The sequence below is a fragment of the Syngnathus scovelli genome, chromosome 19 (genome assembly GCF_024217435.2).
Source record: "Syngnathus scovelli strain Florida chromosome 19, RoL_Ssco_1.2, whole genome shotgun sequence".
Lineage (NCBI taxonomy): Eukaryota > Metazoa > Chordata > Actinopteri > Syngnathiformes > Syngnathidae > Syngnathus > Syngnathus scovelli.
In genome coordinates, this window is record NC_090865.1 from 2,586,464 (window position 1) to 2,708,359 (window position 121,896).

Consider the following 121,896-nt stretch of genomic DNA (forward strand, 5'->3'; position numbering starts at 1 on the left):
CAAGCCGTGAAAACATTTCCATCAGCTGTAGCCTCATAATATCATAATCATTATTCCGTGCCCCGTAAAGCACGGATAGAAGCTTTTTTTTTTTTGTTACCTCTGATCTGTCAGTGTTGAGTGGTTGGATTTTTAGGACTTTGTCCATTTTGGTGAAGTGAAGGTAGCCAATTATTGTCATCATTGCCCTTGAAAATGCATTAGGCCTCACCCGAGGGCCCAATCAATCAGTGTGAGTGAAGAGCCGACTCCGACCTTTTATGCAGCCCAAAAAAAATCACCCCAAAAAGGGCAAGGTGGGCGATTAGCTTTTTTTTTTTTTTTTTGCTTAATGTTGCTCAATTTGAGTATTGGGACCATTCTTTTTTTTTCATGTGTGTGCTAATTTCAAGCATTCATTTTTGATGATTCAAAAAGGTGTTAATTTTATGAGGTAATGATCTTGTTTTTTTGCGAGACCTTGAATTAACATCCAGATGAAATATATTGACACATAAATAATATAAATTGACATATTTTAACTGTGCTGAAAGTACGACTTCCATTTTACCGCCCAACCGCATTGCCAATGCTCAACCACTTTTTCTCTCCCCCCCAAACAGGTACGCCCCCCACCTCGTTGGCAGCTCCAAACCTCCCCCTCTGCCTCCCCCTTGGCTTCCACAGCTGTGGTGAGTGAGGGGGCAGATGACCGGAGATTTGGCCCCTGGGAGAGCGCCGAGCCATCCTGGTGCTATTAGACTGGTGGCTAATAATAGGTGTTTCAGACTCGGGGAAGATCAATCAGAGGGGAATGGGGAATGTTCAGGCCAGCGCTTTTTACACATCGGCCCAGATGGATGAAATTACACTTGTCAGTTTTTAGTTGCATTACTCCCAAATTGGTTGTCTACTCTTTTTTTTTTCCCTCCCACCCTTCACTTCATTCCTGCTCTTGTTTTTTCTCACTCTCTCTTTTTTTTTTTTCGCCCTGGTTCATGTGTCAATGTCCTGCTAAAAGGATTCAGCAGTGAAATCCCTGTCATTTCGTACCGGGCCCTCCAGGTATTCACTTAAAAGACATTAGTTCCTCGTCTGAACATTTTTCATGCGATGGCCGAGTGCGTGATTGTGTAAATGTGGAGATGACATTTTGTACGAGGCGTGAAAAAACTGTCGGGAATATTCAAATATGTTGTTCTTGCTGCTTTGTGTCATTTGAATGTAAGCAGCTACTCAATGTGAAATAAATTCATCAATGCACGAGAGAAAATGTAAATGTTTGATTTTGTTCTTTCAAATCAACTGCCACAAAGTGAGCAAAGTTGCAGAAAAGTCAAGCGATGTTTAAATCCGATATGTGGCTCCCATGCGGCAAAATGTGCAAAGGGCGTGGGCGTGTTCCTCCCGTATAATCCACCCTGCAAAACACAAGCGTGATAATGACAGCAGAAGATTGGCTGTGTGTTAAAGTAGCTGTTTTGAATCGCTCACTGGGGAGACATCCCGTCCTCCCTCGCTCCCTCCCGATGGAAATCAACACAACACAGATGTCGGGGTCTCCGGGCCCACGCAGCAGCCCGGAGCCGAGATGCTCCTCAATGTCTGATTGCGCGACGGCGAAGACTTCGGGGAAAGAGAAAAGCCTCTTTGACTGAAAGCGCAGTGACCATGGGGGAGGGAATCAAGGCCTCTGTGTGAGCGGGAGAGAGTCTCCTTAGCAACAGGAAGAAAATTAACACTGACTTCCCGGCTAAACTCGTCTCGGGCCTTGGGTTGGATATTTTCATGCGTGCGGTGGAAGGAAAGGAAAAAAAAAAGAGAGAGGGATGAGCGCTGATATAAAGACACACACTCCCTGCTTGTCTTCCATTTATATTCAAATGAGTTTTGCTTTTCTGTGCACTGAATACAGAGAGTCCTAATATATGTATTTTGCTCATTTTACTGTGTGTGGCGGCGTTTCCGCGCCTCTCCTCTCTGACTCTGTGTTTGCCTCCCGCTGCGGTAAACACAACATTGCCATGATAGCGCATGCATTTCAGAAAGGCTCCAAACACGGCAGAGGAGCAGAAACATTCATTCTCCCGTCCTCTTCCTCACTTCCAGCCAGGGTATTCAGCTCCCATGATTGCAAACATGCATAATGACAGCATTCCCTGGGGGCCGGCGGAGGTACCCCACTGATGCCGCCGAGAGTTTCTATCCTGTCGTCACTTTGGAGGAAATCTGTCGGCGGGTTTTTTTGGCTCCGCCCGAGCCGAGTTTTGTTAATAGAATGAAGTGCAAATTGGGCCCGGCTCGCCGCTTCCTCCCATTACCAGGCGTAAGCGTGAATACATTATCAAGTAATGAGGAGACATCCAGGAGAGGGTCACGGGGGCCGGCGAGCGGCTCCGGAGGCCGCTCCGAGAGCTTCCAGGGTGCTCAGCCGTGGATTAGTCATTTGTGTTTGAAGAGCAAGCGAGAGGTGCAGTTCAATGATGTTACACATAGCAACAGTTGCTAAGAATTGCCGAGGGCTGGTGAGCGGACGCCGGATGCCCGACGAGGATGCTTTGTGTATCGAGCGTGCTGCTTTTGTCGCAATCTCAGGTGATATTCATGAAAACCATGGGCAGTGGCGAGGGTAATCATGCCGGAGCAGCGTGAGCACCGCGGAGACAGAATGTCATTGACATTTGGAATTCCAAGTAAAAAGTTTATTATCCCAGAGGAGGCCAAAACAAACTTGGAGCTGGTTAAAAAGCATTTCCATTCTGTCTTGATACCGCAACAAGCATTTGCATTCATCATATATATATAGATGAAATTGATTTTACAAGTACTCCATTACTCTGAACACTCCCTCCTGTCGTTCATGCACCACCCAATCAGATGATCTGATATACTCTTATGTATGCTCCTGGATGGGAGCTCAGCGCTGTAGAGGCACTTTGGGTTCCTCCGCCACCACTGATGAGTCGCAACGCCTGATGGAATGCCATGGCAACGGCTGACACCTGGCAACAGTTCATCCCCCTCTTCCTTCCCCATCACTCTGTCTCTGACTCCCGTCACACTGGAACACATTTCCCTTGACTGACTCAAAGCCCCCGTGAACAAATAATGGGAGCACGCCAATTTAAATAAAAAATGGTTTATGAGTCGCAGTCAGAAATGTCTCCTTCTACAGCCCCCTCCCCTCGCTTCGTAACATTTGCCAAGATTTTATTTAAGAAGGGCTGGGGGTGGGGGGGCATGTCTGGTTGAGGATCACACAAAACCATTTTTGCCTTTCTCACGGCGGGCGCAGTACATCATCAAAGTCTGCGAGGCTGTTACACAGTATGGCGCAGTGTTCCACAGCCAAAACAAATCAGCGTTTCCCTTTGCCGTTTCTCAGCCTTTCACTTATGTGTCATAACTCGGGCCTTTAAATGTCTTCTTCAGAGGAGCGTGCAGGTTTCGAAAAGTTATCGCGAGTCTGCATCAAGTGCTACAAATGAGAGTTTTTTAAAAAAAAAACTTGAATTATCGTTCAATTATCTCACAGTTTGGTGAATTGAGATTGCGAGCCAGGTTTGTGAATGCAATCATCTCGTCGAACGTTTTCCCAGAAGAGCAGAAAGTGCTTGCCAAAACGTGTTCACTGCATACTTGTCCATTTAGGTCATACGTAAACACAAGTATAGAAAAAAAAACATTTTTGTTTGTGGTTTCGCAGAAACTTACCAGCTGGAATTTAAAACCAAATCCTGCGTTCATCACAAATGGTCCATAAAACTTCCACATAGCCCAAAAAGCCAATTTGTATATCTATTAAAAATCCACTTTTATATTCACAGCGATTGATTTTGCATTCACATCTTAATTTGTGACGCATCTATTAAAAAGAGTAATAAAAAAAAAACTGTCTTGTAGTCTCTCGTATTGTTGGCCCGGTTTCTTGTCAGTCTCACAGAGAAGTAGACAGAACTCCAACCCAGAGGAGCCAGAAGTATTAATGAGCATTAAAAAGCTCTTAAAATGTAATCTCCATGGACCCATGCAAGGAGGTGTTGGCACCATTGCTCCAACCACAACGCGTTCTCCTCCGGGCCAACTACTGTGAAAGCAGAACTCTTGAATTGACGGCAAGCAGGAACATTTAAAAAATATGTGTAAGGAAAATACAATGCACGGAGAAAAATCGATTTAAAAGCTGTCTGTTTTTTTTTTATTTTTTTTACTCCACTCGCCAATTACTTCACTGTATTTTCTTTCCGGTCTTATTTAGTGAGAATAGTTTGGTCCGAAACGGAAAACAGCTTTTGCAAAAAAGCGTCACTCACTCAGATTGCCGGTTTGGTTGGTGAATCCCAAACATCCCGATAATCCAAGGTCAACACACTTGTCAGGATGCTGACGTTAAAAGATGTGTGCAAAACGGCGCTGGTGAATACGTCGCACTGTTGAGGAGATGCTTGTTTTTAAAAAAAAAAAAAGAATGACCACCCTGTTACTGTTTATTTGGAATGTGTTTAGTGGATTTACATTGGATTTATCCTGTCACAAATCAGAGCTAGATATCATTCATGCATTTTCTATACGGCTACATGCTTCTCCATTCATCCAGATGGTCACGCTCATCCCTCTCAACAAATAAAATTCATCTCTGAGAATGTAGGTGGCACTGAAATTATCGTGCTAACATTTCCTGACTCCAAACTATTTGACATGCTAATCCGCTGACATGACATTGAGCGAAAAATGTTGCCTAATAAATATCACCGTCTTTTCGACGCTCGCTTTGAGGTAACCCCAATTAACTCAATGACATATGTCCAGTAATAACTCGGAGGTACGCACTGAAGGAGCAGGTGAGTGCTTTGTTGCACATGTGTGTGTGTGTGTGTGTGTGTGTGTGTGTGTGTGTGTGTGTGTGTGTGTGTGTTCCTCTTGGAAAGGATGTTAAATCCATGCACATTTGCATGAAAGAGAGCCGGCCAGGATCTCCCAAAGGAGTTCTTCAGGAGCCTCGGGCCGTACACAACCACCTGTGTGAAGGACATTGGCAAAATTGCCTTCATAATATTACAGTTTTGCCAATATTCAAACAATTTCGAATTTCGTCATGCCGCAACGTCGTCATTGCACAAACTCAGGGACCACATGCACCGCAAGCCCCGTAATGCCTTCCATAACTTATCGCCATGTGCTGTGGATTAATGGGCGTTCTGCAAAGGAGCCGGCCCGGCTGAGGGTTTTCTTCTGCGGCCAATCTGTTTAGGATTAGCCGAATAACTGGCTGACACCACGACATCCAAGTCGGGGAAAGGGGGCGACGCGTACACGTTGTTTTTGCTTCTCGGTGATCCCTGTTGATGTTATTCCAAGTCGGTCGCATCCCGTCTTTCATTCAGAGTGGTTTTCTTGAGGAGAGCGGCGGCAACTCGGGGGCAGCTCAGTCATTATGATGGCAATCTCCGTGATTAAATAGCCGTGGAACAAACCGGGCTACCTGTTGCCATGCATGATGTCATGTCTAGTCGAGAGCAACGGCAATGATTAAGATTTAAGGCCCTGGATGATGTTGGTGGAAAAAATATCAATTAGAAGTTGGCTCCCAAAGAAGCGGCTTTATGTTGTGGAGCTCGTAGCCAGAGAGCGCATAGGTGTAAATGTTCTTTTTATTTTTAATGAGATGAATCAAAAACAGATGTTCCTGCACACTGAGCTTTTCTAATTTTGCTCAAAGCAAGCAATTGTCACTCTCGAGATTAAGATATGTGAGTTGCATTTCAGTCCATTCAATGATTTAGAATATTTCCAAGCATGATCTAACGTTAGCTTTGGCGGAGGTGCTCCCCCAACGAGAAAGAACATTGTCAGTCACCCATTGCTCACCTCGATGGCGTCCTCGCCGCCGAACGACTCATGCCCCAACGTGTAATTATCAAAAGCGGAGATGCTTATTAGGATGAGAAAGACGACAAGGCGAGTTGTGTGTCTTTTATTTTTGTGTTGCTCAGCACAATGGAGTAAGTGGAGGGCTGGGAAATAAATCATGGTGGGATTGAAAGATCGGAGAGGAGGAGAGGCAGCGAGATAAGAAGGAGATTCACATGCACACGCAGTCGAGAAAAGGCTGTGGTTACCTCACTATTATGTTTTGTGTGTGTGTGAGTGTGTGTTTGTGCAGACGAGGGAGGTGAACAACACAGCTGCAAGGCCCGCCCGCTCTGTCATTTGTGCCTTTGCCTGCCAAGGGTGAAAAGTGAACAAAGTTATCCGAAAAATCGTGCGTGGATGGATGTTTTTGTGAAAATATCCAGAAAGTGTCCGATAGTTCGAAACGATCAACCAATCAGACGTTGACCAACACATCGGAAGGGTTTATGTCACATGGGAGACAAAGCGACTAATTCATGATCTCAGTTCAGATGCCTCCAGGGCAGATAGACATTGGTCCAACATGTGTCTTGAAAAAAAATAAAATAAAAGAAGCCATTATGCTCTCTTGAAGGACCTTATTAAGAAGATGAATCTATCAGCAAGACTTTCACAAATGATTATTAATAACATCGCATTGATGACTGTGTTTTTATGAACTGATTTTCTAATTTGATAGAACAAACAATGGAATAGCTTTTGGGCAATCTCACACACACACACACACACTCCTCAGCTCAAATGATCAAATGGAGTCGACTGCTTATTTTCTATGCAATTGGACCCTTTGTAATGTGGCAACGGCAAGACAAAAGAAGTCTTAGAAAAGCTCCGATGGAAAGAATCCAATACAAACGTGCAATGCCCTGCTTTTCCCCTTTTGCGTGCGTGGAGAAGCACGTCCACAAGAGTTGATCAAAGAGCTCCAAGTATGATAAAGGAGCTCCTGCTGTAATTACCGTGAGCTCCACGATATGTTCCGTGATCGAGCAATGACCCCCGTGATGACCAGATAGACGCTGATGTAAACATATAATGTGTGTCAGTGAAGGCATCAGTGTGTGCTTTTTGGTCCCATGCATGGGAACGTGTCCTTTTCCCCCTTGCAAGGGCTCCCCCCCCCTCCTCGTTTCCCACTTCCTACTATCTTCAGGGCCAATCTGCAAGGCGCGCTATTACAAATGCTGTACGTTTGGCGGCCGATTTAGAACATCAACACCATCAATCAAGCTGGCGATGGGGGCCAACCAGCTGGCTGAAGCATCCTGTCCCGCCGCGGGACAATTTGTCATCGGACAAGTCGGCTTGATGTAACTACGCCCAATGCCGCTCCTGTTAAAAACCTATTTTGATGACTTTTTTTTAACTTTCCTTGAAAGCCGGCCACGGCAATTCGCAGTAATTGCACACAACCGCAACGAGAGCGGCGGACTGGATTGTTTTGTTCGCTTTCAGACGTTTCTTCGACTAAAATGCTCTTAAGCTTCACAAATGGTTCCTCTTTGTTTTATTTGACTTGCAGGCTATCAAAATAACAACAAACAAACTGTGAGTCATCTCTTCTATAAAACGTTTTATGTATTTAACGCTTCCGAGGACCGGTAAAAATCTTACGAGTGAGCTTCACCAGCTAGTAAAAGAGATTTTCTCACATTTTGGAGATAAATTCCCACCATCAGAGCGGGCCAAAGTAGGCTCCGATTTGTCCAAACATCCCCAATGAAGGTCTGAGGAAGTTCCTGGCTCTTTTGTTTCCGTCGGGGAGGAACAAGTGCAGCACAGTGCTCAAACTGGGAGTGTGTCGTGCGGGGGGGGGGGGGGGGGGGGGGGGGGTCACGATGTGGCCGCTCTGGTCACGCTAGGCTTTCTCCACCGAGACCCCGGACAGCCAGACGGCCAGCTGCACCAGCGGCTGGCCTTTTACCAGTTTAATCAGTCGAGGTCACCGACAATCAAGCCGTGATGATGCACATATGGCGGGAAGGTAGTGACTTCTTAAAATAAAACAGTCATCTATTTCCTGCTGCACACAAGACTTGCTAAATTCAACATCTCGCCACCAAATGCAAAAATCAATTACTCTCTAGGAATTATTCAGAACTGTGCGTGCGGTCTGCATGTGTCATTTGGTTGCATAATTCAACACCCCCCCGGAAAAATGGAGTTCAATGGAGAAGAAGCAATCAAGAGAAATGATTATTCCTCCCTTGCTGTTTTGTCATTAAGTTTGCACATGCATTAATGATATTTTGAATTGTTTATAAAAATGGATTTAAACTCGTATTTTATATCGATGATCAAAGTCCAGGCAAACACATAACCGTTGACCTCAGAGCAACAGAGTGGACTGTGTCCCAAGACCTGACGGATGGCTGAAGGATGCCAAAAAAAAAAAAAAAAGCGGGCCAGGTGACCACCAGCATTGGCTGTCTGCAGCCATGTCTTGAAGCCCTAACTACTTAATAAGTAGCTGTCCCAGGTTTCCTGTACATTGTCCAGACCCCGCTGAGGCCCCCTTCCCAAAACCATACGGAGGGCTTCATTTATCAATCAGACCAATCACAGACTTTTCCGGGCTTCGGGATGGCCACATGCGGGGGATTAGACGCGTGGGATTCCAATTTGTGCACATAGAGTCAAAAATCAACAATGAGGAGAAGATTGCTTGACATTCGGGGCTACATCAATACGCTCTTTTTCAGCTTTCGTCTCACACGTATTTGGTCTCTCCCGAAGCTCCAACATTTGTTCACCCGCAAAGCACATAATTAGCTGAACCGAGCAAGTCATTTAGCAAAAAAAGAGAAAGGTGAGCTGTCAGCGGCACCTCTGGCATCTTCTCATTTGCATCTTTCCTGGCTGCACCGAGAGGGTGTGACAGTCGTCCAAGAAGAGCAGAGCAGGTCTTGTCATTCATCCACTGAAGGAGGAACATGCGCTCTGCCATACATAACAAGGGAGCGAGGTAGGAGTGTCTCCAAGTGAGACAAAGGAAAGCGATGATAGATATGTAGGCTGCAATAATCTGTAATTAGCTTCTTAAAATAGGACGCGGACAACAAAGATAAAGAAGGGAGGAGATAGATCTGTTCGGCTGGAGGAGAACTTGACCCCGAAGTGTTTAAATTCAGGTAGAGCTAGCGTGTTTGTGCAAAGGCCTCTTTGTGGAGATGATCCGTCACGGTACAAAAGCTGTTAAGGCAAAAAAAAAAAAAAAAGGTGAGCATGACATCATCATTTATCAAAAAAAGATTTGCAACAAATTCAGTTGTTTAATTCATCTCGAATCCGTTAGGAGTCAGTAAAAAATTATTTGCATTCATCATGAACCGAGACTTTTTTTTTTTTTAATTAACTGATTTTTTTTTACTCAAAGGACAAGTTAAGCTAATGATGCAGGCATGAGGATAGACTTTGCAGATAATGGGTACTTCCAATTAGAGTGCTTTTGTCAGAGAGGGTAACCACCTATGGTGAGAGCGTGTGAGTGCTTTCACATACAGGAACGGAGCGTGGCACGGCAACACGGACACGCCGCTATTATTAAACGGTTAGCGCACATCGCTGAAAATAGATTTTATTAAAATATGTTTTGGGGGTCGAAATGCATGAGAGACAGTTTGTCCTTTTTTTTTTCCCCCAGCAACAATGCAAACAAATTTTCCTACGCAAAAAAATAAAATAGCAGTTTAAAAAAATGGATGGAGATTTAAAAAAATATTACAATAATTTTATGAAAGCTAAAAAAAAACATATGCCAATATGAATGAGTGGTGAGCATTTAATATTTATATTGACTTTTAAAAATGCCTTTCTATGGAACATTTTTAGAAAGCCTCCTGTATATATAGAGGCGTCATTGTTCCCAAACTCTCTCTGCCAGTCGGACCCCCCATATTTCATTTCTCCCCTGCTGATAGCATTATTCAGCAGTGTCCAGATAAAAACAAAATATGCAACTTAAGCCCGAGCAGGCCTAAGCCGCCGATTTGGACAGGATTACCTGGAGGCCAGACAGGACAGGCATCAGATTGTGCTGTCATAAAGAACCATTAGCCTTTTGGCAAACTGTACCTCCAGCTCGGAATGACAGAGCTTTTCAAGATGGACTTGGGGACAAAATATGAAACTTAAATTCTTCGTGACAGACATCTTGATGAATGGAGACTTGTGCGCGGCAAACATGAGATAAAACAGACACTTTTATTTTTGGAATCCATTTGATGGCATTTTAGGAATACATGCCCCCATTGACATCTTCTACTCTTGGTGTCCATGCACACAACAGACAATAGAGCAGACTTACTGACTGGCTAGGATTAAATTTAATACTGGATCTTGACAGACATATCCTGGAAGCATAGTTTGATCCCCGCGGACTTCCTTCTAGCAGATTTCTTGTGGTTCAGTCACTTTGAATGCATCGTTAAAATTGCATTGTCTTAGCGCAAGACTTTAAAGATCTCCTCACCTTCTCCTTTTCACGACTATAATTGGCTAATCTAATTTAATCATAGCTAACATTTCAAATCATTTGCACTATAATTGAAAGGGGTCCTCAGGTGACACACTTGCAGACGGCCGGCTGTCCTCCTGTGTCACTTTCTCCGACATGTTGGAGAAGAGGGTTTTATCTTTGCAAGATAATCTCTGGATGCGCTACCGCTCTCAAACTTCTACCATTCTCCTCTCAGCGTGCAATGCCTTAAAGCCACGAGCCCAGCCGTCTGGGGAGGGGCTCCCGGTGGTCTTATAGCGGAATCTTTATCTGAGGCGGACTGTCTTTGGAGTGTACTTGTAACCGCTGCCGATCTTTCCTTCCCCAGGGGGCTTTGTCTCAGGACAGAAATGTGATGCTATGACTCAGACACAAGCTGGCTGGAGTCTGTCTGTGCAACGACGGGCACCTTGTGTCTCCCTCTTGTGCCCCCCCCCACCCCTTCCTTTCTTTTTTTGCAGATGAGAGACTCCAGGCGCCAGCCGCAATGTAACTGCAGTCTCAGGTATGCCGGGCGGACGTGAAGGCCATTTCCCAGGGCTTCACCTGTAAAGACTGAGTGACACTGGCACCAGAGTCAGCTCCACTTTAGAGAATGCTGCCAGTTGAGATCTAGATGTGACTAAAAGCTTCGAGTGCAACACAATCCATTCTGTGTTCCAGTGTTTTCATTTAAATTATTTTCCCCCATAAAGTAAATATGGGGCCATAATGCCTTATGGAAGCATTTCTGCAACTGCTTTGAGGTTTTTCCTACAAACAAATCTATTTATACTTCCTTCCCACACTTTACGGATAGTTTGCTTCGCCTCCTAATGTTGCGTCATTGTCTTGCGTACGGGCTTAAGATAATTACAAAATAAAATAGAGTAAGTAGTCTTAAGCTGAAACCTCAGCTCCATCTGTCAACAGATGACAGTAGTAGTCAGAGTCGTTTTCATTGTGGTGCAAGTGGTTTTGTAGTTAAATTAGCTGTCTCATTCATCTAAAATACATGTAAGCTGCGGCTGCCGCTTTATTATTGGAGCAGGCCTATGGGATACAAAATACGTTTGTTCCTAAATGAAAAACGGTTGCTAAGATGTGACTGCTGAATTGTGTGCATATGTTTTCGGGAAAGGAGCCTTTTATGGTTGTGCCGAATGGAGGCAATATGTGGGAGTATGGAGACAAACAGTATCTAAGGTTCAAACTCGAAACCTAAGAACTTTAATGCAGATGTATTTAACACCTATGATTATTATGCATGACTTTATGCAGACTTTTGCTTTTATGCAAGAGTTGCAACACTTCATTGTCTTTCTCGTATAAACCTTTTGTAAGTAGCTCCACTTTAAATTTACATTTACATTAAGATATTATGATTTGTGTTCTATCCATTATTACAGTAATAAAGCATTGTTTTACTTTTTGGACTAAATTTTTTATTAATAAAACATAAATATTTTATAAACTATAAATCATATGAATTTATATTGTAATAGTTATTTTTGTAACCCTAAATAATCGTACATTTGAGGTTGAGCGGATAAAGCTCAGTGCTGCGCTTCTTTTGCGCATTCAGCGCAGCCACAACCCGCCTGAAAGATTTTTGCCTTCCCACAATCCATTGCGCGCCGGCTCCCGTTCACATCAAGGCAGCATCACCGCATCCCACCGGTTACCATGACCGACAAAAAGCAACCAGTTGACCTAGGGTTACTGGAGGAAGACGATGAGTTTGAAGAATTCCCAGCCGAAGGTTGGCAAATTATTTGATTTTAGTTTCCGACTGTTGTGATTTGACTAATTATCAACAGTTCATGTGAGCTCGACCTGCTAGCGATGACGCAGCAGGCTAGGCTAACTTGGCGGCAATTAGCCGTAGCGAAGCTGATCGCGTCACTAGCCAAAACAACAAAATAATTTACGAATATTTAGGTAAACAGTTAAATAACCTCTCCCCCGTAAGTGATTTATCCTCGTCATAATTTAATTATTCTCCATTATTTATCTGAAAGTACATTTATGGTTCGCATATGGCTAAAGGTATTAGCGTGTTATGAGGTGATATGGACACTCGCTGAAATACAGGTTTGTTGAAAAGGACAATTTTTGAGTGTTATGACGTCTTCCTCCACCCCGAGAAAACATTTGTTTCAGTCAAAACGTATCCATCTGGTTCTTTTCCCACGTATTATTTCGGTCCATCGCGGAAATATTCAGACTGGACGGGATTGGACGAGGATGAAGATGCTCATGTTTGGGAAGACAACTGGGACGACGATAACGTCGAGGATGATTTCTCCAACCAGTTAAGGTATTTATTCCAAGTGAAGAACAGCTCATATATAATTTGATAAATGGACAGATAAACAAAGATTTAAATTAATCAAATAAAAAATAATTTCTTCAAAATGTATCCCCTTTGAAGTTCTTACTGTGATGGTTAATTGAAAACTTCAAATTAACATCCTATTTAAATAATAGCCTATCAAAATATATATTTTTTGTACAGCTGAACATATTAAATAATGTGATTCAGTCTGTTAATTGTTCTCAGAGTCATTTTATGCAGCTTTTGCATTGGATCTAATTGGATTGTGCCTAATGTACCAAATGAATTACCCACTGACTTGTCCTTTAAGTGCTCCAATTCCATTGACATACCTGCTATGCAACATTTATTATTTGAGTGACATTGACATTAATATCTATTGAAATTCATCATTCCCTTTTTTTTCTCCCGATAGAGCGGAGCTGGAAAAGCATGGCTACAAGATGGAGACGTCGTAGTGGCTGACAAGATCCATGTGGTTAAGATGGACATTTTTCTGTGAATATTGTAAGAGGGAAGGAGAGCTTATGTTTGTTTCATTTTGTAATAATTTTTGAAAGAAATAAAATACTTGGATGAAACAACTTGATCTTAATCATCATTATTATTATTATTATGTGTAGCCACAAAAATATCCAACTTGAATTAACAGTATCTTTGAGGAAATAAGGATGTTACCAATAACTATTTTGTGATGTTAGTAGCAAAATGTCTAACTGGTGTTTTCTGAGTGTTGAAGGTGTCAAAGGAGGCGCACACACTCCAACTTGTTCTGCACGCTGCTGTATAACAGCCCCCTCCCCTTTTCAGGCCCTCAGTGCCGGGCCGAGACCCCGAAGAAGAGATTATCCACTGGCGTGTTTGTCAGAGGTAGGGAGGGGGTCTCAGCATGGGGCCCTGAGCCCGCCTTGCCTGGGCCTGCCTCCGCTGCCAGCCTGGCCCTGCTCTTCCGCTCTGCTCTGCAGGGAGTCTTGTACTGAACCAGTGGCCAATTTAGCCTCGCCACTCTCCTTCCCTCAGCAAAAAGCTTTCGAGCACTGGCCCGTCCCCTCTCTGGGAACTTAATGAGGTAAAATGGGTGTCACTATGACCGGGACTTTTCTCCACTTCAAATGACATCGATGCATCTTCCATAAATGGGAAATAGCACTATTTGTACAATGCTTGTTTGTTTACACATCAGTTCAGGAAATCTTCACATTTGTCTTATGCTAAAAGGACTGAAATATAATCCTAGGTAATGAAAGGTTTGTATGCTGCACCTTTAAATGCTGTGGCCTATCTCTCTCTCGCTCTCTCTCTTTCTCTCTCTTTTTCTCCCCCCTGCACAGCAAGCTCCGACTGAGGTGGGTATGACTAACCAATGAGAACTCTTGTCTAGGTTTTATTATTTGCACAACCACTTACATGTTTTGTTTACTTGAAAGCCTTAATGAGGGTGAATTAACAGCAATCCAAAAAAAAAAATAGATATATACACACACATACACCTTATACTACAGTATACCTTTAATAATGCAATGTATTAACCCAAAATCTAATTAATAAGGTGTAACACTATTTACTTTTTGTTGTTTATTGTTATATTTAGAGGTATTGAATCCTTGAACTGGTTGCATTTAAGAAAACACAAGAATGTTTCCCCTCCCGGAGAATGCAATTCAGTTAATTTAATTTCAGTTTTAATAAATGCAACCTCCCAATGACATAATGTGTGTACAGCAGATCTCTACTTATATATTCAAAAACATTTAGTCGATCAATTAACTGCAATGGCTGTGTGTGTGTCACTAAGGGCCGATGATTGTGACGGTTGCGAAATCAGTCAAGCAAGAGAATCGATAAGTGTGAGCAACAGAGGAGGAACCCTCGGCCATTTTGTTTGTGCTGAGAGCGTAAGATTATTCCCTTGTGTTTGCCGCCACCAGGGCCTCCGCGGGCCCACGTCGGTTTTCGACCCCGCACCGATCCGCAGGCGCACGAGCGGCTTCGTCTTTGATCCGACGTAATCAGCTCTTTAATTCCTCGCCGGCATTTTGTTGTTTCTTTGTGACCCCTCGCGATTCAACATGAAAGTGAAGGCTGATGTTGACTGATGAAAGGATGATAATTTGGTGGGTTGAACACGTGGATGTCACGGAGAGCGCAATTTTAAATATGGCAACCATTTCTCTGCTTATTTAATAGTGCCAGAAAGTAATGATTCTGATTTGAGGTCTGTTTTTCGACTGCTGTGTTTTTTTTTCTCAGGTACAGCAATAATGTTCCCGGGTCAGTTTGACCCAGAAACTGAATAAATTATAATATTTCTGTAACATAATAACCCTGTTTATGTTTGTTTTCAGGATCAGCAGCACATTGACCCCGGGGCGTGTTTACTTATTATGAAAGTATTCGAAACAAAATGTAAGTAAAGACTCTCAGGGCCAGTTTGACCTACATCTGACCAAATAGTGCATAAATCTTAATGATGCATTTGGAAATCTGGTGAAGGTTCTTCATCTTCAGTAGGGGTCTTTGCTCCTCTGAACGCCTTTGTGCAGCAGTTCAAAAGAGCATTTCCCTACTTGCAAATGTCCTTGCGCCCACGCGGCGGCAAACCGCATGCGAGCGAGCAGCCAAGCTGCGGCGGCGGCGAGCACTTTTTCATAACACTTCACGTTAGGAGATGGCAGATCCATTGTTCTCCAGGCCTGCGAATCTGTGGGCGCGACTCCCCGCTGCTTTCACTGGAGAAACACGGCAGTATCAAAAGCTTTATTTTCTTGTCTTTCCCGCACACTCTATAGGCCACTTTGACCGCTTGGCGCTTGCCGCACGCCATGATGGCTTTGCTTTTAGAAAAATCTCCCGAGCCGGCGAGAAAACGGCGCTGTCTTTGCGTGGCTCGGAAGCACACAGCTGCTGCTATAATGGCCCTAATTGCACGTTTCTTTTGTTGGGCTGAAATTAGCAACGGGGCTACAATGCTACGACGAACACCCCCTAAAAGTAAAGATGAGGGGAGAGAGTTAATAAAAAAAAAAAAAAAAAAAGACTCTCAGGGGTACATGCACTAGTGAGTCTGCCAATGGCCCACACCTGCACACTCGCACCCCCGCTAAAATAAACACAGATAATAAGGTGTAATTACTTTAGAAAATAATAATGAGGAGCAAGCCTTGAGACCCCACCTACTCCTAGTGACAAAGGCCTGCCTGTTTATTGTGGGGGGTGCAACTCACCCAAAGGATGCTGGCCAGTGTCCTATGAAAAGACCAGAGGGTCCGACCGAAAGTCCCTTATAAGACGGTCATCAGTGTCGACGGGGGCCGGCGCTTTTAAGTCTCTTTGAGCTTAACTGCCTCAATTAAGCAGTCTGAATTGTGACCACAGGATACTTGCTTTATCATCCAGTGTCCTTTATGCTGAAATACTCATCTGCTTTTGCATTTATTAAATGTTGTCCAAATGTACAGAGCCATAAAAGTACCCCAAGCAAAAATGATTCCAACAAATGTCACATGACACCGTCATTACTTTGATTTTCAGAAATGACCCTTGAGTGAAGTCTTTTACCTCGACCCTACATATGATGGAAACACCCCACCTAAAAACCCGGCTAGTATTTCACACTTTCCTCTGATTATTTTCCCCCCTCAGAGCCATCGCACCTCAGCCACAGAGTCCTTCCACGTGAACACGACACCGGATCATCCGGGAGGTGTTCGTCGGCGTCATGGGCTCACCGTCCAGACTTTTACCTCATCCGACATGTTGGCACACAGACGGGTATGTTTTACTTTTAACACTCTCCTGGTGCTTGAGACATGATTTGAAGATGCTGCAACAGAACCAAAATGTTTTATTAATTTGGAATTAGCCTAAAAAAAATCCGCCGAGTTCTATGCAACAATTCACCGATGCAGACTAAATAAACAAGAAATCATTTAGCCAACACAGAAGCTTATTTTCCCCCCAAAGTAATAACACTTAATGTTAAAATCCCCACTGGGGAATTATCGGACCTCTGATAGTTGTAATTAATCAATCAGCAGTCACTTTGACACTCCCATGGAAATCACTGCCGATCCGCTTCAGCGGTGTTGACCGAAAGAATCAGTGCGTAGCCACCATTCAACAATTCCTCCGAGTTGTCGGAGTGAGTCATTAGCGCATGATTAATTGCACGTCGCAAGTAGCCGCATCGTCACCGCACGAGCGGAGCGAGATGTCAAACGCAAACATTGCATCATTTCTTTCGTCAAGTTAACATAAAACATTTGCACGGGCGGAATCGATCCAATCGATTCGTTCGCTCGCTTCCAATCAAGACGTCACCGCTTTAGCGTGCAGGGGCCGGGCCGCCTTCGGAACTGGTGACAGACGTTGCATTCTTCTTCTTCTGTTTTTCATCACTTTCTCACTTACACACACGCACGCCTTGAAAGCGAGGGTGGGAGGCCTTGGCCCAGTCGTAGTCCAACTGGTCCCAGTCGCAACGAGGAAACAATTAATCATCTGTGAGCGCCGAGTGTCTTGAGTGTCTGCTCTCTGGACAACAACACTCCGCTATTTATCTCCCCTCGGGGCAAGACAAGCAGCCAACGCAGGCATGCATGCTCTCATCTTCACGCGTGCAAAAAGACGAAAACACTTTTTGCGTACGATGAGTTGAAGAAGTACAATATCGAGACAAAAGTATTGGGACACAGGAAGTGTTGCCTCATTTAACTTAACCCCTGTTGTCCCTGGAATGGCAAAGCAGGTTACAGGTGAGCATAAGCAGACTGCAATCATCAAGCCAAAGAGGAAATGCATCATTTATTCCAGCTTTGTGAACGTGTGGGCGTGCATGTATTTTTTTTTTGGGGGGGGGGGAAAGAGCATACCTGTTGCTTTTGAACTAGTAGTCTTCTAAACCTTAGGCGGGACAAACAGGGCCGGTGTGTGTTTCAGTCGGGTGGCCTCTGCGTGGGATCAGAGGAGAGCGGTAGATTGGAGGTGACAAACACGTTATTGACGAGTTCCCTGGTGACAAACGCATTGCTGCAGTGCATAGTGGTGGTGGGGGGGGGAAGCTTTCAAGTGCTACTGAATCAGAATTCACCATGTTGAAATTATTGCTACTTTTCATGATTTCCTCAATTTTCCATCATAAATGGCGAATAAAAAAAAACAACTCAATTTGAGATTTGGACAGGTGCAGCATGCTATGATTTGATCCCACTATCAAGACAATAAAAAGAACAGAATGAGATTTTGCAAAAATGTCACTCTTTTTCAAGAGTGAAAGAACTTTGAATGCGCTTTTAATGAACTTTCAATGCTCTTTCCAAGGAAACAGGTACGAATTTTAAAGCGTTTGTGACTGCTTAGTTGCATCTACTGTTAAGATGAATAGCTATCCCACATCCGTTAAAAAAAAAAAAAAAATAAATTAGTCACACCATTCATGTTACAGTGTAAAACTCCCTGCATCACCGGGATGATCAATTAAGCAATTAAAACAAACGCAAGCATGTTCTCTCTCTCAATCGTATTCCCGCTCCCTCTTTGAGCCCAGGTGCAGCTTGGCAGGAAGAGGAACAGGAAAAGACTTTGAGATTTGCTGCTGCGTTAGTTCCCCTTCAAAGGCAAAACGCCCCTGTGATCATTTCCCACAATGCATCTCGCATTGAGAATGCACAGGAATCTGACAGGCAACCAGGCGAGGGAGGGGCAGGGGTGCCCCCCCCCACCCCCCACTTGCTCATTCCCTCATCCTGCTCCCATCTGGGTTCACTTATCCCAGCCCAGGCCAGGCGGAGGACCCCTGTGCCCTCTCGGGTTGCAGGGTCTGAGCGTGCTTCATTGTGGGCCCTTGTTTTCGTGAAAGGGAAGCGCTCGAGCCGGCCCCCGATGCCTGTCTGGACCATCTCAGAGCATCACCCGCCCGACCACCCCGGACCAGACGCCCCGAAGGCATGCTTAGCGTTTGTCTCATCGCAACTGAAAGATACTAAACAGATTCACCCAGAAGCTCCGTCGTCCTCGAGGGTTTCGTTTTACCGAAGTGAAGCAAAGCTGGCGCTTTGATTTAAATGCCTCGCACATGTGCCATGTTTAGGAACGCACGTGTTCCAATTTGCATAAGCGGATGTGCTCCGCGTCGGTGACGCGTGCGCGCAGGAAGGTGAAACCGCTCAGAAGTCCGCTCGACCCAATGTTTGGAGTAATCCACAATCCAATCCAAGCTAGACGTCAATCCGGGTTATCGCGCCGTGCCGCTGAATGGAAGCAGAGCGAGTCGGACGGCTTACTTAAAGTCATTGAGAAGTTATTCAAACGCTGTCGTTATTGTGGCCTAAACAAAGGCGGCCTGTCACTCTCCATTATATAAAGAAGCCACTTGGCTGTATGAAGATAAAGGAGGACGTCTGAAAGGACAACAAGCTCACATTGCAGTATTTAGCTAATGAGCACAAGATTTGTCATTAATTTCTCATGCAAAATCATCCGTAACGTGTGAAAAAAAAAATAGAAATCCAAACGATGACTTGATTAATTTGACAATGAATAAATACCATTTGTGAATTGCTGAAATATCCCTGCAACAGTGGACTTGCCAGACACTCTTTTAAATAAGTGAGTCATTTTATCGTAGTTTTGGGAATCCTTGTTTTGATGTCAGGTGACAGATTACTACTTTTCCTACAAGTCTCAATTTTCCATCTGACACCACAGTAGCAAGTGAGTGGGAACCACTATTATGTCGTTGTGGTACTCAAGAACAAAGTCAGAACCACAAGTAGACTCTTTATGGTTTTTACAGACCAGAAATGTCTTATACATTTGAATGTCGTAAATACATGTTTTTTTTTTTTGAAACCTCCATTAAGCTGAATTCACATTAAGCCAATTCAAATAAAAATGACTACAGCTGTTTTAGTTCAGATCGGAAAGATGTGAGTGAGTGAGTGACAGATGCGAGCAATAAAAGTAAGGACACACTGGCCATTTCTACTGCGCTTTGAAAAAGGGGGCTTATTAACTTGTCAGCGATTTCAAAGTAAGACACAACTCGCTCTCTTTCTCGCCAGCATGTCCAGCCTTAGTTTTATTAAAAGGTCTTTAAACCTTCCGACCCCGGAGGGGCCTCCTTTACTGGCTGTTAATAGGGACGCGGTGGTCATCGGGCAGACCTTAAGTGGCCTCGTAATCATTTGTTTAGGACTCGGCCTCTATTTTGGAGGCTCCGTGTTTAGCGCCGGGGTTAAAAATAGACGAGCGAGACGGACATCGCTCAAGCTGTCACGACGCGTGGGCCCTTCGGGACGCGGGCAAGGAGACCCCCTCCAGCCGTGGAAGTTCAAAGGTCACGCGGTTTATCATTATTAGCCACTTAGTCGATGGCAGAAACGAGCATGTTTGATTGCTAAGTGTGGAGACGGAATAAACGAGCGCGACCAATCTGAAGGCCGTTTTAATTTAATGCCAGGAGACGCTGGAGTACTTTTTACATTTCATGAATAAAACACGAGGAGATCTTAATGCCACTACGCTTAAATGCCAGAAGTAACTGAGTTACTTGCCGCAGATTGACAGTGACGGGAAATGAAATGTCAGAGGAGCAAATCATTAATCGCGTATTGTCATACGACGGGAGAAAATGGCCGCATCAACTGATAAAACATTACTTACGGCTATTTTTCCAATAAGCCCGTGGACTCGCCGCTGTCAATATTTGGAGGGAGATATGAGCTATACCCTGGCCGAGGCCATTTTGAGAGGAGCAGAGGGCCTGCTGGGAAAAATACAGCGTCTCATGCTGTGCCTCAGGGAAGCTGAAAAGCCACTGCGGCAAAAAGCTATGAATTATTTTCAGCACAAAAATACATTTTCTTTGAAGACCGTTGGGCCATTAGAGCCCCTTTGCTCCCTTTTAAATTGTTTTTATGCTGTGAGTAATGTTAACCTTTGCTTTTGTAGTCATCGCATTTTCTTTGCACTTTTTCTCCTCCCAGGAAAAAAGCACAGATGGACTGGCAATGCGCTAAGCAGAGGAACCATTTACTCCAATCATGAGGAAGGAACTATAGATGTTCACAGGCAGCCAAGAACCTCAGAATAAACAAAACAGGCCCAGCAAAGTTCATGTTCATGAACAAACTTTCATGGTCCCTGTGGACTCCCCTAAAATATTGACCATGGTGAGATTTAGGGAATCACCCAATCCATTAAAATGAATAAATGAACACATAACGCGAAACAAATTATCCCAAGCGCCAAAAGCACGTCAGAGGAGCCATTCAAAGTACTAAAGCGTACGTGCCATCATAAAAAAAATGACCCGCACTTCAATTTTTTGTCAAGCGGTCTTGTTTTACTGTCAAGCGTGCTTGAACGGCTTTAGCGATAATGTAGCCCTAATAATAATAATAAGGCTAATTGATTAGCAAAATCGCAGCAGTTTAGCTTTAAGTTGATCAGCTAATCATCTAATGCCGCGCTGATGATCTTACTCACCATGATGGCACGAGAGCTGATTAAAGGCATTCACACACGCACACACTGAAGACAGATGATGATTTAAACGATTCCCTTGGCATAAAACGCTTGGGATTTGATTCCCCCATGACCAATGCCACCCGATTTATATCTATTAAAATACTGCACAATTCAGTCCATTGCGTTAACTGTACTTACTAAACTTGCACATATTACACAAACAAATACAAAAAAAAGCAAAAACTGCCTAATTTAAGTCCGCTATGTTAATTCTAATATCTGTAATATAATGCTAATATGATGGGAAACGCTATGGTGATGATAAACCTTCAAAATGTTAATATCACACTCCAAATATCATCTTAAAATGAGATCTCATCATTTTGCTACACCCGTATAATCGACTTGTAATGTATCCCTTTGTTTGCACTTGTTATAAAGTGACCTGTGACTGTTGATCATATTTTAATCATATAGCGAGGAGACATCAAACCACCCAAAAGCCGCTTTCAGGTGTTTCCATCTTTGTAGATGCACCCCCCTGTTCCTCACACACATGCCACTGTTTTTTTTTTTTTTTTTTTTTTGCATTAATATGTATGTATTTAATGACACATAATGATGGGTAATAAAATGTTAGGGTAAGTCCAAAAAAAAAAAAAAAATCACCATGGTAACCACCTGGGCTTCTACAAAGAGCAAAGTGCACGTGGCTGTGTCGCTCCTCGCTATTACATCTGCTTTAAGGTGTGCGTCCATGTGTGTGTGTGCGAGAGATGGAGTAGTGGGGGGTTGGAATTGGGAAAAAGGAGCGAGAGCAAGTACACACACACACGAACACACACATGCACTGTAATTGGCCGTGCTATTCAGAAGCACTCCGCTGCATTGTGTGCCTTTGGAACAGGATAAATGGCGGTCTTAGCATCAGGCTAAATCTATTAAGACCCTACAGCCCACGTTTTGTGTCAAAATATCATTAAAAAAATTTTTTTGTACTGGAAAATAATTTGCAGTCAAAAGATGGAAGGAAATGTTTCACATATACGGGAAGAATAAAGTTGGATATATTTGTTATAATATTTTAAATAGGTCGCTAAAATTAAATTTGCCTAATAATGCACAGTTATTTTGATTTAACAGACCCAGAAACAATGGAGACTGGATTCAACGGCTAGAAAATCCAACTGGAAAGTCCATGTACAAAAGTAAGCCACTTATTTTTTTGCATTTTGAGCTTTCCACAATCTCGTTGCAATCCGACTTTAGGTTGAGTGGCGAGTAGTCGCTTGCTAGCGTGCCTGCTGCTGTTTTTCCAGGTGGAACAATTTCAAGCAAATGAGTCAGGGGTGATGGATTTCGCAGGGGGTCGTACGACAAGCTGTTTGCACGCTTTCCGTTTTGTCACATGAATCCAGCTAAAGTACAACAGAGACAAAACTCGATGGTCGTGTGAATTTAGGGATGCGGTTGAAGCAATCTATTATGTGCAAAATGACTTTTCATCTCCCAGTGAGACATTTTTGATGAAGACGTGGCTTTCTCTTTTCCTCTGACATATTCCTCCCTTAATTCCTTTGTGCTTCCTCAACTTTCCGCTTTTTCTATTTCCCGTAGGCTTAAAAAAAAACTTTGTTAAAAGAGCCTGCTGGGAAAATAGCATTCTGCCAGCTGCTGTGGGCATTTCGAAGTCAGACCGGCGGGTGTCCTCTCCAAACCAGATACCCACCGCCAGCGCTCACCTGTAAGTGTGTGTGTGAGTGTGTGATACTTTAGGGGTGTGTCTGTGTGCAAGTGCACTCTAGGTGGGTGGAAGACTGTCAGTAATAATATCAAGATGCCTGGTCCAGGGGATTATTGCTCCTCTTTGCCACTACTATCAGCAGAGGAGAGCTGTCTTTCTATCAAGCCGGGCCTATCCAACACCATGCATTTATGTTACTTGTAAACAACGTTCCCAACTTGAATTTGGGTTCCGAGGAGTGTAGTTATATGCCCGCTGAGAAGGGAAAACAGCTAGGTGGTGAGGATCAGAATACGGTTTGAAAGGAAAAAACTCGGGAATAGACTACACTGACTGGCCAAAATGTCGTTGGTATCACTCAGCTGTCATTGTGAACTTATTTTTATTGCCTGTTTAGAATTATCCCGTGGAAAAGGAGCCACCCAAAAAAAATCTATAATATTATTATACTGCCTCCAGGTAGTCAAGGAACATCGGGAGGAGCGGCACTATGCCCATAGAGGTGGAGCGAAAAGTAAGAGAAAATATTTCATTCTTAAATGAGTTTCATTTTTATCAAGAGTTTTGTTTTTTTCCTGCAGCCGTCTCGCACAAACCCGCAGGAGATGCCATGAAGCTAGTATTACATCAGCAAGTTCATCTCAGGCTTTGCACACGGAGGAGCTGGACTCCTGCCATGGCAGTTGATGGTTGGGAGAGGCTGCGGCTTGATTTGGGTCTGCTCTCCGTCGACACAAGTAAGTCCTCTCACCCCACCCCCCTTCCCTAAGTAATCATTTTGCCGCCGACATGGCGCTGCTAATCAACCATCATAATCTTCCTCCCCGCTTGCAATATACCGTGTGTAGAAAAGCTTAGCAGCGGCCCTGTCAGAGCGATGCCCCCTGGATCTTGTCCGGACTCTGCCTTGTAAACTTTGGTCCAATCCCAGCGTGATCAGCAGCCCGCTCACTTACACTAATATGCTGATTATGTTCGTCTGGCAAAACACAGACAGAGCACATGTAAATCGATGCCAGTGGAGAAGAAAAAAAAAAATCTTTTCAGATTCAATTCAAGTCTGGGAAAGCTAATGCAGTGTTTAACTTCTCTAAAGTCTGAATTAAGAGCGCGCTTTACATGTGCCAAGCGAGAAATGATCATTACGAGTTTGATGGTATTCCAGCGGCGTTTCACGCCAAAGTATTGGCTTTGTTTTTTTAATAGCGATCCCACAATCGCAGCGGTGCGCTTTTGTCCCCCCTTCCACCTACTTGCCATCAGGCCAGCTCGGCTTTTAAAGAATTACCTGCTTGGTTAATAACAATTGTTCTTGACTTGGCTAGAGCACAATTAAAAAGCAATTAAATATAATCATTGCGCAGAATTTAAATCACGCCGGTTCTTTTCCGAGGGTAAAATATTCTTAAAGAATTTTTAACCACTGCGTAAATCTCTTTTGCCTCACAGGCTCACGTTTTAATTCTTTGAATTGATTTTTTGTGCCGACTTAATCAACAACACAGTTAATTGCCAGCACAGAAAAACACAAACACTGGAAATTGAAATAGATTTGATAGATGGATGTTCACTTATTAGCACCGACCCCTCCTGTAATTATAAGATCCATTTGTGATATTCATTATGCAACCATGAAGGGCTGGACTGCGTGGTCCCGGTCTCTCCCAAGGGGGCCCTCGTTGGGTTCACTCAACAGAGATGTTTATTTATTTTTTGGGGTGTCTCTTTGATGGTGCAATGTGGGCATTTGCGTTTCCATGGAGAGGCAGGAGCGGATTGCATTACAACACCCGACAAACTTGAGGAAAGACGATGAGCTCAGCTGAGTTTTAAATGGCCAATTTTCCTTTTCTTTCACAATAAAACTCAAATTGCATTAAGGCCGGCCGCACTCAGTCCAATTGCCTCAATGTGCTACCAACATGACTCCTGACTGGCTCACTAAAATATAAATCTGGATATTTAATACCTTTTCCGCAGGTGTAAATTCGACCAATTACTGAGCGTGCCAGGTCTCGACTCGGAGCTGCAACACGTAATTTGACATTTGATTGATAGCTTGTCTAAGTGTTCGGGTTTGCCAGACACCTGTAGGAATTCCGTGCAGCGTTGAAATCATTTGTTAGCTGAGATTTTTAATGATGGAATTTCGGTCATCAAAGATGTCCATGGATCAAGTAGTAGTATGGATTTTTTTTTTGGTCTCTTTTGTCACAACGTGTCATTTTTAAAGACTTTGGTGAAATTTGAACATTTGAGACTCACAATTAGTGTATGCACTTATGTTCATGATTGGCACCGTCACTTTAATGCCAAAAAGCCTGCCAAAGAAAAGTAAAGACATTTGCATTTGCCTCAATTTGATATTTAGCTAATTGATTTAAACTAATCGAACGGCAGCCTGCCTCCTGCATGTGTTGATTTTGAAATGCGAGGGGGCGCACGTCCCGCTCACGTAACAGGGACGAGTAAAGTGAATGTCGCCGTAATTGTTGCCGCGTGAGTTCATGGCGGGCGATTATTTATGCACGTATGTAAATTTTCATATTTAAAAGGATCAATTAGAGTGACGTTGTCTTAGCGGCAAATTAAAAGCTCTGCTGTTTTAAAGGTTAATGAACACCCTGATGCCTGTGTGCTATGCGGCTCGCATGCAAGTGGTAAATTGCATGAAAAACATATATTGAGGGGAAAAAAAAAAAAAAAAAAAAGTGCATCCCACAAACACTGAATGGAGTGTGTGCCACTTAGCGGACGGCCATTTTTCCAAAAGTAAATAAACTCTGACTGAGATTACAAACTTGTCAAAGTTGCTTTATTCAGACATATTACAGACCCACTCCCCCCTTTTTCCGCCATTCATTTGATTAGAGTCACCAAGGAAATATAAAGCACTGCACTTTTTATTACCTATTAAAAAACATTAATGACCGCAAACTTATGTTGCATTAAAAGCCCCGTTTGTTTTCTTACGCCATAAATGTCTGTACTTATGATTGCCTTTCTTTTACTTCGCTGTAAAACCGTTTTATTTGATAATAACCACTCATTTATGTCAAAGTTTTTTTCTTTTTTTGCTGCTTCATGTTTCGTTCGTAAAATTTGCAACAGTGGATGAAATGTAGTTGAGCCCGAGCCAGGAAGCAAAACAATCCAGCGGTGACAGGTCTATAAAAGCCAATCATATAAACGACAGGTTCGAGAGCAGCCTCTCCTTTAAAGAGTTAAAAGCTGTATATTTATTGCCTCATTAAAGTGTAAAGAAAAAAAAAACGGCTAAGCTGTCTCCTCCTGAAGGTATAGCTGAGGTAAATATTGTCATTTTGTTTAAAAAACAACAACATTGATTTCCTCCGCTCGTTCAGCTTGGCTTGTTTGGTAATAAGAAACAGGTTGCTCTATTGGTTTGTTTTTGTTTCTTTAGTAAGGCTGTAATTTAGGACTCATGTTCAGTGTCTCTGTTCTCCACCGGTCGTGCTGGCTTAGAAGGTCCAGCCTGCGGGATTTAGGCGTGAAGAAACGCCAACGCAGTTTTTTTGGAACAACTTCTGCCATGTGTCATTCAACTCAACTTGAGTCTCACTTGGGGTTTGATTGTTCTCTGGAGATTGACATTTTGTCAGAATCAATCAAAAACTGCCCTCCTCCCCCAAAAAAAAAAAAATGCTAACCACAAAATGGAACACACATGCTATTTGTTACAGCTCCACTGACAAGGGCCAGCAAGTTTGAGGTGTTAATTAGACTGAGCAGAAAGACATATTTGATAATTGTTTTCAAAAGGCGGCCGTAAATCGAAAGCAGAATCCAGTTTATGTAATGATAGAAAATCGTTTTTTTTGGCTCCCTGATTACTCCAAGGCTAGCAGGGCCCATTTAGAGCGCCTCGTTATTGGCCATGAATGTGTACGTTATGCAAAAAATGTATTTTTTTTTTTGTAATGTGTTGGCTCTCCTTGTTTCCTCCACAGAAGATACATGTCCAACATCTTCCAGGATGAAAAAAAACTGACAGCTGAGGTGAGTTGAGCTGGCCTTCACCGCTATTCAGATCAGATGCCTCTTTCGTTTTGGTGGCACTCTTAACCACGACACCGCCAGACGCTCACAAGATGGGATTATCGGGGAAAACGTTTGCGCCCGCCGCATAGTTCTCACAAGAGCTCTCTCTGGCCAATTACTGTCCTGATGGAAGCCAGAGAATCTCACCAATTACATGCATTTTTCCAGTTGCGCACGTGGACGCTAGCCAAAAGCTCAGCTCAGCTCGCCTTGTGTTAGTTACATGGCAGGGACGGCACACAAGTAGCTCGCTCGTTTGGGAATCGAATATTTATTATTATCGATGAAGGAGCGAAAGAGCAAAGATGTTTAATAATGCAAGTTTGGTTTCCATTCTCCTTCATGGAGAAGCAACAGCAACTTCTGTATGTCTGTGGTAAGTCATCGGTTGCCAGGTTTCAAATCTCCAGCCTTCCGTTTGCTCCCTCCCTCCCCTTCCCAAATAAAACCAATGAAAGACTGACACAGTTGCACCAAGTTAAATTTCTAGCCAAGAATGCAAATTTCTCTGGACCACAGTTTGACTGTGTTTAACTTCTGCATTTTGCCTTTATTTACAAATAGCGTGCACAACTTTGTTGACATGGATCCCAACTGCAAAATGATGCCCCTAAAATGATTCAACTTTGTAATACTTTATTAATCATTTTTTACGAAATGCTTAGGCTGGAAATCTCGTCAGCTCAGACAATTTGCATAATTATAAGACTACCCCGACTTGTTTGAGTTTTACTTCAAACAATAGCATCAGTCTTGAACATTTGGTCCAAAGTATTCTTAAGAGTGAAGAATAATTTCTTTACAGAACTTCATTACTCACTTGATTATCTTAAAAAAATGATTTTTTTCCCCCTAACATACATTGGTATTTAAATTGGTCCACATTTTAAAGCCTCTTGTATCTGATTATTCCCTTGATTGAGTATTTCATTCTATAAAATAGACATGAATGCCAGCCACCACTGATGACCAACAATCAGCTAACTGCGACTTTTCAAAGTAGGGTTGTTGTTTAACTCTTTAAAATTTTCCTCGTTAGTTTGCTGTTAGTTGGCTAATTGAAATGAGTGACGGCTTTGCGTTCATTATAATGAAATCATTAACGAGGGGGGAAAAAGGGCTCTTAAGAAAGTGAAATTAGGGATTAATTAAATATACCATCTTGGTTATTACAGACACAAAAATATTATTTTTCTTGTGCTAGTTTCCAATTTCCGCCTTACGTGTCAGTCGTTGGTTTGTTGACAGCGTGCAGACTTGCAGGTAGTGATAATGGCTGCTAATTTCAACGGCCTGATGAGAAGTGCCCCTGTTGACGTTTGTTTGTTTATTTGTTTGAGTACGCCGACGACAAAGTGAGCAGTTAAGTGATTTGCCTGTATGTGCACGTCTGTCTGTCTTTCTGTCCGTACGTGTGCATGTGCGTGCATATTGTTGCTCCTCAAGTGAGTTGAATTCACGAGGGTGTGAAATTGCCATCCCTCAAAGGCAGACCGGCGCTCGGGGACGCGACGCCACTTTGACATCTGTTCAAAAAAAGGCGGCTCCGGGATTTAAAAGTTGCACATGAGAGTGGAATAATGTGCATTTAATTGTATGACACTCCCTGGGTATACGTGATTAGGTACACCTGCACAATCTAATGAGATCCATCGCAAAAGAGTTGGATTAAGAGGAATTACGCTTGTGCACCTGATCACTTTATTGGAATATGACGTTTGTGCAAATGCATGCTTATCAGAAACATCAACATGGCGTGAGAAAATAAAAATTCTGCCGTTTGGTTCTACAGGAAGCTGGAGTCAATTTGTATCCAATAAAGCAAAGTCATCAGTCTCGAGAAGAAGACTTCATTTTGGTGAGTTTTTTTTCTTCTTACTTTCAACTAGTTTCTCATGTAAATGTGAAAAAGTGGTTTACTTTCAGTCAGCTGTATTTCCCTTCGTCCTTCCTTTCATGCACCTCACCCATCCATCCTCTTTTCTTTCCCTCTCTCTTTCCTTTCAGCTGCCCCTCTAGCGCTGGCTCGCTCGCTCCCTCCCCATCTCTTTCCCAACGTGTCATTAAGTCTAACCTCTGTGGCAGCGTCAAAGCCAAGCAGACCAGCTAAATGGGCCCGAAGAGACGGAGATAGATAGATGGTGGGAGGGGGGGGCCGGCGTTTTGCAGTCCATCCTCTTCGTATTTTTTTTTGGTGCGTTTTGCGCGGTCGCATTGTCGCGTGTGTTGCCTCGTGCCCGTGTCGGTGTCTTCCCATTTCATAAACACCTTGTTGACTCTGTCATTTTCCCCGCCGCGTTTACCTCACCGGCAAGTCATCTCGGTGCGTATAAACTCAGTTTAAAAAAAAAAAAAAGGTAGAATGCGCATTAAAGTAGTGTTCGAGACGGTCATAACAGTGGAACAACAGGCCCTTAATACTTTCCGCAAACATGATAATTGACAAGCATCACAGGAAAATATTTGATTCCCCCCCCCGCTGTGACAGGCTCAGCGTTTTATTGTATTGGGAGCTCATTCCATTTGGAGACAAGGCATAAACAAATCGTGTTTGGAGCAGGTTTGAAGTATTTCTTCTCCCATTTCTTTTGAAATCAAACCGTGAGCAGGCCTTCCTCTGTAAAGCAAACAGTGCCATCTAGTGAAAGGGCTCCTCTCGCTGCTCTCAACAGTGGAGAGATGCAAAAGCCTCCATGAGTTTTCAAATATATCCAAAATAGAGGTCAAGGATGTTAGTGTAAGACAATTGCGAAGATGATTTGATAGGATGTGACGTGTAAGTCTCACGCACAGTAATTTATGGTAAGTCCGGAATGCTCTTCACAATCTATTTTGAATTTTCAGCCTTTTTCCTCGCTATTTTTTAAAAATGTGTTTACAGCTTCCTCCACCTCATAAAGACATCTAACTTTGTGTACGGGGGTTATTTTGTGTGGGTGGAAAAAACAATTTAGTTCTCCTTTAGAAGTATGTTGCTGTTCGTGTTGTGCATGCAAGCGTGTTGTGTAACCAACCGCCCCGTCTTAAATCGTCACAAAAAAGCTCCCAAATCAATATGGCGTTCTAACGCACAAAACTGCTGTTTCTTTCCATAGAGCAAATGTTTTTTTTTTGAGAGGGCGGTAACATGTTTTTCTTTGGTTTCTGTGGGGCATTTAAATGGCCGTGCTGGACCTGACCCAGCTCACGTATTCCATCCCCGGTCTCCGATGGGAACATCCTGGCACTGATCTGATTAGCCCATTTTATCCATACTGATGCTTAAGCTCGATAAAGAGATGCCCGAAAAAAAAAAACCCAGAAAGAAACATTTCTTTCCAAAACCAATTGGACCTCTCTTCTCATGGGCCTGGGCGACAAGCATGGCCTCCTGATGCTATCTGAGGCCTTATCGAGGGTGTGGAAAGTACCCAGACCGAGGGCCCTGACACTCCCCAGACTGGTCCCACTGGAGTACACGGAAGCCCTTGTGGATTGCCAGTCATTAGTTCAGTGGGCTGAGAATGCCTTGACCCACTGGCACGTGGAACACAACTTTCTGTGTTTCTGCATACATTTATACGCTGGCAGGTGTGTATAGTGGTCCTCCAGGACCAGATTTGGACACCAACATACTCCACATCCATCCCAATAGGAGTATGAAGAGTATGGAGGCACAAGTCTTTTCGAATAGGGTAGGTCAAACAACCTGGAAGTCAACCTGTTCATTATTGCTTCCAACAATAGCTTGGTGCTTAGGTTACAGGCAAAGTCACCTCAAGGAAGCGCATCAGTGGACTTTCTCTCTTTGCCCGACCGACTCTGGTCCTTGTTGTTTGTCAGCGAGAAGCAGTTTGACGACACAAGTCTTGCCTGCACCCAAACAAAGTGACTTGTGGTCTTTGTCGGTTCAGGCTTCGTTCTGTAAACTAAGGTCGAAAGGACTTTCATATCAGCGCTCAGTCCGATGTGATTTTGTCAATGTAGTGAATCAATCGGAGTTTCCCTTGCCAGGTCATGGTGCAGAACTCAAGCTGTCTCATGATCCCTCACGACTTTCGACGAGTGCGCTCCAAATTTTCTAGCCCCATCCTGAGATTGTTATTCCTGGGCAAGGGGATACTTTAATAGCCTTCTCAGCCGCCCTCGATTGACGATGCGAGAGATAATAGCCCCAATATTCAGCCGAGGAAAAATGGGAAGGGGTTAGGGTTCCCCCGTTCACTCAGTTTGGGAAGTCAAGGACCGTCACTGAAACGATGAAAAGATTCAGAAACACTATACAGTTCCCGTATTGGATATCTTTGTTTTTCTTGGAGAAGAGTATAAACGAAGGGCTCCTTTAGATCAGTTGGCACTCTGAGTCGTAAGTAAAAGTAGTTTCATACTGGCAAAATGTCTTTAATCATGAAGCAACCTCAGAACGACAAGCTATCCCTGGAAAGGTTACACAGAGATGTTATAGAGGTCAACGCTTCTTTGACTTTCTCTGATTTAGTTGATATTTTTGGGAAAAATCCATTCTTGACGGACACTTTTTTGGACTTGCTCTTCCATCCTTAAAACCCAATTCCCCTTCATTTAATTCCTTGTTTCTTGCCAAGTGCAACAACATTCATAAGTAAAATTCTTCCTGTTCACATGTTTCCTCGCACAAATCAATACAGAACAGCGAGGGCCCGGCCTGGACGTATTGAATCAGTCTTGGTCCAAAGGGGAGAAAGTAAAGGGACCCAAGTCTACACAGACGCCAGTCCCACCACAATGAGCCACTTTAGGCCCTTGTGGTTAGGCCTCAGAGGCTGGCCGCCAGCTAGCTGCAGCTCCTTCCATCTTCTCACTGTTCCCTTTACTCCCCTCTCCTATTTCTCCAACATTCAGTTTTTTTTCAAAACATTTGGACTTTGTATTTTTTCTCCCTTAATACTCCAATCGTCTGTCATTGAGGACTTGGATGGTAGAAGTGGGAGTGATTTCACAGAGGGAAGTATGGGAGGGGGGGAAGAAACCTCAGAGTTAATCCTGACAGATGGACCTGTTCTGGACTGCCGCCCCCTTACACATATATAGAAACCCTCCCCTTTGCTCCCCCCAGAGTGAAGAGGTCAGGGCGAGGGGGACCAGGCAGATACCGCAGGTGGAGGGGTTGGGCAAGTGTTTGATTCCTGCAACTTCTCAGCATACAAGTCAAACTTACAATCTGATCTCTGTTGGTACCAGCTCTGTTGACTCTTCAGCATCAATCGGTCTGCCATTCTTAACGGTCAATCGGTATTGTCCCCATAAAAGGAGGTAAAGGTCACGGCCCATTGGTTGGCTGTATACTTTCATCTCTGAGAGATGGAAGACAATGGTCCCCTCTATTGCCCTCTTCTCAGTCTGGAGGAGCAACAGCTCCAAGAGAGTCTCTCAATTTCGTTCTTGTTCCCGCTATCTTTCTCTCCTCTCTCGGGTGCCACGTGAAAAGTGTTGTCTACCTATGTGAGTGATCGGAAGAGGGAGAACAAGTGCAGGGGGCAAACGGGGGCTTCCCCTAGCTTTTGTTGGACACCAGACTCCCCGCTATTTTTCTCCTCCTCCTCTTCATCCCTTCCTTCACCCCCCCTTGTCCTCATTCTTCCATCTCAATGGAGACAGTATAATAAGGAGGTATGGTTTTGCCATCCCTTCTTCTCTCTCTAATTAAGTCTGTCGCCTTGAGTCACTTCATGTTTGTGTCCGTTTGACACGCAGTTAAAAACCCGTTGACGTCTTTCTTAACATAATCCGAAACATCAATCGAAAAGGTCAATTTACTCGGAAAGTAAACTCTGAAGACCACAGTCGAAGACAGTTTTGGATCGAGGTCCTGGATAGAGATGCCGTTTCCACGTCGACGAGGTAGACCAGAATAGATACGACCGCAAAATTCAAAGGGACGTCAAAGCCCAACCAGGTCCTTTCGAAAGAATGTGGTGACAACAAAAGAGAAGGAGGGGAAGCAAAGTGTCAGGTGGGCAGGAGGGGTGACTTCACCTTTGCGCTGACCTGCTTCCTTTTTGAAGCTTGGGGACTTTCAGCACAGGATAATAAAGATCACATGAAACGCTGGATGCTTTTCGCCCTGTGTCACCACGCAGGCAGCGACTTGGACTTGCAGGTAGACACATACCACAAAATCCTTAATGACTACCTGCCTGGTATTCCAGGAGAGGGGCTGGTGTGTGTCTTTATTGTTCCGAAGAACCGAAAGAATAGCCCTCCTGAATCGATGGAGAGCCTCTTTGGAAAAATCTCAGGGTTTTGATTGACAGCGCCGTGCTCCCGGGAGGAAGGTTGAATGCTTGAGTTTCTGTCGGAAACACAAAAGGCCACGCAGAATAGAAAGGCCACAGTGGCACGGAGGAGGAGAAAGTCTGGCTCCACAGAGATGGCCGTACTGGTCCCCCGAGTGCCAAACTTCAGTTATGTAACATAAGTCGGAACGCCTTCGCTGTCAGAAAGAGGAAAGAATGTGGCGTCACTAAAGAGTCACTTTTCAAGAGCTTGGATTAATGCAGCTTGATTAAGAAAATAATAATTTGATGTTTTCCTCTGCATCCTGTCTAAACAAGCAATTATCAGGGGTGGCAAAAGGGCTCGGAACCCGAAACTGAAGTGAGTTTGGTGCACGTCCACCTTTCAGTTTTGAAACGATCAGACTTCCATCTGTGTTTGTTTCTTGCCTTACTGTTGCCGTCCTCGAGGCTAGGTGGGGGGTGCAAGATTCATTGTGTTCTCTTGTAATTATTTTGTTTATTTGTATCCGGCTTTGGCTTGCTTGTAATTAAGGTCTGCATAAACTTTGGTTTCTCAACTTTTTTTTTTTTCTGTTCCTATTCTGGGAATCAAACCCCCCCCCCCCCCCCACCTACGCCCTTCCTCTCTCTTTCCTTACACCTTTCGTCTCCGTTCTGATGTCGCCTCGCTCCACATCAGTCGCCTTCATCAGCGCCTTGCCGAGTCGCACGCACGCACGCACGCAGTTTCATGTGGAGTCTGTAGAAGTCGTATGTGTGTGTGTGTGTGTGTCTCCGACTTTGAGTGGGGGGGACCACAGTGTTCTCTTTTTTTCTTTCTTTCTATTCTAATCATCTCGTCGCCATTTTCTTAATGACAGGGCTGGTGCCGCAGCTACTGGGTGTGACACCCGAGCAAGTCGTAAAGCTGGCACCGAGGCACCACGTCAACGTAGAGACGTCAATTCAAGCAGACACGCATCCGGTCACGGCTTCCGTTTGGGACCGATCACGCCTCAGCTCGGAAATGTCACGTGACCGCAGGTAAGCTGTAATTGTCACCTGTGAAGTCATTTTCAGTCGACAGCAAGTGGCAAAATGGCCGCCCTCGGAGACGGGTGGAAACAATTAGATTTTGGTCCTTAATTCATATTCCACAAACATTTTATTAATCCGAATGCAGTGTTTAAACTAGTGAGGCTGAATAGAAAATATTCCAAAGAACATTTTCAGCTTGATTCACCTCTGGCAACGTGAGTCTGATTGTTTTGGCAAAACCTTTGGACTTAATTGAACACTTCTGTTCATGCATGTTACCAAATTTGCAGGAGTGTATTCCACTCAAGTGTAGGTGAACATGATTCATTTGAGTCAGTTCATGAAAGTTCACAGCGATGACATATGACGCTTTAGGCGAAAGCACACAGACAGTGTGCACGCTCCCGTGTTTTCCAAGCGACGCCTCTCTCCCGCACGCACGTTTATCGACGGAATGCAGCAGATAAAAAGAGCCGATGAGCTGCAAACTGTGTTTTCATGATGATGTGTGAAATGCAGAGGGCCATATAGACACACACGAAAACACACATTGATTGACAGGGCCTGCTACCTGAGACTCCCGCCCCCTCACCCCCGTCTTGCTCTCTGCACTCCCTTCCATCATAGGTTTTGATCACTGACCTGTCAAAGTCTCCCCCAACACAAATACACGCACCGACCTGCACACTTAATATTTCCCCATGGTAACCTTAAACATTTAAGGCAGCTTTTTTTTTTAAGTTACAGACACACACTTTCTGCCTGTAAGCAAATCTCTGATTGATTCGCTTAGAAAATGAGCAATACACACACACAAAACATGCATGCTATGCGTGAGCCAAGGCGAGTCGCTTCAGCCAAAGCAAATGAAAGAAGGCCTTTGAGTCGAGTCTCTTTTGATGTCGAGCACTAAAGCAAACATTTTTTTTTCATTACTTCTTTGTGTTCATTCGACGGCCCTTATTAATCGCATTTTCGCACAGCGCACACGATTGTTGTCAATTTGTTTTGTGTTAAGAGATTAGAGCCGCACTTTACCCGGCCTACAAAGATGTCATTACGAGACATCCCATCTTTGGATCAGAACCAGAACAGTAGCAGAGGGAGAGTGGAAATAGAGAGGAGGAGAGAGGAGTGTCGATAGATGGATTTTTCCTCTTTTGGACCTCCATGAGATGTCATGACAGCTCCTTTCATCCTGGCTGAGCCCCCCCCCCCCCCGTGTTAGTGCTGGCACTGCTTTCTGCCTGCCACTTTACCTGACACACACAGACGCAAGTGCAAAGCCACGAGACATGAAATCCGTTCGTGTCCGTCGGGTAGCTCGGAAAGGATTGGACCACACTGAGATCCAACCTCACTTAGAATACCATTTAAGATTTGACATGAATGTTTTGGCTTATGTTAAAATAAAAGCAAATGAACTGGGAATGCATATAAAAGACAGATTGTATATCACACTAAGTGTCTTGGGGGCATTAGGTGGCAACATCCAGGGTCTTCACGGAGCACCATGCCTTGTAATTACCTGGGAATCATCAAGCCAGCACCGTGGCTCCATAATCACAACCTTCACAACTCGACTTTCCCTCGCCGCTCTCCTTGGTCTTGTTTTTGTCTCACTTTCCAAATCTCCTCACTCCCTTTCTAGGATGTGGTATTCATTTTGCCATCGTTCTCTAATTGCCGGCTCATCTCCCAAAACAATGTTGTTGTTTATTCCCAACAAGGTCAGTTTAGTATCCCGTGCAAGTGGCCAACGCTGCTGGAGGCCAGCGGCAATCGCCTCTTAATACTCGTGCTATTAGCCAGCATGTAATCAGCCAGCTTATTTCTATAAAACAAGTCGTAAAGAGTTAGCCGTGAAAGTAGCAGTGTTGCAAGGAGGGCTCGCCGCCAGTTACCGACTTGCGAGCCAAGCGGCTGATCTTGTTTTTTAAGCAATGTTTTTTAAATTAAATACAGTTAATTCCCAAATAGTATTCATGACCAATACAATTGACCGGTTGCTAGTACATAAATGGAGTCAATTTAGGATTTATTAAGACATTGGAGCTGACAATGTTGTGTTTAAAACAGTAGAAAATATCCATACACAGAAATTGAGCTTTGGAAAATTTGCTCCTAACTTTTCTCTGATTTAATATAGTCAAGAGTATTATAATAATACAATCCAGGCTCATTTTAGGACTGCTTCACTGCTAATTGTGGCTTTAAGCCTTAACAAAACAAGCATGTACAAAAAAAAAAAAATCAAATGAAGGTAGCAAGGAAAGACGAATAACAAAATGACAACGAAATGGTGCCAAGGCAACCGAGGCGAGGTTTACAGTCTGGTGTCCTGTCCCTTTTTTGCTCGGGGCTACAGTAACCATTAGCAACTAGGAGGGAATAGACAAAATAAGATGAGAAGAGACAGCAAGGGAGGAGAATAAACAAACACGTAAAGTCGTTGAAGGTGGGCGGTGTCAAAAAAAAAAGCTCAAAGCGTCGCAAATAGTGCTGTCAAGATTCCCGACAAGTTAAACATTATTGTCTCATCACAACAGCAGCTACCACTTTTCACTTAAAGCATAGCCAGTCTGAACACGCCGTTGTAAAATCCGGCTTTTGGGAAACAAGAGAAATTATGAAGCCAGGTCCTGCTCCCCGTGGAAGGGGGGCCGGGGGGGGCGAACAAACAGCTGACATGCTCCATCAGCTGCTGACGCGGCACTTTTGTAAAATCCATCATTGTATGCTCTTTTGTGAGAGAAAAGAACTTTTCAATTGAGTGCTCGAGAAAATCAAAGCATGGAAATCTTTGACTCCTAAGTCTTCCAATCAGTCACTCCTTCCCCCAAATTGGCAATATTTCTCAAATTCCTCCAGGTTATGTAACATTTGTTCAAAACGAAATAAATCATACGTATTAGCTTTTCAGAATATAGCTGTCACTTGTAGCAATATTTCCACATGGTCATCTAGTCAAGAACCATGCAACACACAATTTACACTAAAAGCTATCTTTAAGCCTAATTGCGATAATTAGTATTTTTCAACAGCTCAGGAATTACAGTGTACTGACTGAACTCCATCATAGCATGAATGCTTATATTATGAAACACTCAAATGTATAATTCCATGATCATATTCATCTAAATATTATGACCTCGTTCACCTAGGGGGGGATACAAATACGCTCTTCAGTAAGATAACATTAGGCAATCAAAACCAAACAAAAATAGTTGTGCAAAATCATAATACACACAAGGGATGTGACTTCAAACCTTCTTAAAGAGGACTTCTTTAAATCTTTTGTCTCTTTTAACAAGGCCGTAAAAGTACGTGGAGCCTCCTCTTGTGTACACCTGACCTGCCTGTAATTTATGACAATGGCGGCATGTGTGTCTACTTTTAACATCATCCCAGCGCGAGTGTGTGTTTACATGTTTGCGCATCGGGAGACAAAGTGTATTGAGAAAGCAGTGCGGGGAGGTGGGGACGAGACGAGCTCCAGCCTGCAAGCCCCAGACGGCCTGGCTCCGCTGGGGCTGCACCCAGGCACAGAGCGGCCTTTGTCAGGATAATTATCCTGACGCTCAGCCTCCTCTCGACTGGAGCGTCCGTGTTGGCTGACGCTCTAGCGCCACCATTCGCCACTCAGGGAACCTTGTCTGTAAAGCAACATAATGCAAGTGTGTTTGTGTACTCAAGTTACACAATGTCAATATTTCTTTAAGGACATTGTATTAATTTACTCTTCTTTCTGCATCGTTTCTCGTGGCTACACTGCTTCCAACACATGTTAAGTTTATTTTTGTCCAATCAGATTTCATTGTCTGTGTTGCTATGTCGATCTAATCTGCCCAAGGCCTTTAGAATCAGCCATGTTGTGCAATATGAGTGTTTACAATGTCTTGTTCTGTACGGAAAGCCAACTTTGAACCCAAATCTGAATCAAATACTTAAATTTTCCCCCTTTTTGTGTCTTACAGGACTTCTTTCTCCTTTCCTGAGGAGGATTTGATCACACATACTGTCGGCCAGGGCTCGAGCAGGTGAACATTTCACAAATTTAAAAACGAAATTGAAAATTGTACTACGAGGCTAACGATCAACAAAAATAACGAGGGTTTATAATGTGTGGTTTGAACACTTTCTATTTATGTTATCGAGATATCGAATAAATCACAATGAAAATAGAATACCAAGAATATAATAATAGAACAGTTCGCCATTTATGATCATTATACAGTCATATGGTGCCTCCCCTGTACAGTAGTCAAATCTCCCATGTTTTAGGAGCCAACCAAAAAAGTAGGACATGTGAGTCATGCCGCGCTCCCCCTCAGACCTCCACATGGCGTAGCGACTATTTGAGAGTTCCATGTTTGAGCCAGGCGGCCTCTGACCGCAGGCTCCACGGCGGTCGCTGCTAATTAGAGCGCTGCTGGCTGATTGGGGACTGGCTCATGGAGCCGTGCGGCAGGGAAGCGACTCACATGGCTGCCAACCGTGCCGGCGGGGTGGCTTTTCCAACCCCAACGTGTTGGTCGGGAACACACATACACACACGTGGCCAACCCTGTCCGCATGTGGAAGCAAGCAGAGGTTACTTGTTGGTAAATGCTCTAAAGTACTGATTCGACGCTTTTAAAAAAAAGACAGACTCACGTTTAAATTCCTTAGCAAGAAAAATAATATAATATTTCATTGTAAATCTGAGCTCGAGTATGTTTTATGCCGCATGTCAATGAATGACATCTCAGCAAAGTCACATGATCAAAGACTTCTCGGAGCAAACATTTGCATGCACAGACATAATATTTGTTTTAAACTTCCATGTCAGCAGCACTGTCTTCAGTGTCGAGGCGCAGCATTATTCGGAAAAAAATCATAATTCATAATCGTAATTTTTCCTCGCGTTCCCACCACAAGACTGGAAGCCACAGACTCCGGGGCTGAAATGAGAGCCATGATTTCTGTCTGCTTGTCGTCGCTGCCACACTTTTATCCTCCCCTGTTTTTCACATTTATTTATCAGCGGTTTCGGCGTTCTGGCGATTAGTGTTTCACGGTCAGCGCAGGAAATTGAATTACTTGCTCGGTTTGCCGAGCATTATTTAGTCAGTGTCTGTGCGGAACGTCACCAAACTCAATTGAATACAGTTTTCGTGATGTTGGTTGAAAAAATATGCCCAACTTTTTACGAGTCCTATATTTTCACACCCAGGAATAGCCTTAAATAATTAAGCATCCATGTAACTGGCCACACCTGGAAATTTCGAGCCTTCGTGCAGGTGGTCAGGTTCCCCCCGGTGGCCGCCGCTGACCTCCTGAATAGCTCATTTGGTTGGCACAAAAGTCCCAAGAAGTAAAGCGTCCAAAGGTGCCATGCTGTTGATGGTAATGACGGCCCCGCAGATGATTGAGGCCATTCATGCACAAGTGGATGGGGGTGGTCGTACACTGCCCTCAGTCCACCAGTCACTTTGACAGTGTGCATTGCTCTCATTACCTTCCATTGTCTGAGAAGGAGGAGGACAAAAGACCAATGATGAAATAACGACCTCACTTTTTTGCACGCGAGGAAAGAATCATTTGGCCCGTTAACTCGATGCGGTTACGTTGGAGATTTCATTTTGCTCGCTGATGCCGAGTCCCAGTTTGAAAGAAGTGATCCTTTTAGAAACATGGCTGAGTGTATTGAGTACACTCTTGATTGCGTCTCCACAGGGATGCCAGCAGGCACGGCGGTGACCCCGGCTACTGCAGTCCAGCCCTCGGGCCGGGGGCCAGAACACTTTCCGAGGACCGCATGGGAAAAGCAAAGGTATATTTGACATGACATACAGTGAACTGGATTCTTTTCTGATATAGATAAAAAATAATCCGTTTTCATCAGGGAAGCGACCAATAATTGTGCAAAAAAGTTTGGATCTATTTTGAGGAGCAGTGACTGGACCAGATTGAAATGTGAGTACACAAAACACAACCCCCCCAAAAAAGTGCACACAAAGTAGACACAAATATTCGTTTTCCCTTTGAATGAAATGTCAACTTGTGCGTTTATTCTAGTAGTTTTCAGTGTACAAATATTTCAGATGAGGAAATGAAAACACAAAAGCTTTTCCGTACTTCATGATAGAACATCCATGTGACGCCCACACAACGTAATCTCTGGAACACGCATGGAATGCCGCATCATGCAAGATGTGCAATGTTAAGTGAACGTGACTTTTGTAAACAGTAAACGAGTCGAAAGACTCTGCTTGAGATTTTTTTTTTTTTACACTAGTGCAAAGCGTTTTGAGAACACACGTCGTAAGGCTTAGAGGAGAGCCACTTTCAGAAATCCGTCACCGCGTTCCACCTGAATGTACGGAGGAGCACAGTCAGAAGATACAAGACTAGCACAGGGTAATGTACATGAAGGCCGGGAACCAACACAAACATGAGTAAGAAGCACATGCTGCAGACAAGCACACCGATGCTCCACTTTGGTTTGTAGTCGCGCTCGTTCTATGAAGCCAGCTCCATAGGCCCCTCGTCTTCGCCGTCCGCACGGTTCGCGCGGATCTCCATCAGCGTACGTGCGAAGCGTGTCCAGTCGTCACTGTGGGCTACCGACAGCTGCGGGGAAATATAATATGTCATAAGTCACAATTCACCATTATCGAATTGGACACGTTCATAAATAGGCTCGGCAATATTTATTTCCACGCTAAAGTTAGCCGTGCTAAAATTAGCCGAGCTAACCTGCCTTAAGCTGAAAATGGCCGCCTGCTAACATTGCAGTGGCAATGGCCAAGTCATGCAGAGTTTTTATTTTTTTTTTACAAGGACGTGAAGAAAAGGAAGGCGAAGGGGGATCAAACACACGCGTTCATAACAGTTCTGACCTTCGGGTAAACGCGCAGGGCTAGCAGACTGAAAATGATCCGTTGCGGTGTTTGCGGAGGTTTTTACTGTAACATAAAGTACTTTATATTTTTAGTTCATTGTGCTTGTCTGTCACCATACATGAAACATCACAAAAGTCCAGTGTGGACAGGAAACGCTTCATGAAGCCACTTATATGCAATTTACCACTTTGTCGCTCACCATATGTTGGCATCCTAATATATCATTTCACATAGAGTAATTTCACCGCTAAAATGTATGCAGACAAAAGTATTGGGACGTCAAATCTGAACTCGGGAACAAAAAAGTTTCATAAGCGGGTGCGTTCCGTCTACCTCTCCAGTATCGTAGACCCAAACTCGTCCTTCCGAGTCCCCCACGGCCACTTCCTTCCCTCCAGATGACCAGCGGACTCTGTTGAGGGCCGAGGCACCTTCGATTGTCACGCTGGCTGTTGGTACCTAGCAAACAAACGTTTTGCCTCCGTCAACTTTACCCGAGATGACACCAAATGATATTAGCTCGCATGTAATGTCGTCATTAATTATTCCTTTTGGAATGAGCCAGGAATATATCTGAAGGTTTTTTCATATGAAGTGTTCCTGACATGCGGCAGGCAAGTCTGACACTTGTCACCAGTGGCGACAGAGGCCTTGGCACCGTGTCGCTTCACACACAAAGATGCCGCTGCTGCTTCTGCTGGCCGAGTATTTCAACCGCAGACTGGCTGCCATTAGCCCGCTCCGGTCCACGGCTCCGCCCAACCGGAATCGGAACGTTGACTGTACATATGTGCGTGAGAGAGTGCGTGAATATCTGCTGGAAATGAGAACCAGGCGCTCCTCCGCACTTCTCTGTTAACGTTGTTACGACTGTGTGTTTTTAATATGATGCTAACAATGGGAGTCTGTTGCTATTAGACGTTGTGTGTGTGTGACTTCTGTACATCCGTTTGTGTGTGTGTGTGTGAGCAAATGGTTCTCGTAAAGCACATTGTTAGGCCAGTTAGGCCGTCGATAATGAACTCTTCCTTTGTCGAAGAAAGGCCCCTGTTGAGGGAACCATGGGAACGCCGTCTGCGGATGAAAACCCGGCGATTGTGATGACATCATATCGAGACACCTTTTTCGTTTTGGAGCAGTAAACGTAGGGACCTATTTGTCATATTTCCCAAGAGAGAAAGTTGTTGAAGATACTGTGGGTGTTGTTTCTATGGTAACCAAGAGACAGGAAGACTCTTTTATCTCTGCTTCTAGCGGAGTAATCCACACCGCTATGACAAAGGATGTTTTTTTCTTTAGAAGTTGAAATGGGCGCAATTTTGTTCCTATTGGATTATTCACCAAAGAGCCGAAGCACATCTTCATCTCTGCTTTCTAGATGAAGTATTAGCGTTACTCAAATAACGCTATCGTCGGGGCCATTAGAAATCTGTGATTCCTTTTTTTTTGTGAATAGATTTAGAGAAAGTTACAAAATGATTCCCTCGAGGCGCTTGCATCATGTCTGGACTCGAGAACATGGAATCATTTCCGTGCCAGTTTGAGCGATTCTCTTTTTGCTAATTAATCATAAATCATACACAACATGGTGACACATCACCTGTCTGCTACTTAACTACTGAACTGTTGTTGTACTTTGATAGCCATAGTTTGAGGATGGAAGATTGATGGACGGCGGGGGTGCTGAAGTCGTATTGCGCAGAGGTTCGGAGGAATGTTGGGAGGGAGCCGGGACGAGTGGATGTCACCCGGCGTGATTTAAAGCGAGCGCTGCGGGAAACGCCCACGGGGCCACGAGGGCGGGGAGCGCCCCGCGTGTTTGCTTGTGCGGTTCAGGACGAGGCGTAGCAACGGGCCCCCGGGACACACGTCGACAGGGCGAAAACACACCCGCGACGACCTTCAGTCAGTCATCCATCACGGTAAAGACACACACCTCCGTGTCGTTGTTGAGGTTCCACAGGTCGAGGCGGCCCATGCCGTCCACCGAGGCGAAGATCGCCGGGTGCACGGGCGACCACATGACATCATAGACGTAGTCGGCATTGTCCTCAAAAGAGTACAGAGGCTTGTTTTGCTGAAAGAGATCAGACGATGTTTACGATGGTGCCAAACAGCTGTAGAGGGAAAAAAAAAAGTGAGCGTTCTTCAGGGTTAGAGCGTTGACTAGCCGGAGAAGACAAAAAAAAAAAAACGAGAGAGAGGGAGTGAGCGAGCTTCAGACAGAGTGGCGCTGCCTCAGCCTTGGGGCCTGTCTGGGTGCGCAGGCTAATTAAAAAGCCTCGCACATTCACACAGCACCATAAAACCGCTGGGAGAGATGAAAGGGTGGGCCCCTCCACAAGGTGTACAGGAACCTCAGCACAACAGCTGTCTGCAGCACAATGCAAAGGCGGCCCACGAAACAGACGCTGACTCGACCCAAGCGCTTGTAAATAAAAGCAAAATATTAGAAATTGCTATGCAAAGTTCACGGCAGTAGTTTTCAAGGTATGCTACCAGCAAACTTCTCAACTAGCACATCCCTCCCACTTCTTCTCTCCGGCCACATCCATAATTTCCAGAAAATATGAACAGCTTTGCACATTCCATAAATCTCAGGTGAGCTTGCAAAACTAGCCAGCAGTTTTGCGGATTTTGTCGATACATGTCTTCTGTCACTTTGGTGGGGTTCTGCGGTGCCCCTTAAAGGAAAGGGAATTCCCCCAAAACCCGAGAACCGATCCACTTTGTGCGCTGGTCTTTGTCGAGTGAAAATTCTTCAACATGATGTAAGACCACCAAAAAGGCTGAAGCTCCAACGCACATACCTTAGTGCTCCAAAGTTTAACCGTCCAGTCAAAGGAGGACGTGATGAAAAGATGGGAAAAGTCCACCGTGCCCACGGCGTTGTGACAACTGATCCCTGTCACGGGCCCCTGGTGGCCCTCGAAGATCTCACAGATCCCCGCCTTGCTAAAAAAAAGAAAAAACACGCTCTTGTGATGTAAATTAATATACATTAGCGTTAATTATAGTGTGTGCACTAACCTGCCGTGTCTGGACGCAGTGTACACAGTGCCCTCCTCACTCCCCACCACGTAGTTGTTGACATCTCCCGTCGGGAAGTCCATGCTGGTCACTGCCACCGCTTTGGATTTATTATACACCAGTTCCATGCTTTCCTACAGACATACATCGAGTATTTCCTGCATGTATTTGAGATGATGGGAATCCATGTTGTGAACCTGAGGCTGAGAAAGCATGTCCAGACTCCAGGAGCACATCCTTCCGTCTGTAGATACGGTGATCAGGTTGTTGGCGTTCTGGGTGCCAACTACGTTGACGCAGTACACGGGGTGCTACAGATAAAAGATGGGAGGGGTCAGACGTCAATTCATGTATACTCAACGTTTTTTATAAATCAGTATGATGTCATTCAGTTCTCGCTTGTTTGCTGCCGAGTTTTCTTTAAATGGACTCTACATCTGGTTACATGTGCTGCTGTGCAAATCCACAGGAGTGTGTGAAACCATAATGTCATTACTGGTTAGTAATTGATTTGTGTCCTGGGCCACACAAAGAATCCTTTCAGCAATCAGCACCATGCTAAGCTGCCCGCTCTCACTGAGTGTAGAGGACATGAGCGAAGGCCTCATTATTCCGTAGCCACTTTAAGCCAACGAGTGTGCGGTTATATATGACGCCTGTCGTTACCATGTCGTTACCGGTGCGACGTTTGATGAGGCTCGGCCAACGGAGTGTCTGAACTGTCGTGAAATTGTCTGGGGTACTTGAGATGGAAGGAACCAATAATAATAATCAAGTCTTACGGTGTGCGCAGCAGCCGACAGGGGAGTCCTCTGGACCGGTGTCCGTCTGTGGCTACGATTGTCCCACAGGACGATCTGACCCGAGTAGGTGCCCCCCACCACCAGGTTGGGATGAAACCTGGCGAAACCGACCGACACCACTGGAGACTGTAAAAAGAGAGGCGGGGTGGAGTGTGAGAATTAGATTGCTCTTATTTTGAAAATGCAATTTTGGTTCGTTCTAATATTGAAATCTTCGCGCTGGGTGGCGCAGACATGACGAGACGCGACGGCGAGGGAGATGATGAGTTTGGCGGTGGCGAGGAGAGGAGAGAAGGGGTGACGCTGGGGCGCAGACCGGACAAAGGGGAGAATTGTAGTCGTCTTCCCCCTCCCCTCAGCCGTTTCACATTACAGCATCAAAACGCCAGCAGCCACTGGAGCGCTCACTGTAGCCTCCATCATGACAAGCGCACCCTTTGACCCCCCACTCCAAACACACACACACACACACACACACACACACACACATATTGCGTTTGGGTTCCTCTTCACTGCTTTTCCCCTTTAGCACTCCCTGACCCCTAGCCACTGTCGTATCTATTCTTAGGACTTGGTAGGAAGAAAACATTGCGGAAAATTTCCCGTCAATAGAAAAAAACAAAAAATGAATCTATTAGCATTTACTCTTTTTCAAACCATAACCGTCCCTCTCTCCATGTGCAAACCAGCCCACTCCAAAACCCCGAGTAGATTTTGTAAAGGGGACTGGAAAAGACACCAGAAGGAAAGCAAACACTCTTTCTCTCTTTTTATGGTTTCTTCTGAAGCGTCCTGGCTTCCAGAGGAATGGCGCGGGAGTCGCTTCAGATGTCAAGACTCAAAATAAACTCAACTTCTGCGGTGAAAATAAAGTTGCTCCTAAGCCGGCGAGGAGGCCCTCTCCCAAAAGTTTATTTATACAGTTCAATAAAGAGGGATATGGCCGTATTGACGGCTCAACCGGAGTCGCAATCTATTATTGAAATAGAAATGTTACGGCTACTGTGGCGGCTTTACGTATCGGGCGCGATCCCGCCGATCCAAGAATTGCTTATATACGGCGTTTAACATTTACATTTCCCCAATCTGTGATAACCCGCGGTTGTTGTCTGATGTCTGCAGTGACTCCACCATCGAATCGAGACTTCCCCATCGAGACAAACTCGACAATCATTGTCTTTGTTTAAGCACCGTGACCCCTGATTCATCTCATGCATGAGTAGCCCGCTAACTAATTTATCATTTTTATCAGGGGTAATTCAAGAGCTATCGAGATTTCACTCTAATAGATAATAATAATCATTTATGGCAGGTGGGATAAATCCTCTGGTCCCACATAATTTGTGATTTCAATGTCGGATCACACTTTGGAGTGGATTTATAATCCCACCATTGTCATGCAAGAATGATTTAAGGTTAGATCTTTGTTGGAACACTTGCATGGATTCGGGATCCCCTCGTATTCACCTTCAGCTCCTCCGTACATTTCTGCTCGTACATCTGGACGCTTCGGCAACACATCTGTCTAAATAACACCTTAACAACTCTCACGTGTGATTACATCGCCAAATCAGGCCTGACATTTTTTTTTTTTTTTTAAATGCCATGTGGTGATTCTCATCTCGCATGCACCCCCCCCTCCCCTCCCTCTTAACCATCAACATTTGACAGACCAGATGTGAAGGGTGAAGAGATGGTGACAGGTTGCAAAAGTCATGCCCCCCCCCCGTGTATTAAATCGTAGGAAATGCGGGAATTGTAAGGAAGGAAATTCTCACTTGGCGACTTGCGTAAGTCCCGACATAATATCGGCAAATCAAAATCAAAATGGCACCTAGTGAAAGTATAATAGAAAAAGAAGCTGCTCCCTCTTTTGTTGCCCTCCTATCCTCGGGGTGGGGTGCAGACAGTAGATAGATCTGCACCTCCCTTCTTACCACACTCATCTGGTTTCCACTCGGCCTTATCGGGACCAGATGGATACGTCTTCTGAATCCCACCACCTCCCCTGACTTTGCTAGTTTATGACACCCCACAGATTTTGTCACTCTGCGGTTTTTGCCAAGGAAAAAGAAAATAGCAACCACAGTCTCCATTTCACCAAGCTGAAAAAGGCCTCGATTTCACATCATTCTTTTTTTTTTTTTTTTAGTTGCCACGCCGTACCATATATAATGGTGACTGTCATTTTTATAGGAAGGGCAGAATTCATAGGACTCAAGCACAATTGGCCCATTGTCCAAAAAAAAGGCACATACGAGTCACCTCCAAGAGAAATTTAATTTAATTGAGTGCCTTAAGAATATTTAAATATTACGGTAAAAGATGCTAGGAGGTGTGAGTCGTCATAAAGGGATTTAAAAAAAAATATATATGACCGAGTTTGATGGGACGGTAGCAGTGGGGGTTGTAAAAGGGAGCAATGTGGTTTTCGGGGTGTAGGTTCACCACTGCTTCTGCGTCAAACGGACCCTTTAATGCGGAGTGACGTTGCTCACTTTACATTCTGGTGTCAAGTTGCTGAAGATTGAGTCGTGTTCAAATTGACCCCAACTGGGACGGATTCAACAGTCAGCAAGTGGCAGCCTCAACAATGTGGAGAAATCTAAAAAAAAAAAATCCATCTAAAATAGCACCCGCTAAAAATACACCACTAAATAAGATCAGGAGCATTAAGAGATGTCTACTGAATTTTGCCAAAACCAAGCAACAGTTTTAGCACAAACCCAATCAGTCTTTTCGGATTTCTCTGTCCATCCACTTCGAAGCCCGGCCTCACCAAAACCTCATTTGAAACGCTAAACCATCCTAAAACAATAAAGCCCCCCTACTGCACCAGACCTCAACCACCACAAACCCCAACGACTCAGCTCTGTCTTTCTTTTGTATCAAGCCATTTATAGAGTCCAACCATCTACCTATCCATGCACCAGATGAGAAATCCTTTTGTGGGCAAGGCTGGGTAAACAAAAAAAATGGCTGCAATGCTACTAAAGCTTCTCTCTGGGCTTGCCAAGAGCAACAGAGAGGGCCTGCCAGACGAAGGCGAGCGCATACAGTAAACATTAGGTTTGCTTGATTGGGGGGGGGGGGGGGGGGGGGATAGATGCAGAGGAGAACTTTGAAGCACCATGTTCATTATGATCATGCAGCTCAACTTTTCTGTATTTCGACGTCATATTTCACGTCCGTCAAAACGAAACGGAGTGGCAAAATATAACGCCTTCTGAAATCCGAAACATATTTGTATATAAATGTAACAAAATGGAGGCCTGCAGTCCATCCATAAAACCACACATATAAATTACAGGGCAGTGAAACAATGAAATGCTTAATGACGGGTGGGAGTCGACTTCATTGTGAAACACTTGCACGCAGCGAGCAGTCCGCGGGGGGGTGGGGGGGAGTAAAAAAAAATGGTGAATACGCATTTTGCAACATTTTTCAAGCAATGAGATCAATGACACTGACGCTTTCGCAGATGATTTCCATATTGACGCGGCAAGCGTCGTAATTGGGAAACAGAGGAGCAGTGTGGGTGGGCCAACACTCACACATATGCGGTGGCGTCGGATTAGGAAGTGGTAGGCCACATCATTTTACGACCGAGAAATTTCTGGAAGCTTTCGTCTGTCTCCTGGGAGATGTGAAGACCCCCACCACCAACACACACTCATCAACCTATAGCGTCTCCCGTTTTCTCAAGCGTCACCCGCTATTAGCATCATACCTGTCAATGATTTTCTTTCCCACCAGAAGGAAAAGTTTCCTCCTCAAGAAGTTTGTATTCATAGCTTCTGGTTCAACCTCTATTATAAGCTACAGCAGACTTGACAAGTTACCTGACAGTGGAAGATGTATTCCGGCGTGGCTTTTTTGAATTTGATGTTCCATACCAGGGCAACACCGTCCGGGTCGTGGGGGGCGTCTTCGTTGTTGTTGTAGGAGGCAACAAGCAACTCGGGATACTGGACACATCTCCACAAATGAATACCGTGTTTTACTTTCAACTAGGCTGAGGGGCTCACCTGAGGAGACCAGTCAAGACAGGTGACAACGCGATGTTTGGACCAATGGTCGTCGTAGAAAAGTCTCGTGAAGCACAAACTGGAGCCTCCAGCTAGATCTCTAGAAGTTTCCGACATGATAAAAATCCCTTTCGGACAAGAAAATCAACATGCATGGATAAAAACTAAATCACCCTTCCTTGTCTTCTAGGGCACGACCACCGTAGTCGAAAAAGATGTCGCCGCTTTCCGCCAGAGCTCTCTCCATCACTCGGATGCTGCAGTCGAAAAAATTCTGGAAGTCGGACGAGTGCATTATTTGTTGCCTCTCCTCCTCCGTCAGCTCCCGTAGCACAGGGAAGGAGCCTGCCGGTAGGAACAATTTCACTTTCGTATTTTTAACAATATAAAGACTGAAAATTATTTATTGACTCCAAATAATGAATCGGGTTAATCTCTTGTGATTTATAATGACCGGCAGAATAAAATGAATTGCAGCAGAACTCACCATATTTTCGTTTGGTGTTGTACCAATGCCGCTTTTTTTATTTTTTTGGGTAAAATATGTGCCTTGGCTCGATTAAACTCGGGACAATATGACGAGCGAAGAACACAATATGCGGCACTGTCGACATCAACGACATTGTGTTCTCCCAACCAATTAAGTCGCCCAGTCTCTACCCGAACCAGAGCAACATGCAGGACCTAATAAATTACAAACAGGTTCTAATGAACGTTTCATAAAATTCTACAGTGAAGAATTTCGAAAACAAGACACAAACAATACAGCCTCCCTTTGAACAAAATGGTTCCGCAGCATGGGGTCGGCTTATTGAAGTCACTGTCCCCGAGCGCCCACATGCCATTTTGCGGGCTGGCGTGCGTAGACGTACCAATGCGGACCTTTCCCCCTTGCCTCTTGACTTTGATCCCCCTTCCATCACGACTTGTCAGAAAATACCAAACACATGAAAGAGCCGACCTTCTAACAGGCCGCCACGGAGACGAGATGGATGACTGTGCGTTTACGGCCGCACGTGTTCGCTTGAGTCACACGCGGCACGCTCGAATACGGCCGTCTCTCATCAGCGTTGTGTTTGCGAACGTCGTCTCTTCTGGTAACGCACGCTCTGTTGTTCTATGCTTTGAAGTACGCTCCAGGGGTCACGTGGAAGGTTTTTAATCATGGCTGACCTCCGCATGCCGCAGAGCTGATAAGTCTTAACCCCGTGCGTAACCTAGTCGGCAGTCGCACGCTGATACACTCGCTGATAGCGGCGCACAAGGTGGCCGTGTTTGGCGACGGAAATCGAAAAAGCGGAGAGTGCTAGCTTGTCGTAGCTAACAGTCAAGCCATTGGTACTGCATCAAAATATCATATCGGTAAAAGAAACGATAAATGCCTTGGCGTGGAAACGTTAAGGCTCATTTTTTTGGTACCTTCTTTATTTTCCTTGTCGTCTTCATCCTGCGGCTCCGACCCGGGGCCTGGTTTCGTTTCCATCAGCTCTTCATCCTCCTCTTCCTCTTCTCCTGAGAGTTAAAAAAAAAAAAGAAGCAAAACAAAAGCGAGAGAGAGAGAAAGAGAGAGCACTTGTGTTAATCAACAGCTGTTCCAATTTTCTCTGACCTCCCACTGCGCACCTCCTTGTCAAGCCCTTCTTACCGAAATAATCATTGCCAGACACGTACAAGTACACCTGACTTTGGGAAAAATTAAGTCCAAGCGGGTCATTTGCGATCATGCAGATGTGCATGAGTCTGTTTTTTTCTTTTCTTTTTTTTTTTGGAAAGCACAGACGCATATATCGCATAAAAAAAAAAAACTGTGTTCATATGAGCACATTCGACACACGGCAGGAAATAGAAAGACTTGTGTGAAGTCCCTCTTCCCGTCTTCCTGTCACCTTTGACCCCTAGCAATGGTATGTATGTGTAAGCGGGGATTCCCTTTGCATTCCCCCCAATCAGGCTCAGCAATTACACTTGACTGTTCGTTCAGTGTGTGTTTGGGAGGAGGTGGGAGTTCAAGCGTGAAAGGTTACTGTCAACACAGACACCTGCTTGTCAGCTACTGACCCCCCCGACCCCCCCTCCAGGCTGTGTATTGGTAACCCTTGCCAACTTCCCCTCCTCTTTTCTCCTTCTGAAACAGATGCTAAGAGTCGGGTCCAAAGATTTGCGGCCAGACACCTGCGGTCTGCCAACACACACACACACACACACACACACCCCTTGCCCACAGTGCCAGGGGTGGTGCGGGGTTAACTGGCGCCGGGTCAAACTGACAACAGGCGCTTAGTCCAGTGGAAGGAAGTGACTACATCACACTCTCAGATGTGAGATGCTCCTTCCATCTTCACACACACACAATGTCAGGGTGTGTTTTACTCAGCTGGAGTGCGGCCCCGGGGCAATGTTAACCACTCGCTCCTGCTGCAGATGAACCGTTGCGTTTAGCACTTGGACATGCCTAAGCTGATAATGACCTCTCCGGCACTGCTCCTCAAGGCAACAAATCTCATTCTTCATTGTTGTCGTGCATGAAGAAGTGAATCATTGCACATTTCGGTGTCGAAATCCACCGCAGGAACACATGCTTTGATTTACAGTGGAACCTGAAGTTACCAACTTAATTGGTTCCGTGAGCCTGTTTGTAATGTGACACGTTCATAAATCCAGAATCATGTTTCCCATTGAAATGAATGTAAATGCAATTGGATTCATCTGTTCCAGACTCAAACACTTAACTCCCTTTTTTGTTTTTCAACAAGTGTGCGTTTAGAGAGAAAAAAAAAAGTCATGCAATCTATAAATAAGTGAAAACACACCATAATGAAGACAAAAAAAAACTCTTAAATAACTATTTTAACTGTGGAGGGAAAAGCGGGAGGACTAATAAAGCTAACAAAGCCTAAATAGAGATCATTTTTATTTATTTATTTTTTTTAATCAAAAGAGACGTACTTGAGATATCATTTCCACTCAGTGGATGACTAATATTGTATAAATGTGGTCTCCAGTACCAATGTCCTAGTTTGCATTGGTCAGTGACTAATCTTCACAAGTTCAAGGAAACGGAGTGCCAAATGTGGAAAAGTCCTTTTGGCGGTATCCTCTCTTTCTTCTTCTCCTCTTATGTCTGTCCTATTTTCTTGATCCTGTCATGTCCAGACCAGTGGTTTGGAATGTGCGGTGAGGAAGATGGGAGGAGCGAGAGGAGAAAGAGAGCAAGACCACATTGAGGGGCGATCAAACTGTCAGAGCTCAGGACCACGGACGGGCCTCTGGTGCAAGGCGGCGTGATTCATGGCCCGACGGCTTAGCTCACTCACGTCTTGACAGTCCAGTTCTCCCATGAAGGGATTGTTGATGCTCTTGCCATTTGCCATACATCAAGTCCCTCTGTCACAACCCTGCACCAAAAATATCAGCGCTGTTTCTTTTGGATGGAAACAGACATTCATGTGCGCTGATGTGGGGAGCGGTGACGTTGAGAAATAAGTTCTGTAGGTTCCGAAGTCGAGGGAACCACATTCTGGAGACTCGCTATATCGCTCACCTTCAAAAAGTCTGCTCTCTCATAATCTTGACCAAAAAATAGTTACTGTGGATAGAAGATCATAAAGGCATGCACACATAAACAGTTCGCAGGGGTCCTGCGAGGTTGGCTGCTCAACAGACCACAACACAAGCACGACGCCGAGGAGTAGGAGGCAGCCACGGCGACTTGAAAGGCTTCTCTAATGTGGCCGTGGCACGACACACGCACAGGCGCAGGCGCAATAACGTCATTGGAGAACAAGTCTTATTGTTGAACAGACACACACACATGCACGCCATCCTCGAAGCATATGTTCCTCGCAACCCCATGCAATAGGATGAGCGTCTTATTTCGATTCCAATCCGTCCAATGCAATTGAATCCTCGTAATGCAAGTACCGACTCCGCAAATGTCACATGAATTTAATGAATATCGGAAAATGCACGTCTGTATCGAAACACTCCGATCCAAAATATATTAAATATTGAATAGTTTGCAAATCACTTAATCAGCCGCAATGACTTCCATATGTTTAATAGAGACCAGCGTTAGCTTAGCGCGCTGCAGCAAGTCAGTCTTGCCAAAGTTGTCCCCAGATACACACACACGAGCAGCAGGGCCTGATGCAAACCTGCCGAGGCCAAAAGCCACACGATGATTTAGTTAATCCATCTCGCCACCGCATTTCTTCACACTGATCAGAACAATGGCGAGCGTGTGTGTGTGGAGAGTGTGCGCGTTTCTCCGCTGCATGCCCGCACATAACCGGATTCCATTAAAGCAGTCGATTCAGCCCTTTGGTGGTCTGCGGATGACGCTGCATCTGTGTGTACCACTGATTCCCTCTTCTATCTTTTTCCTCTTTCTCTCTCTGCCTCACTGTGTCTCACCATGCTCTCTCTCTCTCCAGAGCGGTGGCACCCAGGCTTGGCGTGGGCCCAGACCCACATCTTTAAACTGAGCCATCATAGCACACCACGGCGTGCTCTGAGCCCAGCCGCAAGGCCCTGATTAAAACCCATGACTTCAAACTTTCCAAACTGTCAAATCGGGAGAGAACCAGAGAGGGAGGGAGCGACAGAAAATGCCTTACGTAAAATCACCGCCGTGGCATCCACTCAATGCCAGGCGGGCGTCGCTGAGAAATATAGCTACTTGCATTTTAGCGTGTCTTGGAAGTGATTGGCCGTGTGCACTTGCATGTCGGTCGTATTTCATATCGTTTAGGTGTGTGGCCGCTAAAAGGGGGGAAAAGGCCGAGTGACAACTTTGCAAGCTTGTCCAGTCCGTATATAATGTTCATCATATTCTGTATCAACGCTTAATTATATTCATATATTTTAATTATTGAAACTAAAACTATCTTATAAATGCTAAATAAGTAGTTCAACTTAATCCTATTGGTAAAAACCCTTTGACACTTGCAACTAAGAGCACATTTGAGCATGCTTTATATGCCAAGAGTGCCCCCTACTGGAGAATTTTGGGATGTCACGTTAAAGTCAATCCACACAGTGAAGCCGCGCAGTCATCACATTTCTTCGCGCTCAAGTCGCAGGCCATAAACCATGATGATGATTTGGAAATTAACTCCTGGATCCTGTACAACTAGAACATTTCTAATGTTTTTCCCGAGGAACCACAGACAGATTGTCTTCGTGCCAATATTGGCAGTTAAGCTGTTACTATTTTTTTTTTTGCATTAATTCACTGACTTAAGCATCATTTCCTAAGTGTAAAGCGTAAAAATAAAGCCACTGAAGCGGTCAAACAAAGGTTTCGTAAACACCAAACTGGCCAATGAGAAAGCCTCTTGGGCGTTGACGTGCACTTGTAGTACAAGGTGGGACCACCCAGGCACACGTTCTAGGCCCACTGTTGTTTTACACAGGTGGAAAAGTCAAACTCCACTCAATCAATTCTTATTTCGAAACTCCGCTCAGTTCTCCCGCAAGACACAGACAATCCTTAAACCCAAAGTGACGTTCTCCACATATGCTTTGAGTCCAGCGAATTTGTAGTCGAACAACAGAGTACATTTTGTTCGGCTTCCTCGCTGTGGTTACCCTCCATGTGAATTTTGCCTTCGCAAAACACAAGTACACACACGCACATACATGCATGCGGCCTGTTGTAGCCGCCTGGCTGGAACAACAACAATGTTGGAGAGAACTACTTCCATATGTGGGCTGCATGCACCCAGATACTGAAACATATACAGTAACTACCTAAGCATAGAAAAGTCATGAAACCGCACTCCTCTTTGCAGAACCTTGAAAAGTGGCCACAAAGCCCACATGTCTGTTTTATATTGATGGGGCCGTTCACTTTGATTCCAAACGGAGCAACCTTGGGAGTCATTGGCACAAGTTAAACCCCTCCCTACTGATCATGTTTTGGACAAAAGCATCAAATGAAATAATTTTTTTTCATGGGAACGACGATAGTAATGGAATCTGTTTATTTGCAAGCCGGCGGCGCAAGTTTTGCGTTGAAAATCAAAACTAACTTTGGATTGGAAAAAAAGAATGAAGATGTAAATTGAGTCAAGCGGGGTGCTGATGACCGATGACCCCGGGTTCCTCCTGGCTTGTTTATATTGCTTTGACAAGAGTAATCCCTCAAAATCGCAACTTGTTAAAATGATTGTGATGGATAAGGAACGTCCACCAAAAAAAAAAAATCCAATCCTCAACTCCCTCGGTGATTTGCACATCATAACAGTATATATAGCGGATTGTAAACTTTTTACTCTGACGCCACCTAAAATAATAAATATCACAATTGTAGTGGGTTCACTGTAAAATACTTTGAACCATGTTTGACATATCGTAAAGTTTGCCAGGTAAAAACAAGAAAGGAAAACAGTGCTTAATGTTCTGCCAGTGTTTAGGATCACTTCATACGTTTAGATTGTTGGACTGATCCATTACAGTTTCGCTCGTGGGTGGCCGTTGCCGTGTTTACTCTTGACTTTTCATCGATGAAATTCAATTTCGTAATCATCGTTGTGTTCAATGTGACAGTGGCCTTCTTAAAAGGACTCCTTAAGGAGTGAATTACCGATACACCGCAGTTGTACAGACCGTGAAAAGTAATGGTCCAGAAAACACGATAAGAGGGACTCATACAGACAGATAAAAAAAAAAAAAAAAGTCTGCAGACCCTGTGAACTTTTAACCCAAAGAGGGTTTTTCCAAACGTACAATATCGCATTAGAACACACAGGGAGCTGTTTTGCTGATGGCCTGTATGCGGTTCACTGAAAATAATTACTGATGGAATCATAACTCGGGATTTCCGCCAGGGTTTTCAAAGTCCGGTGGTCCTCAGTGACTTCAAGTCAGCTTTTCAGAAAGTGCAACTCGCCGTTTTATTCTATATAGAAGCAAGACGATTGTCATTTTCAACGCTGGCCAATGTTGTTTTGTTTTTTCTCGCTCGCTCTCACTTTTCTTATTTTCAAGGCCACCATTGTGGCCCATTACAGGTCTTTTAAGGCACCACTGAGCAGAACCGATTTACCAGGGCCACGCTCAACACTGCACCCACGCACAACCGCATGCAGAAGGGCTTTCAATTTCCTTGACCTTTCCATCTACTGCCAACATCCAAAGTATAAGATAGCTATCTGCAGACTGGGATCGCTTGATTTGAAGTCGTGGCATTAACTCCCGTCACGGCCCAGTGGGGCCTGGCTGGAAGTTTTGAGAGGAGAAACAAAGTCTTTGTTATATTGAAAAAGTCGGCCGCGTTGTGATTTAATCAACTCTTGATTTTCACGCATGTGTCAAAAATGCATTCATCATTCCAGATGTTTGAATTACAGATATGCTACTGAAGTACAACAATGCTTCATAGTCATTTAATAGTATCCAGACTGGAAGCACTGCTTGAAATGTGGCAGGTGCACACAGGAATGACCTTGCACACCTTTTTAAGGAGGTGTTCTTTATTTTTTGCACTTGAGGCGGGAGATTGAGAACGTGCCAACTAACAATAGTGCCATTATATTCTGGGAATCTGTAAAGCACACAAGCGCTTATATAAAAAAAAAAAAATACTAGCACAAATATCTATAGTCTTTCTCACTTTCTATTCATGTAAGTAAAACGACTTCTGTTCTTTTTCCAGGAATCCAGATTCTGTTTATTGTCTGAACACAATGTGCCGTTCCAGTTCCTTATCCAGCTTCAGGATAAATCGAAAGGTATGACAAAAATCCCCAAATAGATGAATCACAACATTTGACAATTTGTGCTTAGGATGGAAAACAAAGCATTTCAAAAAAAATACTTCCGGTAGACGGACACACCGCCGTTCACTCACACTTTGTTTGACCTCGCTATATTAGGTTACTATCACACGCCGCTTCATTTTTCGGTTATGTCCCAAGGCGAGCAACCGTCCCATACGACAAGCGTGCCCATTCAAAAGCATTAAGAAAACAGTCAATAATTGCAACGAACCGTGACTGGGACTAATCCTATTGACCGACACAATGGACACTCAGGATGGCCCAAACACAAACTTGCGTCACGCAGACAAAAGGTCAAAAGTTCACGAGTAGACCAAACCATGAGAATCTCCATCACGCCCTAAAGTGATTAAAATACACAATGTCAATTTTGAAGTCTTCCTTTAATATCATTAAGATCTGGGGGGATTTTGACCCTAATAACATTTAATTGAGATCACACTCAGGCCTGTTTTACAGAGGTCAGAAGTTGACACCGCAATTGGGACACAATAGCAACATCTAGCTACACAAGTCAGCATCGCAATCAACAAAACCCCGAGTAAACAAACATAACCAGAAACACAGACAGGTGGCAACATCCGTTTTATTTTTTGCTCCCCCCCTCCCTTGCTTTGTAGTCCTCTGCAAAGAAAGGTCTCCTAAGGCCAGGGTCAGAACCTTGTGGACCTATATGGTCCAGTTCTGGTTCCCAGATGTTCTCTTCAATCCACACATGCACACACGCACTCCATATCATCTCTATCTTCCTCCCTGGAGTTGCTAAGACAGCTGGCAACCATGTGACTGCAGGGGTTGTACTTCCTGCTTCCTGTCATTATAATAGATGGTCTGGTGGTGCCCCCTTCTACCGAGCACACACACACACGCACACACAAACACATGCACACACACGTCCGTCCTCATCTGCCTTTGCCCCTCCTACTTCCTTGACAGATCTAGGAATAGATCACATGCAGCGGCGGCGACGGCGGCACTCAATAACGTGAACAATATATTGTGTAGATTTTCAGATTTTTGTGCGACATCAAACCTTGGTGTGTTGACCATATGGAGGTTGTTTAGACTCGCAAAACAGTGCGCACGTCTTGACATGCACGCACACACAAAGCTTCTCATGCCTCAATGGAAATGTAAACACACTGAGAGAAATGTAGCTAGCTCTTAGTTTGCCTGCAACACACACACACCCAAGAGCGGCAAAATCCACCCGGAATCATTTTTGGCTCCGTTTTCCATCCATCATTCTGGTTCTACTTATGACCAGGAGTCAGAAGTATTATGTGCTATGTTTGAAGACACAACAATTGACAGGCAGACATGGTCTTTCTGCCCTCCTTTCTGTTTTTGGGAGATCTTTAAGTCACTCCAGCTTTTGCAGGCTGTGAACTTGGCTAACCAAAGCAGGATCAAATTCAACCACCCTAAAGTTGACAGTTTAGCGCAACATGAAACTTTTGGTGCCCCTGCTAAACCCTGTCAAGATCTAAATTGCTTCTCCCCAAAAATGTGTGTGAACGTAAGACTTGTGGAAGTGTGTCAGGGAATTTTGTTCACCTTCAGATACATGGGCTGTGTGCGGCGTTTGCGTCTCCTTGCTGTACAAGACCAACTCTTTGGGCTGGAAATCAACTTGCGTGATCTTCGAGGCGCCCAGCTTCTGCATCCTCCGCCTAGTTCACAAAAATAGCCACTTGTTTTAAAATGAAGAAAAAAAACTCAAAACAACTTTGTTTTCTCTCCACAAAAAATGTAAATATGCTTTTATTTAGTGTCATATATTTTGTTGTTGTTTTCAGATGACATACCCGAGCTCAGAATCTGCTTGCAGCTGCAGCACAGAGGGGTCGGTGTCCCACTGCAGGGTCCTGACATCACCAATAGAGGGGGTAAAAGAGCATATATGTCATCATATACAAAAAAAGCCTACACCTCAGTGTCCAAATGTCAGGTTTTTGTGATATAGAAATAAATCCCCCAAAAAATAATCTGCGACTTCTTGCTGTCACAAAAACCTGGCGATTGAGCAGAAGTGTGAAGCCTTTTTTTTTTTTTTTTTTTATCCCCACATGTGTTAAAATGGACATTTCCGATGAGCATGTTTGACATACATGCTAATGCACCTGTATGTCGATCATGTGTAATAGCTGGAGATTATCTTTCATACAGAGGGCAAATAAAAAGTGTGCGGTGGCAAGCCGGCGCTGAAATCTACAATTTGAGAAAGGCAACACTTCCAATCAGACTTGCCGTTTTTTGATGATACCTTTCAGGGCCATCTGAGCGCACCCATCAGACCTCCAGCTGCTGCCGTTTCATTAACCTGCCACAATGACTGTTTTTTTACACGAACCCCAAAGACACCCATTGTGAATTCGGGATAAAGCTCAAGCCATGTTGATCTTTACAAATTGAGGAAGACAGCCAGCCTTGAGAAAAAAAAAAAAAAAAAAAAAGGCTAAAGGAATGAAAGGGGAACCGTCAGCGCTGGGTTTTGATCCGGTAGGTGCTTCTCGGGCTTCCTATCCTCGTCAGGAGATTTGCTTACCTTAAGCTTTGTACCTCCGACTTGCTTTTTGAGAAACCTGACCTATAAGGTGAAACGCACACACACACACACAGCCACAAATGGAAATGCTCAAAAATGACACACTTTTGTCCAGGGTGGGCTTGTGAGTCGTGTCTTTCATACGGGCCACTGAAGGTACAGTAGTCAGATTGACGTATGAAAAGCCGAACAATTTGTCAGTGCTGGAACCTTCGTGACATTTGACCCCAATTCCACCCCGGTGTGACACTTAATAGTTTTGACGACTCGAGGTGTCACTCACATATTGACCTCAACAGTTAGCTGCAACCAAAATGTCCTGCAGGACAATTGATTATGTTAATTGAATTAATTTGTTTATTTTGGCTGACACTGTGAGAATAAAACTGCAATGCTGCTGTTGAGGCGATCGTATGTGTTTAGTGGTCATCAATTTACGGACACAATGACGTATGTCACATGCAAAACGCCACAAGCTCACCACACGTACACTCATTCTTACCTAAATCTGTGTTGCAATTAACAAAAACAACACAGAGAGAATACATGTCAAAATAAAATAAAATGGGCAGAATGATTCTTGATTCCCCAAAAACCTAGCTCACTATTGATATGCATGATGCTTTTCAATGGAAATAATGAAATGAAGAAATGATATTGTGGCATCCTCTTTTATAAATTGTGCCAGTCATACCTGCCTGCCGCCCCGCTATCAGCTGAATCCTGGCTTTCGGTTTCACTGGGCGTGCCCATTGATTTGGATGGGGATAAAGTATTTGGCCCTAGAAAAAAAAAAAAAAAATACAAGTTTTGCATGACAGGAAAAAATATAATAACGCAAAACAATATCATTTTAAAATGGATGTCAAATTAGTGCAGCTCAGTTCCTAAAATGGCTTCCCAATAATGAGGAACTGTTACACAATTAAACCACAAGAGAAGAGCATTCCTGAAAGCTGGAAGTGAAAGACACCCTTGGGAGTCCAACTAATCAATTCGAAATGAGCACAGGAAGATGATACACTTCTAAGTATAGCCTTATGAGTCACACGGAATATAGTTCAAACGCACAAAATACTGTCTATCCAGGAGGTGTATTGACCTAAAGGAGGCTCGGGTGAAATGCCGATACTCTGCAGCAGGGCCTCGGTCTCCCGGCGTTTGCGGTCCAAGTCCGAGTCCTCTGAGGTCGCCTCCGTCTTCTGTTGGATCTCTGCCTGCACAGAAGAATCCCAAAAATAGATTCAAACATGCAGGTGTGTTGACTTCAATGCGGTCTACTTACTTTTTGGGTTGCCTCTTTCTTCTTCCTCTCCTCCTCTTTTCTCTTTTTCTCCTCCCTGATCTGGGCGAGGCGCTGCTTCTTGCGCTCCAGCTCCGCTTTTAGGTCACTTTTGTCCGACATGATCTTCTGCTTGGGCTTTTGGAGACATGACACTTTTTTGATTCATAATGTGGATAATCCAGATAAATATAATTAGCGTGTTGGATTGCATTTGCATAAATAACCTGCTTACAATTTCACTCCTGATCATGCATTGAAATGCTACCTAGAATAAAATAACTTCTATAGCAACGCCAGCAGAAGGCAGATGTTTATTTCTAAATCCACAGCTAGCAGCTCCGATGACAAGTCACTTAAATCTCTATTTAGAAATCGAATAGTCCATTCATATTATAATTGCAAACCCGTTAGTTAAAACACTCCCTTCATACCTTGTCAGCTCGTGTTGATAGTGATGTGTCACGGGAAAAGATGCTGTCTCACTGCAATGCCGGGAGGGTTCACCACATCCTTTATCTATCTAAATGACATTAAAAGGTGTTTCAAAAGCCACCAAGCAGGTCTTGCAAAACGTTTGGCGAGGCTTACAGATTGCAGCGGCTGACACAGGGAGATGACATGAGATGAGGCAGGTGCAGGTCCAGAAGCGGAGGAAAAGGATGATGCTGAGAAAGAGGATGAGGAAAGCCCACCTCCACAGAGAGGAACTGACATATTGTCTTAGCTTTTGCTACACTGCCATCTTCTGGATGTTTGGAGAACTAAGTGATTTAAAAAATAATAATAATAATGGTGTTTGCTACACCGCCATCTTCTGGACAGTTGAAGAATGCAAGGAGATCTTCCAAGTGCTACTTTTTTCCAAGACGTATTTTGTCTAGGGATTTTAAATATTTGCATTCTGACTTCGTATTTGACTGCGCCTTGGCTTCTACTGTTCGGCCGTGCCGGTATTGGTCATTTTACGAGTCAGTCGTTTAACAGAGCATCTGTTTATTTTTCAATATTCAGAGTACAACACGGGAATAATGTAGAGGCGCGCATTGATTTGTGGAACTGACTGCAAGTAATTCGGCCTCTGGGAAATGTACACTAACGCTAACTAGAATTCGGCCACAAGTAGGATATATTGCAGACTGGATTATAATCTAGTGGTTTATAGTTATAAAAAGATAACGAGTGTTTGTATGCAGTAGTTACAGTCTACCAGTGGGGGGAAGCTGTGGGATCTAATTTCTCTCTCAAGCACCCTCCGCCCCTCCCTGTGCCGGCTAACATGGCGGCCATTGGCGCGGTTTAATGTCAATCTCGTCGTCGTCTCCGCCCAAAAACAGTGGCAGGAGTCGATACACATCATTTAGGGAGGGTCAAAACATGCGAGGCGGACACCCCGCGGGAGAGAAACGGATAAAAAAAAACTCTAATAACGGTTATGACCTAACTACCTGATATGCAATGTTAATCAGGCGCCGGTTTGTACTGTGTTTTTGCTAGGGGGAAAAAAAGCGGCAAACTGGATTGTGTTGGAGGGAAGGAGAGTTCATGACAACTGGGCTCTTTAAGGACAGCGACAATGAAGTTGGCTCAGTTTTTGTTAAAAAACAGCTCAGCGGCTGGAATACCGAAGCAAGTGGAGAGGTTTTCCAAGTTCTCACCGTCGCCTTTGTCGATGAAACAATTCATTGACTTCGGTAAGTTGATGTTTCAGAGAGTCTTGCGACATCTCAAGGGCAGCTGTGCTAAAGTCAAAAATTACAAATGACAAAAAGAATATTATGTCATGATAATTCAGAATATTAAACATGAAAATTGGCACTACAATCTATGAAAGAAATAATTAGCTCTTGGACAAACTTAGCCCATCTTGTTGCATGATAAAAAATAGTAGTTGCAAAATTCTTCCATGTATTTTCCTTTGGAAAGGCAGCTTCATCATTATTTGACAGAATTGGGTTAAAGTTTGTTTGCTAAGTTGTGTTGTGCCACCCTTGTGACTTTGCAGGCTCTGCCGACGCGTGCGAGAAGACCTCCTTTGCATTTCTGAGGCAGGAGCTCCCTGTTCGACTGGCCAACATCATGAAAGAAATTGATTTCCTCCCGGACAAGCTCCTCGGAACTCCTTCCCTAAAGCTCCTCACCAGTTGGTAAGATACACCACATAATGTCTCTTTTTAATCCAACCAGACTCTCAGAAGTCCCAAAGGTCAAAAGGTCAAAAGCACGATTCAAAATGGTTGCGATACAGTATATGTTGCAAAGTAAACTGGAAGAAGTTCAAGCCAGTCAATATGCTTTCTTCCTACACTTTCATTTCAGTGCTCAAGATCGTAATATATTCATATGACCACTTAAAGCATTATAAAACAGCCCTGCTTAATCCAATTCCCATTACACGCCACTTGTGATGCAGGTCTCATGATGTGTGTCAAATTAGATCATATAGACGTTTCCCATATCCTTTCACCACTTCATGTGAAGAGACGGCATTGTCACCTCATATTTATTTCCATCTCAAACGTGTTTTGTTGACAATGGCCATAACCTTTGTACAAGTTTAATTAAATTACGCCTGTATCAAGGTGTATTGTTGCATTGAGAAGCACACAAAAATGATGTTCAGCCACTCGCATGATTCCATTTTCTTATTTTAGCATATGACTCAGAATCAATTTGTACATGGACTCCTCTCCAGTTTTCCTGAAAGCAACAGGTGATTGTTTACAGACACGAGGTATAAACAGCGTGACAAAACAAGCCTCCTTCTTTTACTGACATAGTCAGGCTTATGTGTCATTAAGAATGAATGTAGTGATAAAAGTGTGAAATGTATTAACAACATCATTTTTACATACATGCTATTATATAAGTGCCAACGTTCAGTCCGATCACGGGTGCCTTTAATTGCATTGTTGCATAACAACAACATAATAAAGTGTCTGGTATTCTAGGAAATAGCCCGGAGTAACAATAACACATTCGAGAGCAATCGTCAGACTTTGCTCTCGTCTGACAGTTATTTTGGCATGACTGTTATGTGTCACGTGAGGGAATTTCAACGTCAAAAGTTCAGTCAGTCCCCTTCCCCCTGTCGCTTCCTGGCATGGCTAGTATGGATGCCTGTGTATTCGGCCCACGTGCCTGCTTTCGCTTTGTGCAGCACACTTGCGCAATCACGTGTCGGTGTCGATGAGCCGCCCAACCCATTTTTGATTCATTGTATGAGACTGTCTTTTTTTTTAAGCCAGCAGATGTTTCCATGAGAGGAAATAAAGTGGGGTCATTTGATGCTCAGCCCGACAGAAACATTATTGCATTGTTCACCTTTCACCTACAGTGCTCGCTCGAGTGTGTGACTCTGCAAGCTGCGTTATATGCAGGCGTCTTCATTCACTGGCCTGCATGTACAACTTTATGGATCAAGTGCTTAGCCTTTAAAACTGTCTTTTCTTTATTTTGACATATAAAGAAATAGCAATCCATCTTAAGTGTTGTTTATTTTTGCTTCCCATAGGTATTCACAGAGTTTGTTGGAGCTCGTCGAGTTTTTAGAGAAAGATCCAGACGATAAGAACATCCTGACAGAGTAAGGGATTGATTTACTCGAAACAAAACATGCACATGCACGCACACAGTGTGTTTCTATTGCACTAATTTCACAAGTATAGTCATTATTTTGTTTTATTCGCTGTAAAATTGTGGCCGGAAATAAAATGTTGCATCTTCATTGACTTACAAATCACTATTGACTTACGACTCTTGACTTGAGTACTTTGATAAATACAATCTGCATAGATCTACAGTTCACCTGCAGTATTTACACTGAATATTTATTTAAGATGTCTTTTTTTCACATTGTAGTTCTCATACTTATTATTTCTTTCCTCAGCTTCACTCAAAACCTGATAAAAATCCGCAATCGGCACAACAACGTGGTACCCACAATGGCTCAGGGCGTGGTGGAGTTCAAGGAGGCCTTCGGCGTGGACCCCGTAACCCACCAGAACGTGCAGTACTTTCTGGACCGCTTCTACATGAGCCGCATCTCCACACGCATGCTCATGAACCAGCACAGTCAGTATAGCACTTATCAGTGAGTTCATCCTCACTCTTAATGTATGTTATATTCAGGTGCAATATTCAAATGTTTTTTGTTTCATAGCATTAAAGCTCTGCACTGAGGTGAAGAATTTCACGTTTCCGCGCTTTGTTTTGTAGCATTAATCTTCGACGGCAGCGTGAACCCGGCTCACCCCAAGCATATCGGCAGCATTGATCCCACCTGTGACGTGGTGGAGGTTGTAAAAGGTAATGAATGATGGTCCTCACTTGTGTTTAACAAACACATACACACACCGAATGTGCCATCTATTCACTGGACAGATTATTGACTGAATTTAATCTTTTTTTTTTTATAGTCGGTGTAAAGGGTGGAGTGTCAAAACATGCTATCGTTAAATTTATAGCTGGAATTTATTGGGCCTGTGTGTTGGGTTCACCGGTTCGCTAAGGACATAAAATACCGTAATTGCCTTTCTCCATACATTGCCCTGTTCTAATCTTTGTATCAATTAAGATGCCTATGAAACGTCAAAGATGCTGTGTGAGCAGTATTACCTGACCTCACCAGATATGGAAGTCACCCAAGTGAACTGTAAGTCTTAAAGAGCCATTTGTGCCGTACGTTATTGCACGTACACTCGTTTTGCTGCATTTGATGAATATTTGCAAACATTCCTTCTTTATTTTCTCAAATCTGTGCAGCCAAAAGCCCAGACCAGCCCCTCCACATTGTTTATGTGCCATCGCATCTTTACCATATGCTATTTGAGCTTTTCAAGGTATAGTAAGCAACATTTGCATGTTTTTCCCCGCCACATCTATTAAACTTTATTGTTCTCTCTTCTCAGAACGCAATGCGAGCAACAGTCGAAACCCACGAGACGAGCCCGTCGTTACCTGCCATCAAAGTGCGCGTCTCTCTGGGCAACGAAGACCTGACTATCAAGGTAAGTGAGCTCGTGCGGCAGTTAACTTTCTTTACAGACCGTCTTCATTCCTCTATTTTTAGATGTCCGACAGAGGAGGCGGAGTCCCACTGAGGAAGATCGAGCGACTCTTCAGCTATATGTACTCCACAGCTCCTAGCCCTGTACATGTAGACAATTCTCGTAACGCCCCCCTGGTGAGTGCACACCAGTGAATTAGCTTAACAAAGTGCACTTGGTGAGATATGACAACTTTAGTATTTAAAAGTTTGAATTAGTGAGCTACTCTAATGCCGACATTGCTCACCTTCAACCCAAAGGCAGGTTTTGGCTACGGCCTGCCCATCTCTCGTCTCTACGCCAAGTATTTCCAAGGAGACCTGCAGCTCTATTCCATGGAGGGCTACGGAACTGCAGCTGTCATCTACTTAAAGGTGACAAGAGCTCAAGCAATCATCTATCTAAAATAGCCATCGCTTGATCACGTACACAGCCTTGACCGATATCAAAATGATGTAACGCGAGACCCTTCACAGCTGATAACAGATGTGCCCTTTTGTAAGCGACACTAAGTAAGATGGCGGTAGGGAATTGTGTCAAAGGTGAGGCATTATATTACATTAATGACACAGCAGCATGAGTCACTGTCGTGTAAAACTCATTTTTATTAGTCTTCAAACATCTTCAGACAATAATACCCAACTTGTGTTGGCACCGTTTCACAGGCCCTGTCCTCAGAGTCGGTGGAGAGGCTCCCCGTGTTCAACAAGTCAGCCCTGCGCCACTACCAGACCAGCACGGAGGCCGACGACTGGTGCATGCCCAGCAAGGAGCCAAAGAAACTGGGCAGGACCGAGAGGACTCATTCATGACGGAAACAAGGAGGTAGTGGAGACAATAATAGACGAGCAGGAACAATTTGGCCAGTTCCGATCAGATTATGAATGAATTTTATTATTTATCATGAGACTATGACGTTGCAATCTCGTTTTAGGTCCAGCTTACATTTGCTGCTTTTAATTTTATTTAGAAATAACACAATTAGCCCATAAATATGCTGTGTTAGATTTTCAAATTTTATTTTTTATTGAAAAAAAAAAAAACATTTCCCACCAAAATCTACAATATTTGCGAACTTTGTATGGTCTTAGGTCTTAATTAGAAACGTTTTTAAATTTGAAACTTGCATCAGGTGACTTTGTTGCAATTTTGAGTCTGTGGAATTTTTACCAGCAATACTAATGTGTCAAAGGGGATATTTGTAAAAACCAGTCACTTTTCTCTACCTTAGTAACTATTTTAGTTGACCTCATCATAACTATTTACATGATATCGTACACGTTTTATAGTGACAGTATATATCGTGACAGTTTCACCGACACCAAAACCTGTGCTAATGCATACAGGGACCAACAACCTCGCTTTTTACATTTAGCATCTTCAATATACAGTATTGTACGTAAGCTGAAATTGTTGCTTTTATACAAAAGCAGAAAAGCAAACATTTTTTTAATTACAAAACATTTAACACTTTTAAACAAAAATACTAGCTCTCAATATAGCTTATGCTTCATGTCACCTGATCTTCCAACTGTTCTACAATGACCTCCTTTTGAAGAGGTCATTTGAATCTGAACAGCCAAAAAAAAAAAAAAAAAATCCTCTGAATCGACTCAACCCCCACACACAGTATTTTACATAATACTACTGAAATGACATTTCAAACATCTTTGAATGTAAACTTGTGCCATATTTGAGTAGTGTAATGTCATTTTAGGTAAAGCAATCCCAATGCGTAAAGATGTTTTTACCACTGAATACAAAAAGCATTAAGCTCAATACACTGTTATTAGTAATTTCCATACAGAAGACCGAGATGCGCTCTTTTGAAATTAATACTGTAATATATATGAAGTGATTTGTTAGAACAGTTGCAGCTAAAAGAGAAGGATTGTATTGTTTTTGCATGCGCACTTTCCCACTGTAGCAACACGTGCTTATCAACGACAAATGGCCGTTATATTAACTAATAGCAAACATGCTGATGAATGTATGTTGTTAAATGTAGTGATTTTAGATTTTGGTTTAATAACTCTAAAACATCCTATCAGGTGTACCAATGAGTCTTTTCACAAGGATTTCAAACAAAATGTGTCATTTGTAGGAAACTTGTTTTGTTCTCGCCGTGTGATGGTACTGTAGTTCATTTTTGTCGTCAATTTGCAATTTATCTTTATAACCAACCGGCCAGGATTTTGGCACAAGTCTGCCATGCAACAACACTTTATTCCAGAGTAACTTCATATATTTTTGAGCAAAACCAAGTGACTTTAAAGTGTGTGTGTACTGTAAAAATACAATTCGTATGTGTTTGCATTTCAAAAGTTGTAGTTCACCATTAACCACAAAAAAAATGAAGGGAAGAAAAGGATAATACAAAAATGTCATACTTGTTCAAAGCGTAATTCTTTGTCGTCTGTTTATGCGCGCAGATCAATATAGTATCCCTTGTGGTGCCAGCAGTAAATAGTTCTTAATGCTTGACGGTAAAGGGAGCTGGGTTACTCCTCTTTGGCAGGATTCTTCCATACTGCCTCTGATGGCACATCTGGTCAAGTGCAGCAAGCTGCGAGGGCTGTTAGCGCAAACCACGAACAAGGAGTCGTAGAACTCTTCATGTCGCTGTGATAGACGGGACAAATAGAAACTTAAAAGCCACGAGGGGTTAAAAACTTTCATTTGAGAGTTTTACCTTGTAGCAGTCATCTGGAATAGCACTTCTCCACTTTCTTGTAGGCTTTAAGTGTTCGTATGAGTTGACCATGATCTCGACAACTTTAGGGTAGTCATGGCAGGACTGCAACACCTGGACAGGGCAGCCAAAAATGTCTCTTCCAATTGGCAGCAGCTCACAGGATCCAACTGGATTTGTGCTCCACCTTCTCTGTGTCTCCATACCTTGTGAAACTGGGGTGGGTAGATCCTGGCCGCTTTGTGGTTCAGCAACAGCTGATAACAGTCTTCATGCAAGGCCGTGTGTCTTACATCAGTAACTTTCAGAAGATACTGAATGGGAGCACAGCCGTTGATGTCCATGGCTCGTGTATCCGCTCCGGCTTCCAGCAACATCTGCATCAGGATGTGATCGCAGTTCCAGGAAGCCTTGTGAAGAGCTGTTTTATTGTCCTCCTCTTGAAGATTGACATCTGCAAAAGTAGTCGTGAGACAAATCCCCATAGAAGGACACTCGAGCCTAACCTGCTTTGTGGTCCAACAGCATCCTACAGACGAGATGATGTTCTTGGCTGTAGGTTTGCTCTTTATTGTCAAAAGCCCAAAATGCGGCAGTCATCAGGGCGGTCTCTTGGAAAGAGTTGACTAAGTCCACAGGGGTTCCATGGGACAAATAGAGTGCAACCAGTTCTGGAACCCCAAATCTGGCTGCAGTGTGTAACGGTGTGTCCTCCTCATTGTTGTGACTGGCTAGGCTCACCTTCGCACCTCCGTGAGAAAAATATGTTTTTGCTCCTCCCGACAAGAGCTTGAAAATGTCGCTTACCTTTGAGGATGAGCAACTTGGCGCAGTCCACCGACTCTTTGGTGATACAGTAGTGCAGCGGCGCGTGTCCGCTGAGGGACACGCTGTTGACCTTTGCACCGTGGGCTAAAAGCAGACCCACGAGATCGGCATTGGACAACTCGCAGGCCACGTGCAACGGCGTCTTCCCGTTGGGCATGTGGTTGACGGCCGCACCTTCCTGAAGGAGCACCAGTGCGGTTTCTACAGCGTTGTACATCACGCACACATGAAGACCCATCGCCCAGGACTTCTCCAGTTTGTAGCCTGGCAGCCAATACCCTGTCACAAATCAGATATAAAAAAAAAAAAGCTACCAATGTGAGAAAAGCAGGTGCTGTTATCTAATGTTTCTGGTAGTCTTGATTCTTGGAGCCTTATCACCATCTCGTAAATAAGCTACAAAGCTTTTTTGTGTTAAACTTTAATTCCACACTATTCATATTCTTTGCCTAGCTTGCATCTTTCTCTTACCTTGTTTGTATGAGGCCAGGATCATGCTGGGGTCGTCCACCTCCAAAACAGTGTCAATGTCGAGTTTGTTAACGCGCAGGATCGAGAGGACCTCCTCGGCATTGTTAGTCTGCAAGGCCTCCAGGTACCGTTGCTTCAGCTGCTTGACAGCTCGTTGTGTCGGGCTTAAGTTTTCCATAAGGACCTCTTGACAAGAGGGCCCTTGCCCTACATTAGCAACACCAGCTGGCAGAAATGCTCTCCACACAGCGTAGAGGAGATTGTAAAAGAAAGCGTAAATGATAATAAAAGATTCATGCATACCCACATTGAAAAAGCCTTCAAAGTCTCGATTCGGGGCTGCATGACTAAATAACAAAAAAGATCGAGAGCAACTAGTGACGGGAGGAAAATGTCAGTAGAGGGAATTATAAATAGACCAGTTTGACATTGTGCTGCACTTTCTTGGGGGGAGGGGAAGGCAGTGGGTGGTACTGCAAAACCGAATTGAGGCGAGTGAGTGTGCTGTCAAATATTTTTTTTTCCAAAACAAGATCCAATAACTCCTATTTTGACTAACGTAGGAAACAAATAGCATTGGTTATGTAGTTGTACTTCTTAAGCAATGGAGATTTCATTGAAAATGGCACAGCGGCACATTTATACAGATAACAATACTCATAAGCGTATATTCTTTATCCTCTTTGAAGAACGACTAAAATGAAGGCAGCTTCCTAAGACCTGTATGTCTGTCTTATACTGCCCCCTTGTGGCCATGACACCTAGAGGGCAGCAGAATGTCAATTAAATTGAAGCCAAAATGTGGTATGAACTACTTTCATAATTGATTTCATAATACTGTCATAATTATATATTTTTTTATGTAGCACATTATTCCATGACAGGTTGGAGCAGATTAATGGCATGATGATTTGATATGTGCATTGAGCAGAATTCAAGCAAAGACACTTCAGTGACAGCAGATTTTATTGAGTGTGACAGGGATTATAGCTGCCCCCTTTCAACTTTTCCTGATGCAAAAAGTAGACCAAAACAAAGGCGAGGACCAAAGGATGGAAGGCTGAGAGGAGGAACGAAAGCACATTGTGGCAATGATCTGATGGACAAATGTGAAATGAGCCCTTGTGGACGGACATGTTTTGGCCTGCCGGGAGCACCAGCGTCTCATCTATACATTGCTTTCAGCACACCAGGTAAGAGAAGTTTCTCACAGTAACATGGAAAATTAATTAGGATACAAATAATAAAAGAATGCATCTTGAGTAGTTTATTGTGGCAGCATATGGATGGATGGAGTAAAATAAACAGACATGTACATCAGGACATTTTTGTTCTTAAAGCCCTCGCCATCTCGGGGCATTGCACTTTTGTTTGAATCAAGAAATCAAATAATATATCTGGAAAGGAATCAACTTACAATTCTGGATAAATCATTATTGGTTCATTGTAATTGATCAATTGACTTCTTATATACAGAAATAAGTGGTCACTACCTGTACTGCAGTTGGATGGAAGCGTCAAATCAAAGTTCTGTATTCAGGCATTGCCCCGTTTAAAATAAACAACAGTTCTGCAACGGTTTATATTTTGTAAAAATATAGAACTGTTCACAGTAATAAGGAAGTAACACAGAACATATTTCAAATAAATTGCATGTCCTTTCCTGTGTAACATTCAAATATAAATTGTATATTTGTACCACGTCTGAGCACAGACAAGAACCATTTATATCATATGGCTGCCTTCCTATTTATAATCTTGTATTTTTTTTTTTCTGGCAGGAAAAAACATGTTACGTGTGTCGCTAGTTATTTCAGGAAAAATCTCTAAAATTTCTAAAGGCAGCAGTTGGGTATTATTAGTTATTTAAAAGGAATACAAAAAGAGGTCAAAGCGGGTTAACAAGCAACTGTATAGGAATTATCGGTTGATATATATCTTTTTTTTATATATTTTTCTCTTTTTATGGAATAGGTTTGGTCATTTACATTTTCCCAGTAGTCTCCTTTAAAAGCAGTCACAAATTACATCCACTTTTGAGAGCTGCTTCACTTGGTACTATTTACACTGCAAGCAACATTGCACAAGCCAGTGCAAAACTTTACAGTGTTTACACTTCCAGTTTTCTGGCAAGTTGAATTCCAGTGTTTTCCTTTAACAGCAGCATGATGACACCTAGTGGTCACTAAGAGTACTGCTTCCTGTGCAGTATTTCAAGGTTCCACCAGATTATTACTTTCCAGTGACCAAACAATAAGAGTAGCATAAAAATGAGTCTATTAAAATGGCACATTTGTATCAATAATTACTGTACGGGTTGATACTGTTTATCAAAAATTTCTGAAATATAGAAAGCCATTTGAGTTTATATATTTGAGTCATTGTCCTAGAGTATTTAAGATGACTATCAAGGACATCAAATAAGTAATAATTTATTTGATATCCTCAATAAGGAGGCTACTCGTGCGTGCCACATGCCTGTAGTTTTCTAGTCTGGTTAATTCGCATACTAGTAAGTGTGTGACACTAGTACTGGGAAAAAAGTAAGACACCGTACCGTCCCTGTACCGGACCACCCTAGTCGTTTCTATTTGTGAGGACAGAGCGGACACTTTATAGGCTGGATAACATTTGAATAAGTACTGAAAACATGTTTCCATACTGAAAAAGTATAGTTAGTGCTGGAGTGGATAAATATGCATTGGCTATGTCACATATTTACTCTGGAGATGAATAAATAAATCCAATTTACAGCAACAAATATTGAAATAAATAGAAGTGCCTAAAATTGATGTAGAATGATGCAAAATGAGGAAGGGCAGAATCCTGTAACCGACTGTTTTGGTTTAACTTGCTCGGTGGAAAAACAGCTAGGCTTGGAGCTCCCGCCACTTTCAATCTTATTTTGAAATTCGTCTTTGCAAGAGTCAGAAAGAGTCATACAGGATGGGATCACTCGGGCTGCTGTTGCTCCACCATTTTCTTTTTGAGCTTCTCACGTTGTTTCTCCACTTTTTCATGGTTCCTCTTGGCCTTCTCCATCAGAACTTGAAGGCCTTTAATCTTTTTCTTCATCAAGGATCGGTCTTGAGAAGAAGTTACCCCAAGGGACTGAAAGAAGGAAAATATGAACGAGCGTATAGCATATATTCAACCACCTATAAATGTGGCCGTTGAGGTTTACCTTGAGCTCGACACTATCCAGTTGTAGCAATTTTTCTCCATTTATGTTTTTGGCAGTAAATTCTGGAATATATTGTTCTAAACTGAGGCCCGTAAGCCAGTCGGCGACCTGCTGGGAGGTCCACTCTGATACGCTGGGGTTCTGCCACTGATGCTGCTTTATAATCCACTCGTCTTCTAGGATCTGGTGACCAAAAAAGTCCAAGAGTGTAAATCGTGTGAGTACAAAGATTTTTTTTTGGTCTTCCTCTCTGCTTTTGATCATAAATGCAATAAACCGTTACAATTGGCAGTCTCACCTCATCATCTACCATATCCAGACTCTACATGTGGCAGCACAAAAAAAAAAAAATGGCAGAACTTTAAATTCAGTTCCAGATTAATTTTGTCCGAGAGACTTCAGCCAAGTCATTGAAACAAGGCTCAATTCCAAATGTACCTCATCCGACGAAAGCGCTAAATTATCATCACGTCCCGACGTTTTAGCTTCTCCGGCCAGCCCGCTGATCTCCACGGAGCTGCCGCTGCTGGCACTCAGGTCCTCGCTCAAAGTGGGTCCCTGACAAACCAGAAACACAATCATCAAGTCACACTAGGATTCCATCTGTGAGCAGCGGGAGGCTATTTTATTGGCCTTTTCTCGGAATGTTATTGATTAGTGCGTTAAGCCTGCAAATGTAATCAAGGCTAGTCACAGGGAGGCTAAATCCCCTAATTATAGCCCTCATTGATTGGCCGGTTAGTAAAAACTAAATCGAAGACAGATAAAGTAGGTGATTGTTGGGCTACAAGGAAACAGAAGTGTGTCAAATATTTTAAATCGGAATTGAATTGAGTGAGTTCACGCCTATGTGCTTATTCCTTTTCATTTGTTTCCTATTGAAATATGACTACAGTGATACAGTACCAGGTAATATGAATAGGAGGAGAAGTGTGGTAATGTAATACGAGTCTGTTTAACAACACAAACAGATAACATAACTTGTCTTGAGAAATACAACGCTGCATCTATCACCGACGACTACATTCTGTCTTCATTTGTCCGGTGTCTGCAAACCTCTTGAAATTTTGCCTTGACTTTTCGAGGGCTGTCCTCTGCCAGCGGCATTGCGCAACTGAAAGAGAGTGGACGGGGATTTTACTCAGAACGTTCCACCCTATTTGGTCCTTGTTCAATATTGTGTCGAAGTCATATCTTACCCGGACTCGTCCACTCGACGTGAGGGGCTTGATGTTGCAAGAGAACCTGCGAGAAACACTGACGTTTATATTTCTAACAAGCTTCCATGTCAAGGGCCTTCAGAATTAGTAGTGTTGACCAAATATATTAGCAATGGAGAAGAAAATGTATTAAAAAAATGTAATCTTTTACATTAGATCTTTTTTTGGTTCAAGTGACGGACGGCCCTGATGGATAGGTTCGATTCGATTGATCTAATCTGTGGGATTTCATCTCTTCTAGGCGTTCCAACCTTCTTTTTTTCGTCTGGGGGATCCTTCTGCACTGGCCAAACCCCCGGGGACCGCGTCATAAGAACCCGCACTACGAATGAAGCCAGAGCGACTATGGCCTGGACTCCGGCGCCCCTCTGGGACCTGGTGATGGACAACAAGAGGTGAGATGGAGAGACAGAATTTAAAATGACACCATCCATCCACACTTATTACATTCAGAGAAAGAACAAGTTGTGACAGTGCCATACACTCAATTAGTGTAGCTGAGCAACATGCAGTCATTAATCCATTAACTTAATGGAATGGATCGAGCTCAGCCACTCGTACGCTCGGTAATTAAACACAATTACTGACATGGTAAGGTTGGGGATAATGGTTAGTGGGTTCATGACAAATGACAATTTTTCGAGACATTGTTGTATGATGGGGGAACTGTTGAGTGTGTTAAGTTACAAACCTCTCCCTCTGTGGAGCTGACGCTGTTTGCTCTGGAGCCTTTCGCTCTGCTGGGTGAACCCTTCCTCAGGTCTGCACACACAAAAAAAAAAAAAGCAGCATAAGATGTTGTTTATAGGGAAATCAGACAAGGCAGAATGTGATCATCATTCTCGATGAATCTTTTTTTTCTGCCTGTTAATTAGGCAATCATAATTTTATGATACTACAAGGACTAGCTGGCGCTTTACACTAAACTATTCATATTTGTAAGCGATCCTATCTGCAGATCTCTCGCTCTTGTCCTCCCACACGCTCCCATCCCATTTCTCTCACGTCCCAGCTGTCTCCTTTGCCGCCTCGGTTTTTAATGTTGCGTAATGGGCTGCGTCATTCAGCTGAAGTCTCGCCGTTCCCCCGTCGGCGCCGGTCGCACATGTCACGCGTTGCGATACTGACTGACCTCTATCTAGCGCCGCAGCTCTGTCGGGGCTGTTCCGCAGAGCACGCGGCCTCTCGGCGCCGTTGCTGTTGTTGTTGTTGACCTGAATGTTGTTCTGCTTCATCAACTGCATCAGCTCCGACTCCAGTGTTGCAATCTGTCGGGAGGGGGGGGGGATCAATGTTAATCAGCTGTAAGTACGCCGGCGTCAGAAAAAAAAAAAAGGGGATGACGGGCGCCTGGGGAAACGAAATAATAACCCCGATTCTCTTTGCAGTTATAAAAGCGTCCAACTTTTGGGAAGATAACGATATTCAGTTGAGCAGACACTAATGTTCCTGTCAAGTTAGATTGCACGGGGAAAAAAAAAAAAAAGAAAATAAAACAAATCAACTTGACGTTTGACCACAGAGCTGACCACGGGGACACCCGAGCCATCTGCTGTCATTGTCGACTAAAGGAATGGACGGGCTTGCAAAAAGAAAGCACCCAAAGGCAAAAATGCTTTCTAGCAAGGATTGTCGAATTGAAATGCTGTGGAAAGATTTGGCCCGATTGTTTTAATCATGTGAGATTTTAGTGTACGCTTAAACGAATCTGGCAGGCATATTTCAAACAACTGCATGAAGAGTCCCGGTCTTTACCCTGACTTGCAGTGCCTGGATCTCAGCCAGGTGAGATTTCTCAGCCTCCTCCAGTCGTCTCCTTTCGGCATCCTCCTTCTGGATGAACTCCACTTCCCTGGAGGAGGAGATTGAAAAGTGTTGAGCGGGGGGGGCGAGCCAATTGGACCAAACTACCATAGCTACAATGCACACGTCTCCTGAGCAGACATCTTTGCTACAGAGCTGCTTGTTTCTAACGTCAGCTTCACTTTGGCCCGCAGGGTCAGAGCCAATTAGAGGCAGTCGGACTGAAGCCCAGCAGTCGAGGTTGCGACAAGCCTCGCGCAGAGAAAGACAAATTGTGCCGTAGGGGAGCGGAAAGCTTGCTCGCGGTGCTGAAATAGGATTAGATCTTGCGAATAAAAAAAGGAACTGCCCGACAGATGGGAGCGTAGAAGATATCCACATTCTCTGCTCGATGATGCAAGCCAAAATTGCAGTCAAATTAATTTGTTTCATGGAAACTGAGTGCCACTCACTTCTGCTGGAAATCTTTGATGAGTTTCTTGGCTTTGTTGTACTTCTTCTCCAAAGTCTGGTACTGCGCCTGGGCCTCCTTCAGGTGTTCGTTGACCGTGTGGCACAGGGTCTGCGCCTCGATCCAGTAGCTCTCCAGCTTCAGCATCCTTTCCTTGTTCTCCTCGATGCTGGCCTTCAACTGGCACTTTTCCTTCTCCCAGCGCTGCTTCTCCCTCTCCACAGAGGTCAACTGAAAATAGCGTTCAAGAAATCCCTCTTGACTCACAACATGGATTAGAGCAGTCAATAAAACATTAACATCCTCAGTTGATTAACACTGCGGGAGAGCTATCGCATACATAATAGCTCTATCAAAAATTAATGTTGCTTTTTTTTTTGTCTGCATCACACTTAAAACCTAAACTGTTGTAGCCCAAAATTATTGGTTGGGTTTTTATTTTTTATTTTTCTACAATGAGACTGTTATGATCTTGATAAAGGCATTATTTTTCTCAGAATTTTCTTTTGGGTGTTATCGAATGATGTGGCTTTTTTTTTTTTTTTTAACAGATGCAACCTTCAAAAATGGGAGCCAAAGTGTACACAAGAAAAGTACATAAGGTACGTCATTACTTCATCTCTGGTCGTGACAGAAAACTTTGCAAACAGCTGACACATTTTTGAGACTTGCTCTAATTCACATCGAAACCAGCATGCATTTAAAAACGTTGCCTCCAACATTCACCTTAACCGTTGACTTACCTTGTTTCTAAGCTTCTGGATCTCGGCCTCAGTCACTGTGTGTTTGATCTGAAGCTGTTGGCAAAAAAAATAGAGGACGGAAAATAGGGGAAGAGAAGAGAGCGAAGGGGGAGGACGGTCAGATAATCAAACGCGTGGCTGCGCAGGCTCGATACAGTGTGACGGACCGAGGCGAACGACCCGCTCGGTTTGCAGCACCAGTGATGACGTGCTCGCAGAGGCAAAAAAAAAAAAGTGGCTTGAGAACACTGTCATAGCGATAAAAAAGAGCATTTTTATCTTTGATTTTTTGATTCATAATATATTGCTAAATTAAAGTTTCTGAAAAGCCATCCAAGTAATCCAAAGCAAACATAACAAAGTTGGATTATTCCATAAACATCTTCTCAAAGCTCTGTAGGACATATTTGCCCTGATTAAAATGTAAAACTCAGCAGCAGAGTTGGAACAGTTGCCAACTTTCTGGCTCAGCAGTAGGAAAATACCTCATGCTCAAATATGTATCCAACTAAAATCGTCCGCTGTGTTTTATTACCTCTCTGAATTTCTGGTACAATTTGGTGGCATCCAAATCCGAGGGCGACAAAACGTCCTCGTTCTCGGGCAGGTCGAACACTTCGATGTTCTTCCCCTCGCTCGCCGTGCCGGGCGTCGCCTCCTCGTCATCTGTGGCGTACTCACCCGTCTGCTGAAAGAACAGAAGGTGCAATGTCGGTAACGGGCCTTCCATAAAATGGCGACCCCATACAGTCAGGAAAAGGCAGATAATTCCTACACAAAAATCATTTCCTGAAATGCTCAATTTGAAATATTTCAATATTTCAAAAAAACATGTCAAGTCAGAGCCTCGTGTCAAAGATTAGCTTTTCATCTCGCGCCGACATCCTCTATTCATTTGCGACTCTGCATAAGTAATGCGACTTAAAAAGCCATCATCACGTAAAATCGGGATAACCCACTTAAAAGTTCCACAAACTTTGTCAGATATGAATCGCTCTGACAGCTCGGTGAGCCGTAAATGTTATTTGTACAAGAAATAGTATCGTGGTTGCTTTATCGAGGGGGCGATATTAGGCATCATTTTCCCAAAAAAGCTTATATAAGCTTGCGCATGTGTAACTTAGGAAGTATCCGCTGAGAATAGATTAGTTTCTACCTCGCACCCACACGTGTATTATAACTCCTACGATCCAAGCATTTTTACCTCCCTAAATTACATCATTGCCTCCATCCTCAATGTATTGACGACGTTTGCCAGATGAAGCTTTCGATTTATTTATTTTGACCCCACTATGATGTGCAGGTGTAGCTCTCCACTCAGATAACAGGCTTGAGTCTCCTTTTCTGTAATAGGCCCGTCTGTTGCCATGGTTGCAGCATCCTATATTAAGGTCCCATTCAGTGAAGGGGAGGGGAGGGGAGGGGGGGCAACACAATGCATAGTAAGACCGTTCAACATTACAGCCTGATTTTGAAAGCGTCACAGTGAGGGCAGTACTTATCACAAGTGGAGTTTCTTTAAGAGCGCTTAAATGAGATGAATAAATGTACTGTGGGTAGAAATAGTTTGAATAGCAAGCGCCTCAAGTAGTTCCAATGGGTACAATTTTCGAGTCGGGCCAGGGGGGGGGGGATGCTTGGCGTTGTTTTGACTTGTAACTGACAGATGGCCAAGCTGGAGTGTTTGATTCCAAATAATTCCACAAAAAAAGTGTGCGCGTGTCAATTTATTGCTCGCTGAAGGACTATCCGTGTCGCCAATAAAGAGCCATCAGTCACATCAGGAAACCTGCGCCTTGGTCGGGGGGGAAAACATTTACAGCCATATTAATATTGATGAGTTCTACTTAGATCTGGATAATGGTTCCGTTACGGTTCATCCTCCAAAGGGATGAAATAACGGAAACTGTTTTTGGAAGCAATCTTTATATGGACAATTGTTTTGTGGAAGAGGCAGTTGGTATTGTTTTTTCTTTTGCTGTCCCCCCCCCCCCCCCCCCCCTCGATATCATAAAAATGGTATTGTCTGCTATCCCGATGGTGGTGTTCGTGGGTGGATAAAAGACGCCAGGTTCCTTGGATGTCTAAGTGACACTTCTGTACATGGCATCCCACTCTTGCCGTGCCAATTCTCTACAGGACCTTAATTAGAACAGGCAGCGTTTCATGCGTGTCTATGAGCGCTCGGGATTATGACAGCACTTGGGATAAGGCCTGCAGAATAGTTCTGCATGACGAGTCCCAAGGCACTGTCCGCCATCCCGCGTGAGAAATGACGAAGACGGGGGATGCGTGTGGAGCGCGAGCCCGGTGTCGTTAGTGCTCAAGCGCAATGTATTGATTCATGTAGATCGGCATTTTCATCACGCACAAACCAGGGTCGCCGATGAGTAATGCATCCTGCACCTTTTTAATACGATTGTGGAATTTTAATGAAGTGGGCGGATATTTACAACCACAGCCTCCTCTCACGGGTGGCGCCCGAGTCTTCCCGGTGATGGTCATTACCTCATCATCATCGGCGTCATACTGAGCGTACTGCTGCTCCAGGAGCTCTCGCTGTCTCTTCTCCTGCTCCAGGGTCTGCTGGATGAGCGTGGCTACCTCACTCTGCTGGCCCGGTAGCTCTCGGCCAATGACAAAGCTGCACATAGAGACAGTCAGCCATAATGAAATGGAGAAATTATTGTGATAATTTATTTTTAATTCTGTGATTTATGTGTGTAGATTTCAATGGCCGTGGATTCCACAGTATGAAGAGAAATCCAGTTAAAAGAGAGGTTAGTGTTTTCTTCAAATTGACTGTGTTAAAGTGAGCTGGAGAGCTTTCGAGGATGAATGCAATGCGGGCAGGCCCTCACGCTCGAGCAGATAGTTTGATCTACATGTGAAGGAACAACTAGGGAGAACAAAAAGAATGGGAGAAAAAAATATATATTTATAAAACAAAGGGTCATGACTAAGTTCGGACAGCATGGAGGTCTGACAAATGGTTGACCTGGAAACTAGCCTTCTCCTCCTTCATGGGGTGTCCCCTCCTTAGTTTCAGGTATGCATACTCCTTTTCAGTGTATGTGACTTCAGTTTAAAACCTACATGAGGTTAAATATAGATAAAACATGTAATGTAGGACAGCTGGCCATAAAACCTCAGAGGGGGAAGGATATACCGAGGAGGAGGAGGTGCAGTAAGTGGGTGGCGACATGATGGAGGAGGATGGAAAAAGCGAGAGAGTGCTGAGCGTGAAAAGAGATCTAGTGATACAAAAAGAAACGCAAGTAGAAATATACAGTAGTGGAGCCAACTAAATATTATATTGCTAAACGAATTGTTTTCTTTGTATGAACTCAATAGGCCATGTAGGAAATGAACCTCGAATTTCAAAACCATCCAAGTTAGAGATGAGATCTAAAGGTTTGTCACTGTGTGACACTTCCTGCTGATATAATCTTATATCCTCCTACGCAGCCTTTTTAAAATGTCTTTTGGAAGAGAGTGTATAGCCTTACCGTACGACTCCTGATGTGTTCCTGAGGACAGAGGCTGCAAAACTCTGTGTGACGCCCACCAGGCTGGTCCCGTCCACCTCCACGATCTGGTCGTTCACTTTGATCCTAACGCATACAGACACATCCCCACAAAATTTAGGACATCATTTAAACACTCGAGGGTCAGCGAATGGATGTCGTGTCTTCACGTTAATTGAAGCAGCTCGTGACTGACCGCCGCGGAAAATAAATGTCAAAATTACACGACGACGCTAATGCATGAAGAGACATCAGCTTGTCCAATCACGCACATTATTTTGCAGATTGGAAGACTCCACCGAGGCAAACGTTTTCCTCCAAAATGAGGCGTCAAAAAAAAATAAAACATGGAGGTCTAATAAGGACACAGGGGCCAGCTTGCCTTTTTGCTCTGAGCCACAAAAGACAGCACGGATGAGCTGTAAACTTCTTTCGCCCACCCACTGATGATCCAATAATATTGTGAGTAAAATCCTTTTTAATTGATAATTACGACACTCACTTGAAGCAAAGCCATCACACTCATGTACAAAAATATTGTGTGTCCATCACCAGACTTCACCTTCTACGCGACCCACAACATCTTGACATCTTAATCTGGCTTCGTGCCTCCAGGCTTGGCCCGACAGGAACGTTCCCGAGCCGAGAGGGAATTAGGAAAAGATAAAAGTGGCGACGCGGGAACGCGACACATCTCCGCGGCTCATCAGAACCGCACATAACGGGTGAGCATCAGCCGAGTACATCGATCTGTCTGCCTGCCATTGTGTGCCTCAGACCATTAAACCTGACTCGGCAAAAGGCCGACACACACGCACGGAACCGAGTTGATGGAGCGGTAATAACCCAACGATATGATGTGTGTGGAATAACAAAATCGCAGCAGCAAAAAAAAGCTTTTGCAGCACTTTGGCATATCCTGCTATGCTGTTTGAAGGGCACTAGCGAGTAAAATCAAAGGTCACACTGACTCAAATTGGATGAGTGCATTAAAAAATAGTTACGAGGATTTGTTTATTATCACGGTGCGGGCAGGAAAACAGAGGTTTGACTTTTGCTTGGTATTGGGTCCAGGCAAATATGGCGTCATCCCCTTTTAGTTATTTCAACCTCCTCTCATCCTTTGGTGTAAACTGCTAAAAAAAAAATTCCACTCCACCCTCAGCTGAAACCTTACTCTGCACATTTGCAACCATTTTCCATAGCACTTATCCTCTGCCCCAGCTGACTTGTGCACTGTTCACACTTTCTAACAAGATGGCATGGTGGGTAGGATAGGCTGAAAACGTGAAGAGACATCATGCGGCGTATTCCATCACGTGTGCGGCTCTGCGTGAGATAGAGCAGCGTGTGCCTCTCTGTGGATCTAATCTCAAACCCTCCTGGTAAATCTGACACAAACTGCAAGTGTGTGTGGTTGAGATATCTGACAATATCAACTTTTTTTTTTTTATTGATTACAGAGTGGAGTCGAATAAACTTCACCTGCTATCTCTTTCGGCCGCTCCGCCTTCAATGACGGTCTTGACGAAGATGCCCAGTTTCTCCAGGCCCGCATCAGCGCCGACACCCATGCCGATGATGCTGATCCCCAAACCGTCCTCATCTGAACGCAGGTAGAAGACAGTTGAACGTCTGCCAAGGTTATAGTTAGCGAAAATTGAATTGCGCGTGTATGACTCTTGTGCTAAAATGCCTCAGAGAAAAAAAAAAGCGGATGGAGTGAGGATAAGAAGGGAAAGCAGTGTTTAAAAATAGTGCTTGATTATTGAAAAAAGGAGAAGAGGCATCCCCCAACCGCACGCTGACCTTCACTCATACGGCAACATTGTTCTGGATGGGAAGTTCCTTTCTAGTGGCCTATTCCTCCCTTTTCCATCCTTCATTCATTATTCACAAGAGCTTAGGGTTACGTAACAGTGACTGGAAGGTGATAACCCACAACACAAAAGTGCTCTATTTTAGATTAGAGGCAACAGTGGGAAAACTGAACAAACTGAGAACATTTGTACTCGTGGCACAGATTGTCACGCCATGTTGACGTGGAAATAGTTAGTGTCTTAAGACAGATCCTAAGGAAAACACTGTTTGCATACGCTTGGGAAATTTAACACCTCACAAGCGGGTAGGCGAGCCTGCCAAATTTGTCATGAGTTTTCCCTCCTCCCACCTTTCTCCAACTCCACAGGGAAAAGCTCCAGCTTCTCCACCCGCTTCTCCAGCTCGTACTCTGCCGACGAAGCCACGGGATCCACTTCTTCGTTACGGCGGTCGTAGTCCTCGTTGGAGAAGGTGTTGAATACCTGGAGAGGTAACATACATCAGTGTAGTACACGAAATCATTTTTTATTTTATCGTCTAAGCGGATGAATCCAGACAGAAATAAATCCCCATCAAAAAACTAGCGACACAAATATTTACTGGCTAAACATTCAAAGATGTTTTCCTCTTTCTGAAGCACACAGGGAGGTCTCTTTCCTCCTCTGCAATAGTCAGCTGTCACTTCACATCTCATCCCAGGCAGCAGGGTGCCCTCACGGCTCCGTCCGTCCGTGCATGCAGTGGCGGCACAAGCTGTCGCTCTCTTGTCACATGCATGAAGCTAAAGGCCAGTTGCAGGTGCTGAATAAAAAGGGCTGCTAGCATTTGGCCGTGATGCAATTGTCTAGCATATCATTATGAACTCCAATCAATTTTGCAGCTATGTGAGGTTGCGCTATAGGCAATGCATCTTCATCAATATTTTAACCGTGACAAAACGCAATGCAAGTGCACACAAGGTCAGCCTATAAAAAATGAATGGGCATGTCAGTCAATGCATTTTTGTTCTGACTTTTAAACCTATTGTTCTAAAGTAGACGACGCAGAACAGGAACGGATGCGTGACACCATGCACGCACTTAACAGTTGGCATGCTGTTTTTTTTTCTGGGTGACCTTTGTCTCATCAATCATTTAATGTGATCGGCAACGCTGCATTATTTACGCTGTAACGCACACACACAGATACACAGACAGTATATCTGTATTTTTAATTTTTTTGGCACAGCTATGCAAAAGCGCAGCATTGATTTTATGGTAAACGATTAAATCATTGCGCAATCATTCATCATATACAAGTTGAAGCCGCAAAAACGACATGAGTGGTAATATAAAAATAAATATCATGATTAATCAGTGTTAATCAAGCTACAAAAGATTGCTATGATCCAAATTTGAATGCTGAGCCTGTTGAGATGAACATAAGACATCTCAACTAATTATACTGGATTAATTTTCACACAATAGAGTATTCTAGTTTGTTAGTCAAAACAGAATCTGCAGCTGCATTGACTTTGCAGAGGCCCGAAAGCGAGACAGAGACATATTTGTGCTTGTCTGTGTTTGCGTATGTGCATTTGAGATTGTGTGTCCAGAGAATGCATTCTGGTGGCAACAATAGGGAGGAAAAGAAAGTGTGCATGCGGGTAGTGTTGTGTATGTGTGCAGCTGGTTGTCTTGCAGGTGCGTGTCTATACACGCCTGGGTGCTATGCAAGTGCTCATCTTGCATGAAAATGGAAATGTCAGTCACATTCCCAAAAAGAGGGTGGAAGAGGTGGAAGTGCAAATAAAGCCGAGTGTAAAAGGATGATGAGAAAATGAAGGGATGCCGCTGGTAAACAAAGAGTCCAGTTCACGGGGGAGAGGAGGTAATATCCAGCGAGAGAAAGAAACAGCGACTCAGATGATTTATGGGCTTAGAGAAAAGTTGAGGGTGAGAAGACTTGTGCCATCACGGATGGAGTTCTATAATTTGCTCGCCATTCAAAACGGAGCTTTGTCACTTTGTTTCTATTCTACTCTTTTATTGACTCTCATTAGCATGTGTCCCCTATTCTCAGCACATTTGCATTCCGTTAGTCGTACCTGTGACCACCCACCCTTGCGCATGGACGCCACTGAGCCTCAGCCAGCGGAGGGACAATGAGGCATGCGTCTCAAGGGAATTGCGAGTGACCTTGACAGGCATAAAAAAGAAGCCAGCCAGGAGATACACCCAGTGTTTCTTCTAAGTGCAGGACAAAGAGGAACGGTCCAGTTGAAGGCCAAACTTCCTGTCATCTCTCACCATGCATCATCCTGGTGAGGGGAAGCGACACACTGACATCTGACATATCGGGGAACGCCAACGGCTTAGTCAGCATCGTCTGTTTTTAGCCCACGTGTAGACTGTGCATACAAAGGGAAGTCGCATTCGTTTGACAAGATATGGCTGCCATTTTAAAAGCACATAGATATCCGACGGCTACCACTAGGTCAGCGACTAGACAAAGGACAAGTCTGGAGAATAGTAAACAAGTGCAATGAGCACAGACAATGCCCTTGTTATGTCCTGTCTGTGTTATGTATTTTATTAATAGGTCACCACAGTTAGTAAATATATTTTCCACATCTCTGTGGTGAATATTATGTTTTTTTTTAAATCCCGTTTGATAAATGTTTCTTCTGAACTGCTAAAATGACTTGGACATGACTTATAAAAGGAAAACATGGTGTCTCCGAGATAGATATAAAACATTGGCAATACTGATGAGCTCATGCTGAGGGGACCAGACGACAGGCAGGAATAAAAGTGGAGTCATAAATGATAGTAGGTGGAAACTGACCAAAAATAAAAAAGTCTCGCCTTTCTCTTGATCATTAAAATTGCATCGCTGTGGGATCATCAGGTGGCACAGAAACAAACAAACAAAAACATTCCGGCATGAATAATGCAGTAGCTGTACACACACATATCCCAACCTGGGCTTGGAGCTTCTTTGACCTGCCAAGGATAATGATGATGGAAAGTTGGCCAAGCTCATGTATAAAAAGACGCAGAAAGTTGCACACCGCTTGATCCTTTTGAAGGAGTTAGTGAGATGCTTTGATTTCGTTCCCTTAAAAAGAAGCTTAATACCAACTGCCTTAAATGATGCGGTCTTATATATATTCCTTTTCCCCCAGCTTCCATTGCTCCTGAACAAGATGAGCACTGCGGAAAAATGGATGAATCAATGTCAAAAGTAAAATAAGAATGGAGACCAGAAAGTTTTGGCGCTATAATGGTGAGTACACAATTATTTAACGTGTATGAGAATTAACACAACAGTGATTAACATTCAACAAGCTTTATTTTAGTTCTGTTATATCTATCTATATATTTTTTTATCGTACAGTGGTTAACGTAGCCAAAAAGAGGGAGGCCACGAATGTAGAGTAATCCTCTCAATCAGAGCACGGTCGTCTGAAAGCAAAGTTCTTGGCCGCTAGCCCACCTCATTACAGTTTGTGAATCACAAACCCGCATTAGGGGACGGTGCAGATAAGAGCTAAAGATAAAAACAGCAATGTATCCAAACGTAAGCATCAGGCAAAAAGAATGTGACGCGCGCTTAACATCTCTTAAATGCCGCGTTGAGGATGAAGAGGCCAGGAAGAACTTACTAAATCCAAAGCAAGCAAAGGTTGTTAGTCTCCATTTTGTCCCTTTCTAAGCATCAGCAACAAGACTCGAGAAACTCTTTGTATCCTTTCATGCTCCACTAAAGTACATGATGCCAAACGGTGCACTGCTGAGATTCAGAAGTTGTTTTTTTTTTGTGCAAAAGAGTATTAACTTGAGAAAGACGAGCTCAAACTCCCCCAGTTCAATCGCCGAATGTAAACCATTCATCAACAAATGGCATATTTATTCAGGAGATGAATGGCCTGGTGTGGGTTTATGACGAACCAGACCGGTTAATAAATAATGGAGCTCAGCCTCGTGTTGCCAGACGCATTGCCACGGGAAAGAAGGCTGACACACATCTATCAAATTGATGAGGCTACTCAGCAGTCCCCAAATGGAGCAGCAGCCCAATCGAATACACAAATGCTGCAGTGATAGACAGCACACAAAGGAGAAGAGCCCCTAATGCTCCCATTTAACTCAAGCTCTTTTTTTTTTTTTTATATTTCGAAATATCACAAGAGAGTTCAAATAGAGTAGCAGGCCAGACACTGAATGCAGAGGCCCTCCCCTGTCAAACTCCTGTGGCGTGATCCCATCTAAGAGAGGAAGTAAACACAATGAGAAAAAAAAAGAAGCACCGCCTCAATGCGAGATGGACGTTTGATCAGGGCAGACATGTTTAACACCCCGACAAGCACATTCGCTGGAGAAAGTCAAAAGGAGATGAGAGGCGATACGCTCCATTCTCGCTGCTTCTTAATGGCTGTAAAAGCATTGCGGTGTGGAAATAGGGCATCAAAAAAAGCCTGACTCGGCCAGCGCCCCATCAATCTGAAGAGAAGTGAACAGGCGACCCGGAGACACTCACGCTCGGGATAAAAACCAGTTGCTCCAATGAGCACGTGATGGGATGCTTCTCTGTAGGTCAGTGCCGTCGGGAAGGCGCTGAGACTAAAGTCACTTCCTCACTGGGTCAGACTCGTAGAAAGGAACATTGTCTGAATGAACGGTCATGGCAGATGTAGTCACAACAGTTTCTGCATCTTCTAAGCTATTTTCAAAAAGGACTTCTCATCCAGAAGTGAGCGTGTTCACAAACTCTTGCCAAAGCTTGTGCACTCTCTCCCCTTAGCAGCTGGCTGCCTGATTTCTAAATCAATTAAGGCGGCAAAGCTCGGATGTTAAAATGATTTATCCGCTTTAGGGAGCTGGGACTAAGAAATATTACAAGAACTGTTAAGATTAAAAAGATGGTAGGGTTTTTCGCTTCCCGGTGCCAAGATGGGCTCTACGGTCTCCTCCCATCTGGGGGGTCACGCCGGACTCGTGCAGGGCTTGAGAACACGCCTTTGTCTCCTTCGCTATATGGACGAACAAAAGACACGACCGTGTTTGCGTGCAGAGGGGAGGGGGTTGCATAATGGGGATGATTGTGAGGCTGTGTGTAAAAGGTGGGCGTCAGTGCCGTTACACAAAACAAACCATTTTGGGAACGACTATATTGGCACTGTGCGTGGTCTTGAGGGGGAGGAGCCAAATGGCACGCCAGATAGTACAAGGTAATTAGTGAAACAACCTTTTTTTGTGTGTAAAAAGAGCAGGCCTAATTGTCCTGCTTCATTACTGCATGTTAATTAGATTGATCCTCGACCTGTGACAGGTTTGTGATACCTTCCAATACCGTGACTGACATCGTTTAGTGCTTGGCCTAATGAATTACATCAATATGCCCAGGGCTGTAAAAAGAAAAAAAAAAAGCTTTTATACCCTTTTCTTAACATTTATAACCAAGTGGTATTATTTGAGACGTTATGAAAAATTGACTTTTATCCTTTTTTTTTTTTTAAGCTGCCAAATTCTGGCAAGGCAATTGTCAGCTGAACTTTCAAGCTACCCTGTCTCAAACACTACATGGAAGCAAAAAGGTAAGCAGAGCTGCATTGACTTTTGCTAGCCGCACGTGTTATAGCCAACACGTTTTTTTTGTGATGTCAGCTATATGCGCCACATGCATCAATTTGCTACATTCTTTGGACTAGTATAATTGGAAATCTGTGCAGGCCTACTTTTCTCCATAGACAATCAATACAGGAAGCAAAATATGGACAGCTGTATCAATACAATCAATTTCTATCCCCCAGTCACCACACCAATCTGACCAAATGACTGAAAACACAATTCCACAGTCAAAACATCAATCCAGTCCGGAGGACTTCCTAAAATATGATGTTTACTACCAAAAACGATAAGCTTATTGATTCTAAAAGCCGGAGGATTACGAGCGGAAAATATTTCCCGTAATCTTCGAAATCCATTTGCGCAATCCGCAAACGACACTCGCTTCATTGTGTTTCAACATACGCACCAGTCAAACTCGAGTCAGATGATGCAAGGTGAGTGAAATGAAATGATTCCCGGACGCGCATGGTTAAACCGCGATTAGAACCAGATGTGATTTGAAGTGGTGACAAAAGTGCTTTGTGAATATGAACGCTAGCCTGTGTGAAAAGCGTGAAGGTGCACGGCTAACAACACATATGCTCTGCTTGTGAGCACAATTTTCCGGGGGAGGGGGGCGGGGGCAGATGCTTTAACCCTCAAGCTTTGCTTCATAAAATAGCTACAGCCCCTCACCGCCCGGGAGCAACAGATTGAATGTAGATACATGATTGCTTGCTGCTTTATCGAGTATCAAAATGGATGGAGGTCTAACAAGGACAAGGTTCATAAAAATGTAGCGCAAGCCGAATGGCTGACTGAACTAGCCAAACGTGAGCTCATAATCAGCTAGCTTTGACTGCAATATTTGGTTTCTAATCTGCTTTTGCAATGACCTAAAAGGCTTTTTGATCGGTGCCAAACGTACCGTAATGGGAGCAGTGCTGAAGCGAATCTTCCGCTTTGGAGGGACATCGTCTTTGTTTTCCTCCGGCAAACCAGGAATCTCGGTTACGTCGGCGCCAGGGTCGTAAACGAAATCTTCGTCGTCTCCGTAGAGCTCATCCTCGGGATCGGTGCAGCTTTCCCCCCAACCCTGGTAGCACGCGTCGCCATCCGCGTTAAAAATCACCCGCTCGTTTCCGGCGTATTCCTCTTCGGGTTCATCCGCTTGGTCTTTGGGAGAGTCCGGAGATGTGTCTTCTCTGGTCGGATCTTCTTGGCTTTCTTCGGCAGTTTTTGTGATTGGTGGATCAGGAGTTGCATCCTCACAGGTTTTGTTGGTAATCACATCATTTGTACTCGTTGACCCGTCATTAGCTTCCTCAGTATATTGTGGTGTTTCGGAGTGTTTGTCATCTTCATCGCAGGAGCCATTGACCTGACTTCCATTAGATAGTTGTCTCTTATCAGCTTTATCCTGGGCTTCCTTGTCTCGTAAGATTAGCTTGCGCTCCACTGTCTCGGCGGCGGGACTCGAACTCAGAAGGTCATCGGCGGACACAGATGACGGGAACTTGCCCACTTTCCTGCTGCGATAAGTTCCACGATTTGGAGATTGTCGCGCATCGTCCTCACTGATATCCCCGCCTTGTCGATGGAATCCGTCCGGCGAGTACAAGGCCCGTCTGCTGACTCCCCTGAAGGGCATACCCTGGTTGTGTTGGTCGGCATTTTCAAAAACAGCGCTCAGTTGGCTAACAGTTGGCGACGACGCCTCCGTTCTGGAGCACAGCGAGTCCAGAGAGTCCGTACTGCCTCTGTTGGACCTGGCACCTCGGCAGTCGTCGAGGTGCTCGTGGGAGCCCCTTTTCTCGCGTCCGTAAGAGTAGACTGGCGATTGGGACTGGTCACGTGAATGCTGTTCAAACAACTTCCTGGTTTCTGAGAACTTTGCTCCCGCACCGCCTACCCTTTCAGCCGACGAGGAATGCTGGAGTTTGATCACCGATCCATCCGCCTTGTTAATGAAGTTGGTTGGCTTGACCAGTTTTTGGGGTGACGTATCATCTTGACCCCTTGATTTGACAGCCACACTTTCTGAGCCCATCTGCATGAACATGTCCTTAATGCGGCTGACGTGTGTGCCATACTGGCGGCCCCTTGGTTGCTTCCCCCGTTCGAGGTCCTTGGGCTTGGCATTTCCATCTGTTTGAGGCTTGTCGAAGGCCTTCTTGAGGGCCTGAAACTCGGTCCGGTAGGCATTGCGGTGCGGGGAGGCACTCCGGAGGCTGGTCCTCTCCCCGGTGGCCTCCGTCTTCAGCATTATGATGTCTTTGGATTCAGCGGGGGTGTCAGCATCGCCGTGGCCTCATTAGAACTCAGGACTGAGCGTTCGGGTTGACCTACTGCAGCGTGTCAAATCTGGTCCAATCGATGCCGTTTTAGAATCCTCTCAGGCCTCTTCACACCTGCAGAGACAGAGAAACCATTTGAATATTCTTGTGTTTCCTATTATTTACCTCAATTACTTATCTCATTCTATTTTCCGCTGTCGTAAATATTTACGCATAAAACCGAGCACTCAAAATGCAACCGCATCTTTTGTGTGCAACAGGAATGGAGTGCAACTGTGGTTAAATATTCCACACCACCACCCATTAATGTTTAATCCTGCTTTGCATTGCATTCCGCGTGTGTGTGTGTGTGTGTGTGTGGGGGGGGGGGGGGGGGGGGGGGGGGGACACACACACAATACATAGCCAAAAATGCATAGACTGGGCTAAGGCATGCGGCAGCGTGGTCTGAAATCGAAATGTACTGATTTAATATTCATTGTTTACCATGCTCCTATCTGCGGTGTGCAATGTTATGTGGAAAAGTAGATGTTTGTTTAAATATAAATAACACTCCTGGTCCGCTCGGGCACAGAGTGCATTGCAGGGTAGAAAGTGAAGTTGGCTATATTTGATAATCATTTTAGATGAGACAAATGGGCGCTGCGATGCACATCAGCCACACCGCAGAGCAACAGTAAGACAGCTCGGGTTACCTTTATGTATTCGGAGAACACATGAAAATAAGTTGAACGCGTAAACAACGCCTCGGAGCAACCAAAACAAAAGATTCCCACTTACATTCGCGGCTTCGGCTCCGTTTGACGCGTGATGCACAAGTAGGGAAAGCTAAAGCGCAAACACCGACGCTCTCGCTGCAGAACCTTTCGAAAGGCGCATTTCGATCCCACGCTTGTTCGGAGCGTCCCGGACGGAATGGCCTCCGCGGAGCCGTAGGTGAGGATGCACGCTACTGACTGGAGCGGCTATAGCGCCATTGCAGGCGGCGGGGTGATGCTGCCGCCTTCGCGATGGGGGTACCGGCGCAGTTGGACGCGCATCTCGCCGGAGCCTCTCGACTGCAGCGTCCACAGGGCGGCAGCGTCCCAAATCCTTCGGTCGTAGAGCAGAGTAAGCGCACCTATTTTACAACGAAAGCCTTTTGGTGACGTAAAGGGCCGGTAAGGCAAGGTGTTAGAACGTGAAGCGCTGCAATGGTTTGCTCCGTTAAGCTGCTGCTGCGTGGTGGGCTGCAGTCTGGCACAAATAGCAGCACGCAGCTTCTGCAACTTCACACGCTGCCTGCTGCACATCATGAGTGGGTGGGGTAAACACGGTCAAGGACCACTAGGGCTAAGTGGGAAATTTGAAGGTTTCCCAAAGTTCTTTCAGTGACTTAAGCAGGATGGCTATGCAAATTAAAGGTGAAGTTGCAGTTTATTATCCATCCGGGCGCAAACTGAGATTCCAACCCAGGAGCTCTCAAAAGCTGCCCATCAAGAATGTTCCAAATCAATTCCTGTAATACGAGCATTTCACACGCTTCATGAATGCTTTGACCTATATAGCCTAATAATTGTTGTGGCACATTCAAATACAGTACAGATGTTGCTTAGCAACTTCAAAATAATCCTGAGGGTGCAGAACAGCAATACCCTGCCAATGCATGTGAATCAGCCTGGTGATGAAACACGAAATGTGTGCCATATGCATATGTTAGCTGGATCAAATTGTTCACGTTGTGGTTATTAACTACTCGGGAGTATTAGGCCCGAATGAAGGGGGGGCCCCGCAGTTTCGGCAGGGAGCCACAGGGCCAAAGCACGGCCATCTGTCTGTTGGGTCATTCTCTGCAGGGGGTCTGAATAGATTGTGGTTGACCGGGTCTCATACAGCTGCAGTTAAGGAGTCTAACCACTCAATAATATGCAAATTTATAGAGAACCCCACCATTGTGCAAAATAGCATTTTCTGACTAGTTTGGAACAGCATTATACTACATAACAGAAAGAACAGCAAAGTAGACGCTTAATAACAACTACTTTATGATGTCCCATGACATCATAATCATTCATTTGATGTTTTCATCCAAAATTCCAGAACTTATTCTCTGTTTGGAGCATGGAAATAAAAGCAAATAAGCCTATTAGGTGTGCATAACATTATTTCCCTGTTTTGGGTTAATTGAGTGGCTTTGATTACATACCTATAAAAGGCGGAATAAGGTTACGATTTGGTAAAATACGGTTAAGAGTCTCCCTGCATTTGTTGAAGGAGTGCCGTATAGAATTTCATTTCCCTTTTTTGGAGTCAACCATCTTTTTCCATGCAGATGTGGAGCCAGTGAGAAGCCCTGCTGCGTGCTCCAGCCAAGCACGGAGGCGGAGGGGGAAGGAATGCTGCAGGATGCTTTGTAGAATCATGGCTGTCATCCCAATGGCGACTCGGACACAAACATCTAGCTTCATGTGAGACTTACAAGAAAGACGACAACGCACCATGTCCGCCGCGGCCGTCGCGGTGTGCCTCGCCACGGGTATGTAACGATGAAGCGGTCGGAAATCTTACGTTTGATGCGTCTCCATGACAGTTAGCTAGCGAGCTAGCTGCTGAGTTAGCTTTGCGTGTCGCCACAGTGAAGGAGTCATGGAAAAAAAAAAAAAAAGGCTCTTTAAAATAGCGCTTTTTGGGTGGAGCGCCTTCAAAAGCGTTTTGAACGTGCGGCTTCTACGTGATGTATTAAACGTCGATGTGTTTGCTTGCGTCACGTTATGCATCGTTTGGATAACTATGCCTGTGTCATGACGTTTGTTTTCATTGAAGCTCATCATTGTCACGCTAATTAATGCAGTTATTATTATTTTTTTCGCCATTTTGAATACATGGGCTTTCTTTGCACTTAATTATGGAATCTTGCAATGCATAAAGAGCTAGATACACTATCAGTAGAACCCAAAGTTACTCAGCTTGAGCAAGCAAATTTAACCCCCCCTCCATCTTGGCACACTTATAAACAAAAATGTCACAACAAACAGTGAATCACTGCTATTTGCAGGATAGGGACCGAGTCCTGCTGCATAAAGGCTCTAATTCCCTAAACATGACACAAGATCGCAACAAAGCACTGCTTTTTTTTTTTTTTTCTTCTTAACGGATCCTCTAGTTGTTGACATTGTGTATGGCAGCAACACCAGACAAATGACTTTACGTGAGGAAAATGTCCAAAAGGAGAGAACCATGGGCTGGAAGCAGAGAACAGCCTTGTCCAGCGATGGTGAGTGGGTGTGTGCAGTGACCCGCTGTTGCCCCCCTTCCCCTTCCTCGCTGTCATAACACAGTGTCATGCTCAACAGGACCCCCCCCCCCCCCCCCCCCATTAATACTGGCATGAATGTTGTCACTTGTTTGCCATCCCAATGCGTTGGTGTTCTTGCTCTAACAGTGCTTCACTCAGTTCCACTTGCCCTTGCAGAAAGTCAATTTTACCCCGAGAAACGGCATTGTTTCAGCTTACCTTTTCCAAGGAACATCAAATCTCTCAAACTCTTGTCCACTCTTGCTATGGTTGTCTACTCGCGGAGACGCCGGCGACTTTCACTTCCAGGTTGTAATCGGCACAGGCGCAGTGACAAAGAGTTTTTCTGAACAGTGGCCATCTTTGTTTTCCTACGCTCCCCCAGCTGAACACCAAAGAAGCACATGCATTCCTTCTGACTGGAGCGGAGTGGAGCACCATGCACATATGAAGATGAAGGCTATCCCTTTTTGGTCTGCACATCAGCTAGCTAGAGGCCTGTCTGCACCTGAGACCCGAGCTTGGACAGGATCATTGTGTCATTTTATGACATTTACTTAGGTCAATTGGCAACGGAATAGAAATGTTCTGCTCTAAGCAGACTGCTCCATTTGTATTCAAGTGTTATTCATTAACTGGGAATGGATGATGAATTACGTAGTTACAGTAGGAGCTGCAGGTCGACCAATTGTGCTCACTTGAACATTTTGACCACACTGAATTTAGTAGACGAGCCACCACCACTTGACCATGAGTGCAAACTGGAGGCCCGTCGTTCTTTTGTGTGGTGAAGAAGTGCTGGGGCGCAAAAGGGAGAAGAATAGAACAGAATGTGTGCGCTTTGTCAAGGGCACCAACCACCGTGCGAGTTTTTAATTCTTGGTCTCGATAGTGTCAGGGGGGGCCCGGCCCCTCTGTTGCTGTAAGAGGATTTGTCTCGCTTAGTTCCCTCAAGCCGTCTTTGGAAAGATACAATCGCCAGCTGTGACATTCGCTACACCTGTATACTAGAAATGATATCTTGTTATTAAGAAATATCTTTCTTATTATCATCAAACCTGGCATCATTTTTATAAGTAACACCAGGTCAAGTGTCAAGCAAAAGGCCATCGATCGTAGCCAGCTGTGACCGAGCCCTCGGGGACTTCAGACATATGGCCGGGTCAACAACGTCTGTGTCAGATGTGGCCCCATTCAACATTCACGATTAGTCTGGACTTCAACAGCTCCTCAGTGCTCTTTTAATACCGCCAAGCACTTCAGCCACCTTTCAATGCGTCCCCCTTCAATCATCCAAATTGTAACAGTGAGCCCTGATCTTTATATTTTTTTTTCCAACCTCTCAACAATGGAGATATCCTCTTTCACGAACGTGGATTAAAAGCTAAACCCTCGATTGTTTTTTTCCATTCGAATCTCATCGGGCGCTTCATTCAGTTTACATAAGGAGAGAGGGCTTAACATTCCCATTCATGTGCGACAGTGGCACTTGTGTCGGACACTGATGGGGTGTGGAGACAAATATATTTGAATCAACTATATGCCTGTCGTGCTGTGTGTCACTGTCCCCGGGCAAACATTTTTTTTCCCTCTTCCTTCCTTGTGCACTCAATCTCCCATGGCGATTAAAGAAAGGGTGCCCACCCACTGTGGAAGAGAGAAAAGGGCAAAAAGAGAGGCCAATCATCATGTCGGAAGATAAGTGGACTGATTAGGGGGAAGGGGAATAGCGAGGGCAAAAAAGGGGCTAGCTTGGAAAAACAACAGAATTATCATGCAACGTATTAAGTATAGTTTTATCGTTCCTGCAAGTTAAAAAAAAATAAGTTATGGTAAACTCTGTTTCAGTGATCACCATCCTGTCGAGGTCGCACGCCGAGCGTAACGTCTACCCTTCTGCCGGCGTGCTCTTCGTCCACGTCCTAGAACGAGAGTACTTCAAAGGGGAGTTTCCTCACTACCCGAAATCAGGTACAACAAAGAGTGACTTGGAATATTATACAGTTTGAGTGCTTTGCTGGCAACACTTCACATTTGAGCTTCATTGAGGTGCTGTCAGAACGTTGGAGAGCATCTATTGAAAGCTACTCTGCCTGTAGATGACAGCGCCAACGACCCCATCACTTTCAACACCAACCTGCTGGGTTACCCAGACCGACCCGGCTGGCTGCGCTACATCCAGAGGACTCCCAATAGTGACGGCGTGCTCTACGGATCCCCCACTGCTGAGCATGTGGGCAAGGCCACCGTCATAGAGGTGTGTTACCAATGTGAGAGGAAGAAGAAATTGTTTTTATCCTATTTTTCTTCTCCTCAGTTGCGTAAATAAACCCTCCTGACCACCGTTAAAACCTCATTTTGCTGAACTCAGCTGCTTTTCTTCAATTAGCAGCATGGCGCAATGTTATGGTTTTAGTCGCCAGGCTTAATTCCATTATGCCACTGTCGAAATTCTTTTCCCAAAAGGCTTAGCGGTCCCAGCATGTGCCTCCGCGCAGCGTTCCGGCTCGCTACGCCGGCCGGCCGGCCTCCGGAGCGGAGCCCGCGCCAGAGTTGCCATATAAGCCGCACTGATCTGATCTGAGCTTAAAGTCTCCGCCCCTGTGTGTTGCAGATTACCGCCTATAACCGACGCACTTTCGAGACAGCACGGAACAACTTGGTCATAAACATCATGGCCACTGAGGGTAAGCACCAGTGTGAGATCTTAGCATACACACACACACACACACAGATCCCCGATTAAATTCTGATGGCTAAATTGCTTCTGGAATGGTGTAATGAGCCCCTCTAAAAAAAAAAAAAAAAAAGCATTAAATACTTATGTCATAATCAATAATTCATGAGGTAAAAACAGCAACAGAGATCTTGGGGTCAATTTATTGCTCATGAGAAGGTTTGAAATACTTCAACATAGATTTTTTGTATTGCAGCTTGTTTACAATGTGTTTAAAAGTGTATTTAAATTAAACACGTTTCTTTCAAAAATAGTTACATACATGAGAACAGCTAACACATGTTGCTTAGAATTACGTAAAAAACGCCATATCGTACCTAATCCTGCGCAGTCACGCCTCAACCAACACCTCACAAGTGTGTGTCTGTACATTCACATCGTGCGTCATTGACCACTCACAAGTTTACACGAATGATCATCACTCCTATATGGTGATGTCGTCAACCATCTGGAGCCAAGGGAATCAGACGGCAGCATTGCAAAGAGTCAGAATTAATGATGATAGCCGAGCCAGCGCGGCTTTTCGGATTAAAATGTGCCCTCATTCTCCTCACCGCTCCCTTCATAGAGTTCCCGCTACCCTACCAGGCCGAGTTTTACATCAAAAACATGAACGTGGAGGAGATGCTGGCCAGCGAGGTGCTGGGAGATTTCCTGGGAGCTGTGAAGAACGTGTGGCAGCCCGAGCGGCTCAACGCCATCAACATCACCTCGGCGTTAGACCGCGGAGGACGTGTGCCACTGCCTATTAATAACCTGAAGGAAGGGTGAGGAAGAAAAGCATGGACATAGCAACCACAGCATGATGAGCATTTTGAAAAAGGCTTCAAAGACGCTTTCATTGCTGCTCGCGAGCTTCATATCAAAGATTGAATGCTTGAACATGGAATGTTTTTATTCTCCTTCTTGCTGGTGTTTGTAGGGTGTACGTGATGGTGGGCGCCGATGTTCCTTTCTCATCGTGCCTACGTGAGGTGGAGAGCCCGCACAACCAACTGCGCTGCAGTCAGGAGATGGAGCCCGTCATCAGCTGCGACAAAAAGTTCCGAGCGCAGTTTCATATCGACTGGTGTAAACTCTCTCTGGTGCGGTGAGACATTCTGGTTCTCAAGGTCGATGCTTTTATTTTGATATACTGTATCATAATACAGGTTGACGTCAACAAAGTAGTCCCAGTTTACGTCACGCGCCCTGAGCCGGGTCCAGGGGTGCTGCCTGAATTTGGGGAGTACAACCCCCCGTCGGAGTCTCTGAAGAGCCGGGACTACTTCACGGACTTCATCGTGACGCTGGCTGTTCCTTCGGCGGTGGCGCTCGTGCTCCTCTTGATGCTGGGCTACACCATGTGCTGCCGAAGGGAAGGGGTGTAAGTGTGCTTGGTCTCTGTAAACAAACAAGCCCAGCATTAATCTTCGATATCACAAACTGGATTATATTTTACTTCCTACCCATTACCACAAGATGGCGCCAAAGTAATACTTTTAACGCTTTGGCCTGAGCTCAAAAACAACCTGGGAGTTTTCTCTAATTCACAAAATTTAAACAGAATTATTCTTTGGATGACTAGTTGCAGATTTACTGAATGATGTTGAGCGCAGAGGCAGGGGTTAGCCACAAGCTAGCCCTAATTTGGATCGAAATGGCAGTTTTTCATCATCCGTCCATTTGTTGCCACGGCGATGACCACTCATTCACTGTCGCTATGTCACCTTTAAGGAGGCTCCACCTCATTGCCATCAATGTGTCCATTTGAGTCTGTTATGACTGCTGTTGGTGTATTTCATTCATCCCATCTTTGTTTTGTTTCTAGGAAAAAAAGAAACATGCAAACATCAGCGTAAGTGTTTTACCTCAACTGTTTTTTTTTTTTTTTATGACCCCTTCGTTTTTCTGTCTTCCATGTTTCTTTTTCCATTATCATTCATATACACATCGGCGTCGGCAGTGTCATCCTTGAGGGCTGCTCCAAAACGTATATGAAATTATGTAAAGGCGCTTATGTATGTATCAAAATGATTTCAATATAGGGGTTAGTAGTTTAATTAGAATTTAATTTTTCTTAACTACTCTATTTTGAAATAAAGGGGTATAATAGAGATATTTTTCCCCAGTGCATGCAAGGAGGCAGATAGCACTTTCAAAATTTGAACTATTCTAGATTTTTATGCAAAATGATCTATACCAAAACCAATAACAGACTGTGTTGAATTTTGGGCTGTCCAGCATCCAGCTGGTCCACCACAGCTCCATTCAGAAGTCCACCAAGGAGATGCGCATCATGTCTAAGAACCGGGAAATCTCTTGGCCGCTCTCCACGCTGCCTGTCTTCAACCCGGTCAGCGGCGAGGTGGTTCCGCCCATCCACCCGGACAACTACGAGACGACCAGCATGCCCCTCATGCGGACGCAGACGTGAGTAGAGGAAACCTTCATCTTGTTTGTATTATTTTCTCTCTGTTTTAAACATACAAGTACAGCTTAAGAGCTTGGAAGTGCCCCGTGATTTGGCCATAATGGGCTTGGAGCAAAGAACGATGTGATCATATGCTCCATTTAAGGCTCTTGCGTGTGAATTTCACACTCACCAAATGTCTTTGACTTCAGAAACCTGCAAAACCAGATTACCATACCGCAACAACAGCCATCAGGTTTGTTGGATTTGTCAATCATCATGTGCATGCATTGACATCAGTGTTACATGACTAAAACTACAATTTGCTTCTTTAAAAAAAAAAAAAAAAAACCTTCCATATTCTGTTGCATGCCAGTAATACTCAGTGTGGTGTCCGCCTCTATTATTTCTTGAAAGTTGTCCTTAGCTCTTAAGTATTCTTCTGCTAGTACCAGACATAAATTCAGACAAGAGCGCCCCCTTGCTGTGTGTGTGGAACACTAATCCCTTTTTCTTTTTCACTGCTAACAAAGGAGATAGTTATGTCATGTCTACATTTCGAAGGTTGGAGGTAGGCAATGTTAGACGTAGGTGGACTCTCAGTCCAAATGATTCATCAAGCACCAACACTTTTGCAACTGTAAGGTAATAGAAAAAAAAATTGGAACTGAAAATCTTTTTTCTAATTCTTTGTAGGTAAATGGTATTCCTGAGGAGAGGAAGGTGGCTGAAGCACTGAATTTGTGATCTGACTTGAGGTAGCTAGTCCCCACCCCCACCTCATAAAGGAAACTTAGCATCAATATACTTTTTATTACCACAACAGAGTTCTGCAAATGTCACTTTTTACTGATTGAGAGTATGTGCCAAATGTATTTTTACTTCCTTTGCACACACACGGGGCCCTCTTGAAAAAAAAAATGTGCGTTATACATTAAATGTAAGGTGTCACGTCAATAAATTCATTCCAAGAAATGCTTTTCTTCTTTGCGGCCCAGTAGAAAATCAAAAACATGTCTTTTGAGACAACTAAAGCCAAAACTGTGCATTTTATGAAGTTTCATTGTTATGTACAGCATTTATAAATATGGATACATTTCACATTTTAAGACATCACAAAAATTAGGTGTAACAAATTTCATAAGAGTATAAATAGTTGTTGCTTTTACACTACCCAAATGGAACAATTAAGGCCGGAGAGCCAAAGTACCGCTGTTGAAGAGTCAAGAAAACATTGCGTTTAAATCTTAATTGAGGACTCCGCAATGACACCGAGGCTCAACAATAACCTGGTGACTGACGTTATCTCATTACAAATACAAAATGCAACCTCCAAAATCATTTGCGGTAAAGCTCGTACATCGCACGTTCATATCGTGACAAAAATATTTTGATTTTCTTAATCTGCTTGGGTGCAGAGAATTAGCTGCACGTGGACTCAGTCAGCAATGAGTGTCATTAAATAAAAGTGCTAAATCCTGCATAGGAGAGGGCAGGTGACAAAAAAAACAAAAACAAGCAAATATAAAATATTAACAATTCGTCTTTTAGCCCAGTCAGTGCATGTTGGTGACTACGTACATGTATGTATGAGTCAGGAGTGGAAAGCTGCATGTTGAAATTGAGTCAGGATGTTAGTTGTGCTGACCAACCAGTGCATGTTCTACCACAGCTCTGAGGCAGATTTAAAAAAAAAATTAAAAACATTGTGTCATCCATCAAATCGACTACTTTCTTCACTAGGCGAGCGCGCGAAAAGTACAAAATAAGAGTATAAAATATACGCTTAATTTTAAATAATTAAATACTGTACATATCACGTAAAATTTCAGAGCTACAGCAGGTGACCACAGTATAGTACCTTTTAGCACAGGATTACTGACGAAAAAAATAAAAACATTAGCAAAAGGGGAAGTCTGTATTTTGATCAGAAGAGCTAAATGTTGGTCCTTAGTATTTCAATTCAAATACTGTACAACACAATTGTGAAACTAGAAAGCTGTTGCGTTTTGTTCAAGATGTCCGTCGGATGTGGAGTCATTTTGCTTTTAGCTCGTGGGATGGACGGAGACTTGAGAGACCGCTCCAGTGCTGAACGAGAACTTCTGACACAGCAGGTCCTTTTTTTCATTGATAGTTTGTTTTGGTACCTCCTTGCTTTTTTTGCAATGTAAAGGTAGGTGTACAGCAATTGCTGTGTGAAAGGAGGAAGAAAAAAAAGTTTCTTTTGGCCATTGTTCTTCAGTGTTCGACTATTTCAGCAGTCAAAAGGTGTTCGAGGAACAACATGTATGGGCAGTCTTGGGCGTGGCGGCGACTCAGGTGCTCTGTCGCGCCCTGGCAATAAAAAGGGTGAGCGTAGCCAGAACAAGCACACAGCCCAACCTCTTGAGGAGTGTCGTGGTGTCTTTAGGTATGACCACCTGGGCCAGGTCGTTGGTGATGAGCGAGATCTCGTGGGCGACGCACACAAAGATAAACGTGCTGACCAAGATGTTGAGCGACGGGCTGCCCGGAATCAGGATCAAGATGCCCTTGGTGTCGGCAGCCAGCCAGATGTGATACTGGCAAATGAACAGCTGGGGGAGACAAAACACTTGGTGGGAGGAATTGACTTGTTGGATAATACATGACCCAGTTGTTAGAGGGTGTGCACACTAGTGCAACAACATTATTTAGTTGAACAGGATGCAGGTAATACTACAAAAAGTTTTGAATGATCACATAGCTAAGGATGTGTACAGTTTTTATATCTACTACAATTGTATGCTCTTTTTAATTCTCACTTTGCGTCATAGCAAATAATTGAGCTCTAATGAAGCATTTCAAGGGCGTCTCACCTCCAAGGAGATTTTTCCAAACCAGGCAAAGAAGGAGCTATAGATGGAGCGGGCGTAGCCGGGAATGTTCCGGATTAGAACGAAAGCCAAGATCTGCGAGTGGGTGAGAGCACATTCTTTTTGTCTTCAAATTACATGACCAAAAAAAAAAAGGCAAAATGAATATACCTGCAGTACGGAGATGTACGGATGCATTTCGTTACACTCGGACTTGCTTTTGCAGCCGCTGGCCCACACGGAATATGTCTGGAATGATGGGAGGAGACAAGTGTTGACATTGTTATTTTTCTTTACAGGTGAGGCGAAAAGATTTACTGGAGATGGTTTCGGTATAGACAAAGACTTTTTTTTTTTTTTCTTCATGAGGTGTATACAGGTTGAAGGAGGCCAATTGTAGGAACTTTTAAGGCCCTTGTGATCCGTTTTAAGGCAACTCATTCACTATGAAATATCTAGAGAGTTAGCATTTGGACCATCACAATAAAAATGTTGAAACGGTGAGCGCTCTTACGACAAAGGTGATGATGGAGAGGAAGAAGAGCGGGTTGGCAATCCAGGCAGAGAACAGAGCTTCCCCTTTGCCTTCGGACAGCACCTGGCGCTTCTGCAGCACCAGGTAGACAAAGGCGAACAGCATGCCGTAGATCACCGCCTGCCACGTGACAACAAGTTTGGACCCGGTAGGTTGGAAAATAACATTTGGCTTGCGAGTGTTAAAACGTACAAATCTGTCCAGCTTCCATCTGAAGCCCCACTCGTAGACGCTTCCGTTGACTTCAAAGAGCATGGAAAAGGGCCAACTTGAGAAGATGCCGTTGAAGAACTCCTATGAACACGAAGAAAAGTGGTGTAAAAGTTAAGATGATCTTTTTGAAGGTTTCGAATGGATGACGTGAACATGCGGCTCACCTGTGAGTATGCCATGACGCAGATGAACAACAGAAGGACCAGAAACTTGGCGACGATACCAAGATGCCACATGTTGTTGGCTGCACGATTGAAGAAAGCCGTAAGTTTAAAATGCAACGCGTCTCCAAGAGGGCTGAGCAATTCATCGAATTCAAAGTTTCCAAATTTTGAAAAAAAAAAAAAGAAACAAATTGGGTCAGACCCCAAACGCTTACCGCTGGCCCTCTTCTGCAGGATTTGAGGCCACATGGCCATCATGCCATAGATGACGACGAACCAAAAGCTGACCAGTGGGACAAAGTAGTAGAACTGGTAGGGCCTGTCCATCACCACGCATAACACCAACACGAGGAAGTTCAGACGAAAAAGCACCTGCGGGACGAAGAAGGATTCATTCAATAATATTGCACATTGAATTTGTCTTCTGTTCATTCTTCTGACGACAGTACTTCCGTTCTGTGTCGTCTCACCTGGCACACCCGATACAGTCCAAAGTCTCCTTTGAGCCAAAAAAAGGTGAAGTGGCCGTAGCCTGTCTGGAAAAGGTAAGCAGCCACCAGCACCCGTACGTGCATGTACACAGGAATGAACTGAAAGGCACGAGACCTATTTAGTGACGTCTCGGGATGAGATGAGATGTTCTGGAAAAAAGAGGAACTCACAGCGCTGGCTCCAGACATGTGATAGATGAGGATGACGAGCTGCATCCAGCCCTTCCACTCGTCCGTTTGCTCTCGGTTAAGCAACCGGGTCTGTGTGGGCAAAACTTGAACTTCACTTCAAAATAATCATCAAGTTCTTTCATGGAAAGTCAAACAATGGAGGTGGCACGTCTCAAGAGCGATTAGCAGGGATAAAGATCTTACCTCTTTGCTGTTGTCACTGTAGAACACCCCCAGGACAAAGATGTAGATGAGCGGGATGAAGAACGTCAAGTGCGTGTAGAACTTCTGCTCCTTCATGAACAAGTCGGCCCGATCGCAGAGGTAAAAGTAGGTCATGATGACGCCCATCCTGCACACGGCCTGGAACGGCGCCTTGACACCCGGCGGGGCCACGGCGCTCGCCGGCTTCTTCTCATCCAGGCTCTCCACGTCGGGCGGCACGGGGCGGTGGTGGCGTTTGTTGCCGAGGACGCAAAAGCCCAGGAGGATGAGGGCGGAGGCCACGAAAAAGCAGGCGGCGAGTTTCTGAAGGAGGTTGGGCGACGCCACCGTCTGGCAGCAGGAGCCGTCGATGGGTCTCTGGAGCTTGTTGCACACGGCGTTCATCAGCACCATGGCTCCCTAAAACAACTGCAGATGACTTTTGGCCACACGTGGAGTATTATCCAGTGAGTTGCAAAGCTTTGTTCTAATGAACACTTACAATATCCCTGGCGCCTTCAGGTATGTGCAGTCCATCATCTGACTGCTCAATGGTCTCCAGCGCCGCCTTACGCGAGGCGGCCAGCAGCTTGACCAGCGACTTGTTGTTCCGCTTTGCGCCATCAAGTGCGTCCACTGCCGCTTTGTTATAGAGTTCCAGCTGTTCATTGGTGATTACCTTCCGGTCCTTCCTTAGTACCTCCTCATTAACCGGTTCTGGAAGGAAATGACATCATAGCGTGCGTAGATGCAACCCATTGTTGCAACTCAATTGATCCAACGGTCATATTTCGAGGCTTTGCTGACCTTGTAGGACCCAGTAGACCTCTCCGCGCCGGGCCAGCCTCTCCAAGTAACCAGCCATGGCGGTCACGTTGACTTTGTACTGCTTTAAAGTGTCACTGCTGCCACCGTGGAGCTTAATGGACCACTGTGCATGTGAACGGAGACACAGAAAGAATGAAGAGCGACTCTCATGCCGCCTTGTTTTCAGGAACATACCGTTGCAGCACCGAGGATGACAACATCAGGCGTTGCCGAGCCTTCCTGCAAGACACGCCGCCGTATTACAAGATGCTGTGGCTGACTTAACGTTCCACAAGGTTAGAACATCCTCACTTACACGTGTCCATGATATCAGACGCTCCTTCATGGAGTTATTCGCCTCTGGATACCACAGGAAGTCCTTCACACACACAAAGAGAGGCGGATGTTTAGCACTTCCCGTCACATGTTGGCACATCTCATCTAGAATAAATAGAATCTACAAAAAACAGCTCACCACATAAAGAGAGGAGCTCTTTTCTTGAAAAGCAATGTCCGCATGCTTCCATGAGACATGAAACACAAAAGATATTCTTGTTTCACCATGTGACTATCCAGCTACACTTTGACTTGAACTGCGAGACATTCCGGGACATCAGCTGACTTCCGAGTTGTTCTACTTCCAATTATCCCCGCTCTCCATAACTTAAAATGTAAAATAAAATGACCCGACTTAAATTTTGTCCAAGCATACCCTCTTGCCATCTTCTCTTCGGCCAGGCTCGATAATTTTGATGAAGGAATAAAAGAGCTGGCGGATTCGTGAATCTCCGACAAAGGCCACTCGCTTTTTTGAAAGGCAGCTTTTGGCTTCACTGTCAAACAAAGAAGACAATATGTTAGCATGCAGCTATTGTCTTGATTATTTGTTTGTCAGATAACAGAGCACATCTGTGTGACTTACAAGCGTTTGTATTTGTGCATCATGCAGCCATAAGGCTGCCAAACATTCTCCCCCAAATAACGTCCGCTGGACAGTAGCCATTCACACGAATCTCCGCCTGGGGGGAGGGAGGGCAAAGAACAGAGGAAGCTACTGGTAAAGAAATATCAAGGCCAAAATGACACCGACTAAAAGCTCCGCTCTTATGTCATTGTGAGCTACAGGAGCTGCTAATGCCTGTGTAAACAATACTCCCATGCATTGTAAGTCACCAACCTCTTTTTTTTCGGCAGACTGGTTCATCTACTTTTGAACATACATTGTCACTTTACTTTTAAATGTCAGAAGGGGCCTTTCCCCTTTGTGCAAGATAGAATCAAGAGTCATATTGCACACGCCTTCGGGTTTTACATAGGCTTCAGTATTGTTTAATTTGAAAAAGAACAAAGTATGAAATGACATTTCGACACTGGGAGGACATAGACGGACTACTTTGTTACTAGTGTGTAATTACGTGCCACCATTTATAATCTATAAATAACCTTTATAGTAATTGCCTGAGTATTACTAGTGGTGCAGAAATGTCAAATCGTGCACAGTTTTGCCTCAAACCCGCGGTTTGTTTTCAACGCGTACAGCAGAGAAAGCGTTTCTAATATGACAAACTGCTCCGATTAGAGAGGACAGAGTGCAGAAGAAAAGAAATGGCAATCCTGCACAAAAGGATTTCTTTCATCTGAAGCCCTTCTCAGTCAAGCATGCTGCAAAGAGCATGTAAACAACAGCGCTTCAACGCGGCGTCGGCTAGCCACACTTAGCCGATCCCTAATCGCTGCTCGCGTTACGTGAGTGCTGCAAAACTGCACGGCATCTTCGGGTTTTGTTTGGACAAAACTTGCAAGCAGAGTGAGAATAACGAGAAGAAAGGCGCAAAGAAAAGGAAGATAACGTTAGCATTAGCGTGTGTCAAGTGTTGCCATTCCGGAGCGACGGGTGGGCTAACTTACCTCCTAAATAGCGTAAAGCCGTGTGGAATATGACGAGTGCAACAACGAGCGCGAGCGAGATTAACTTGGCGTTCCTAATGGTGAAATGTTGGTTTATTTCACGCTTGCCCAGGCCCAGGACCGCCATCTTCGCTCCTCCATGACAACAAGCAGATGTGAACTCTCCACAGGAGCCTCTCCTAACCTCCTCCTCCTCCTTCTCATCTCCTCCCACTTCCATACTTTGCTACTGACTGCTAAATCTAAGGCTCGCTATCCTCACATTTGCTCGAAACATGTCAAGCAGAATATAATCATATTCGCTTTTTGTGACACCCGAACACTAAAGTGGGAGTTGCAGATACACAACTCAGACATACCGTGCGTGTGGCTGATTAACCGGTATGGCTTGATTTGAGGTTTTTTTTTTTTTTTTTTGGGTTGTTTTTTTTTTTTTTCTGTGACGTTCTTCCTCCACTCTACGAGCTGTCATCTTATCTCACAAAGGACTCACTGTGCGCTGATTGCTTGGGCCTATAATAGTTGCTTTTATCTTAAATGACGCAACTCACGATGGAGCAGCAGAATCAATTCTGAAGTCCACAAAAGCATTTTGTTTAGCAATTTACTGAGAAAAATCCATTCATACTACTTGGGAGAAGCTTAATCATGCAACAAGACACCGACCCAAAACACTTAAGTTGCATGACAAAGGAATTAATTTGTGCAAAAGCGGAAGATTTTAGACTGGCCCAAATCAAATATTGCATGCGTTTCCCTTTCTGAACAGGAGACTGAAGCACCCAGAAACAAAAGAGGCTGCTGTCTGGTGAAATGATTGGATTGCTGCCTTGATGGAGTTATTGCAAGTAAGGTTTATACCACCAACTATGAAATGTTATTCATTTTAGGTGAATCAAATAATTGCAATTCTTTTGCTCACTTGATAAGTGGATGGCTTCAAACAAAAAAGTGCCGTGCCTTGAATTGCAATACTGCACCCAACCCAAAGAAGGTACGCACTGCCCTCTCGTGGTCAAAGAAGTATTGCAGCTGACAATTTTACTACAGTACTGTACTTGGTTCATTTTGAGCTCTTCTCATTTCTAAAGGTCGTGATTTATTAGACGGTAGATGTCTTCCAAGTGAATCACATTCACATATCTCTGCAATCATAGTTATTCAAATCATAGTCATTTATTTGGATGCCAAAGCTGTAATATGCAAGGAGAAAGCAACATGGGAGGGAGGGAGGCATATGTACAAGAACAAACATGTTAGTCATCACACATTGGCCTGAACAGGGTGAACATGTTTTGACTGTACATCTTGCGTTGTTTAGGTGCTGATGAGAAGCAATAAACTACGGAGTTAAAAAAGCACGCGTACACACTACGACTGCGCCTCGTTGAAGTCGATGACGACAAAGTCATCAGACTGACAAAAGGTAAGTGACACGCAATTTTTGTGTCAACAGGAAAGCACTTAAGTCAATGAGTAGTGTGTTTTGGAACATTGGACATGCTTTATTTCAGAACTTTTCACAATTTATTTAAACATCTCACATATACAAAATAGGTACAATAGACTTTGCGATGTCATTCTGGAGAAAGATAGGGCCGCCTAAATTCCATTCAGAATGGGGTGAGAATGGCATGTCGGTATGAACTCTGGATGTGTGATTTGAAAGGTAGAAAGCTTGAACAAAAGCCCAAAACAAACTAAAAATTTCAAGACAAACAAAAAACATGAAACAAACACTAGACATCAGGTTTAGGGCTATTCCACCTGCTTAAAGTGGGAGCGTATCAGAGGACAAATGCAAGACTCGATACAAAATAATACAGAAAAAAAAAAAAAAGTGGCTTTGTCCACAGCTAGCACCATTGATCGAGCACCTTCTGACATGAGACTACGCTTGAAGCATTAGAAGCCCAAACATCTCTGTTGTGGACCCGCGCCATTTTGCCGATTCGAAGTACATGCATGAGGTAGTTTAAACCTTATTTTCATGGAAATTGTGGTTTTAAACCTCCTCTTTGGAAGATATACAAAGACCACAAAGTGATGCTTACTTTCAGCGTTTTTATTACACTTCTTTTATTTTTTACAAAAGGATGACATGATGTCCCACAACAAGGTGTTTTCCCGCGTTCCTTTAGGGTTGCTGTATTAATTTGCATTGCACAATCGCTCCGTTCAGTCCGTTCAGTCCTTTCCGATAGTTGCCCATCTTAAGCAAGTGGTTGCGCAGTGAGAAATCAGCATTTTTTAAAAAAAAAAAAAAACAACACAGAAAGAAGGGCCGAGATTTTGGTTTTTTTTTTCGTTCTTTCTCTCTTTTGGGGGTGTTAATTTATCATGAGTCTATTTATTTGAAACAGACTGGGCCAATGTCCAAACCAAACTCCTGATCGGCTCCACCAATGTCCATAGGTGCAATGTCGAGGATGGGCAGGCGAGATGGTTTACTTGTTCTGTACTCAATCACTGTCTTGCTCCACTCACCAGTGTGTCTCTGCGGAGGGGAGGCAGAGGAAAGAGAAGCAACGTCAGAAGGGGGCTCACCGAGACGCACGGCTCAGACAAGGTCAGCGTGGTCTGGCTAACGAAAGGCGTCGGAAAGGAAAGCGCTACTCACAGTGCAACCGTCCTCCACCACAGAGAAGGTGAAACGGCTGTTGCCCTCAGCCCTCAGCTCCACGTCGTTGGAGCCGCCGAGCACCACAGCCTTATTCAGGCTGCCGCTCTCAGCATCCATGTAGGCAACGCTGTTCTTGCAGTGGTAGGTGATGTTCTGGCTAGCCTGGTTGGACAGCAGGCGCATGAAGGCCAGCTGGGTGGCCATGCTCTGGGAGCTGATGGTCTCGTCGTTGTAGGTGAACTGCAAAAAGGCGCACGCACACGGCGTTTGTTGACAAGTTCTCCAAAGGTGGCGTTCGTCACGTTGCACTCCGTCCCTTCCGAACCGCTCACCTCAGTTCCGCCATTGATGGTCTCTCCGAACCACACGTGCTTCTTGTTCTCTGTGCTTCTGAACCAGTTCTTCTTGGCAATGCTCTCGGGGTGGGCGTGGATGCAAGTCTCGCGGGTGTTGAAGTCGCAGAAGACCCTGATGGCGTCATTGATGCAACCCTGGTTGGGGTCGATCCAGTAGAATCCTACAGGGAGACGCATTCTCGATTGGCTCCGCTGCGTGATTTCAGGTCGGCGATGCTTCCCATCCCGTGAGAGTTCCACTTACCGCTGGTCCATTCGGGGTGGCCGAGCTTGATGTCACGGCATGTGCGGGCAGGGTTCTTCCTGGATCCCTCAGGGGTGAGCAGGTTCTCGATCTGAGTGTTGAGGGACTTGATGGTGGCGTCAACCTCGTAATCCTTAGCTCTCATGGCGGGCTGGTCAGCTCTGTACTCATCGTATCCAGACAGATCATAGCTACCACCAGCAGGACCGGGAGGTCCGGGCAGACCGGGAGGTCCGGCGGGACCCTAACGGAGATAAGAGAGAGCTTTGATATGTAACAGAGCTCACGTGTGTTTTCAAAAAGGTCACTCTTAAGAGTACTCACGACAGGGCCGATGTGTCCGGGGGCTCCACGAGCACCGCAAGAACCAATAGTACCGTGGGCACCAGCTCTACCATCCTTACCGGCAGGTCCGTGGGGTCCGGCGGGACCCTGAAGAGGGAGGAAACATGTTGATCAGATTACAGATTGACAACGTCCTACCTGACCTCTAATGCAGTCGTTGCAAATGTGAGAGGAAATGATGAACACTTCACTCACTCTAGGTCCAGCGGGTCCATTAGGTCCAGCAGGTCCGGGTGCACCATGGTCACCCTGAAGGGAAATGCATTTCAATGACAGTGTCCTTCAATGTATCTGTATGCAAATGTATTTGCGCTATCATAAATAATCATCTTTCTATCAGGACGATGTTGGTGGCACGTTTCACTCACTGCAGGTCCTGCTGGTCCCTGGAGACCAGGATGTCCACGAAGACCCTTCATTCCAAAGTCTCCCTTGTCTCCACCAACTCCCTTCTCACCACGGGGTCCAGCGGGTCCCTAGAATACATGCAAGTACGTGGCGTTAGACATTATTGCCGTTCTACAGTACATATGATCATGACAGCTATTTTGTTTTTACTCTAAGAATCCTCATGGTAGTGTTACGGCTTGACGCTAGCTCTACTTACAGCGGCACCTCTAGGTCCAGCGAGTCCGGCAGGTCCAGAAGGTCCAGCGAAACCCTGTAGTATTGACGTAGAGTGAATAAATGGTTGGCACAAAACGATATTAGGTGCCGTTTGTAATATGCGAGCCTATCTGTAGAAACATACAGGGTCTCCACGGTTTCCAGCTTTTCCAGCAGGTCCGCAGGGGCCATTGTGTCCGGGAGTACCGGCAAGTCCCAAAGCACCAGCGGGACCAGGGTCACCACGGTCTCCCTAAGCACGGCAGGAGCAGGAGCAGGAAGGTTAGGATCAGAATACTAAGTAGGAATCTTTTTTCATTTCTGTACATTGTCCTTGTAGTACCTTGAGTCCAGGAGCACCAGCACGGCCAGGAGGACCATCGTTACCAGTGTTACCCTGTAACGCAAGGTAAAGTTTCAAACCCAAGACCTTGTATTTTCTCATCACTTCATTAATAGTGTCTGTTTTTATCATTTAAGCATACAATGATGATACTGGATCATAGTACCTCACGTCCAGCTTCTCCCTGAGGTCCGGTCATACCAGGCATGCCAATGCTGCCAGCGGGGCCACGGGCACCAGCGGGACCAGCAGGTCCAATTCTACCAGGCGCTCCCTTGGAGGTGACAACATCATCAATGATTAATAATGGAGACATTTGTCAAATGAAATGAGTCATGTGTTGTTGCTGATGTTCAATGTGTCACTACAAAGAAAGATGGATCATCAGAAAACGTGAATACTCACAACAGCACCGACGGGACCAGCAAAACCGGTCTCGCCTCTAGAGCCAGGAAAACCCACAATTCCAACCATACCCATCAATCCAGAAGCACCGGGAGCACCAGTAAGACCCTAAGCCCAAGTACAGCATCACAAAATGAATGAATGAATGAATGATGATTAGCAATGATTACGCCACTTGAACTTACAGGAGGTCCAGAATCTCCACTGGGGCCCTTATCTCCAGCGAGACCAGGAGGTCCAACCATACCCTGCTCTCCAGCAGGACCGGTGGGACCAACATCTCCACGAAGTCCACGTGGACCATCTTTACCAGCGGGACCAGCGGCACCAGGGGGTCCGGTAATACCCTGAGAGGAAGAGCATACAGTCAATGAAATGTGTGTGTGTGTGTGTGTGTGTGTGTGTATATTTTGAACGAACGTAAAATGTACTTACAGCAGGACCAGCGGGGCCAACTCTGCCAGCAGCTCCAGGGAAACCAGTCATACCCTATGGTGCAAAAGTAGGTCAATCACTAATATTTGCAACTGGAGTTTTAGTGGCTGTAAAATGGAATTCATAATAACATTGAAATGGTTGAACAGTGTGGACAAAGCCACAAATATATTATTGTTTTGTTCTCAGCTCAGGTGCAGTGGGAAATATCCAATTTCACGTAAGTTATTTATAACAAATATACTTTTGTTGATCAATTCATGCAAGCGATTTGCAATCGTGAAAAGAAAAATGTAACGTCCTTCCACTAAAGGACATAAGAAACAATGAACCCATATTTATTGCCTTTCAAAGACAGAAATTGCCATGGTTTTCTATGATTTTTTTTTTTTTGTTGTCCGATTAAACTGACTGAGATTGTAAGTAAAGTGAGACCAGATAACCATTAATCCAGTAATTCTACTTTTGGGAGCTTTTTGTCTGTGCCGTGCGTTTTATGTGTAAAATAATATAATAATAATAATAATGTAAAATGGTACCCTGGTTCAATAAAGGTCAGCTGCCCCTTCAGTGGGCATTTTTAAAAAAGCAGCAGTTGTTCAGGCATGACTAAAATGATGTTTGCTTTCGTTTGTTTCTTGTGTATGAACGGCAACATGTTTGAACTTTTGTATTATGTTGTAAATTCAATAATTATGCCATGCACTTTGTGAGTCCACATGCTATGCTTGTGTGTGCTGAGGAATCTTTTTTTTTGTGTGTTTTCTTTTTTCTCCCCAATACTCACTTGAGGGCCATTGTCTCCACGAGCACCAGTAGGTCCAGCAGGGCCAGAAGGACCCTGAAAAACAGGTAAATGTCCAGAATGAATTTCACGGTAGGATCACGAATCGTTTTGAACGCACCGGCATGTGAAAGTCGAACAAATGAGTCCATTTTGTGTCGTGACCTTAAATAGCAAAGCCACGTGCATTGCTCCAGAATGAATTGTCTACTCACAGCAGGTCCAGCTTGTCCAGCAGGGCCAGCGGCACCAGCGGGGCCAGTGTCTCCCTTGCCTCCAGCAGGTCCACGCTCTCCTCTTGCTCCGGCCTGTCCAGTAGCGCCCTGTGGGGTGGAGCAGAAACAGGACTTGACTAATGTGTCCAAAGATGTACTGCACGGCCCAAGCATTTCATTCTCGAGTAACATTCTAGGCGCGTGAGGTTGTTAGCTTACAGGGGCTCCAGCGAATCCAGGGGCTCCAACGGGTCCAACCTCTCCGCGCTCACCCTGTGTTGAATAGAAACACAGCCGGCCGGGCTCAGCAAGATCATGCATATTTCATCAAACTTATTTTCTACATTTGGGATCAAGGTAAACTTACAGTGGCACCACGGACTCCGGGAGGTCCAGCGGGTCCGAAAGATCCAGACTCGCCCTATAAAAGACAGCTGATATGTTATTATGAAGAGCAAATGGTAACATGTAAATAAGAATGTCGTTTCGGTCTCTTCTGATGACAGGAATGTAAATTGATATCTCATTTCGTCTCCAGCAACTTTTGTCTTCAACTTGCCTTGTCACCATTAGCTCCTGTGGGTCCAGGGGGTCCACCAGCTCCAGGTATACCCTAGACGTCAACAAAAGAAGACCGTCAAGAGCAAAGCCTACCATTTGAGCGTGAAGGCATCGAGGATCCGAGCTGTACTTACACGAGCGCCATCTCTTCCGGCATTGCCATCGGGTCCTTTGTGTCCAGCCTCTCCCTGTGCGAGAAAAAGGTCAGACTCACTCCTGCAAATCCTATGAAGAAGTTGCAGTGCTGACCTTCTCTCCCTTGACTCCAGCGGGACCAGCAAGTCCACGCTCTCCGGGCATGCCGCTCATTCCCTGGTGGCCAGCAGCACCAGCAGGTCCAACCGCGCCAGGCTCTCCCTGTAAGTGGATCGGAAAAGCGACGGTTCGTGACACGGACCTTGCATTTTATTTTTTGGTCATATTTGCAGCGAGCACTCAATGATGGTCACTTCCATCCTTGCCTTAAGCACTTCTCCACATCTTACCTTGGCACCATCAGCACCAGGAGCTCCAGAAGCTCCACGGGCTCCCATAGGTCCCTGAGGTCCAGCAGCTCCAGCAGCACCGGGGTTACCACGCTCGCCCTGTGGTAGCACACAGAGGCCATGGGTTCAAAGTCCGCTCCCATAATACCTTTAAGGCTTCACAAATAACCAACAATGGTTATTATCAGCCAACTGGAAAAGTAAGCTCAAACCTTGGCACCAGCGGGTCCAGCGACTCCCTGGTCTCCTGGGATACCCTGTTAGGGACACGCGTGTTTGATAAGCTTTGTATGCATGATAGCAAACGTGGATGGATATCTGTGTTTCTGACAGCGATGTACTTACTCTGTCTCCGGGCTTGCCAGCCTCTCCAGCACTACCAGCGGGTCCAGGCAGACCCTGAAAAAGTATCAAAACCAGTAAGTATGACAATACACTGCATGTAGGCTGAAGGATTCATAACTAACTATCTGCATGTTATAGCAACCGGTGGCATGGGAGACGATCGTGTTTCGCTTATTTGATTTGAAAATGTTTCACTAAAATGAAGGTATCTTCCTCTTTCCATGCCAGTGACACACACGCACGCACTGACGGGCAAATCAATTGAGTGTTGTTGTTGTTTTTTTTCTTGACTAAAAATGCAGAAAAGAACTTGTATCCCATTTTCTTCAATGTAAAAATGAAGGTGGGGAATCCCAATCCTAAATTATTGCTGGCAAATAATGGACTCAAACCTGGAAACCAGGAGCTCCAGCAGGTCCTGCCTCTCCCCTCTCACCAGCACCACCCTATAAGAGAGAAGCAAAGTTATTGTAACAAAAATCAAAACAAATAAATCATGGCTTTACACTGTTAAATGACTCGCAGCAGACACTTACGGAAACTCCCATGGGGCCAGTGGCGCCATTGTTACCATCAGGGCCAGGAGGACCCTACACAAAGAGCAGAATACTAAGGATGTGCTCAATCATTCATTTCAATTGTTTAAAGTCATGCGACTTACTCTCAGTCCAGTGGGGCCGTTAGATCCCTTATCTCCGGCTTTGCCAGGCTCACCCTAGAAGACATTCAATCCATTCAACACGTTAAGATAACGTTGCGCGTTTAAGATGTAGCTATACGTCTTTATTCCATCATGTTAGTCCCATTGTTGATCGTCTTGTTTCTACTTACAGCGGGTCCCTTGGGTCCAGGGAAGCCAATGTTTCCAGGCTGGCCTCTAGGTCCAGTTGGGCCGGCAGCACCAGTGCGTCCATCTTGTCCAGCAGGACCCTACAGGAGGTAACCGTAACGATTAGCATAACCCGAGCTTTTTTTTTTTCTGCACCTTATATTTTGTTTTGAAGGTTACTTACAGAAGGTCCCTCCTTTCCTGGGGGTCCAGAGCTTCCGGGGCTTCCGGGGTGACCCTGTTGAAAATGTGTCGTTCTGGTTAAATGTATTTTACAAGTGAGTTTAGTTCCAGGCATAATACTAGTGACAATGTTGGTAGGTCTTCAACTATACGCACCCTGAGACCAGCAGCACCAGGCTCACCAGCACGGCCAGTATCTCCAGGGGCTCCACGAGCTCCAGCAGCGCCGGTGGCTCCGCGAAGACCAGGCATACCCTACGTGACATAGAAGACGAGGTGAAAAATGAGGTACAAAAAGAGCCGTCTCAAATCCACATGTAAGGCTTTACTTACAAGTGGGCCAACTCTTCCCTCAGCACCGGGCAGTCCACGGCTTCCGGGAGAGCCCTACAGGAGACACACACACACAAGGACTGTCAGGTGATCTTCAAAACAAGATGGCGTCCGATATGACGATTCGATTGCCACCATTCACTCACTCTGGCTCCACGGCTACCAGCGGGGCCAGTGGCACCGAGCTCGCCATTAGCTCCACGTTTGCCCTCCTCACCCTGAGGTCCGGGAGCTCCCTGAGGTCCAGCGCTACCCTGCAGAAGGCAGCAAATGTGGAGGACAACACAATGAGCCGCACATCAACTTTAGAGAAAAAGAATGAGTCAGATGTCTTTCAAACTTACAGGCTCACCCTTGGCACCGACATCTCCCTTCACACCCTGGACACCAGGATCTCCCTAAAACAGGTGAACCAGACGTCATTCATATGCGTGAACCTGTGCAAGGTTTACTCTTGTGTTTGCAGATGAGGGCGGCCCTGTTTTTGTGTGAATGTTAACTTACAGCCAGGCCTCTGGGACCAGTGGCACCCTGAGGTCCCTGAGGTCCGGGTCCTCCTCTGGGTCCGGGGAAACCAGGACCTCCAGCAAGACCAGCGGCACCCTATAAGGAAGGAACAGCCATTAGTGACATGTGAGTAGCACAGCGCATCTTTTGGGGCTATTATGCCATGTGTATGATGTAAGTATGATCCAATTAGTGAAGATGATTTCAACACTTACAGTGGCGCCCTTGGCTCCGTTCATACCATTAGCACCAGGGTTACCCTAAGAAAGAACCGAAAGAACCAATACATAAACACACGAAATAGCAACACAAGTGGCGATTTCAATCATGTGCTCATCACAAAGTATTAGTAGTGTACTTACGACGGGACCAACGGGGCCAACAGCACCATTGGGACCAGGCTCTCCTCTAGCTCCCTGAGGTCCAGTGGGACCAGTAGCACCAGCAGGTCCTACCTCTCCCTGTAAATGGCCAAAAACATCCAATCAATGCACTTGGCCCAACCTATCTGTGCTTTGGAAATACTTCAAGTTGGGAATGAGGTGACTGTGCCAATCAAACGGATTCCAAAAACAAAAAAAAAGTAGAGTGAGGTGACATGAGGCTCACCTTAGGTCCAGGGCCACCAGGGAAACCTGGGGCGCCAGCAGCACCAACTGGTCCCTGTGGAGAGCAGAGCAGCAGTAGACACAGTTAGGATAAGTCGCCCTAAATACTAACACGTGCACCTATTTGCACAGGTTTAGCCTGAGACGCTACTTACAGCAGCACCAGCGGGTCCAGTGTTGCCATCAGCACCACGAGCACCAACGGGTCCAGCAGGGCCGGCACGACCTCTCTCACCAGCCAGACCGCGGGGTCCCTGTATGGAGGAAAGCACAGATGTGTGTTCATTCACAGAATGCTGACCTGCTAATTGAGCAGAAGGTCACGTCCAACAACAAGGCCAGGATCCAGTTTTAGCATGCAGCACTTACAACAAGTCCAGGTCTGCCCGCAGCTCCGTGTGCGCCAGCCTCACCCTACGTTGTTGAACAGGAGAAGAGGGACGAACGTGAGCAAGGTATTTTTCACCATCACTAGTTTGAAGAAAGAATACTCATTTTGTGTTGGCCACTTTCTTACCTTGTCTCCAGCGGCACCAGGCTCTCCCTTGCGTCCATCCAAGCCATTGTAACCCTGACGCAAAGAAAGGAAAATGATGATGACCAATAGTGATGAAATAAAACGGTGCCATCTTCAGATGAGCAACAATCTAAAGAGAGGTGAGTCTATTGAACGGTGTTGTGGTCAATGTCTTCAGGTCGATGGTCATTTTAAATGTTGAGGTTTTTGACTTTTGTGAAGAATGTATTTATAGTTTAAAAAAATATATAGAATGATCATGTAAATTCAGACATTTTGAAAATCTTTTTAAAAAATTTGTTCCCACCTATAGGAACAACTCTTAAAAATAAAAAATAAATCACATTTCTTCAATTTCGGTCTGGTCACTTACTCTGTGTCCCTTCATTCCGGGAAGTCCAGGGGTTCCGGGGAATCCTCGAGCACCCTGTAGTTCAAAACAAACACAATGTTATAGAGAGACCAATTGGTATTGCGCCGTTAAATGCAACGGGCAGGTAGTTGCTTACCTGAGAGCCGGGGACACCTCTGTCTCCGGCCTTGCCAGGTCTGCCATTGTTACCCTGAAATTGGAAAAGTGGCTCAATTTAATCCCGAGAGAACAGCAGAAAAAAAAAAAGAACTTGCCATTGAAACCATTGTTTACTTACGTCATCTCCGACTTTGCCAGGAGCTCCAGGGGGGCCACGTGCACCAACGGGACCCTGAGACATCAAATTAGAGTGTTCGTGATAAGAGTCGTCCTCACATTTTGAGAGAATGATGAACTTACAGTCTGTCCGGGCTCGCCCGGCTCGCCAGCGTGTCCGGTGTGTCCCTGAGGTCCCTGTTAAGACACATAAGAAGTGCGGCCATCAGTTATAATAATGCCAGTGGGACACCAAATTATGATTTGAGTCTAAATTTAAACTTACAGGGGCTCCAACGGCTCCGGCAGGGCCTGGGTCGCCTATTGGGCCCTAAAGGGAGGAAAAAAACAATGTGTGAGATTTAAGAAATGATGTCATGTATTGGTACTTCAACAAAATGGCGTGTTGCTGAAAAGTGGCACGGGCCCTCACCGGGGGTGAGATTGGATCGGGAGGCTTAGCGTACTGAGCAGCAAAGTTCTGCAAAAGACAAAAAAACAGAGTCACCCACAAATAATGTAGCACAATAATGATTTGGAGAACTGCTTGGGAAAAATTCATATACAGTCGCTTGCAAACCAAATTCATACTAATTTAAGAGGAAGTGATGTCATCAGACTGACACGGTGACCAATATGGGGGACATCAATACACTATTTAGGTGCTGGCCAAAGTACGTCAATACAGGGTCATTGATTGCTTTGTGGTGGGTTAGTTGACTTTTTACAAATAATTCAAAGGAACTTACTCCACCAAGTCCAGGAGGGCCAGGGGGGCCAACGGGGCCAGGGAGTCCGGGTAGTCCATCTTTTCCATCAGGTCCCTGGGGACCCTACAAAACAGACACGTGCGGCCATGAGATGAGATGTCAAGCTTTCTTGTTGTCTTATTCTTACTCTTTCCATTAAAGATATATATTTTAAAAACAATCTACTAAAATACTGCTAAAAATACCATGGTTGTTTGCTGAATTAAGTAAATTGGTACAAAACAGTAAAATATCGACTATGGTGACATGAGGTCATGCAAAATGGGATGTGGCCTAACAAGGTTAAGAGGTCAAACCATGTCAACAAATGTCCAAGATTCCTCATTTGCAAAAAAAAAAAAATAACATAAACCAAAATAAACCCACAACAATTTCCCATGATACAATGTTAAAAACAATCCATTTTCCATTTCAGCTTACCCTGTCACCTCGAGGTCCTTTGTCTCCTCGGGGGCCCTGCGGCAGGGAAAAAAAGCTCGTCAGCGTAAAACACAGACCAGATGTCTGGTGAGTGAGTGAACTGCTTCTAAGCGGCCAACTTTTCTTCTCTAAGCGACTCTGAATAAAGCACTTGATGCAGAGCAGGTTCATTAATCAAATGTCAACAAACTTGACCTCACAGACGCAGGACAAGCACGTTAGGAGACGTGACGGGACATGACAAAGGTTGCCCTTTGCGTAGCGCTATGCTAATGCTCTGATGTGCCATGCTGTGAGCTGTTAAAGCACACAAAAGACAAGCATGATGTGCTCACCTTCACACCCTAGATGGAGAAGAAGAAACATACATGTAAGTTTCATCTTTCACTTAAAATTTCGAAAGCCTCATCCTCTCTGCTTTGCTTGCAAAAGCGTGAGGTTGAGGCCTCCAAGTCTCATTTGGGTAAAGCACGAGTGCAACTGAGCAACAGCCGACTGAGCAAAGTCAGCGCTGAGATCACGTATAAAAGTGCTTTGAGACGGTCAAATCGAAATGGAGCTGCTGAAGCAATCTGTTGATTTGAATTGAAAATTGGCATTGCTGGGACATATTCAAATAGAGATCAGACGTGATCCCTCAATGGCCAAAAAGATGAGGAGGCAGAGGAAGGCCGCTGCCCCTCGCTTCAGCCCCTTAGAAAGGACCCTTTGTGCCACGCAGACCCCTGAGGGCGCCTGCCGCTTTAAGCTTTCCTCCAAACCGTCTTCAGACAGTCGGACCCTCACCGACCCGAGGACAGATTTAAAAAATCCGAGATTGCTCAAATTGCACAGGACCTTACGTCGTGCGTGTTTTTTTGTTTTTTTTTGGAAGGCCAACAAAAGACAAGGTAACACTATGCTAACATCATGTCGTGTACGTGTTTGCATGCGTGTACTAACCGAGACTGCAGCGTTGGACAGATGACAGAGGCAGAGGGAGAGGAGGAGGGTTGGGAGAGAAAAGAGAATACACCGTTAGAATAGAAGCAAAATAAAACACCTGCTAAAAAAAAAAAAAAAACGTCATTGCTACTTTGGCATCATATCCCATGACAATGTCGCTTTATATGCTAAATGTGCTCGTAGTTGAAGCTGACATGGGAAATGTCTTCTCAACAACAATGTCAATCAAAGCTGGGATCAAGTCAGTGATGGCAAACAGGCACGGACCCGTATGCCTTTAGGACAACTCTCGCCAGTCGAGTTTAAAACGACAGTAGTTATCATTTGCATTGTGTCACTTCAATTGATCATTGCATGGTATCATTTTTTTTGCTTTGAATCAAATGTGTAGCTCAGCCTGACTGAATCGATTTTTCAAAGTGGTTCAAATGTTCACTTTGCTTATCTAATGACTGCTTTTGTCATCTCACGGTGCTACATTGTGCATCGGCACAAAAAGGGACAACGGAAGCATCTGTGGACAAGGACCGGCTAGTACTGCCGGACCTCCCCGTCAACCCGAGAGCGGCATGTCCAAACTTGGCCACAAGGTGACGCAGACGGTCGCACCGACTGATGAGACAAAGTTCATCTCAACCTTTTCAGGTAGTGAAATGTTGAACATTTACAACAAAGCACAAATCATGCACATTGTTAAGAAAATACATTTAAAATTCGTAGTTTTAAATAGGCAAATGTAGGATAAGATATGACGTGATAAATTAATTCTAAAAAAAAAAATATGTATCGTGGTACCGGTCAGTGTAATTCCTACGTTTCATTAACTGGTCTCAAGTTAGTCTGAATCAAATCGGGACCAAGCTGCAGTTCACACTACTAGCCACAAGGGGGCACCCTTGCATTTTTCCTACAATTAAGCTTCATCCCTGGGTGCCTGCCTGCATGGAACACTTAAGTACAACGCCCCAAATCTTTTCTCCCCCTCAACTTTAGAAAAAGAACATTAAGTAAAATCTAACGGAACTAAGATCTTGTACGACTACTTTCGACGTCTCGTTCAAAAGACTTTTCTCAGGAGTGAAAGTACTCCTATGATAATTATTGAATCCTTGGAAAAAGAAAGAAAAAAAAAAACGAAGACTCCTCCGTTTGAACTCATTCCGTTGAGTTTTTAAAGCAGCAGCGATCTGAGCTGTCTGTCTTGACGTTGACGTAAGTTCCAAACCCAAAGCCCCAAAAGATCCTCAAGCAGCGTAGGGTGGAAATATCCAGGAGAGAAAAGAGCAGATATGGTAAAACTTACGTTGACATGTTGCTAGGTATGAAGTTACTGCAAGCAGCAACAGAATCCGGGTATCCACAAAGCTGAGCATGTCTAAACAGACATGCAGACTCCTTGTGCTGCTGTGCCCCTCTTTTTAAACCACCTTCAAGCAGGCATACAATTGAGGTGACGCGAGTAACTCCAAACTGAGCAGAAGCCTGCAGCCGTGATGCTAGAATAATAAAGTCCTATCAGGCCTATTTATACGGCAGGAGGGTCCCGGGTCTGCGTGTCAAAAGTCAGCCCACCGGCCAATGAGAGACGAGAAACCCAATCTGACTCCCATCCCTCTCTCCCTTGCGTAGTCATGTGGTCCTGCATCTCCCAGCCTCCTCTCCGCCGCCACCAGAGCCCGTTTGGCAAAAAAAAAAAAAAAAAAGTCCAGCCCGTGATGACGAGTGCATCGATTTAATTAGATCCATTCTTTTTGAGGACGTGGACAGCGTGGATGTTTAAAAGGCGGAGGGAGGCTCACGTTTCTCTCTCTCCTTTGCGCGGCGAGAGCGCACGCTCCACATTTGCGTCTGTGCGTAAAATGCGCCATGGCGTTTGGACCTAGAAAGCGAAGCCCTATTTCAGGAAGGACTAAATGGGACCCTAACTCGTCAAGCTGATTTTGATTCTTTGCTCTTCCTTGCCGCATATGTGGAGCATATGCACAAGCAAAAGGTTGAGTGGAATGCACGTCAAATAAAAGCATCTCTCTCTCCAGCTTGCCTGTCCACATGACCAGACATGTCATCCACTCAGAACAGCCATACTGTCTGTCATCATAAGCATATGCAGAACAGGTTCTATACATAAAGCACCAAATGCGCAAATAGATTGCTAACTACTTGATTCTCATCAATAGATTGTATCATGAGTCTGCTGCATGGACAAAAGTCCCCCCCCCACCCCCCCACCCCACGTCTAACTAGTGAACACTCCCAAATTCACCTCAAAATTCACTTCCCTCAGTCAGAGGCAGGAGGAGGGGCGAGCGAGCGAGATGAAATGTGTTTTAAAGATGGGCCAAGCTCCCACTCGGGGCCGAGTTACATTCTCATGTTTGCTTGAAG

The 121,896-nt window shown here is 44.5% G+C and overlaps 8 protein-coding genes across 23 annotated transcripts; 3 read left to right on the plus strand and 5 right to left on the minus strand.

Moving 5' to 3' along the window:
* Positions 1–11,970: 11,970 nt before the first annotated feature.
* On the plus strand, positions 11,971–13,294 carry sem1 (SEM1 26S proteasome subunit). The gene is made up of 3 exons (XM_049750941.1): positions 11,971–12,131; positions 12,596–12,689; positions 13,123–13,294. Exons 1-3 carry the CDS (start codon positions 12,056–12,058, stop codon positions 13,163–13,165), a joined length of 213 nt encoding a protein of 70 aa, XP_049606898.1. The 5' UTR covers positions 11,971–12,055; the 3' UTR covers positions 13,166–13,294.
* Positions 13,295–40,270: 26,976 nt separating this feature from the next.
* Positions 40,271–61,364, minus strand: LOC125986956 (cytoplasmic dynein 1 intermediate chain 1). 3 transcript variants are annotated; one of them, XM_049750924.1, is made up of 19 exons: positions 61,207–61,364; positions 61,050–61,138; positions 60,619–60,753; positions 60,436–60,550; positions 60,028–60,115; positions 59,334–59,375; positions 58,594–58,653; positions 58,343–58,458; positions 50,424–50,516; positions 49,178–49,349; positions 49,005–49,104; positions 48,819–48,944; positions 44,956–45,102; positions 44,371–44,484; positions 44,174–44,307; positions 43,954–44,098; positions 43,080–43,220; positions 41,477–41,602; positions 40,271–40,871 (listed from the first exon to the last, which is right to left on the minus strand). In XM_049750924.1, exons 3-19 carry the CDS (start codon positions 60,736–60,738, stop codon positions 40,761–40,763), a joined length of 1,950 nt encoding a protein of 649 aa, XP_049606881.1. In that variant the 5' UTR covers positions 60,739–60,753; positions 61,050–61,138; positions 61,207–61,364; the 3' UTR covers positions 40,271–40,760. The 3 variants fall into 3 exon arrangements, with proteins under 3 accessions (XP_049606881.1, XP_049606882.1, XP_049606883.1); XM_049750925.2 differs by having other exon boundaries at positions 61,050–61,134; positions 61,207–61,306; XM_049750926.1 differs by lacking the exon at positions 59,334–59,375.
* pdk4 (pyruvate dehydrogenase kinase, isozyme 4) lies at positions 60,446–68,062 on the plus strand. 2 transcript variants are annotated; one of them, XM_049750935.1, is made up of 12 exons: positions 60,446–60,589; positions 62,113–62,309; positions 62,621–62,762; positions 64,130–64,201; positions 64,505–64,689; positions 64,834–64,923; positions 65,192–65,269; positions 65,380–65,456; positions 65,526–65,624; positions 65,687–65,800; positions 65,924–66,037; positions 66,329–68,062. In XM_049750935.1, exons 2-12 carry the CDS (start codon positions 62,192–62,194, stop codon positions 66,473–66,475), a joined length of 1,236 nt encoding a protein of 411 aa, XP_049606892.1. In that variant the 5' UTR covers positions 60,446–60,589; positions 62,113–62,191; the 3' UTR covers positions 66,476–68,062. The 2 variants fall into 2 exon arrangements, 1 of the variants encoding a protein (XP_049606892.1); XR_007487823.1 differs by lacking the exons at positions 65,526–65,624; positions 65,687–65,800; positions 65,924–66,037; positions 66,329–68,062 and having other exon boundaries at positions 64,505–64,708; positions 65,380–65,448.
* On the minus strand, positions 66,659–70,357 carry asb4 (ankyrin repeat and SOCS box containing 4). Of its 2 annotated transcripts, none has more exons than XM_049750932.2 (6): positions 69,655–70,355; positions 69,163–69,462; positions 68,862–69,104; positions 68,562–68,809; positions 68,356–68,469; positions 66,659–68,285 (listed from the first exon to the last, which is right to left on the minus strand). In XM_049750932.2, the coding sequence occupies exons 1-6, from the start codon at positions 69,953–69,955 to the stop codon at positions 68,097–68,099; spliced, it is 1,395 nt and encodes a 464-aa protein (XP_049606889.1). In that variant the 5' UTR covers positions 69,956–70,355; the 3' UTR covers positions 66,659–68,096. The 2 variants fall into 2 exon arrangements, with proteins under 2 accessions (XP_049606889.1, XP_049606890.1); XM_049750933.2 differs by having other exon boundaries at positions 68,135–68,310; positions 69,655–70,357.
* A 245-nt stretch (positions 70,358–70,602) lies between these two features.
* On the minus strand, positions 70,603–93,940 carry ppp1r9a (protein phosphatase 1, regulatory subunit 9A). Of its 6 annotated transcripts, none has more exons than XM_049750914.2 (19): positions 93,785–93,940; positions 88,923–90,405; positions 82,753–82,885; positions 82,068–82,188; positions 80,565–80,669; positions 79,564–79,699; positions 77,591–77,743; positions 77,056–77,109; positions 76,314–76,543; positions 75,814–75,910; positions 75,191–75,326; positions 74,750–74,820; positions 74,310–74,433; positions 74,038–74,083; positions 73,895–73,952; positions 73,277–73,396; positions 73,137–73,160; positions 72,839–73,021; positions 70,603–72,765 (listed from the first exon to the last, which is right to left on the minus strand). In XM_049750914.2, the coding sequence occupies exons 2-19, from the start codon at positions 90,258–90,260 to the stop codon at positions 72,607–72,609; spliced, it is 3,288 nt and encodes a 1,095-aa protein (XP_049606871.1). In that variant the 5' UTR covers positions 90,261–90,405; positions 93,785–93,940; the 3' UTR covers positions 70,603–72,606. The 6 variants fall into 6 exon arrangements, with proteins under 6 accessions (XP_049606871.1, XP_049606870.1, XP_049606872.1 ...); XM_049750913.2 differs by lacking the exon at positions 93,785–93,940 and adding an exon at positions 92,839–92,998; XM_049750915.1 differs by lacking the exon at positions 93,785–93,940 and adding an exon at positions 92,477–92,607.
* sgce (sarcoglycan, epsilon) lies at positions 92,656–108,294 on the plus strand. 6 transcript variants are annotated; one of them, XM_068648865.1, is made up of 17 exons: positions 92,660–92,806; positions 93,434–93,544; positions 95,414–95,536; positions 95,665–95,822; positions 96,180–96,252; positions 96,871–97,069; positions 97,225–97,387; positions 97,454–97,668; positions 98,113–98,139; positions 98,526–98,714; positions 98,907–98,950; positions 99,228–99,265; positions 99,391–102,214; positions 102,411–103,776; positions 104,304–104,412; positions 106,794–106,872; positions 106,955–108,294. In XM_068648865.1, exons 1-13 carry the CDS (start codon positions 92,770–92,772, stop codon positions 99,439–99,441), a joined length of 1,428 nt encoding a protein of 475 aa, XP_068504966.1. In that variant the 5' UTR covers positions 92,660–92,769; the 3' UTR covers positions 99,442–102,214; positions 102,411–103,776; positions 104,304–104,412; positions 106,794–106,872; positions 106,955–108,294. The 6 variants fall into 6 exon arrangements, with proteins under 6 accessions (XP_049606888.1, XP_068504966.1, XP_068504967.1 ...); XM_068648866.1 differs by having other exon boundaries at positions 99,391–103,776; positions 104,304–105,280; XM_049750927.2 differs by having other exon boundaries at positions 99,391–103,776.
* casd1 (CAS1 domain containing 1) lies at positions 99,725–106,421 on the minus strand. The gene is made up of 18 exons (XM_049750921.2): positions 106,025–106,421; positions 105,039–105,135; positions 104,829–104,949; positions 104,592–104,636; positions 104,433–104,495; positions 104,312–104,356; positions 104,117–104,240; positions 103,812–104,026; positions 103,310–103,729; positions 103,106–103,195; positions 102,914–103,033; positions 102,659–102,815; positions 102,444–102,523; positions 102,259–102,360; positions 102,046–102,186; positions 101,703–101,780; positions 101,535–101,627; positions 99,725–101,273 (listed from the first exon to the last, which is right to left on the minus strand). Exons 1-18 carry the CDS (start codon positions 106,242–106,244, stop codon positions 101,013–101,015), a joined length of 2,472 nt encoding a protein of 823 aa, XP_049606878.1. The 5' UTR covers positions 106,245–106,421; the 3' UTR covers positions 99,725–101,012.
* col1a2 (collagen, type I, alpha 2) lies at positions 108,075–121,020 on the minus strand. Of its 2 annotated transcripts, XM_049750911.2 has the most exons (50): positions 120,815–121,020; positions 119,290–119,301; positions 118,567–118,592; positions 118,126–118,209; positions 117,810–117,857; positions 117,663–117,707; positions 117,521–117,574; positions 117,399–117,452; positions 117,258–117,311; positions 117,122–117,175; positions 116,749–116,802; positions 116,601–116,645; positions 116,387–116,485; positions 116,233–116,286; positions 115,986–116,084; positions 115,839–115,883; positions 115,621–115,719; positions 115,461–115,514; positions 115,263–115,370; positions 115,117–115,170; positions 114,940–115,038; positions 114,785–114,838; positions 114,603–114,701; positions 114,433–114,486; positions 114,308–114,361; positions 114,164–114,217; positions 113,772–113,825; positions 113,639–113,683; positions 113,427–113,525; positions 113,191–113,298; positions 113,076–113,129; positions 112,940–112,993; positions 112,748–112,801; positions 112,600–112,653; positions 112,381–112,488; positions 112,169–112,222; positions 111,382–111,435; positions 111,132–111,293; positions 110,947–111,054; positions 110,708–110,815; positions 110,542–110,595; positions 110,344–110,451; positions 110,200–110,253; positions 109,961–110,068; positions 109,788–109,841; positions 109,572–109,679; positions 109,248–109,491; positions 108,980–109,164; positions 108,645–108,887; positions 108,075–108,521 (listed from the first exon to the last, which is right to left on the minus strand). In XM_049750911.2, exons 1-50 carry the CDS (start codon positions 120,882–120,884, stop codon positions 108,375–108,377), a joined length of 4,047 nt encoding a protein of 1,348 aa, XP_049606868.1. In that variant the 5' UTR covers positions 120,885–121,020; the 3' UTR covers positions 108,075–108,374. The 2 variants fall into 2 exon arrangements, with proteins under 2 accessions (XP_049606868.1, XP_049606866.1); XM_049750909.1 differs by lacking the exons at positions 119,290–119,301; positions 120,815–121,020 and having other exon boundaries at positions 118,567–118,752.
* Between the last annotated feature and the right edge of the window lie 876 nt (positions 121,021–121,896).

What these genes read in the sequence shown, in the direction of transcription:
- sem1 (XM_049750941.1), top strand. Translation starts at nt 12,056, where the DNA reads ATGACCGACAAAAAGCAACCAGTTGACCTAGGGTTACTGGAGGAAGAC. An exon ending in TGAAGAATTCCCAGCCGAAG is followed by an intron (nt 12,132 to 12,595) that starts GTTGGCAAATTA and finishes GGAAATATTCAG; the next exon opens with ACTGGACGGGATTGGACGAG. An exon ending in GATTTCTCCAACCAGTTAAG is followed by an intron (nt 12,690 to 13,122) that starts GTATTTATTCCA and finishes TTCTCCCGATAG; the next exon opens with AGCGGAGCTGGAAAAGCATG.
- LOC125986956 (XM_049750924.1), bottom strand. Translation starts at nt 60,738, where the DNA reads ATGTCGGACAAAAGTGACCTAAAAGCGGAGCTGGAGCGCAAGAAGCAG. An exon ending in AGAAAGAGGCAACCCAAAAA is followed by an intron (nt 60,551 to 60,618) that starts GTAAGTAGACCG and finishes TCTTCTGTGCAG; the next exon opens with GCAGAGATCCAACAGAAGAC. An exon ending in GATAGCGGGGCGGCAGGCAG is followed by an intron (nt 59,376 to 60,027) that starts GTATGACTGGCA and finishes TTCACCTTATAG; the next exon opens with GTCAGGTTTCTCAAAAAGCA.
- pdk4 (XM_049750935.1), top strand. Translation starts at nt 62,192, where the DNA reads ATGAAGTTGGCTCAGTTTTTGTTAAAAAACAGCTCAGCGGCTGGAATA. An exon ending in TGCTATTTGAGCTTTTCAAG is followed by an intron (nt 65,457 to 65,525) that starts GTATAGTAAGCA and finishes CTCTCTTCTCAG; the next exon opens with AACGCAATGCGAGCAACAGT. An exon ending in CAGCTGTCATCTACTTAAAG is followed by an intron (nt 66,038 to 66,328) that starts GTGACAAGAGCT and finishes ACCGTTTCACAG; the next exon opens with GCCCTGTCCTCAGAGTCGGT.
- asb4 (XM_049750932.2), bottom strand. Translation starts at nt 69,955, where the DNA reads ATGCATGAATCTTTTATTATCATTTACGCTTTCTTTTACAATCTCCTC. An exon ending in CAAGTTGCTCATCCTCAAAG is followed by an intron (nt 69,105 to 69,162) that starts GTAAGCGACATT and finishes TTTCTCACGGAG; the next exon opens with GTGCGAAGGTGAGCCTAGCC. An exon ending in TTCCAGATGACTGCTACAAG is followed by an intron (nt 68,286 to 68,355) that starts GTAAAACTCTCA and finishes CGTCTATCACAG; the next exon opens with CGACATGAAGAGTTCTACGA.
- ppp1r9a (XM_049750914.2), bottom strand. Translation starts at nt 90,260, where the DNA reads ATGCTGAAGACGGAGGCCACCGGGGAGAGGACCAGCCTCCGGAGTGCC. An exon ending in GCGGCCGAAAGAGATAGCAG is followed by an intron (nt 80,670 to 82,067) that starts GTGAAGTTTATT and finishes TGTATGCGTTAG; the next exon opens with GATCAAAGTGAACGACCAGA. An exon ending in CCCCAGACGAAAAAAAGAAG is followed by an intron (nt 74,084 to 74,309) that starts GTTGGAACGCCT and finishes TGTTTCTCGCAG; the next exon opens with GTTCTCTTGCAACATCAAGC.
- sgce (XM_068648866.1), top strand. Translation starts at nt 92,770, where the DNA reads ATGTCCGCCGCGGCCGTCGCGGTGTGCCTCGCCACGG. An exon ending in TCCTCACTACCCGAAATCAG is followed by an intron (nt 95,537 to 95,664) that starts GTACAACAAAGA and finishes CTCTGCCTGTAG; the next exon opens with ATGACAGCGCCAACGACCCC. An exon ending in ATTAATAACCTGAAGGAAGG is followed by an intron (nt 97,070 to 97,224) that starts GTGAGGAAGAAA and finishes TGGTGTTTGTAG; the next exon opens with GGTGTACGTGATGGTGGGCG.
- casd1 (XM_049750921.2), bottom strand. Translation starts at nt 106,244, where the DNA reads ATGGAAGTGGGAGGAGATGAGAAGGAGGAGGAGGAGGTTAGGAGAGGC. An exon ending in AGAGCTCCTCTCTTTATGTG is followed by an intron (nt 104,496 to 104,591) that starts GTGAGCTGTTTT and finishes GTGTGTGTGAAG; the next exon opens with GACTTCCTGTGGTATCCAGA. An exon ending in ACAGTGACAACAGCAAAGAG is followed by an intron (nt 103,196 to 103,309) that starts GTAAGATCTTTA and finishes TTGCCCACACAG; the next exon opens with ACCCGGTTGCTTAACCGAGA.
- col1a2 (XM_049750909.1), bottom strand. Translation starts at nt 118,737, where the DNA reads ATGAACCTGCTCTGCATCAAGTGCTTTATTCAGAGTCGCTTAGAGAAG. An exon ending in CTGGCCCCATGGGAGTTTCC is followed by an intron (nt 114,218 to 114,307) that starts GTAAGTGTCTGC and finishes TCTCTCTTATAG; the next exon opens with GGTGGTGCTGGTGAGAGGGG. An exon ending in GTGGAGACAATGGCCCTCAA is followed by an intron (nt 111,436 to 112,168) that starts GTGAGTATTGGG and finishes TTTGCACCATAG; the next exon opens with GGTATGACTGGTTTCCCTGG.